Genomic DNA, 121,896 nt, shown 5'->3' on the forward strand with positions numbered 1-121,896 from the left:
GTGCCAGGAAATCATTCCCCACACCAGTACAGGTGTGGGTGGGCCTGGGTGGACACAGGCCCACCCACTGAGGAGCCAGGCTCTGCCAGGCCCACCCAATCAGATAGAGCAAAAACAAAACAATTATGTTTTTGTTTTTTACTCCTCAGCGCTTAGGTCACTTGTTTTGCCCATTTTAACGTTCAATCAAACAGTAACTGAATGCCTGTCTGCCTGCTTTTATACAGCAAGCCACGGCCACGTGACACACTGTCTGGAGAAGCGAACCGGGTGGTGTACCTAATTAACTGGCCAAGGAGTATGTATAATACACGACATTTGGATGGGAGCTATAATCCAGTTATAATTACAAAAATTACTATGTGTGTTGTTATTGCTTGAAATCAGGCTTGGCAGCTTTAAATGGGGAAAGATTGCTTCCATATCCCGCTTTTCCCCACTTGCGTGAATTTCATTGAAAAACGTCACTTTGCCATGTGTACCCATGTGCAACTGGTAACTGGTATTTGAGCCTAAGTTCAATCAATCAAGTTTATTTTATATAGCCCTTCGTACATCAGCTAATATCTCGAAGTGCTGTACAAAAACCCAGCCTAAAACCCCAAACAGCAAGCAATGCAGGTGTAGAAGCACAGTGGCTAGGAAAAACTCCCTAGAAAGGCCAAAACCTAGGAAGAAACCTAGAGAGGAACCAGGCTATGAGGGGTGGCCAGTCCTCTTCTGGCTGGGCCGGGTGGAGATTATAACAGAACATGGCCAAGATGTTCAAAATGTTCATAAGTGACAAGCATGGTCAAATAATAATCATGAATAATTTTCAGTTGGCTTTTCATAGCCGATCATTAAGAGTTGAAAACAGCAGGTCTGGGACAGGTGGCGGTTCCATAACCGCAGGCAGAACAGTTGAAACTGGAATAGCAGCAAGGCCAGGTGGACTGGGGACAGCAAGGAGTCATCATGCCCGGTAGTCCTGACGTATGGTCCTAGGGCTCAGGTCCTCCGAGAGAGAGAAAGAAAGAGAGAAGGAGAAAATTAGAGAGAGCCAAGATTTTCAAAATGTTCATAAATGACAAGCATGGTCAAATAATAATCAGGAATAAATGTCAGTTGGCTTTTCATAGCCGATTATTAAGAGTTGAAAACAGCAGGTCTGGGACAGGTAGGGGTTCCGTAACCGCAGGCAGAACAGTTGAAACTGTTGTTGTTTTCACATGACTAAGTTAGCCCTCTGAACTTATGGCTTAGCTTGGGAGAGCTAACACATGTTTTAAGGTCTCTGGAAAGGTCATCACACTATAGTGACCATCTCTGAATGTCCAATGCAGCTGTTTTTATCTCAATATCAAATCATTTCTGGGTAACAATTAAGTACCTTACTGTGATTATTTTCCATTAAAAGGGCCAAAAATAGCTTCTTAGCAAAGAGCAATTTCTGGGAGTGGTCTGAGTGGGGAATGGAAAACTAGCTGTTATTGGCAGAGAGGTTTGGAACTATCTTTCTTAATGGTCTAGTCATTAATTTACCGCCTAGATGTCACCAGCCAGGCCAAAACGCCATCCCACCAATTTCAGTCCGTATTTTCAAACACTAAAAGGGCATTATCATAATTTTCACAATTTCACAGTATTATCCCAACCTCATAGTATGGAAATACATATAAAACACAGGTGAATCATGTTTTTCACTGCACTGGACATTTAAACTGACACTTTGCCTAGTATGCTGCATAATACAGTGGATCTGGGTTGACATCCTTTCTTGGCGTAAAGTGGATTCCCAATCTCACTCATGTCTTTATTTATTCACTTTTCAGTCGCCGTGTTCACAGCCCCTGTACTGGAGAAGCTAGTTTCCTACACATGTCAAGAGGGTACAAACACATTTGAAGCACCATTTGGAGTAGTGGATCCCCAATGTGATCAGAGCTGGACCATTGTCAAAAAGGTAATCTATTATACAGTACCAGTCAAAAGTTTGGACACCTACTCACTCATTCAAGGGTTTTATTTTTACTATTTTCTACGTTGTCGAATAATAGTAAAGACATCACAACTATGAAATAACACATATGCAATCATGTAGTAACCAAAAAAAGTGTTAAACAAATCAAAATATATTTTAGATTCTTCAATTAGCTACCCTTTTCCTTGACAGCTTTGCACACTTGGCATTCTCTCAACCAGCTTCACCTGGAATGCTTTTCCAACACTATTGAAGGACTTCCCACATATGCTGAGCACTTGTTGGCTGCTTTTCCTTCACTCTGGGGTCCAACTCATTCAAAGCATTCTCAATTAGGTTGAGGGCAGGTGATCGTGGAGGCCAGATCATCTGCTGCAGCACTCCACCACTGTCCTCCTTGGTCAAATAGCCCTTACACAGCCCGAAGGTGTGTTGGGTCATTGTCCTGTTGAAAAACAAATGATAGTCCCACTAAGTGCAAACCAGATGGGATGGTGTATCACTGCAGGATGCTGTGGTAGCCATGCTGGTTAAGTGTGCCATGAATTCTAAATAAATCACTGTCACCAGCAAAGCACCCCCACACCATCACACCACCTCCACCATGCTTCAGCGTGGGAACCACACCTGCAGAGAATCCGTTCACCTACTCTGCGTCTCACAAAGACACGGCGGTTGGAACCAAAAATCTCAATTTTGGACTCCTCAGACCAAAGGACAAATTTCCACCGGTCTAATGTCCATTGCTCGTGTTTCTTGGCCCAAGCAAGTCTCTTCTTATTATTGGTGTCCTTTAGTAGTGGTTTCTTTGCAGCAATTCGACCATGAAGGCCTGATTCACGCGGTCTCCTCTGAACAGTTGATGTTGAGGTAACTCTGGGTCTTCCTTTCCTGTGGCAGTCCTCATGAGAGCCAGTTTCATCATAGCTGTCATGACGTTGCCCTCTTTGGGTACAGCGAGCACTACCCCCCCCCCCCCCCCCCTCCCTCCCTCTGCACCAGCCCTTTTCTATGCACCATCCCCCTAACCCCCTGTCTCCTACACCCAGGCTGCTGTGGTCAGAGAGGTCGTAAATTCCTGGAGGAGATTATCTCCTCATGGCCACAGTATAGAGAGAGAGTGAAGTTTCATAGAGAGAACAAAGGAATCTCTTCCACCTCACAGAACTTGAGGTCCGAACAACATTTATGTTCTGGAGAACGTATAAAAGATCGGTGAAGAATCCAGCTACGAACTGGTCCGTTTGGTACAATTTTGTGAAACTCATGGGAGACAATACGGCAACATTACCATAACGCTGTTTATACAATAGCATCAGATATGAGGCTTACATCTAATTGTTGTACAGGATAAATGAGGAAAGATTAAACTATTTGTGAAATTATGGGATGCTATGTAATGTGAGAGAATTGTATTTCTGTGTAAAGTTTCACTTAAGTCACTGGCACGCCCCCATGAACACAGTTAGGACCTGGCGTCATGAGACAGCCTTTTTCTGCTCTTCCGAATAAAACCCACACCTTGAGAATTTCTCAACAGACCATGTTTCTCTCAATTACGAGAGGACAAAGGTTGCAGACCAGCTTACCTCGATAACGAGAGGGCCAAGGTTTGAGACCAGATTGCTGAATCTTTTAACAATCCCACGTGGTTAAACTCTTAGACTATCGATACCGACAGAATAAGAACAAGTCTTTGTTATTAATTACTAGTCTGCAGCTAGGAATTCGATATCATTGAACGCGAAGACCGACAACAGCCGAAACATCTATTCTATAACGATATGAATGAATGTCACTCTGAACTATCTTTTCTAACCACGACAGAGAGAGAGAGGGCGGACAGACTCTCCAACAGAAACAAACTTTTCAACAGAGATCCCGACGACACACAGAGCGTAAATATATATATTGATTGCAATTGTTCCCGAATGAGTGAGCGTTCATGTGCAAAGGATTATCATTTCAATTGTTATAATTATCAACTTTGTAGTGTCTCATCTCAGTTGACCCCCACTTCCCTTTTTGTCCACCAAGCCGCGATACAGGTTTTTCCCACTAGGGAAACTCCGTTATCATTTCCTTGTAACTATTTCCTTGTTATGCATTTCTGTGAATTACTTAGTTAGTAAATAAATGATTTAAGACAATTGATGTATGGATGATTCATCTTAGTAAATAAATGATTTAAGACAATTGATGTATGGATGATTCATAGTGAAGACTGGGTTCGTGCAGATAACCAACAATTTACGATGTTTGGAATGAGACTAACGTGAGGTTAAATAATTCATTAATTAAGAAGACTAATTGATCAGATTAAAATATCTGAAAAGTTGTATTAGGAAAATTATAACTTTGTAATCTGAATATTTTCCTTGGTGCCCCGACTTCCTAGTTAATTACAGTTACATGATTAATCAGTTTAATCGCGTAATAATAATTACAGAGTTATTTGATAAATAAGTCTTCAGTTTAATGATGCCAAAGACACGACATAGCGCTTGATGGTTTTTGCGACTGCACTTGAAGAAACTTTAAAAGTTCTTGAAATTTTCCGTATTGACTGACCATCATGTTTTAAAGTAATGATGAACTGTCGTATCTCTTTGCTTATTTGAGCTGTTCTTGCCATAATATGGACTTGGTCTTTTACCAAATAGGGCTATCTTCTGTATACCACCCCTACCTTGTCACAACACAGCTGATTGGCTCAAATGCATTAAGAAGGAAAGAAATTCCACAATTTAACTTTTAACAAGCCACACCTGGTAATTGATATGCATTCCAGGTGACTACTTGTTGAGAGTGCCACGACTGTGTAAAGCTGTCAAGGAAAAGGGTGGCACTTTGAAGAATATCAAATATAAAGTGTTTAACACTTTTTTTTTTGGTTACAACATGATTCCATATGTGTTATTTCATAGTTTTAATGTATTCACTATTATTCTACAATGTAGAAAATAGTAAAAATAAAAACCCTTGAATGAGTAGGTGTGTCCAAACTTTTGACTGGTACTGTAAATGTGATTATGACAAGTAGATACAATGTGAAGTCAGACATTTTTATTAGCACTATTTTTTTTACATATCACCATTGATAGTATCATCAAGAGTATGCAGAGGGGCAGGGGCCATTTCAATTGAGACATGACGTGAAATATTATTTTTTCGCTATAGCCCATTGCCTACTACAAAAATGGCCAAGGTGAATGCAGTTTTCCATGTAAGGACGTGTTCTCTGGCAAAGTCATCCTCAGTGACTGTGCCGATGTCACATTAACTATTGGTTGCACCACCAAGGTAGGTCAACTCATACAATTCACCTTCCTCTCCTCTGTTACTGCCTGCGAAGTGCCGACCTAGTAAACATTTTAAATATTTACCCCTTTCTTTCTCTTTCACAGGATGGGGTATATGAAGAGACCAGGCTGCACTTCTCAGGTATGGTTGCTCCTGATGTTATTGGTGTATAACAACCTACCACTGATGTTCATATAAAGCGTTGTTGTCATCATATTGCTCATGTCACTCTTTTTGCTCCATCAGCGATAAGCAGACCAGCTGTCTCTATGACAACCACTAACACTGCAAACAATCATATCGCACATTATGGTAAAGTATGGTTTTTTTTATATAATGGATTACATTTTGATTGCACAAATAAGTGGCACTGTTATCAAAAAATACATACTAGCGGCACCCTGCACTTAAGGGCGGTAAATCATTGCAATTAGTATATTGATTTAATGCAATTCCCCCCTCCTGCAAAACAAATAGCCTATGTATAGGCTATCAACCTTCTCAACTCCGGAGCAACTTGTTGGAGGCTACTGTTTTTGTAGGCACTTGCTTTCTGGACCGTTACAGAAGTCAGCGAGATGTGCGATATGCCCGCTGCTGCTTGTGTCGCTGGCACATGTTTCGTCAGGCTTAAACCATGTTATCCATATCTGTTTAAACAGTAGCCTACAATAGAAAATGAATTTTGTGATGCATAATGATGTACCTTGCTTTATTTGACCTCCATTATTTCAAAGGATTTGAGGCTTAGTTTAAGAGTTGGGAAAAACAGGACTACGGGTCATGAGATAAGACGTTGAAGATTTCCCACACAGGCCTTCCATAGACTAAGTGCTGCAGCGCAGTTGATAGGATACTGTACCTTGGATACTGCAGATTGCTGGCTGCATGTTGCATTAATATTAGTATTATGATGCATAATTGCCATGGTAATTTGGAATGTCCAGTCCGTAGGCGTGAGACTCTCTGTTTGGACACGGCCGTGGTGGCAGCCTGGCGCGCAGTACGCACCTTACGACTTACCACCTCATCACTGTCATCTTCTCTTGGGCGTCCCTTTAGTGGCCTCTTATTGTTATACCCACTGAGTAGCTGGACCTGCACTTTTATAGGCCTAGGCTTTGCCTTGGCAGTGAAATGACATAATTGCATTGACAAGATGCAATAGTAACTGTGCCATTCCAAACCAGTGTTGTGTTTGATACCACCTAAATTGAGACCAATTCAAAACCAAGACAAATCGAATCTGAGTCAAGACCAAGACCAGAGGTGAGGCGAGACCAAGTCAAGACCGGGACCAGGAGGGGGGTTAGGGGTCCGATACCAAGACCAGAAAAATGCGAGTCCAATTCAAGACCATTAATTGTGTCAAATCTCCAGCATAATAAAAGCTCAATGTCCATTATTTCTGTGTTGATATGTATTCTTTAGACATTCAGAATGGTAAAAAAATATAGGCTGACAGCAAATAGAGCCACTACAAATTATCACAAACAAAACAGGTCTATAATGGATGAAAAGACAAAATATGTTACGATTTCCCTCAGTTTCCCCTTACTAATAGTGAGCATGCAACTTTCAAACAATGTCCCATACTCTTCCCTACCAGCGAATAATTTCTGACAAGCGCGACAATATTTGAGGATACATTTCTATGAAAGTAAAGGACATTAGTGTTATGAGTAAAGTAGAAAGCCCAGGTTTCAATAGGAAATAAGATATGTGTCATGAAAGGAGTGTGGTTATTTGGCCTGGCGAATGGGAGCTGATAATTATTTAGAGTTTTTCACTCTGCTGGTCTCGGTTGGTCTCAGCAAGAAATGATGAGTCCTCACTGTCCGAGACAGAAACATTTTACTTCGTCTTGAATGTGACACCGAGACAAGACCGAGACTCTCAATACAGATGTAGGATCTTCATTTGATCACTCCTTTGTTGCTGAGAATGTACCTGCACAGCAGGACATGCAAACTTGTGTATTGAAGGTTTATAAAGTATTCTAAAGTTTGTTATTTCCAGATTTGATTTGCCCTAAAGAAGAATTTATCAACCCGTACAAAAAATGTCCATTAATTATAATCCACATAATAATTCACATTTCCTGTTGCTGCAGGATTATTTTACTGCTGTTGCAAACTGGCTCAAATTAAGATCCTACATCTGTATGTGGTCTCGAGATCAGACTCTGTTTGGAACTACTTAACAAAAATACAAAACACAGCGGAATATAAAGTGGACAATATCATGTGGGAGGACGATGCACTTCTTTTGAAGCTTAGAATCATTAGCTTATTATAATATAGATCAGAGCTCTATTACTATCAAAAACAAGTTTTGATGCTACAGGAAAATGCCTGATGTTCTAACTACAATGAGAGATTTTTAAATAAACAAAATAACTTATTACTTAACTGTCTTCTGTTTATATTTTAGGACTTTGGACATTCGTGATCCTTATGATCATACAATTTGTACTGTAGATGTGGTCTGAGGGGGCTCTCACATTGGGGACCAACAATCTAGAACCAACAAAGAACCCAGATGACATCCTTTATCCTGCCAATGAAGAACAGTTGGGCATTTGTAGTTGGTGGGACACTACACCAGCTAACATCAAAGTTGAACAAATAATATTATAAACATCTATCTACTCAGGACCTTTTATTGCTTTCTAAAGGAAGAATAAGGCTTCTGCTGCCATGTCCAGACTCTAATTGCATGTTTTAGTCTCATTGATGTCTTCTATGCACTTTTCTACCTTTTTGTCTCAATACTCTGCTACCTAAACCAAGTGTAACTGTAGGATGGGTGATGTTTACATCATGTAGTTTCACCTAAGAGAGGAAGAAAGAAAGCCATAGTGTTTTTTGACAGAACACAAAATTCAACAGAATGTTTCTTGCTGCTGACCACCTACACTATAAACTGCACTGCCTCATCATGCTGTGCCATGTAGACAGTGTTGTTTATGAAATATTTATTAAGCTATTTATTACCTATTAATTCTAAAAAGCACAAATGACAAAGTATGAATGTACAATTAGCTAGAAAAACAAGCTGTGAACTTGTCCGTTACAAGCCAATCATCTCTCCCATGGACCATTTGTTGTCACAAGATGGCAGTACTTCACTATGCCTTGGGACCAATGTCAAATTGTATGTGTTTATGTCCCATCAAATTAAGGAATATATTTTGCGAGATTAAGAATATGTATTTTAAAGTAGTCTCCTTTTAAAAAAACATAATACTTTGCCTTGGACCATTTTGTATTGGTACAAATATAGCTATACCTACTCACCCCTAGATCAGAGAATAAGCTTAGAGATATGTGACTCAATTGATTTCACCAGAGCTGTACTGTACAATAGTGTTTAACACTTGGTAATTATAATACTTCTTACCTCCCTCCAGTCCATAAAACCAAACACTTTTATATGAACTGACAACCATTTTACACACAAACATTTTAATAAGGTTTATTTTCTTGTGTTGATTTCATGCATGTGTACTTTCGTAGCATAGTTGTATACCATAATGCTTTTGATGAGAGATAATCACCCATTTTCATGCTCTGCTCATTTTCTAATCTGTCCTGTGATGTGGTGGTGATGCATTAAAAAGAATTGTCTCCAAACATTGTGACGCTTTTGTATCAGGGTTTTGATTGCCAACACATGTACACAAAAGTAAAAATGTTAAGAACACGTGTGTGATATGCTTGAGTTTACAGGGATATATTTCCACCTTGTAATGTGTTGGGATGATTCTCAATGAGGATTGACAATGACAAAAATATCAATTAAGAGGTGATAGAGTTTAACATCCTGTTCATGTGAAAGTTATTTATGCAAAATAAATCATGTACATAAATCTATTTAAAAATCAAAACCGCCATCCAATGAATATAGTAAATTCATTTAATCAACAGACATTTTGTGCTGTCTTACAAATCATTGCCAGATTATTTATTATGCAGTATTTGGAATTTATATAACACATTTCAATGTGTTATTTTTAATATGAAAACGTTTATATTGATCAATGTTATGTCTGTGAACATTTTATCTAAAACAGTATTTCAGAACACACAGTACATGTGCTTGTCATACTTTACAAAATTATTTACATCACTTTTTATTTTCAATGTATACACAGCATTGTTGATCATATCAAAAACAAAACCTGACTGGTAGCCAGAGACTCCTGCAAGTTTAATTTTCTCCCAATTTCTTTGAAACAGTTTCTCAAGCCCCTTATAGTTTTGCTTGGAGAAAGACTATTTTCTTTTTTGTTTCTGCATAAAAAATTCATAATGTATTGTTTTGGCCTAGCAAAAAAAGTTGAATTATGCCTAAACATTAGAGTTCATTGAGAGCCTTGCTTGGCTCAGATGGAATGCAGTCAAGGTTGGTTTCATCTCTCTGTACAGAGTCCAGCGTGTTTCACCAAACCGTTCCAACACCGGTGAGCGCCATGGAACAGTGCTCAGATCAATTCCATTTCAATACAGGAATTGAATTGGACATGATTTCAAAAAGATCAATGCTGTACACATTGAGTTTTGATCTGGGAATGGAGCAATGTCAAGGGAATCTGGATGTGAATTACAGATACTTTCCAACAATTCTAAGACCAGCAATGTTGAGGTAGACCTGAGAGTTTCACACCAGTGGAAACAGTGTCCTACCTCTGAGGCCTTGCTGCCCATTGTGTCCTGGCAGACCTTTACCAGGATCACCTCCCTTTCCTTTCAGACATTTTGTTCCTGTGGAGTAGAACAGAGATCATGCCTAATTCAACTCTGAAGCTATGCCACTACAAAGGTGCTCCACTCATTTTCACTTGAATTAGCCTTAGTGATCAGGTTTTAGTTTACCTGGAATGAAGTTTGGAAGAACTAAGTCTATTGTTTGGATTACATACCTCTTTCACCCTCTGCCCCCTTCTGACCATCCACTCCTGTGTCCCCTTGGATGCCCCTGCCTCCTTTGACTCCAGCTTTGCCCGCTTTACCCTGAGAGAGAGCGAGAGGTCAACAGAACTTATCATCATTTGGAATAAAGGCCTTCCTTAGTAGATAGGGGTTGGTTTGGGGGCTGTGTGACTCACGGGTTTGCCTGATTCTCCAGTTGGTCTCCTGGTTCCAGGCGGCCCAATAAGTGTGTGGTTGTTGATGGGGCAGCCTTGGGAACACTTGGCCTGGATGGAAGCTGCATACTGGGAGATCTGGACTGTCACCACTCTTTTACACAGCTGCAATACCTACTCATCTGTCAGCCCAGGGCCCTGAGGTCAAAAAGCTGGCAATCAACCAAGCAAGTAATCAATCGATCGATCAATCAGTCAATAAAAGTTCATATGTGTCAATGTAAAATAAAGGGGAGACCCTTCCTCCAGACAGACTGGAGATGGCTCCTGATACGCACAGGGGAAACTGGCACTCCTTTAGGTCAAGAGACACCTTTGAAGCCCAGGTCACCACCTGGACCTGGCTCTCCTCTGGAGCCTCAGTCCATTTCGTCCAACAATGCCATCAGGGCCGATGGTACCTCTCTCCCCTTGCTGCCATTCAGAGATGAGGGAAAGGAGAGAGACAGACAGAGGGGGGACACTGTTCAGTCACTGAACACAAAAAGTCACAATTTAAACTCAATCTTGATACTTCTACCTAATCAAATCATTTAATTCTCAATACTTCTACCTAATTAAATCATTTAATTCTCAATACTTCTACCTAATTAAATCATTTAATTCTCAATACTTCTACCTAATTAAATCATTTAATTCTCAATACTTCTACCTAATTAAATCATTTAATTCTCAATACTTCTACCTAATTAAATCATTTAATTATCAATACTTCTACCTAATTAAAACATTTCTATTAGGATATTATGATATAACAGGAACTCAACACTACAGTATGTGCTGTTGTGTCTGTTGTCATCTAGGAACAGCATAAAGTGTCAGTATTGCGGTTTTTACATGACATAAAATGAGTTGGGGTGAAAAAACTCATACTTTCACAAAATGGAGTGTACAAACCTGTCCTTTGTCACCACGCGCTCCAAAACTTCCCAGTTTGGAAAGAGGAACAGAAACATTTTTGGTAAGAAGAAAAACAGACCCACTACATCAATGGAAACAGGAAGTAGACAGATGTGAGAGTGACGTGGCCTCGGCATTGTCAAATGATTACCGTGTCTCCTTTCCCTCCCTTCACACCAGTTCTTCCAACCCCGCCCTGAGGAGGGAACAATCAGCACATGAGACGAGTCAGTAAGATGCCATGGCAATGGCAAATACACACAGACACACTTTATAATGAGAACCTTTGTTCAAAAATAGGAATTTAGTTCAAATTCAAAGAATGCCATAACATCTCTGACAGTTATGCTCTTTAAAAAAAATACTAAAACCAGCATGACCATCTGTGGTTTTACATGACACTGAAACCTTTTCAGGGACTTTACTAACATATCTGTTACCTTCCTTGTTTAAATGTCAACAATAACACATGGGTGTCTGTCCACCCACACGAAACCCTCAAGCAACATTACCACCAACCCTGGACTGTCTTGTCTCATTACGCACACCTGGTTCCCATCCCCCCTGATTAGTATGTGTATATATGTGCCCTCCGTATTGTCCTTGTTGATTATTGTTCCATGTCCGTTGGTCTTGTGAGGACCTGTGCGCTGTTGTATCGGCTTATGTGTTACCGTGTTAGTGTGCACTTGTTATTACGGGTCTCATCCTGTGTATTTATTAGAGGTTTACACTTCTCTCTTTGGTTTGGGTTACAGCCCTGTGTTATATATATTACGTGTTTGTTTTGGGCTTCGTCCCCGTAATGTTCATGACGTACACTATTTTGGGTAGTGAAATAAAAAAAAACTATTTCATATTCCTGCGCTTGTCTCCTATCATTGTACAACGTGACAAGCTCCTACTCTCCCACATCACGATTCCCTCTCGCGCCCTAAGACGGAAGACTGGCCATTCATCACAAAGTATTAATTACAGTTGAAGTCGGAAGTTTACATACACTTAGGTTGGAGTCATTAAAACTCGTTTTTCAACCACTCCACAAATTTCTTGTTAACAAACTATAGTTTTGGCAAGTCGGTTAGGACATCTACTTTGTGCATGACACAAGTCATTTTTCCAACAATTGTTTACAGACAGATTATTTCACTAAAATTCACTGTATCACAATTCCAGTAGGTCAGAAGTTTACAAACACTAAGTTGACTGTGCCTTCAAACAGCTTGGAAAATTCCAGAAAATAATGTCTTGGCTTTAAAAGTTCTGATAGGCTAATTTACATCATTTGAGTCAATTGGAGGTGTACCTGTGGATGTATCTCAAGGCCTACCTTCAAACTCAGTGCCTCTTTGCTTGACATCATGGGGAAATCAAAAGAAATCAGCCAAGACCTCAGAAAAAAAATTGTAGACCTCCACAAGTCTGGTTCATCCTTGGGAGCAATTTCCAAACGCCTGAAGGTACCACGTTCATCTGTACAAACAATAGTACGCATGTATAAACAGCATGGGACCACGCAGCTGTCATACCGCTCAGGAAGGAGACGCGTTCTGTCTCCTAGAGATGAACGTACTTTGGTACGAAAAGTGCAAATCAATCCCAGAACAACAGCAAAGGACCTTGTGAAGATGCTGGAAGAAACAGGTACAAAGTATCTATATCCACAGAAAAACGAGTTCTATATCGACATAACCTGAAAGGCCGCTCAGCAAGGAAGAAGTCACTGCCCCAAAACCGCCATAAAAAAAGCCAGACTATGGGTTGCAACTGCATATGGGGACAAAGATTGTACTTTTTAGAGAAATGTCCTCTGGTCTGATGAAACAAAAGTATAACTGTTTGGCCATAATGACCATCGTTATTGTTGGAGAAAAAAGGGGGAGGCTTGCAAGCCGAAGAACACCATCCCAACCGTGATGCACGGGGATGGCAACATCATGTTGTGGGGGTGGACAACAAAGTCCAGGTATTGGAGTGGCCATCACAAAGCCCTGACCTCAACCCTATAGAACATTTGTGGGCAGAAAAGAAAAAGTGTGTGCAAGCAAGGAGGCCTACAAACCTGACTCAGTTACACCAGCTCTGTCAGGAGGCATGGGCCAACATTCACCCAACTCATTGTGGGAAGCTTGTGGAAGGCTTCCCGAAACATTTGACCCAAGTTAAACAATTTAAAGGCAATGCTACCAAATACTTATTGAGTGTATGTAAACTTCTGACCCACTGGGAATGTGATAAAAGAAACAAAAGCTGAAATAAATCATTCTCTACTATTATTCTGACATTTCATATTCTTAAAATAAAGTGGTGATCCTAACTGACCTAAAACAGGGATTTTTTATTTGGATTAAATGTCAGGAATTGTGAAAAACGGAGTTTAAATGTATTTGGCTCAGGTGTATGTAAACTTCCGACTTCAACTGTATTTGGCTAAGGTGTATGTAAACTTCCGACTTCAACTGTACATGCTAAAATTGCCACTTAACTTAATACAATATCTGCCTATTTTTTTCCAGCAATTTAGCCCCTGTCAATGTGGTGCGAGAGTTTGTCTATCACGTTATAACTATAAAAGTTGTTTACTAACCATTATTTTACCAGGTATATTGACCGTAAAATATAGTGCACTACTTTCTCTTGTACACTAAGGAGCCCGGGGAAGAGTTGCATGGTAGAGGTGAAGAATGTGCCTATTTGAAAGCTTGAAAAAAAATGAGTAGGTCATGACATGTTTTCTTTTTTTTAAGTTGCTCTCATGCTAAAAAAGGTTGGAGACCCCTGTTTTACACCATTGGGGATAGACTCATAGCACACACATGTGGAACTGTTATGTAAATATATGTGGAATGCAACAATGATGTGACTATATCAGTTTTAAAACCGTCTACTCTCATTGACTGTATTGTGTGTCATGAATCTGCCCCACTCCAATATCTCAGAAATTCTTGATGTTCTTCACATGGATGTATTAAAAGGAGACATGTAAAATGCCATACAAGAAGCCTTTTTGTAATAATGTTTGTGCTTTCATTATAATAATAATAATAACTTGCATTTAAGTGCTTTTCATACACTATACTCAAAGCTCAATGTTACCTTATTTGGAGGTGATCTTCCTCTCTTGAAGCCTCTCCAGTTCCATTTCCCATTCATTTATTGACAAATGTTATGCTCCGTTTATATTTCAGGATTAATGATATTGTTGGTCCTGTCACCTCTGGTTATCGAGATCATTGTGATCATCGGCCGTTACTGCAGATCTCGTCCAAATGAAGATGAGGGGGCTTCATCCATTGTGTAGTCCCCCCAAAGGACCTAGATGACGTCCTGTTGGGACATCTATCCTGCCAATGAAGAACACTGAATGAGGCATTATCTTAAAATTGAGCCAGTAGGATTATTGACAGGTAATCCTTTCGGGACTGCTGCTCTACCTCTCAAAAGGGAAAGAAAATCAGCTAAAAGACCATGTAGGTTTTTAGTTTCATTGCAGACCGATGAAAATTATGTAGTTCTGTGAAGGACTCAATGTTATGCACTTTCCTGCATTCTCTTTTCTTCCGATACTCAAATAACCCCCTAAAGTTGCTCACCAGTGATGCCGGTGATGTTTCACCTAAGAGAGGAAGGAGAAAAGCCATAGAGATGTTTTTGTGAAAATGTGTTCTTGCTGCTAACATTTGAAACTGCACTGCATCACAATGCTGGGACATATAGCTAGTGTTGTAGTATTAATGTAGTAACAAGTATTTCCAATCTACTTATTGCTCAGTTCATGTGAATATGACAGATGTATGAGTGTAAAATGAGAAAGGTATGGTATTTCTAGGTATTTTTTCCAACATTTCAGTTTAGTAATTGTTACACTGTACATTGCCATTTCTCTCTTACATATTTGTGTAAAAAACGATGTTAATATAACAGTTAGAGTAGATGTTAGAGATGCCGAGCAATAATAGAAAGCGCTCAAGGTTCATCAGTTCATCTTGGGCTTGGAAGTGATGAAATGAACTGGCAATTGGAGAATTACTGGTCTGAAATCCTAATGATATTGTGCCCATGAGGAAGGTACTCACTTAACCTGTGGGACCAGTGTCAAAATGAACAAGGCAAAAAAAACAAAAAAACGTATTTTTATAGTGTCCACTATCTACTCTGCAATTTGTTATTGGTACAGAAATACATTTCTTGTTGAAGTTACAAGTTACACTTACCCCTAGATCAGACAATAAGCTTAGACAAGTGATTACATGAATATGTTGATATCAAGCTTATTATCAAGCTTATTATTATTATTATTATTGTGCAATAATGTGTTGAGTGCTATGATCAGACAGTTGTCATGAAAAAGGTCACTGTTATTGTATATGTGTCACACCCTGACCTTAGAGAGACTTTTTATGTCTCTATTTGGTTTGGTCAGGGTGTGATTTGGGGTGGGCATTCTATGTTTTGGCCGGGTATGGTTCTCAATCAGGGACAGCTGTCTATCGTTGTCTCTGATTGGGAACCATACTTAGGTAGCCCTTTCCCCTCCTTTCAGTGTGGGAAGTTGTCTTTGTTTGTGGCACTATAGCGGTAAGCTTCACGCTCGTTTTTGTATTGTTTTTGTCGGCGTCATCCTAATAAAAGGGAATATGGACGCTCACCACGCTGTGGTTTGGTCCAGTTCTTTCGACGGCCGTGACAATATGACCCATATCCATGCACTCCTCATGTCAAATCTGTCCTGTGATATGGTGACGCAATACATTTTTTTTTAGTTATTCTATAGTATTAAATGATTTTTAACTACATGGAATTTCATGTTTGTAAAGGATTAAAATGTTCAATGTTGTTTAGATCACATGGCTTAACCTGGCTTCCATTTTATGCTGTGTGATGTTACTTTGTAATGTGTTTGACAATGACAGAGACCTCACACAATTGTTTGTCACTCTAAAGATTATTAGCAAAGAGGTATTTATGTATTTAACAATTAAAACAGCTATCCAAAAATATAATTGTGATCATCCCAATAATTGTGATCATCCGACTCAAAATTCACCTGTAAATGTTGTAAAGTCAAGGTACAGTATATAACTAAAATAAAAAATTACAGAATGTGTCTTGTGAAATAGGTAGAGATTTGTTAAAAGCCATTTAGCACCTCAAACATCAAACATCGGATACAGTTAGTTACAAAATGATTTACAAGGCTTCTTCATTTTCAATGTATCCACAGAATTGCTGATCATATTTAAAAAAAACTGAGATTTATACAAGTTAATTTTCTGCCAATTACTTTTCACCAAAGGCCACTTTCATTGTGCTTGGAGGAAAATGAATCAATTCGATTTCAATACCAGTCAATACAGGAATTGAATTAGGCATGCAATTCTAAAAGATCAATGCTGTTCACATTGGTCATTTCCCAACTCAATGTCAACTTCAATTCCTGGGTTGACTCAAATGTAACTGGGATTAATCCCCACGTTGCCATGAAGCAACCCTCCAGAATGATCCCTCATCATGGACCATTCCTGCACCCCTTCCTGAAGCTCCTTATTGAGGTTAGATCTTAGGGCTTAGATCGTGGGTCCCTTCACCAGGTCCTGCTGCTTGCGCATCACAGGTGTGTGAATGCTGCAGACGATCAATCATTGCTGGAGAACTGCTGTTCTAGCCTGACTTTGTACTGCTGTTTGGCTGCCTGAGTGAAAGGGTATAGGCTACTGTTTCTGTTTCATTTCTTTGAAAAGCCTAAACATCTTAGTTCTACAGTCCCAGCCAGAGGGTTGTCTGCCTCCATCTGCTCTAGAGGTGAACTCTTCTCCTGGAAAGTAAAAGTATTGGGTTGTTATTTTACCTGAAATGCACAAGGTCCTCTACTCTGACAATTAATCCACAGATAAAAGGGTAAACGTAGTTCGTTTCTAGTAATCTCTCCTCCGTCAGTCTTCTTCTGACTTTATATGGCGTTTGACAACCAACTTTAAGGTGCATTACCATCACCAACTGGGCTGGCGTGTGGATCGCAGTTCATCTTTCAATCACCCATGTGGGTATATGCTCTGAAAAACCATTGAGGAGATGGGAGAAGCTGGACTTGCAGCGCATAAAGCGTCTATTTTAGCGCCTGGCTACGCAGGCGCTCGTTGATGCGCGCGAGCAGTTTGGATGAAATTGTTGAATAACAGGTATGTGTACATTTATTTTGTCACGCTCACACACATAACGCAAGCGGTGTGGTCAGCATGATAGACTCGTTGCTCAGCTTCAAATGTGCCCTAGTCTTTCTCTGCATTTCCTCTTCACATTCAAGTATACAATGAGCCCAAACTAGCAGGACAGGCTCTCACACACAGACATGTTTTATGGAACCCTGTCTCGACCAGTTTGGCCCCGGAGTGTAGATCAACATTAAATCTTTCTTCTCAAGGGGTGCATCTAGAAGTGGTTCTTGTGGATACTTCTTACTCCTTTGCAATAACATATTCCTTAGGATGACCTATGGTAAAGATGAGGATTATTGAGTCAATAATATGAAGACATTTAAAAGAAAATTAAATACATGAAAACCATCACCATAAAATGCAGTGTTTTGGAACTCACATAGCTGATGGTGAATATCAGCAATGCCGCCACAAGCCCCACAATGGAAAGAACTAGAATGGTATCCCTTTCTTCTGATTGGTCTGTGGACTCAAGGCAACCTACAAAAAAATTATCCACAAATCTTTGAGCATCACTGGAAACATTTTTTAAATATTTAGCAGCATAGATGAACTCTCTCTGGGTCCACATACCAAAACAAGCACACAATGAGAGTAGAACACACTCACCTGTCACTCTGAGGTGAACCTGCCCCTCCTGGTTCTGCTCTCCTACAGGTGCTGCCAGGAGACACTTGTACCTCCCGCTATCAACAGCCGTTACATTGGGCAGCAAGATATCGAAAGAATCATCAGCCAAAAGTTCCACTTTACTCTCCAGGCCTGCGTACCATAGGGTGGTGCTGTTAGGTGATAGCCTCTTCATCAATAGACCAGACTCCTTATTAGAGGGCTCCTCACCCAGCTGGGAGAAGAGGGTTTGAAGTTACTCTATGCCCTTAACAGCTGGTCTGGGACCAGTGCTGTATGTTCTTTGCATAAATTGCACTTATACAGAATTTGGTCAGATCGTACAAAACACAGTGTGCTATCACAATAATTGAAAGCTTACCTTATACCACCTCACCGCCCGGTATTGGACCCCAGGCTTACATATTGCTTTACATTTCAGAATTGAGTCCTCTCCACAAACTGACTTCACCTCTTGTGTAGGCCTATCCTGTGTGAGGCCACCTTGCACAGAGGCAGCTTTAGACAAACACAAGGTAAATCATTATTTCAGGTGAGCCTGCCTCATTGGAATATCAAATTCATTGTTAAAAAGAAATGACAACATACCTAATATGCAGACGAGTTGAAAAAGCATAATTGTAGTACACAGCAACGAAGATGACGATTTAGAACAGGAGGGTAGCAGTTTAAATACTTCCGAAAGAGAAGTTAAACTGGGATTTCCCCGTCTGCGTCACATTCTGAAGTGCGCGTGCACTCCCTCCACCCACATGACCGATTGCGAATCTGCAGACATGAGACTGCTCACCAACGCTCGTTGCAAAATAAATGTACACACAATATACCCACATGGGTGATTGAAAGATGAACTGAGGTGCGCCATATAAAGTCCAAAAATAAGAAGAGATTCTTAGAAATGTACTAGGTTAACTCTTTCATCTGTAGATTAATTGTCAGGGTAGAGAACCTTGTGAATTTCAGATAAAATAACACCCCAATGTTTATATCCCAGGGCAAATTAGGTAGCTAAATTGGCATGAATGTTTCAGGCGTTTTGACCTGTCTCCAAATTAATATAGTTGGTTCAGAGTTCGTTTTGATATTTCCACGTGCGTGCCCTGATGAGTCTGGTGTGGATGGACAAAATTAACATGCGCACGTGGATGTACGAGCGCGCCGGCTCCGTCAGCATGAGTCAGTGGAGATATGATGGCGATGCGTTGGCTCACTCTCCAGATGTGTTTGGGTATGTTTTTCCCCCCCAATGAATCTAGCGTTAAATTTAAGATAAACCGGAATTATAGATACTGGGAGTGGTTGTTATTTCTGAACGTTAACTCAATACTTTACTCCGCAGTTTATTAGTTGTAGCCTATATCATTGCATCATATCCTGATTTGTAGAAGCCAATTTTACGCACGTGCTTGTAATGTATGGCCGTAACGTTAGTGTCGTGCCTATGATTTTCTTTCTGTTGAAGGTGTTAAAAATAAATAGAACTACAACATTACAATATAGGCTAAATATAGGTCTACACTATATTAACCGTTGGACTTGTTTTTGCTACCTGAAAGTGAATGTTTGGGGTGGGGGAATTCCCAGTGAATTCCGCGATCAGACTTCCTTAATTAGATTTGGTTTACTCAACGTGTTGAGTGGGTCGTTGGAGTAATTGTAGCTGTCTGTGTCAGATTAAATAACGTATCTTATAGTGTATTGGGTATTTCAGTTAAAAGACAATCATGGAAATACACACTTCATTGACAAGTATGTGGGCACCTGCTCATCGAACACCTCATTCCAAAATCATGGCCATTAATATGGAGTTGGTCCCCCTGTTTCTGCTATAACAGCCTTCACTCTTCTGGGAAGGCTTTCCACAAGATGTTGGAACATTGCTGAGGGGACTTGCTTACATTGTCACAAGAGCATTAGTGAGGTCAGGCACTGATATTGGGGATTAGGCCTGGCTCTCAGTCTTGCGTTCCAATTCATTCCAAAGGTGTTAGATGGAGTTGAGCTGCTCTGTGCAGGCCAGCCGTTCTTCCACAACGATATCAACAAACCATTTATTTATGGGCCTCGCTTTGTGCACAAGGGCCTTGTCATGCTGAAACAGGAAAGGGCCATCCCCAAACTGTTGCCACAAAGTTGGAAGCCCAGAATTGTCTAGAATGTTATTGTATTGTGTAGCGGTAAGATTTCCCTTCACTGGAACAAAGGAGCCAAGCCCGAACCATGAAAAACAGCCCCAGACCATTATTCCTCCTCCACCAAACTTTACAGTTGGCACTATGCATTGGGGAAGGTAGCGTTCTTTTGGCATCCATCAAACCCAGATTCTTCCGTCAGACTGCCAGATGGTGAAGCGTGATTCATCACTCGCGAGAACATGTTTCCACTGCTCCAGAGTCCAATGGCGGCGAGCTTTACACCACTCCAGCCGACGCTTGGCATTGCGATCTTAGGCTTGTGTGTGGCTGCTCTGCCATTGAAACCCATTTCATGAAGCGCCTGACGAATAGTTATTGTGCTGACTTTGCTTCCAAAGGCAGTTTGGAACTCGGTAGTGAGTGTTGCAACCAAGGACAGACGATTTTTATGCACTACGTGATTCAGGGCTCGGCTGTCCCATTCAGTGAGGTTTTGTGCCTACCACTTTGCGGCTGAGCCGTTGTTGCTCCTAGATGTTTCCAGCACTTACAGTTGAACGTGGCAGCTCTAGCAGGGCAGAAATCTGACAAACTGACTTGGAAAGGTGGCCTCCTATGACGGTGCCACGTTGAAAGTCGCTGAGCTCTTCAGTCAGGCTATTCTACTGCCAGTGTTAGTCTATGGAGATTGCATGGCTGTGTGCTCGATTATATACACCTTTTCGCAACATGTGTGACTGAAATAGCCGAATCCACTAATTTGAAGGGGTGTCCACATATTTTCGGCCGTGTAGTACAGTTCACACCTGGTACATGGTGATATCATGTATCATGTTTTTGACCAATAGTAAAAATAAAAAATAAATGGCTTGTTTTTCTGTTTGGTCCTTTAACCAATGTATGTTAAAATAAATAGCTTAGATACAATAGTGAAAACAGAAACAGTTCTACAACTGAACATCAAAAATCAACAAAGTGCCTACCCTGACACGAAAGGCTGAGGTATATGAATGGCGCTGGAGAGAATGGCTGCCGTTTTACAGTCTCCTAACCAGTTGTGCTATTGTGGGTTTCTTTGCGTTATTTGTAACTTATTTTGTACATAAAGTTTCTGGCACCGTCTCTTATGACCGAAAAGAGCTTCTCGAAATCAGGACAGCTATTACTCGCCTTGTATTGAAAGACATTTTTTTCTTTAACGAGTCGGACGAGAGGGATTTACTCCAGACACCCGACAAGGCCCTCATCCCCGTCATTCACAGGAGAAAGAGACAGAGATATTGAGAACGAAGATCGGGGTGCCTTGTAAGGATCCGGTGGCGAGTGGGTAATTTGCCTTTACCATCGGTCCTATTAGCCGACGTATAATCATTGGATAATAAAATAGACGAACTACAAGCACGTATATCCTACCAATAGGACATTAGAAACGGTTATATTTTATGTTTCACCGAGTCGTGGCTGAACGACGACATGAATAACATACAGCTGGCAGGTTATACACTGTATCGGCAGGATAGAACAGTAGCCTCTGGTAAGACCATGAGTGGCGGTCTATGTATTTTTGTAAACAACAGCTGGTGCATGATATCTAAGGAAGTCTCGAGGTTTCGCTCGCCTGAGAGTATCTCATGATATGCTGTAGACCTCACTATTTACCAAGAGTTTATCTATATTCTTCGTATCTGTCTATTTACCACCACAAACCGATGCTGGCACTAAGACCGCACTCAATGAGCTGTATACGGCCATAAGCCGTATAGGAAATCGCTCATCCAAAGGCGGTGCTCTTATTGGCCGGGGACTTTAATGCAGGGAAACTTAAATCCGTTTTAGCTCATTTCTACCAGCATGTTAAATGTGCAACCAGAGATAAAACAAAACTCTTGACCACCTTTCCTCCTCACACGGAGATGCATACAAAGCTCTCCCTAGCCCTCCATTTGGCAAATCTGACCATAATTCTATCCTCCTGATTCCTGCTTACAAGCAAAAACTAAAGCAGGAAGCACCAGTGAATCGGTCCATAAAAGAGTGGTCAAATTAAGCAGATGCCAAGCTACAGGACTGTTTTGCTCACACAGACTGGAATATGTTCCGGGATTCTTCCGATGGCAGTGAGGAGTACACCACATCAGTCACTGGCTTCATCAATAAGTGCACCGACGACTTCGTCCCCACAGTGACTGTATGTACATACCCCAACTAGAAGCCATGGATTACAGGCAACATCCGCACTGAGCTAAAGGGTATAGCTGCTGCTTTCAAGGAGCAAGACTCTAACCCAGAAGCTTATAAGAAATCGCTCTATGCCCTCTGACAAACTGTCAAACAGGCAAAGCGTCCATACAGGACTAAGATCAAATCGTACTACACCGGCTCCGATGCTCGTCGGATGTGGCAGGGCTTGAAAATGATTAGACTACAAAGGGAAGCACAGCCGCCGCGAGCTGCTCAGTGACAATAGCCTACCAGTCAAGCTTAATAACTTCTATGCTCGCTTCGAGGCAAGTAACACTGAAAAATGCACGAGAGCATCAGCTATTCCGGATGACTGTGATCACGCTCTCCGTAGCCGATGCGAGTAATACCTTTTTAAACAGGTCAACATTCACAAGGCCGCAGTTCCAGACGGATTACCAGGACGTGTACTCCAGCACTCCCCAATGCTTCGTTTGCTGGCTGCTGCATTCTGTAAGAACCAACGCCGGAGATGAGAAGCAGGTACAGGAAGTTGAACATTTAATGTAGGCCAGACATGGGAACAGGACAAGAACAGTGTCAGAACCAGGTAACAAATGACATACGGAAGTTAATGCAGCAGCGGGGAACTTACAAATATATGCGAGGTAATTTACAGGTGATTCCAATAGATCACTGATGCGCGTGACGAGGGAAGGCAGGTGTGCGTAATGATGGTGGTGGGAGTGTGTAATGCAGGGCAGCCTGGCAGGAGAAGGCGTGACAATATGCGTAGTCACTTTAACTCTACCTACATGTACATATTACCTTGACTAACCGGTGCCCCCGCACATTGACTCTGTACCAGTGACCCCTGTATATAGCTTCGCTATTGTTATTTTACTGCTGCTCTTTAATTATTTGTTACTTTTATTTCTTATTTTTTTACTTAACGGCATTGTTGGTGTGCGGCAGGTAGCCTAGTGGTTAGAGCATTGGGCAAGTAACAGAAAGGTTGCTAGATCGAATCCCCGAGCTGACAAGGTCAAAATCTGTTGTTCTGCCCCTGAACCCACTGTTCCTAGACCCTCATTGTAAATGAGAATTTGTTCTTAACTGACTTGCCTAGTTAAATAAAGGTGGCGGCTCCCATGCACTTACCACAAATTCCTCGTTTGCTAAATTCACAGTATTGTACATTCCTCTCTTTTACTCTTAAATTTGTTGTATTTTTTTTGTATTGTCATTTGCACATGATCTCAATTTTAGCTAACACACCGGCATATTTGAAAAATGAAAAGTGTCATTGTGCTGCTGTATTAGTGCATTGAACCATATAGCGCGCTGTGGTTTCAAAACTCTGTGGATATTGCTAAAACAGTGACGTCATATCTGAAATCTTTACACACCTTCGTCATTAAATGTCCATTTGTCTCACGTGAAAAGTAATTTGTAATATCGTTTTTTAGGGCACCGAGTCTTGACTGTTTACATGTTGAGATTCAATTGGCACATCATAAGTTGCCATCTTAGAGCAACAGCAATGAGGAATCAGTCGTATTTATAATATGACAAAATACAGTTCCTATAGAAAGTCTACACCCCCCTTAGATTTCTTCACATTTTGTGTTACAAAGTGTGATTTAAAATGTATTTAATTGTCTTTTTTGTCAATGAACTACTCAAAATACTCTAATGTTAAAGTGGAAGAAAATGTGTAACATTTTTTAAAGATGAATGAAAAATAAAACACTCAAATACCTTGATTAGATAGGTATTCACCCCCTGAATTAATACATGCTAATGCCAAAAGTGTGCAAAGCTGTCTTCAAGGCAAAGGGTGTCTATTTGAAGAATCTCAAATATAAAATATATTTAGATTTGTTTAATACTTTCTTTGGTTACTACATGATTCCATATGTGTTATTTCATAGTTTTGATGTCTTCACTATTATTATACAATGTAGAAAATAGTACAAAATAACGAAAAACCCTTGAATAAGTATGTGTTCTAAAACTTTTGACATTTAGTGTATATAACCAATACATGACTTTCGAGGAGTAGGACAGTTGATACAAACCTATAACTAACTATAACTTTTCCATTATATGAAATTATATTATCACATTCACTTGCTCGTTTGCCATACTAGTCTGATGAGACCATATAGCAACTACGGGAACTAACCTGAAACAACCAAACTGATGGACAATGTTGATTGGCATGTGGAATTATGTCCAATGAGGTTGCAAAGTGAGAGGCGGGATTAGGTATTGTCCAATGAGGTTGCGGGTGAGCCCAACATGAAAACCAGTTTTTATTTTATTTTATTCTCTTTGAGCAAACCCGAGAACAATGCTGTGATGACGTTGTACATGTAATAGTATAACTTTAGACCGTCCCCTCGCCCCGACACGGGCGCGAACCAGGGACCCTCTGCACACATCAACAACAGTCACGCGCACACCACCGCTACCTAGCTAGCCATTTCACATCGGTTACATGCACATTTTTCAGGAACCCATTTTCGCTCGTGAGCTAATTTCAAAACTATTGTTTTTATAATTTCAGCCATTCTGGAAAATGTCTTTAAAGCTTAACTTTGGGGCTCTAACGCAAGTTTTTAGGTCTCAGGAAAGGTCATCACACTATTGTGATCACATCCATTAAACTGACACTGCCTAGTATAATACAGTGGATTTAGGTTGAAATCATCCTTTCTTGGTCTTAAGTGGATTCCCAATCACACTCATCCTTTTCTTTGTTCACTTTTCAGTCTCAGTGTCCGCAGCCCCTGTAGAGGATAATCAAATTGCCTACATATGTCAGGAGGGTCATGTCATACTTGAAGCACCGTTTAAAGAATTGGATGCCCAATGTGACGAGAGCTGGACCATTGGCAAAGAGGTAAACTATTGCATATATGCTTATGACAAGTAGATACAATGTGAGGTCAGGCATTTTCTATTAGCATTATTTTTTCGCATCTCACCATTTATAGTATCATCAACAGTATGCAGAGGGGCAGGGGCCATTTTAATTTAGACATGCCATGTGATAAGATATTTTTCTTTCTGCAGCCCATTGCCATTTATAAAAACGACAGGGGTAAAGTAAAGAAGGAATACATTTCTCCATGCAAGGACGTGTTCTTTGGAAAAGTCATCCTTAGTAAATGTGCCAATGTCACATTAACTATTGGTTGCACCAAGGTAGGTCAACTTTATGAATACAATTCACCTTCCTTTCCTCTGTTAGTGTCTGCCAAGTACCAACATAGTACAAAAAAAATGTATATTCACCCCTTCATTTTTTTAAAAACAGGATGGGTTACATGAAGAGACCAGGATCCACTTCTTAGGTATGGTTTCCCCTGAAGTTATTGGTGTATTACACAACATATCTACCATTGATATAAATATTAAGCATTGTTGTCATCATCATTGCTCATATCACTCTTTTTGCTACTTAGGGACAAACGTTATCACTGCCACCGCAATCGCTCAAATTGCTCATTATGGTAAATTATGCTTTTTTTAGACCATGCATTACATTTTGATTGTACTATTATCAAAATAAAATATACTTTACAAGTGCAGATGATCAATTTCTATAACTATCAGAACAAGTTTTGTTGCCACAGGGAAATTCTTGTTCTTTTAATTTTATTACAATGAGAGATTTTGAAATGAGTGTTAGACAATCAACATTTTTCAAATAATGCAAATAATTAATTTAACAACTATTTTCTTTTTTAAATTTTAGGACTTTGGGCATTGATGATGCTTTTGGTCTTTTTGATTGTACTTTAAATGTCATCTGAAGGAAGCTGAAGCAAGGGGACTCCAACGATGTTGGTCTCACCCAGATGACACCCCTCGACGTCGATCCAGCTGATAAAGAACAGTTAGGCCCATCTTTTCAAAGTTAATCTACTATAAACATGATGTAATTAATCTAAGGGAAACGTATGACTTCTACAGCTTTTAGTTGTATGGTTTTTGTCTCATTACTGTCTTCTACGCAATGTTACTTTCTTACCTTTTTTATGACCACCCATTTTTTAATTTTTTTTACCTGTACAGAACATAGTAAATCTCAACCAAGTAAACCAGTATGATGGGTGAAGTTCACATCTTTTTACCTAAGAGAGGAAGAAAGACATTGTGTTTTGTTTTAAATGAAAATTCAACAGAACATTTCTCGCTGCTGTCCACCTACAATTAACTGCACTGCAGAACCATGTAGCCAGAGGTATTTATAAAATATTTATTAAGCTATGTATTACCTAGTGAATATAAAATGCACGTATGAATGTACAATTAGCTAGAAAAACAAGCTGTAAACTTGTCCGTTACAATAAATTCATTATTACATTGCCATCTCTGCCTTGGGCAATTTAAGGCACGCAATGGTTTGTACTTCATCAAGATGCTTTGGAACCAGTGGCACATTTTAAGAATATATATTTTAAAGTAGTCTTATATAAGTACTCCTACTCACCCCTAGATCAGAGAATAAGCTTAGAGACAAGTGACTCGATTGATTGATTGATTTCACCAGAGAGATGTACTGTACAATAGTGTTTAACACTTGGTAATAATAATACTTCTTTACCTCCCTCCAGTCCATAAAACCAAACACTTTTATATGAACTGACAACCATCATTTTACACACATTAAGAGGAGCCCTTTTGAACACGAGCAGTGTTAAACAAACATTTTAATAAGGTTTATTTTCTTGTGTTGATTTCATGCATTTGTACTTTCGTAGCATAGTTGTATACCATAATGCTTTTGATGAGAGATAATCACCCATTTTCATGCTCTGCTCATTTTCTAATCTGTCCTGTGATGTGGTGGTGATGCATTAAAAATAATTGTCTCCAAACATTGTGACGCTTTTGTATCAGGGTTTTGATTGCCAACACATGTACACAAAAGTAAAAATGTTAAGAACACGTGTGTGATATGCTTGAGTTTACAGGGATATATTTCCACCTTGTAATGTGTTGGGATGATTCTCAATGAGGATTGACAATGACAAAAATATCAATTAAGAGGTGATAGAGTTTAACATCCTGTTCATGTGAAAGTTATTTATGCAAAATAAATCATGTACATGAAAATCTATTTAAAAATCAAAACCGCCATCCAATGAATATAGTAAATTCATTTAATCTACAGACATTTTGTGCTGTCCAACAAATCATTGCCAGATTATTTAACTATAGAAATTCCAAATACAATATACTGTATAACACATTTCAATGTATTATTTTTAATATGAAATAATATCAAATATTACGTTATTTTATATTGATCAGTGTTATCTTGACTGTGAACATCTGTTAATGGGGAAAAAATGAAGTTATTTAGATTAACCCGAATAACATGAGATGACTGAAAGAGACCACATTCTCAGAAACACGCTCAAAGTGTGGCGACTAAAAAAGTGAGGACTCATCTTAAGAAAAAGCAAGACAGAATTTATCTAAAACAGTGATATTTCAGAACACACAGTACATGTGCTTGTGATACTTTACAAAATTATTTACATCACTTTTTATTTTCAATGTATACACAGCATTGTTGATCATATCAAAAACAAAACCTGACTGGTAGCCAGAGACTCCTGCAAGTTTAATTTTTTGCCAATTTCGTCTAGCCAGTTTCTCAAGCCCCTTTACTTATGGTTTGCCTTTACTTATGGTTTGCATGGAGGAAGACAATTACATTTTTTGTTTCTGCATAAAAAATACATTTTGGCCTAACATAAAAGGTATCAATTATGCCTAAACAGAGTTAATTTGGAGCCTTGCTTGGCTCAGATGAAATGCGTCAAGGCTGGTTTCATCTCTTTGCAGAGTCCAGCGTGTCCCACCAAACCCTTCCATCACTGGTGAGCCCCATTGAACAGTGCTCGGATTAATTCCATTTCAATACCAGTCAATACAGGAATTGAATTAGGCTTGAAATTCAAAAAGACCAATGCTGTACACATTGGTCATTTCCCAGTTCAAAACTCTGTCAATTCCTGGTTTGGCTGAGATGTGAATGGAATTAACTTCAATGTTGCCATGGAGCGACCGTCCAGAGTGACCTCTCGTCGTGGACCATTCCTTCACCTTTTCCTGAAACTCCTTGTTGGGGTTAAATCTTGGGGCTTAGATCACGGGGTCCCTTCACTAGGCCCTGCTCCTTGCGCATCACAGGCGCGTGAATGCTGCAGTCCCGTGCCTCACAGAAGCCAGGCACTCCTGCGTTGCCTGCCATGCCAGGCTGGCCCAAAGCGCCTGTGAAACCACGGGGCCCTCTGGGACCTGCCATACCGTTCTTTGGCTCTGCTGGGTGTCCTGGCAGCCCTGTGTGGAATTAATTTAAACAATTGGAGTTGGTGTCTTAAAAGTTCACTTGAAAAGACTTCCTGCTAACATCAATGTTGAATAAAACCACACAATGCCTATTCCAGTAAATCTGGATGTGAGTTACAGATACTTTCCAACAAGTTACAGATACTTTCCAACTAAGACAAGCAATTTTGAGATAGACCTGAGAGTTTCACACCAGTGGAAACAGTGTCCTACCTCTGAGGCCTTGATGCCCATCGTGTCCTGGCAGACCTTTACCAGGCTCACCCCCCTTTCCTTTCAGACCTTTTGTTCCTGTGGAGTAGAACAGAGAGCTTGGGGGTGAACTCTGAAGCTATGCCACTACAAAGGAGCTCCACTCATTTTCACTTGAAATGAGCCTTACTGATCAGGGTTTAGTTTACCTGGAATCACGTTTGGTTGAAATAAGACATTTGGATTACATACCTCTTTCACCCTCTGCCCCCTTCTGACCATCCACTCCCGTGTCCCCTTGGATGCCCCTGCCTCCTATGACTCCAGCTTTGCCCGCTTTACCCTGAGAGAGAGCGAGAGGTCAACAGAACTTATCATCATTTGGACTAAAGGCCTTCCTTAGTAGATAGGGGTTGGTTTGGGGGATGTGTGACTCACGGGTTTGCCTGATTCTCCAGTTGGTCCCCTGGTTCCGGGCGGCCCAATAAGTGTGCGGTTGTTGATAGGGCAGCCTTGGGAACACTTGGCCCGGATGGAAGCTGCATACTGGGAGATCTGAGCTGTCACCACTCCTTTACACAGCTGCAATACCTGCTCATCTGTCAGCCCAGGGCCCTGAGGTAAAAAATCTGGCAATCAATCAATCAATCAATCAACCAAGCAAGTAAATAATCGATCAATCAATCAGTCAGCAAACGTTCTTGCTAGATATGGGTCAATGTAAAATAAAGGGGAGACCCTTCCTCCAGGCAGACTGGAGTTGGCTCCTGATACGCACAGGGGCACCTGGCACTCCTTTAGGTCCAGAGCCACCTTTGACGCCCAGGTCACCGCCTGGACCTGGCTCTCCTCTGGAGCCTGGGATGCCGGGGGGTCCATTTCGTCCAACAATGCCATCAGGGCCGATGGTACCTCTCTCCCCTTGCTGCCATTCAGAGATGAGGGGAAGGAAGGAGAGAGACAGACAGAGGGGGAACACTGTTCAGTCACTGAACACAAAAAGTCACGATTTAAACTCAATCTCAATACTTCTACCTAATTAAATCATTTAATTCTCAATACTTCTACCTAATTAAATCATTTAATTCTCAATACTTCTACCTAATTAAATCATTTAATTATCAATACTTCTACCTAATTAAAACATTTCTATTAGGATATTATGATATAACAGGAACTCAACACTACAGTATGTGCTGTTGTGTCTGTTGTCATCTAGGAACAGCATAAAGTGTCAGTATTGCGGTTTTTACATGACATAAAATGAGTTGGGGTGAAAAAACTCATACTTTCACAAAATGGAGTGTACAAACCTGTCCTTTGTCACCACGCGCTCCAAAACTTCCCAGTTTGGAAAGAGGAACAGAAACATTTTTGGTAAGAAGAAAAACAGACCCACTACATCAATGGAAACAGGAAGTAGACAGATGTGAGAGTGACGTGGCCTCGGCATTGTCAAATGATTACCGTGTCTCCTTTCCCTCCCTTCACACCAGTTCTTCCAACCCCGCCCTGAGGAGGGAACAATCAGCACATGAGACGAGTCAGTAAGATGCCATGGCAATGGCAAATACACACAGACACACTTTATAATGAGAACCTTTGTTCAAAAATAGGAATTTAGTTCAAATTCAAAGAATGCCATAACATCTCTGACAGTTATGCTCTTTAAAAAAAATACTAAAACCAGCATGACCATCTGTGGTTTTACATGACACTGAAACCTTTTCAGGGACTTTACTAACATATCTGTTACCTTCCTTGTTTAAATGTCAACAATAACACATGGGTGTCTGTCCACCCACACGAAACCCTCAAGCAACATTACCACCAACCCTGGACTGTCTTGTCTCATTACGCACACCTGGTTCCCATCCCCCCTGATTAGTATGTGTATATATGTGCCCTCCGTATTGTCCTTGTTGATTATTGTTCCATGTCCGTTGGTCTTGTGAGGACCTGTGCGCTGTTGTATCGGCTTATGTGTTACCGTGTTAGTGTGCACTTGTTATTACGGGTCTCATCCTGTGTATTTATTAGAGGTTTACACTTCTCTCTTTGGTTTGGGTTACAGCCCTGTGTTATATATATTACGTGTTTGTTTTGGGCTTCGTCCCCGTAATGTTCATGACGTACACTATTTTGGGTAGTGAAATAAAAAAAAACTATTTCATATTCCTGCGCTTGTCTCCTATCATTGTACAACGTGACAAGCTCCTACTCTCCCACATCACGATTCCCTCTCGCGCCCTAAGACGGAAGACTGGCCATTCATCACAAAGTATTAATTACAGTTGAAGTCGGAAGTTTACATACACTTAGGTTGGAGTCATTAAAACTCGTTTTTCAACCACTCCACAAATTTCTTGTTAACAAACTATAGTTTTGGCAAGTCGGTTAGGACATCTACTTTGTGCATGACACAAGTCATTTTTCCAACAATTGTTTACAGACAGATTATTTCACTAAAATTCACTGTATCACAATTCCAGTAGGTCAGAAGTTTACAAACACTAAGTTGACTGTGCCTTCAAACAGCTTGGAAAATTCCAGAAAATAATGTCTTGGCTTTAAAAGTTCTGATAGGCTAATTTACATCATTTGAGTCAATTGGAGGTGTACCTGTGGATGTATCTCAAGGCCTACCTTCAAACTCAGTGCCTCTTTGCTTGACATCATGGGGAAATCAAAAGAAATCAGCCAAGACCTCAGAAAAAAAATTGTAGACCTCCACAAGTCTGGTTCATCCTTGGGAGCAATTTCCAAACGCCTGAAGGTACCACGTTCATCTGTACAAACAATAGTACGCATGTATAAACAGCATGGGACCACGCAGCTGTCATACCGCTCAGGAAGGAGACGCGTTCTGTCTCCTAGAGATGAACGTACTTTGGTACGAAAAGTGCAAATCAATCCCAGAACAACAGCAAAGGACCTTGTGAAGATGCTGGAAGAAACAGGTACAAAGTATCTATATCCACAGAAAAACGAGTTCTATATCGACATAACCTGAAAGGCCGCTCAGCAAGGAAGAAGTCACTGCCCCAAAACCGCCATAAAAAAAGCCAGACTATGGGTTGCAACTGCATATGGGGACAAAGATTGTACTTTTTAGAGAAATGTCCTCTGGTCTGATGAAACAAAAGTATAACTGTTTGGCCATAATGACCATCGTTATTGTTGGAGAAAAAAGGGGGAGGCTTGCAAGCCGAAGAACACCATCCCAACCGTGATGCACGGGGATGGCAACATCATGTTGTGGGGGTGGACAACAAAGTCCAGGTATTGGAGTGGCCATCACAAAGCCCTGACCTCAACCCTATAGAACATTTGTGGGCAGAAAAGAAAAAGTGTGTGCAAGCAAGGAGGCCTACAAACCTGACTCAGTTACACCAGCTCTGTCAGGAGGCATGGGCCAACATTCACCCAACTCATTGTGGGAAGCTTGTGGAAGGCTTCCCGAAACATTTGACCCAAGTTAAACAATTTAAAGGCAATGCTACCAAATACTTATTGAGTGTATGTAAACTTCTGACCCACTGGGAATGTGATAAAAGAAACAAAAGCTGAAATAAATCATTCTCTACTATTATTCTGACATTTCATATTCTTAAAATAAAGTGGTGATCCTAACTGACCTAAAACAGGGATTTTTTATTTGGATTAAATGTCAGGAATTGTGAAAAACGGAGTTTAAATGTATTTGGCTCAGGTGTATGTAAACTTCCGACTTCAACTGTATTTGGCTAAGGTGTATGTAAACTTCCGACTTCAACTGTACATGCTAAAATTGCCACTTAACTTAATACAATATCTGCCTATTTTTTTCCAGCAATTTAGCCCCTGTCAATGTGGTGCGAGAGTTTGTCTATCACGTTATAACTATAAAAGTTGTTTACTAACCATTATTTTACCAGGTATATTGACCGTAAAATATAGTGCACTACTTTCTCTTGTACACTAAGGAGCCCGGGGAAGAGTTGCATGGTAGAGGTGAAGAATGTGCCTATTTGAAAGCTTGAAAAAAAATGAGTAGGTCATGACATGTTTTCTTTTTTTTAAGTTGCTCTCATGCTAAAAAAGGTTGGAGACCCCTGTTTTACACCATTGGGGATAGACTCATAGCACACACATGTGGAACTGTTATGTAAATATATGTGGAATGCAACAATGATGTGACTATATCAGTTTTAAAACCGTCTACTCTCATTGACTGTATTGTGTGTCATGAATCTGCCCCACTCCAATATCTCAGAAATTCTTGATGTTCTTCACATGGATGTATTAAAAGGAGACATGTAAAATGCCATACAAGAAGCCTTTTTGTAATAATGTTTGTGCTTTCATTATAATAATAATAATAACTTGCATTTAAGTGCTTTTCATACACTATACTCAAAGCTCAATGTTACCTTATTTGGAGGTGATCTTCCTCTCTTGAAGCCTCTCCAGTTCCATTTCCCATTCATTTATTGACAAATGTTATGCTCCGTTTATATTTCAGGATTAATGATATTGTTGGTCCTGTCACCTCTGGTTATCGAGATCATTGTGATCATCGGCCGTTACTGCAGATCTCGTCCAAATGAAGATGAGGGGGCTTCATCCATTGTGTAGTCCCCCCAAAGGACCTAGATGACGTCCTGTTGGGACATCTATCCTGCCAATGAAGAACACTGAATGAGGCATTATCTTAAAATTGAGCCAGTAGGATTATTGACAGGTAATCCTTTCGGGACTGCTGCTCTACCTCTCAAAAGGGAAAGAAAATCAGCTAAAAGACCATGTAGGTTTTTAGTTTCATTGCAGACCGATGAAAATTATGTAGTTCTGTGAAGGACTCAATGTTATGCACTTTCCTGCATTCTCTTTTCTTCCGATACTCAAATAACCCCCTAAAGTTGCTCACCAGTGATGCCGGTGATGTTTCACCTAAGAGAGGAAGGAGAAAAGCCATAGAGATGTTTTTGTGAAAATGTGTTCTTGCTGCTAACATTTGAAACTGCACTGCATCACAATGCTGGGACATATAGCTAGTGTTGTAGTATTAATGTAGTAACAAGTATTTCCAATCTACTTATTGCTCAGTTCATGTGAATATGACAGATGTATGAGTGTAAAATGAGAAAGGTATGGTATTTCTAGGTATTTTTTCCAACATTTCAGTTTAGTAATTGTTACACTGTACATTGCCATTTCTCTCTTACATATTTGTGTAAAAAACGATGTTAATATAACAGTTAGAGTAGATGTTAGAGATGCCGAGCAATAATAGAAAGCGCTCAAGGTTCATCAGTTCATCTTGGGCTTGGAAGTGATGAAATGAACTGGCAATTGGAGAATTACTGGTCTGAAATCCTAATGATATTGTGCCCATGAGGAAGGTACTCACTTAACCTGTGGGACCAGTGTCAAAATGAACAAGGCAAAAAAAACAAAAAAACGTATTTTTATAGTGTCCACTATCTACTCTGCAATTTGTTATTGGTACAGAAATACATTTCTTGTTGAAGTTACAAGTTACACTTACCCCTAGATCAGACAATAAGCTTAGACAAGTGATTACATGAATATGTTGATATCAAGCTTATTATCAAGCTTATTATTATTATTATTATTGTGCAATAATGTGTTGAGTGCTATGATCAGACAGTTGTCATGAAAAAGGTCACTGTTATTGTATATGTGTCACACCCTGACCTTAGAGAGACTTTTTATGTCTCTATTTGGTTTGGTCAGGGTGTGATTTGGGGTGGGCATTCTATGTTTTGGCCGGGTATGGTTCTCAATCAGGGACAGCTGTCTATCGTTGTCTCTGATTGGGAACCATACTTAGGTAGCCCTTTCCCCTCCTTTCAGTGTGGGAAGTTGTCTTTGTTTGTGGCACTATAGCGGTAAGCTTCACGCTCGTTTTTGTATTGTTTTTGTCGGCGTCATCCTAATAAAAGGGAATATGGACGCTCACCACGCTGTGGTTTGGTCCAGTTCTTTCGACGGCCGTGACAATATGACCCATATCCATGCACTCCTCATGTCAAATCTGTCCTGTGATATGGTGACGCAATACATTTTTTTTTAGTTATTCTATAGTATTAAATGATTTTTAACTACATGGAATTTCATGTTTGTAAAGGATTAAAATGTTCAATGTTGTTTAGATCACATGGCTTAACCTGGCTTCCATTTTATGCTGTGTGATGTTACTTTGTAATGTGTTTGACAATGACAGAGACCTCACACAATTGTTTGTCACTCTAAAGATTATTAGCAAAGAGGTATTTATGTATTTAACAATTAAAACAGCTATCCAAAAATATAATTGTGATCATCCCAATAATTGTGATCATCCGACTCAAAATTCACCTGTAAATGTTGTAAAGTCAAGGTACAGTATATAACTAAAATAAAAAATTACAGAATGTGTCTTGTGAAATAGGTAGAGATTTGTTAAAAGCCATTTAGCACCTCAAACATCAAACATCGGATACAGTTAGTTACAAAATGATTTACAAGGCTTCTTCATTTTCAATGTATCCACAGAATTGCTGATCATATTTAAAAAAAACTGAGATTTATACAAGTTAATTTTCTGCCAATTACTTTTCACCAAAGGCCACTTTCATTGTGCTTGGAGGAAAATGAATCAATTCGATTTCAATACCAGTCAATACAGGAATTGAATTAGGCATGCAATTCTAAAAGATCAATGCTGTTCACATTGGTCATTTCCCAACTCAATGTCAACTTCAATTCCTGGGTTGACTCAAATGTAACTGGGATTAATCCCCACGTTGCCATGAAGCAACCCTCCAGAATGATCCCTCATCATGGACCATTCCTGCACCCCTTCCTGAAGCTCCTTATTGAGGTTAGATCTTAGGGCTTAGATCGTGGGTCCCTTCACCAGGTCCTGCTGCTTGCGCATCACAGGTGTGTGAATGCTGCAGACGATCAATCATTGCTGGAGAACTGCTGTTCTAGCCTGACTTTGTACTGCTGTTTGGCTGCCTGAGTGAAAGGGTATAGGCTACTGTTTCTGTTTCATTTCTTTGAAAAGCCTAAACATCTTAGTTCTACAGTCCCAGCCAGAGGGTTGTCTGCCTCCATCTGCTCTAGAGGTGAACTCTTCTCCTGGAAAGTAAAAGTATTGGGTTGTTATTTTACCTGAAATGCACAAGGTCCTCTACTCTGACAATTAATCCACAGATAAAAGGGTAAACGTAGTTCGTTTCTAGTAATCTCTCCTCCGTCAGTCTTCTTCTGACTTTATATGGCGTTTGACAACCAACTTTAAGGTGCATTACCATCACCAACTGGGCTGGCGTGTGGATCGCAGTTCATCTTTCAATCACCCATGTGGGTATATGCTCTGAAAAACCATTGAGGAGATGGGAGAAGCTGGACTTGCAGCGCATAAAGCGTCTATTTTAGCGCCTGGCTACGCAGGCGCTCGTTGATGCGCGCGAGCAGTTTGGATGAAATTGTTGAATAACAGGTATGTGTACATTTATTTTGTCACGCTCACACACATAACGCAAGCGGTGTGGTCAGCATGATAGACTCGTTGCTCAGCTTCAAATGTGCCCTAGTCTTTCTCTGCATTTCCTCTTCACATTCAAGTATACAATGAGCCCAAACTAGCAGGACAGGCTCTCACACACAGACATGTTTTATGGAACCCTGTCTCGACCAGTTTGGCCCCGGAGTGTAGATCAACATTAAATCTTTCTTCTCAAGGGGTGCATCTAGAAGTGGTTCTTGTGGATACTTCTTACTCCTTTGCAATAACATATTCCTTAGGATGACCTATGGTAAAGATGAGGATTATTGAGTCAATAATATGAAGACATTTAAAAGAAAATTAAATACATGAAAACCATCACCATAAAATGCAGTGTTTTGGAACTCACATAGCTGATGGTGAATATCAGCAATGCCGCCACAAGCCCCACAATGGAAAGAACTAGAATGGTATCCCTTTCTTCTGATTGGTCTGTGGACTCAAGGCAACCTACAAAAAAATTATCCACAAATCTTTGAGCATCACTGGAAACATTTTTTAAATATTTAGCAGCATAGATGAACTCTCTCTGGGTCCACATACCAAAACAAGCACACAATGAGAGTAGAACACACTCACCTGTCACTCTGAGGTGAACCTGCCCCTCCTGGTTCTGCTCTCCTACAGGTGCTGCCAGGAGACACTTGTACCTCCCGCTATCAACAGCCGTTACATTGGGCAGCAAGATATCGAAAGAATCATCAGCCAAAAGTTCCACTTTACTCTCCAGGCCTGCGTACCATAGGGTGGTGCTGTTAGGTGATAGCCTCTTCATCAATAGACCAGACTCCTTATTAGAGGGCTCCTCACCCAGCTGGGAGAAGAGGGTTTGAAGTTACTCTATGCCCTTAACAGCTGGTCTGGGACCAGTGCTGTATGTTCTTTGCATAAATTGCACTTATACAGAATTTGGTCAGATCGTACAAAACACAGTGTGCTATCACAATAATTGAAAGCTTACCTTATACCACCTCACCGCCCGGTATTGGACCCCAGGCTTACATATTGCTTTACATTTCAGAATTGAGTCCTCTCCACAAACTGACTTCACCTCTTGTGTAGGCCTATCCTGTGTGAGGCCACCTTGCACAGAGGCAGCTTTAGACAAACACAAGGTAAATCATTATTTCAGGTGAGCCTGCCTCATTGGAATATCAAATTCATTGTTAAAAAGAAATGACAACATACCTAATATGCAGACGAGTTGAAAAAGCATAATTGTAGTACACAGCAACGAAGATGACGATTTAGAACAGGAGGGTAGCAGTTTAAATACTTCCGAAAGAGAAGTTAAACTGGGATTTCCCCGTCTGCGTCACATTCTGAAGTGCGCGTGCACTCCCTCCACCCACATGACCGATTGCGAATCTGCAGACATGAGACTGCTCACCAACGCTCGTTGCAAAATAAATGTACACACAATATACCCACATGGGTGATTGAAAGATGAACTGAGGTGCGCCATATAAAGTCCAAAAATAAGAAGAGATTCTTAGAAATGTACTAGGTTAACTCTTTCATCTGTAGATTAATTGTCAGGGTAGAGAACCTTGTGAATTTCAGATAAAATAACACCCCAATGTTTATATCCCAGGGCAAATTAGGTAGCTAAATTGGCATGAATGTTTCAGGCGTTTTGACCTGTCTCCAAATTAATATAGTTGGTTCAGAGTTCGTTTTGATATTTCCACGTGCGTGCCCTGATGAGTCTGGTGTGGATGGACAAAATTAACATGCGCACGTGGATGTACGAGCGCGCCGGCTCCGTCAGCATGAGTCAGTGGAGATATGATGGCGATGCGTTGGCTCACTCTCCAGATGTGTTTGGGTATGTTTTTCCCCCCCAATGAATCTAGCGTTAAATTTAAGATAAACCGGAATTATAGATACTGGGAGTGGTTGTTATTTCTGAACGTTAACTCAATACTTTACTCCGCAGTTTATTAGTTGTAGCCTATATCATTGCATCATATCCTGATTTGTAGAAGCCAATTTTACGCACGTGCTTGTAATGTATGGCCGTAACGTTAGTGTCGTGCCTATGATTTTCTTTCTGTTGAAGGTGTTAAAAATAAATAGAACTACAACATTACAATATAGGCTAAATATAGGTCTACACTATATTAACCGTTGGACTTGTTTTTGCTACCTGAAAGTGAATGTTTGGGGTGGGGGAATTCCCAGTGAATTCCGCGATCAGACTTCCTTAATTAGATTTGGTTTACTCAACGTGTTGAGTGGGTCGTTGGAGTAATTGTAGCTGTCTGTGTCAGATTAAATAACGTATCTTATAGTGTATTGGGTATTTCAGTTAAAAGACAATCATGGAAATACACACTTCATTGACAAGTATGTGGGCACCTGCTCATCGAACACCTCATTCCAAAATCATGGCCATTAATATGGAGTTGGTCCCCCTGTTTCTGCTATAACAGCCTTCACTCTTCTGGGAAGGCTTTCCACAAGATGTTGGAACATTGCTGAGGGGACTTGCTTACATTGTCACAAGAGCATTAGTGAGGTCAGGCACTGATATTGGGGATTAGGCCTGGCTCTCAGTCTTGCGTTCCAATTCATTCCAAAGGTGTTAGATGGAGTTGAGCTGCTCTGTGCAGGCCAGCCGTTCTTCCACAACGATATCAACAAACCATTTATTTATGGGCCTCGCTTTGTGCACAAGGGCCTTGTCATGCTGAAACAGGAAAGGGCCATCCCCAAACTGTTGCCACAAAGTTGGAAGCCCAGAATTGTCTAGAATGTTATTGTATTGTGTAGCGGTAAGATTTCCCTTCACTGGAACAAAGGAGCCAAGCCCGAACCATGAAAAACAGCCCCAGACCATTATTCCTCTTCCACCAAACTTTACAGTTGGCACTATGCATTGGGGAAGGTAGCGTTCTTTTGGCATCCATCAAACCCAGATTCTTCCGTCAGACTGCCAGATGGTGAAGCGTGATTCATCACTCGCGAGAACATGTTTCCACTGCTCCAGAGTCCAATGGCGGCGAGCTTTACACCACTCCAGCCGACGCTTGGCATTGCGATCTTAGGCTTGTGTGTGGCTGCTCTGCCATTGAAACCCATTTCATGAAGCGCCTGACGAATAGTTATTGTGCTGACTTTGCTTCCAAAGGCAGTTTGGAACTCGGTAGTGAGTGTTGCAACCAAGGACAGACGATTTTTATGCACTACGTGATTCAGGGCTCGGCTGTCCCATTCAGTGAGGTTTTGTGCCTACCACTTTGCGGCTGAGCCGTTGTTGCTCCTAGATGTTTCCAGCACTTACAGTTGAACGTGGCAGCTCTAGCAGGGCAGAAATCTGACAAACTGACTTGGAAAGGTGGCCTCCTATGACGGTGCCACGTTGAAAGTCGCTGAGCTCTTCAGTCAGGCTATTCTACTGCCAGTGTTAGTCTATGGAGATTGCATGGCTGTGTGCTCGATTATATACACCTTTTCGCAACATGTGTGACTGAAATAGCCGAATCCACTAATTTGAAGGGGTGTCCACATATTTTCGGCCGTGTAGTACAGTTCACACCTGGTACATGGTGATATCATGTATCATGTTTTTGACCAATAGTAAAAATAAAAAATAAATGGCTTGTTTTTCTGTTTGGTCCTTTAACCAATGTATGTTAAAATAAATAGCTTAGATACAATAGTGAAAACAGAAACAGTTCTACAACTGAACATCAAAAATCAACAAAGTGCCTACCCTGACACGAAAGGCTGAGGTATATGAATGGCGCTGGAGAGAATGGCTGCCGTTTTACAGTCTCCTAACCAGTTGTGCTATTGTGGGTTTCTTTGCGTTATTTGTAACTTATTTTGTACATAAAGTTTCTGGCACCGTCTCTTATGACCGAAAAGAGCTTCTCGAAATCAGGACAGCTATTACTCGCCTTGTATTGAAAGACATTTTTTTCTTTAACGAGTCGGACGAGAGGGATTTACTCCAGACACCCGACAAGGCCCTCATCCCCGTCATTCACAGGAGAAAGAGACAGAGATATTGAGAACGAAGATCGGGGTGCCTTGTAAGGATCCGGTGGCGAGTGGGTAATTTGCCTTTACCATCGGTCCTATTAGCCGACGTATAATCATTGGATAATAAAATAGACGAACTACAAGCACGTATATCCTACCAATAGGACATTAGAAACGGTTATATTTTATGTTTCACCGAGTCGTGGCTGAACGACGACATGAATAACATACAGCTGGCAGGTTATACACTGTATCGGCAGGATAGAACAGTAGCCTCTGGTAAGACCATGAGTGGCGGTCTATGTATTTTTGTAAACAACAGCTGGTGCATGATATCTAAGGAAGTCTCGAGGTTTCGCTCGCCTGAGAGTATCTCATGATATGCTGTAGACCTCACTATTTACCAAGAGTTTATCTATATTCTTCGTATCTGTCTATTTACCACCACAAACCGATGCTGGCACTAAGACCGCACTCAATGAGCTGTATACGGCCATAAGCCGTATAGGAAATCGCTCATCCAAAGGCGGTGCTCTTATTGGCCGGGGACTTTAATGCAGGGAAACTTAAATCCGTTTTAGCTCATTTCTACCAGCATGTTAAATGTGCAACCAGAGATAAAACAAAACTCTTGACCACCTTTCCTCCTCACACGGAGATGCATACAAAGCTCTCCCTAGCCCTCCATTTGGCAAATCTGACCATAATTCTATCCTCCTGATTCCTGCTTACAAGCAAAAACTAAAGCAGGAAGCACCAGTGAATCGGTCCATAAAAGAGTGGTCAAATTAAGCAGATGCCAAGCTACAGGACTGTTTTGCTCACACAGACTGGAATATGTTCCGGGATTCTTCCGATGGCAGTGAGGAGTACACCACATCAGTCACTGGCTTCATCAATAAGTGCACCGACGACTTCGTCCCCACAGTGACTGTATGTACATACCCCAACTAGAAGCCATGGATTACAGGCAACATCCGCACTGAGCTAAAGGGTATAGCTGCTGCTTTCAAGGAGCAAGACTCTAACCCAGAAGCTTATAAGAAATCGCTCTATGCCCTCTGACAAACTGTCAAACAGGCAAAGCGTCCATACAGGACTAAGATCAAATCGTACTACACCGGCTCCGATGCTCGTCGGATGTGGCAGGGCTTGAAAATGATTAGACTACAAAGGGAAGCACAGCCGCCGCGAGCTGCTCAGTGACAATAGCCTACCAGTCAAGCTTAATAACTTCTATGCTCGCTTCGAGGCAAGTAACACTGAAAAATGCACGAGAGCATCAGCTATTCCGGATGACTGTGATCACGCTCTCCGTAGCCGATGCGAGTAATACCTTTTTAAACAGGTCAACATTCACAAGGCCGCAGTTCCAGACGGATTACCAGGACGTGTACTCCAGCACTCCCCAATGCTTCGTTTGCTGGCTGCTGCATTCTGTAAGAACCAACGCCGGAGATGAGAAGCAGGTACAGGAAGTTGAACATTTAATGTAGGCCAGACATGGGAACAGGACAAGAACAGTGTCAGAACCAGGTAACAAATGACATACGGAAGTTAATGCAGCAGCGGGGAACTTACAAATATATGCGAGGTAATTTACAGGTGATTCCAATAGATCACTGATGCGCGTGACGAGGGAAGGCAGGTGTGCGTAATGATGGTGGTGGGAGTGTGTAATGCAGGGCAGCCTGGCAGGAGAAGGCGTGACAATATGCGTAGTCACTTTAACTCTACCTACATGTACATATTACCTTGACTAACCGGTGCCCCCGCACATTGACTCTGTACCAGTGACCCCTGTATATAGCTTCGCTATTGTTATTTTACTGCTGCTCTTTAATTATTTGTTACTTTTATTTCTTATTTTTTTACTTAACGGCATTGTTGGTGTGCGGCAGGTAGCCTAGTGGTTAGAGCATTGGGCAAGTAACAGAAAGGTTGCTAGATCGAATCCCCGAGCTGACAAGGTCAAAATCTGTTGTTCTGCCCCTGAACCCACTGTTCCTAGACCCTCATTGTAAATGAGAATTTGTTCTTAACTGACTTGCCTAGTTAAATAAAGGTGGCGGCTCCCATGCACTTACCACAAATTCCTCGTTTGCTAAATTCACAGTATTGTACATTCCTCTCTTTTACTCTTAAATTTGTTGTATTTTTTTTGTATTGTCATTTGCACATGATCTCAATTTTAGCTAACACACCGGCATATTTGAAAAATGAAAAGTGTCATTGTGCTGCTGTATTAGTGCATTGAACCATATAGCGCGCTGTGGTTTCAAAACTCTGTGGATATTGCTAAAACAGTGACGTCATATCTGAAATCTTTACACACCTTCGTCATTAAATGTCCATTTGTCTCACGTGAAAAGTAATTTGTAATATCGTTTTTTAGGGCACCGAGTCTTGACTGTTTACATGTTGAGATTCAATTGGCACATCATAAGTTGCCATCTTAGAGCAACAGCAATGAGGAATCAGTCGTATTTATAATATGACAAAATACAGTTCCTATAGAAAGTCTACACCCCCCTTAGATTTCTTCACATTTTGTGTTACAAAGTGTGATTTAAAATGTATTTAATTGTCTTTTTTGTCAATGAACTACTCAAAATACTCTAATGTTAAAGTGGAAGAAAATGTGTAACATTTTTTAAAGATGAATGAAAAATAAAACACTCAAATACCTTGATTAGATAGGTATTCACCCCCTGAATTAATACATGCTAATGCCAAAAGTGTGCAAAGCTGTCTTCAAGGCAAAGGGTGTCTATTTGAAGAATCTCAAATATAAAATATATTTAGATTTGTTTAATACTTTCTTTGGTTACTACATGATTCCATATGTGTTATTTCATAGTTTTGATGTCTTCACTATTATTATACAATGTAGAAAATAGTACAAAATAACGAAAAACCCTTGAATAAGTATGTGTTCTAAAACTTTTGACATTTAGTGTATATAACCAATACATGACTTTCGAGGAGTAGGACAGTTGATACAAACCTATAACTAACTATAACTTTTCCATTATATGAAATTATATTATCACATTCACTTGCTCGTTTGCCATACTAGTCTGATGAGACCATATAGCAACTACGGGAACTAACCTGAAACAACCAAACTGATGGACAATGTTGATTGGCATGTGGAATTATGTCCAATGAGGTTGCAAAGTGAGAGGCGGGATTAGGTATTGTCCAATGAGGTTGCGGGTGAGCCCAACATGAAAACCAGTTTTTATTTTATTTTATTCTCTTTGAGCAAACCCGAGAACAATGCTGTGATGACGTTGTACATGTAATAGTATAACTTTAGACCGTCCCCTCGCCCCGACACGGGCGCGAACCAGGGACCCTCTGCACACATCAACAACAGTCACGCGCACACCACCGCTACCTAGCTAGCCATTTCACATCGGTTACATGCACATTTTTCAGGAACCCATTTTCGCTCGTGAGCTAATTTCAAAACTATTGTTTTTATAATTTCAGCCATTCTGGAAAATGTCTTTAAAGCTTAACTTTGGGGCTCTAACGCAAGTTTTTAGGTCTCAGGAAAGGTCATCACACTATTGTGATCACATCCATTAAACTGACACTGCCTAGTATAATACAGTGGATTTAGGTTGAAATCATCCTTTCTTGGTCTTAAGTGGATTCCCAATCACACTCATCCTTTTCTTTGTTCACTTTTCAGTCTCAGTGTCCGCAGCCCCTGTAGAGGATAATCAAATTGCCTACATATGTCAGGAGGGTCATGTCATACTTGAAGCACCGTTTAAAGAATTGGATGCCCAATGTGACGAGAGCTGGACCATTGGCAAAGAGGTAAACTATTGCATATATGCTTATGACAAGTAGATACAATGTGAGGTCAGGCATTTTCTATTAGCATTATTTTTTCGCATCTCACCATTTATAGTATCATCAACAGTATGCAGAGGGGCAGGGGCCATTTTAATTTAGACATGCCATGTGATAAGATATTTTTCTTTCTGCAGCCCATTGCCATTTATAAAAACGACAGGGGTAAAGTAAAGAAGGAATACATTTCTCCATGCAAGGACGTGTTCTTTGGAAAAGTCATCCTTAGTAAATGTGCCAATGTCACATTAACTATTGGTTGCACCAAGGTAGGTCAACTTTATGAATACAATTCACCTTCCTTTCCTCTGTTAGTGTCTGCCAAGTACCAACATAGTACAAAAAAAATGTATATTCACCCCTTCATTTTTTTAAAAACAGGATGGGTTACATGAAGAGACCAGGATCCACTTCTTAGGTATGGTTTCCCCTGAAGTTATTGGTGTATTACACAACATATCTACCATTGATATAAATATTAAGCATTGTTGTCATCATCATTGCTCATATCACTCTTTTTGCTACTTAGGGACAAACGTTATCACTGCCACCGCAATCGCTCAAATTGCTCATTATGGTAAATTATGCTTTTTTTAGACCATGCATTACATTTTGATTGTACTATTATCAAAATAAAATATACTTTACAAGTGCAGATGATCAATTTCTATAACTATCAGAACAAGTTTTGTTGCCACAGGGAAATTCTTGTTCTTTTAATTTTATTACAATGAGAGATTTTGAAATGAGTGTTAGACAATCAACATTTTTCAAATAATGCAAATAATTAATTTAACAACTATTTTCTTTTTTAAATTTTAGGACTTTGGGCATTGATGATGCTTTTGGTCTTTTTGATTGTACTTTAAATGTCATCTGAAGGAAGCTGAAGCAAGGGGACTCCAACGATGTTGGTCTCACCCAGATGACACCCCTCGACGTCGATCCAGCTGATAAAGAACAGTTAGGCCCATCTTTTCAAAGTTAATCTACTATAAACATGATGTAATTAATCTAAGGGAAACGTATGACTTCTACAGCTTTTAGTTGTATGGTTTTTGTCTCATTACTGTCTTCTACGCAATGTTACTTTCTTACCTTTTTTATGACCACCCATTTTTTAATTTTTTTTACCTGTACAGAACATAGTAAATCTCAACCAAGTAAACCAGTATGATGGGTGAAGTTCACATCTTTTTACCTAAGAGAGGAAGAAAGACATTGTGTTTTGTTTTAAATGAAAATTCAACAGAACATTTCTCGCTGCTGTCCACCTACAATTAACTGCACTGCAGAACCATGTAGCCAGAGGTATTTATAAAATATTTATTAAGCTATGTATTACCTAGTGAATATAAAATGCACGTATGAATGTACAATTAGCTAGAAAAACAAGCTGTAAACTTGTCCTGTTACAATAAATTCATTATTACATTGCCATCTCTGCCTTGGGCAATTTAAGGCACGCAATGGTTTGTACTTCATCAAGATGCTTTGGAACCAGTGGCACATTTTAAGAATATATATTTTAAAGTAGTCTTATATAAGTACTCCTACTCACCCCTAGATCAGAGAATAAGCTTAGAGACAAGTGACTCGATTGATTGATTGATTTCACCAGAGAGATGTACTGTACAATAGTGTTTAACACTTGGTAATAATAATACTTCTTTACCTCCCTCCAGTCCATAAAACCAAACACTTTTATATGAACTGACAACCATCATTTTACACACATTAAGAGGAGCCCTTTTGAACACGAGCAGTGTTAAACAAACATTTTAATAAGGTTTATTTTCTTGTGTTGATTTCATGCATTTGTACTTTCGTAGCATAGTTGTATACCATAATGCTTTTGATGAGAGATAATCACCCATTTTCATGCTCTGCTCATTTTCTAATCTGTCCTGTGATGTGGTGGTGATGCATTAAAAATAATTGTCTCCAAACATTGTGACGCTTTTGTATCAGGGTTTTGATTGCCAACACATGTACACAAAAGTAAAAATGTTAAGAACACGTGTGTGATATGCTTGAGTTTACAGGGATATATTTCCACCTTGTAATGTGTTGGGATGATTCTCAATGAGGATTGACAATGACAAAAATATCAATTAAGAGGTGATAGAGTTTAACATCCTGTTCATGTGAAAGTTATTTATGCAAAATAAATCATGTACATGAAAATCTATTTAAAAATCAAAACCGCCATCCAATGAATATAGTAAATTCATTTAATCTACAGACATTTTGTGCTGTCCAACAAATCATTGCCAGATTATTTAACTATAGAAATTCCAAATACAATATACTGTATAACACATTTCAATGTATTATTTTTAATATGAAATAATATCAAATATTACGTTATTTTATATTGATCAGTGTTATCTTGACTGTGAACATCTGTTAATGGGGAAAAAATGAAGTTATTTAGATTAACCCGAATAACATGAGATGACTGAAAGAGACCACATTCTCAGAAACACGCTCAAAGTGTGGCGACTAAAAAAGTGAGGACTCATCTTAAGAAAAAGCAAGACAGAATTTATCTAAAACAGTGATATTTCAGAACACACAGTACATGTGCTTGTGATACTTTACAAAATTATTTACATCACTTTTTATTTTCAATGTATACACAGCATTGTTGATCATATCAAAAACAAAACCTGACTGGTAGCCAGAGACTCCTGCAAGTTTAATTTTTTGCCAATTTCGTCTAGCCAGTTTCTCAAGCCCCTTTACTTATGGTTTGCCTTTACTTATGGTTTGCATGGAGGAAGACAATTACATTTTTTGTTTCTGCATAAAAAATACATTTTGGCCTAACATAAAAGGTATCAATTATGCCTAAACAGAGTTAATTTGGAGCCTTGCTTGGCTCAGATGAAATGCGTCAAGGCTGGTTTCATCTCTTTGCAGAGTCCAGCGTGTCCCACCAAACCCTTCCATCACTGGTGAGCCCCATTGAACAGTGCTCGGATTAATTCCATTTCAATACCAGTCAATACAGGAATTGAATTAGGCTTGAAATTCAAAAAGACCAATGCTGTACACATTGGTCATTTCCCAGTTCAAAACTCTGTCAATTCCTGGTTTGGCTGAGATGTGAATGGAATTAACTTCAATGTTGCCATGGAGCGACCGTCCAGAGTGACCTCTCGTCGTGGACCATTCCTTCACCTTTTCCTGAAACTCCTTGTTGGGGTTAAATCTTGGGGCTTAGATCACGGGGTCCCTTCACTAGGCCCTGCTCCTTGCGCATCACAGGCGCGTGAATGCTGCAGTCCCGTGCCTCACAGAAGCCAGGCACTCCTGCGTTGCCTGCCATGCCAGGCTGGCCCAAAGCGCCTGTGAAACCACGGGGCCCTCTGGGACCTGCCATACCGTTCTTTGGCTCTGCTGGGTGTCCTGGCAGCCCTGTGTGGAATTAATTTAAACAATTGGAGTTGGTGTCTTAAAAGTTCACTTGAAAAGACTTCCTGCTAACATCAATGTTGAATAAAACCACACAATGCCTATTCCAGTAAATCTGGATGTGAGTTACAGATACTTTCCAACAAGTTACAGATACTTTCCAACTAAGACAAGCAATTTTGAGATAGACCTGAGAGTTTCACACCAGTGGAAACAGTGTCCTACCTCTGAGGCCTTGATGCCCATCGTGTCCTGGCAGACCTTTACCAGGCTCACCCCCCTTTCCTTTCAGACCTTTTGTTCCTGTGGAGTAGAACAGAGAGCTTGGGGGTGAACTCTGAAGCTATGCCACTACAAAGGAGCTCCACTCATTTTCACTTGAAATGAGCCTTACTGATCAGGGTTTAGTTTACCTGGAATCACGTTTGGTTGAAATAAGACATTTGGATTACATACCTCTTTCACCCTCTGCCCCCTTCTGACCATCCACTCCCGTGTCCCCTTGGATGCCCCTGCCTCCTATGACTCCAGCTTTGCCCGCTTTACCCTGAGAGAGAGCGAGAGGTCAACAGAACTTATCATCATTTGGACTAAAGGCCTTCCTTAGTAGATAGGGGTTGGTTTGGGGGATGTGTGACTCACGGGTTTGCCTGATTCTCCAGTTGGTCCCCTGGTTCCGGGCGGCCCAATAAGTGTGCGGTTGTTGATAGGGCAGCCTTGGGAACACTTGGCCCGGATGGAAGCTGCATACTGGGAGATCTGAGCTGTCACCACTCCTTTACACAGCTGCAATACCTGCTCATCTGTCAGCCCAGGGCCCTGAGGTAAAAAATCTGGCAATCAATCAATCAATCAATCAACCAAGCAAGTAAATAATCGATCAATCAATCAGTCAGCAAACGTTCTTGCTAGATATGGGTCAATGTAAAATAAAGGGGAGACCCTTCCTCCAGGCAGACTGGAGTTGGCTCCTGATACGCACAGGGGCACCTGGCACTCCTTTAGGTCCAGAGCCACCTTTGACGCCCAGGTCACCGCCTGGACCTGGCTCTCCTCTGGAGCCTGGGATGCCGGGGGGTCCATTTCGTCCAACAATGCCATCAGGGCCGATGGTACCTCTCTCCCCTTGCTGCCATTCAGAGATGAGGGGAAGGAAGGAGAGAGACAGACAGAGGGGGAACACTGTTCAGTCACTGAACACAAAAAGTCACGATTTAAACTCAATCTCAATACTTCTACCTAATTAAATCATTTAATTCTCAATACTTCTACCTAATTAAATCATTTAATTCTCAATACTTCTACCTAATTAAATCATTTAATTATCAATACTTCTACCTAATTAAAACATTTCTATTAGGATATTATGATATAACAGGAACTCAACACTACAGTATGTGCTGTTGTGTCTGTTGTCATCTAGGAACAGCATAAAGTGTCAGTATTGCGGTTTTTACATGACATAAAATGAGTTGGGGTGAAAAAACTCATACTTTCACAAAATGGAGTGTACAAACCTGTCCTTTGTCACCACGCGCTCCAAAACTTCCCAGTTTGGAAAGAGGAACAGAAACATTTTTGGTAAGAAGAAAAACAGACCCACTACATCAATGGAAACAGGAAGTAGACAGATGTGAGAGTGACGTGGCCTCGGCATTGTCAAATGATTACCGTGTCTCCTTTCCCTCCCTTCACACCAGTTCTTCCAACCCCGCCCTGAGGAGGGAACAATCAGCACATGAGACGAGTCAGTAAGATGCCATGGCAATGGCAAATACACACAGACACACTTTATAATGAGAACCTTTGTTCAAAAATAGGAATTTAGTTCAAATTCAAAGAATGCCATAACATCTCTGACAGTTATGCTCTTTAAAAAAAAATACTAAAACCAGCATGACCATCTGTGGTTTTACATGACACTGAAACCTTTTCAGGGACTTTACTAACATATCTGTTACCTTCCTTGTTTAAATGTCAACAATAACACATGGGTGTCTGTCCACCCACACGAAACCCTCAAGCAACATTACCACCAACCCTGGACTGTCTTGTCTCATTACGCACACCTGGTTCCCATCCCCCCTGATTAGTATGTGTATATATGTGCCCTCCGTATTGTCCTTGTTGATTATTGTTCCATGTCCGTTGGTCTTGTGAGGACCTGTGCGCTGTTGTATCGGCTTATGTGTTACCGTGTTAGTGTGCACTTGTTATTACGGGTCTCATCCTGTGTATTTATTAGAGGTTTACACTTCTCTCTTTGGTTTGGGTTACAGCCCTGTGTTATATATATTACGTGTTTGTTTTGGGCTTCGTCCCCGTAATGTTCATGACGTACACTATTTTGGGTAGTGAAATAAAAAAAAACTATTTCATATTCCTGCGCTTGTCTCCTATCATTGTACAACGTGACAAGCTCCTACTCTCCCACATCACGATTCCCTCTCGCGCCCTAAGACGGAAGACTGGCCATTCATCACAAAGTATTAATTACAGTTGAAGTCGGAAGTTTACATACACTTAGGTTGGAGTCATTAAAACTCGTTTTTCAACCACTCCACAAATTTCTTGTTAACAAACTATAGTTTTGGCAAGTCGGTTAGGACATCTACTTTGTGCATGACACAAGTCATTTTTCCAACAATTGTTTACAGACAGATTATTTCACTAAAATTCACTGTATCACAATTCCAGTAGGTCAGAAGTTTACAAACACTAAGTTGACTGTGCCTTCAAACAGCTTGGAAAATTCCAGAAAATAATGTCTTGGCTTTAAAAGTTCTGATAGGCTAATTTACATCATTTGAGTCAATTGGAGGTGTACCTGTGGATGTATCTCAAGGCCTACCTTCAAACTCAGTGCCTCTTTGCTTGACATCATGGGGAAATCAAAAGAAATCAGCCAAGACCTCAGAAAAAAAATTGTAGACCTCCACAAGTCTGGTTCATCCTTGGGAGCAATTTCCAAACGCCTGAAGGTACCACGTTCATCTGTACAAACAATAGTACGCATGTATAAACAGCATGGGACCACGCAGCTGTCATACCGCTCAGGAAGGAGACGCGTTCTGTCTCCTAGAGATGAACGTACTTTGGTACGAAAAGTGCAAATCAATCCCAGAACAACAGCAAAGGACCTTGTGAAGATGCTGGAAGAAACAGGTACAAAGTATCTATATCCACAGAAAAACGAGTTCTATATCGACATAACCTGAAAGGCCGCTCAGCAAGGAAGAAGTCACTGCCCCAAAACCGCCATAAAAAAAGCCAGACTATGGGTTGCAACTGCATATGGGGACAAAGATTGTACTTTTTAGAGAAATGTCCTCTGGTCTGATGAAACAAAAGTATAACTGTTTGGCCATAATGACCATCGTTATTGTTGGAGAAAAAAGGGGGAGGCTTGCAAGCCGAAGAACACCATCCCAACCGTGATGCACGGGGATGGCAACATCATGTTGTGGGGGTGGACAACAAAGTCCAGGTATTGGAGTGGCCATCACAAAGCCCTGACCTCAACCCTATAGAACATTTGTGGGCAGAAAAGAAAAAGTGTGTGCAAGCAAGGAGGCCTACAAACCTGACTCAGTTACACCAGCTCTGTCAGGAGGCATGGGCCAACATTCACCCAACTCATTGTGGGAAGCTTGTGGAAGGCTTCCCGAAACATTTGACCCAAGTTAAACAATTTAAAGGCAATGCTACCAAATACTTATTGAGTGTATGTAAACTTCTGACCCACTGGGAATGTGATAAAAGAAACAAAAGCTGAAATAAATCATTCTCTACTATTATTCTGACATTTCATATTCTTAAAATAAAGTGGTGATCCTAACTGACCTAAAACAGGGATTTTTTATTTGGATTAAATGTCAGGAATTGTGAAAAACGGAGTTTAAATGTATTTGGCTCAGGTGTATGTAAACTTCCGACTTCAACTGTATTTGGCTAAGGTGTATGTAAACTTCCGACTTCAACTGTACATGCTAAAATTGCCACTTAACTTAATACAATATCTGCCTATTTTTTTCCAGCAATTTAGCCCCTGTCAATGTGGTGCGAGAGTTTGTCTATCACGTTATAACTATAAAAGTTGTTTACTAACCATTATTTTACCAGGTATATTGACCGTAAAATATAGTGCACTACTTTCTCTTGTACACTAAGGAGCCCGGGGAAGAGTTGCATGGTAGAGGTGAAGAATGTGCCTATTTGAAAGCTTGAAAAAAAATGAGTAGGTCATGACATGTTTTCTTTTTTTTAAGTTGCTCTCATGCTAAAAAAGGTTGGAGACCCCTGTTTTACACCATTGGGGATAGACTCATAGCACACACATGTGGAACTGTTATGTAAATATATGTGGAATGCAACAATGATGTGACTATATCAGTTTTAAAACCGTCTACTCTCATTGACTGTATTGTGTGTCATGAATCTGCCCCACTCCAATATCTCAGAAATTCTTGATGTTCTTCACATGGATGTATTAAAAGGAGACATGTAAAATGCCATACAAGAAGCCTTTTTGTAATAATGTTTGTGCTTTCATTATAATAATAATAATAACTTGCATTTAAGTGCTTTTCATACACTATACTCAAAGCTCAATGTTACCTTATTTGGAGGTGATCTTCCTCTCTTGAAGCCTCTCCAGTTCCATTTCCCATTCATTTATTGACAAATGTTATGCTCCGTTTATATTTCAGGATTAATGATATTGTTGGTCCTGTCACCTCTGGTTATCGAGATCATTGTGATCATCGGCCGTTACTGCAGATCTCGTCCAAATGAAGATGAGGGGGCTTCATCCATTGTGTAGTCCCCCCAAAGGACCTAGATGACGTCCTGTTGGGACATCTATCCTGCCAATGAAGAACACTGAATGAGGCATTATCTTAAAATTGAGCCAGTAGGATTATTGACAGGTAATCCTTTCGGGACTGCTGCTCTACCTCTCAAAAGGGAAAGAAAATCAGCTAAAAGACCATGTAGGTTTTTAGTTTCATTGCAGACCGATGAAAATTATGTAGTTCTGTGAAGGACTCAATGTTATGCACTTTCCTGCATTCTCTTTTCTTCCGATACTCAAATAACCCCCTAAAGTTGCTCACCAGTGATGCCGGTGATGTTTCACCTAAGAGAGGAAGGAGAAAAGCCATAGAGATGTTTTTGTGAAAATGTGTTCTTGCTGCTAACATTTGAAACTGCACTGCATCACAATGCTGGGACATATAGCTAGTGTTGTAGTATTAATGTAGTAACAAGTATTTCCAATCTACTTATTGCTCAGTTCATGTGAATATGACAGATGTATGAGTGTAAAATGAGAAAGGTATGGTATTTCTAGGTATTTTTTCCAACATTTCAGTTTAGTAATTGTTACACTGTACATTGCCATTTCTCTCTTACATATTTGTGTAAAAAACGATGTTAATATAACAGTTAGAGTAGATGTTAGAGATGCCGAGCAATAATAGAAAGCGCTCAAGGTTCATCAGTTCATCTTGGGCTTGGAAGTGATGAAATGAACTGGCAATTGGAGAATTACTGGTCTGAAATCCTAATGATATTGTGCCCATGAGGAAGGTACTCACTTAACCTGTGGGACCAGTGTCAAAATGAACAAGGCAAAAAAAACAAAAAAACGTATTTTTATAGTGTCCACTATCTACTCTGCAATTTGTTATTGGTACAGAAATACATTTCTTGTTGAAGTTACAAGTTACACTTACCCCTAGATCAGACAATAAGCTTAGACAAGTGATTACATGAATATGTTGATATCAAGCTTATTATCAAGCTTATTATTATTATTATTATTGTGCAATAATGTGTTGAGTGCTATGATCAGACAGTTGTCATGAAAAAGGTCACTGTTATTGTATATGTGTCACACCCTGACCTTAGAGAGACTTTTTATGTCTCTATTTGGTTTGGTCAGGGTGTGATTTGGGGTGGGCATTCTATGTTTTGGCCGGGTATGGTTCTCAATCAGGGACAGCTGTCTATCGTTGTCTCTGATTGGGAACCATACTTAGGTAGCCCTTTCCCCTCCTTTCAGTGTGGGAAGTTGTCTTTGTTTGTGGCACTATAGCGGTAAGCTTCACGCTCGTTTTTGTATTGTTTTTGTCGGCGTCATCCTAATAAAAGGGAATATGGACGCTCACCACGCTGTGGTTTGGTCCAGTTCTTTCGACGGCCGTGACAATATGACCCATATCCATGCACTCCTCATGTCAAATCTGTCCTGTGATATGGTGACGCAATACATTTTTTTTTAGTTATTCTATAGTATTAAATGATTTTTAACTACATGGAATTTCATGTTTGTAAAGGATTAAAATGTTCAATGTTGTTTAGATCACATGGCTTAACCTGGCTTCCATTTTATGCTGTGTGATGTTACTTTGTAATGTGTTTGACAATGACAGAGACCTCACACAATTGTTTGTCACTCTAAAGATTATTAGCAAAGAGGTATTTATGTATTTAACAATTAAAACAGCTATCCAAAAATATAATTGTGATCATCCCAATAATTGTGATCATCCGACTCAAAATTCACCTGTAAATGTTGTAAAGTCAAGGTACAGTATATAACTAAAATAAAAAATTACAGAATGTGTCTTGTGAAATAGGTAGAGATTTGTTAAAAGCCATTTAGCACCTCAAACATCAAACATCGGATACAGTTAGTTACAAAATGATTTACAAGGCTTCTTCATTTTCAATGTATCCACAGAATTGCTGATCATATTTAAAAAAAACTGAGATTTATACAAGTTAATTTTCTGCCAATTACTTTTCACCAAAGGCCACTTTCATTGTGCTTGGAGGAAAATGAATCAATTCGATTTCAATACCAGTCAATACAGGAATTGAATTAGGCATGCAATTCTAAAAGATCAATGCTGTTCACATTGGTCATTTCCCAACTCAATGTCAACTTCAATTCCTGGGTTGACTCAAATGTAACTGGGATTAATCCCCACGTTGCCATGAAGCAACCCTCCAGAATGATCCCTCATCATGGACCATTCCTGCACCCCTTCCTGAAGCTCCTTATTGAGGTTAGATCTTAGGGCTTAGATCGTGGGTCCCTTCACCAGGTCCTGCTGCTTGCGCATCACAGGTGTGTGAATGCTGCAGACGATCAATCATTGCTGGAGAACTGCTGTTCTAGCCTGACTTTGTACTGCTGTTTGGCTGCCTGAGTGAAAGGGTATAGGCTACTGTTTCTGTTTCATTTCTTTGAAAAGCCTAAACATCTTAGTTCTACAGTCCCAGCCAGAGGGTTGTCTGCCTCCATCTGCTCTAGAGGTGAACTCTTCTCCTGGAAAGTAAAAGTATTGGGTTGTTATTTTACCTGAAATGCACAAGGTCCTCTACTCTGACAATTAATCCACAGATAAAAGGGTAAACGTAGTTCGTTTCTAGTAATCTCTCCTCCGTCAGTCTTCTTCTGACTTTATATGGCGTTTGACAACCAACTTTAAGGTGCATTACCATCACCAACTGGGCTGGCGTGTGGATCGCAGTTCATCTTTCAATCACCCATGTGGGTATATGCTCTGAAAAACCATTGAGGAGATGGGAGAAGCTGGACTTGCAGCGCATAAAGCGTCTATTTTAGCGCCTGGCTACGCAGGCGCTCGTTGATGCGCGCGAGCAGTTTGGATGAAATTGTTGAATAACAGGTATGTGTACATTTATTTTGTCACGCTCACACACATAACGCAAGCGGTGTGGTCAGCATGATAGACTCGTTGCTCAGCTTCAAATGTGCCCTAGTCTTTCTCTGCATTTCCTCTTCACATTCAAGTATACAATGAGCCCAAACTAGCAGGACAGGCTCTCACACACAGACATGTTTTATGGAACCCTGTCTCGACCAGTTTGGCCCCGGAGTGTAGATCAACATTAAATCTTTCTTCTCAAGGGGTGCATCTAGAAGTGGTTCTTGTGGATACTTCTTACTCCTTTGCAATAACATATTCCTTAGGATGACCTATGGTAAAGATGAGGATTATTGAGTCAATAATATGAAGACATTTAAAAGAAAATTAAATACATGAAAACCATCACCATAAAATGCAGTGTTTTGGAACTCACATAGCTGATGGTGAATATCAGCAATGCCGCCACAAGCCCCACAATGGAAAGAACTAGAATGGTATCCCTTTCTTCTGATTGGTCTGTGGACTCAAGGCAACCTACAAAAAAATTATCCACAAATCTTTGAGCATCACTGGAAACATTTTTTAAATATTTAGCAGCATAGATGAACTCTCTCTGGGTCCACATACCAAAACAAGCACACAATGAGAGTAGAACACACTCACCTGTCACTCTGAGGTGAACCTGCCCCTCCTGGTTCTGCTCTCCTACAGGTGCTGCCAGGAGACACTTGTACCTCCCGCTATCAACAGCCGTTACATTGGGCAGCAAGATATCGAAAGAATCATCAGCCAAAAGTTCCACTTTACTCTCCAGGCCTGCGTACCATAGGGTGGTGCTGTTAGGTGATAGCCTCTTCATCAATAGACCAGACTCCTTATTAGAGGGCTCCTCACCCAGCTGGGAGAAGAGGGTTTGAAGTTACTCTATGCCCTTAACAGCTGGTCTGGGACCAGTGCTGTATGTTCTTTGCATAAATTGCACTTATACAGAATTTGGTCAGATCGTACAAAACACAGTGTGCTATCACAATAATTGAAAGCTTACCTTATACCACCTCACCGCCCGGTATTGGACCCCAGGCTTACATATTGCTTTACATTTCAGAATTGAGTCCTCTCCACAAACTGACTTCACCTCTTGTGTAGGCCTATCCTGTGTGAGGCCACCTTGCACAGAGGCAGCTTTAGACAAACACAAGGTAAATCATTATTTCAGGTGAGCCTGCCTCATTGGAATATCAAATTCATTGTTAAAAAGAAATGACAACATACCTAATATGCAGACGAGTTGAAAAAGCATAATTGTAGTACACAGCAACGAAGATGACGATTTAGAACAGGAGGGTAGCAGTTTAAATACTTCCGAAAGAGAAGTTAAACTGGGATTTCCCCGTCTGCGTCACATTCTGAAGTGCGCGTGCACTCCCTCCACCCACATGACCGATTGCGAATCTGCAGACATGAGACTGCTCACCAACGCTCGTTGCAAAATAAATGTACACACAATATACCCACATGGGTGATTGAAAGATGAACTGAGGTGCGCCATATAAAGTCCAAAAATAAGAAGAGATTCTTAGAAATGTACTAGGTTAACTCTTTCATCTGTAGATTAATTGTCAGGGTAGAGAACCTTGTGAATTTCAGATAAAATAACACCCCAATGTTTATATCCCAGGGCAAATTAGGTAGCTAAATTGGCATGAATGTTTCAGGCGTTTTGACCTGTCTCCAAATTAATATAGTTGGTTCAGAGTTCGTTTTGATATTTCCACGTGCGTGCCCTGATGAGTCTGGTGTGGATGGACAAAATTAACATGCGCACGTGGATGTACGAGCGCGCCGGCTCCGTCAGCATGAGTCAGTGGAGATATGATGGCGATGCGTTGGCTCACTCTCCAGATGTGTTTGGGTATGTTTTTCCCCCCCAATGAATCTAGCGTTAAATTTAAGATAAACCGGAATTATAGATACTGGGAGTGGTTGTTATTTCTGAACGTTAACTCAATACTTTACTCCGCAGTTTATTAGTTGTAGCCTATATCATTGCATCATATCCTGATTTGTAGAAGCCAATTTTACGCACGTGCTTGTAATGTATGGCCGTAACGTTAGTGTCGTGCCTATGATTTTCTTTCTGTTGAAGGTGTTAAAAATAAATAGAACTACAACATTACAATATAGGCTAAATATAGGTCTACACTATATTAACCGTTGGACTTGTTTTTGCTACCTGAAAGTGAATGTTTGGGGTGGGGGAATTCCCAGTGAATTCCGCGATCAGACTTCCTTAATTAGATTTGGTTTACTCAACGTGTTGAGTGGGTCGTTGGAGTAATTGTAGCTGTCTGTGTCAGATTAAATAACGTATCTTATAGTGTATTGGGTATTTCAGTTAAAAGACAATCATGGAAATACACACTTCATTGACAAGTATGTGGGCACCTGCTCATCGAACACCTCATTCCAAAATCATGGCCATTAATATGGAGTTGGTCCCCCTGTTTCTGCTATAACAGCCTTCACTCTTCTGGGAAGGCTTTCCACAAGATGTTGGAACATTGCTGAGGGGACTTGCTTACATTGTCACAAGAGCATTAGTGAGGTCAGGCACTGATATTGGGGATTAGGCCTGGCTCTCAGTCTTGCGTTCCAATTCATTCCAAAGGTGTTAGATGGAGTTGAGCTGCTCTGTGCAGGCCAGCCGTTCTTCCACAACGATATCAACAAACCATTTATTTATGGGCCTCGCTTTGTGCACAAGGGCCTTGTCATGCTGAAACAGGAAAGGGCCATCCCCAAACTGTTGCCACAAAGTTGGAAGCCCAGAATTGTCTAGAATGTTATTGTATTGTGTAGCGGTAAGATTTCCCTTCACTGGAACAAAGGAGCCAAGCCCGAACCATGAAAAACAGCCCCAGACCATTATTCCTCCTCCACCAAACTTTACAGTTGGCACTATGCATTGGGGAAGGTAGCGTTCTTTTGGCATCCATCAAACCCAGATTCTTCCGTCAGACTGCCAGATGGTGAAGCGTGATTCATCACTCGCGAGAACATGTTTCCACTGCTCCAGAGTCCAATGGCGGCGAGCTTTACACCACTCCAGCCGACGCTTGGCATTGCGATCTTAGGCTTGTGTGTGGCTGCTCTGCCATTGAAACCCATTTCATGAAGCGCCTGACGAATAGTTATTGTGCTGACTTTGCTTCCAAAGGCAGTTTGGAACTCGGTAGTGAGTGTTGCAACCAAGGACAGACGATTTTTATGCACTACGTGATTCAGGGCTCGGCTGTCCCATTCAGTGAGGTTTTGTGCCTACCACTTTGCGGCTGAGCCGTTGTTGCTCCTAGATGTTTCCAGCACTTACAGTTGAACGTGGCAGCTCTAGCAGGGCAGAAATCTGACAAACTGACTTGGAAAGGTGGCCTCCTATGACGGTGCCACGTTGAAAGTCGCTGAGCTCTTCAGTCAGGCTATTCTACTGCCAGTGTTAGTCTATGGAGATTGCATGGCTGTGTGCTCGATTATATACACCTTTTCGCAACATGTGTGACTGAAATAGCCGAATCCACTAATTTGAAGGGGTGTCCACATATTTTCGGCCGTGTAGTACAGTTCACACCTGGTACATGGTGATATCATGTATCATGTTTTTGACCAATAGTAAAAATAAAAAATAAATGGCTTGTTTTTCTGTTTGGTCCTTTAACCAATGTATGTTAAAATAAATAGCTTAGATACAATAGTGAAAACAGAAACAGTTCTACAACTGAACATCAAAAATCAACAAAGTGCCTACCCTGACACGAAAGGCTGAGGTATATGAATGGCGCTGGAGAGAATGGCTGCCGTTTTACAGTCTCCTAACCAGTTGTGCTATTGTGGGTTTCTTTGCGTTATTTGTAACTTATTTTGTACATAAAGTTTCTGGCACCGTCTCTTATGACCGAAAAGAGCTTCTCGAAATCAGGACAGCTATTACTCGCCTTGTATTGAAAGACATTTTTTTCTTTAACGAGTCGGACGAGAGGGATTTACTCCAGACACCCGACAAGGCCCTCATCCCCGTCATTCACAGGAGAAAGAGACAGAGATATTGAGAACGAAGATCGGGGTGCCTTGTAAGGATCCGGTGGCGAGTGGGTAATTTGCCTTTACCATCGGTCCTATTAGCCGACGTATAATCATTGGATAATAAAATAGACGAACTACAAGCACGTATATCCTACCAATAGGACATTAGAAACGGTTATATTTTATGTTTCACCGAGTCGTGGCTGAACGACGACATGAATAACATACAGCTGGCAGGTTATACACTGTATCGGCAGGATAGAACAGTAGCCTCTGGTAAGACCATGAGTGGCGGTCTATGTATTTTTGTAAACAACAGCTGGTGCATGATATCTAAGGAAGTCTCGAGGTTTCGCTCGCCTGAGAGTATCTCATGATATGCTGTAGACCTCACTATTTACCAAGAGTTTATCTATATTCTTCGTATCTGTCTATTTACCACCACAAACCGATGCTGGCACTAAGACCGCACTCAATGAGCTGTATACGGCCATAAGCCGTATAGGAAATCGCTCATCCAAAGGCGGTGCTCTTATTGGCCGGGGACTTTAATGCAGGGAAACTTAAATCCGTTTTAGCTCATTTCTACCAGCATGTTAAATGTGCAACCAGAGATAAAACAAAACTCTTGACCACCTTTCCTCCTCACACGGAGATGCATACAAAGCTCTCCCTAGCCCTCCATTTGGCAAATCTGACCATAATTCTATCCTCCTGATTCCTGCTTACAAGCAAAAACTAAAGCAGGAAGCACCAGTGAATCGGTCCATAAAAGAGTGGTCAAATTAAGCAGATGCCAAGCTACAGGACTGTTTTGCTCACACAGACTGGAATATGTTCCGGGATTCTTCCGATGGCAGTGAGGAGTACACCACATCAGTCACTGGCTTCATCAATAAGTGCACCGACGACTTCGTCCCCACAGTGACTGTATGTACATACCCCAACTAGAAGCCATGGATTACAGGCAACATCCGCACTGAGCTAAAGGGTATAGCTGCTGCTTTCAAGGAGCAAGACTCTAACCCAGAAGCTTATAAGAAATCGCTCTATGCCCTCTGACAAACTGTCAAACAGGCAAAGCGTCCATACAGGACTAAGATCAAATCGTACTACACCGGCTCCGATGCTCGTCGGATGTGGCAGGGCTTGAAAATGATTAGACTACAAAGGGAAGCACAGCCGCCGCGAGCTGCTCAGTGACAATAGCCTACCAGTCAAGCTTAATAACTTCTATGCTCGCTTCGAGGCAAGTAACACTGAAAAATGCACGAGAGCATCAGCTATTCCGGATGACTGTGATCACGCTCTCCGTAGCCGATGCGAGTAATACCTTTTTAAACAGGTCAACATTCACAAGGCCGCAGTTCCAGACGGATTACCAGGACGTGTACTCCAGCACTCCCCAATGCTTCGTTTGCTGGCTGCTGCATTCTGTAAGAACCAACGCCGGAGATGAGAAGCAGGTACAGGAAGTTGAACATTTAATGTAGGCCAGACATGGGAACAGGACAAGAACAGTGTCAGAACCAGGTAACAAATGACATACGGAAGTTAATGCAGCAGCGGGGAACTTACAAATATATGCGAGGTAATTTACAGGTGATTCCAATAGATCACTGATGCGCGTGACGAGGGAAGGCAGGTGTGCGTAATGATGGTGGTGGGAGTGTGTAATGCAGGGCAGCCTGGCAGGAGAAGGCGTGACAATATGCGTAGTCACTTTAACTCTACCTACATGTACATATTACCTTGACTAACCGGTGCCCCCGCACATTGACTCTGTACCAGTGACCCCTGTATATAGCTTCGCTATTGTTATTTTACTGCTGCTCTTTAATTATTTGTTACTTTTATTTCTTATTTTTTTACTTAACGGCATTGTTGGTGTGCGGCAGGTAGCCTAGTGGTTAGAGCATTGGGCAAGTAACAGAAAGGTTGCTAGATCGAATCCCCGAGCTGACAAGGTCAAAATCTGTTGTTCTGCCCCTGAACCCACTGTTCCTAGACCCTCATTGTAAATGAGAATTTGTTCTTAACTGACTTGCCTAGTTAAATAAAGGTGGCGGCTCCCATGCACTTACCACAAATTCCTCGTTTGCTAAATTCACAGTATTGTACATTCCTCTCTTTTACTCTTAAATTTGTTGTATTTTTTTTGTATTGTCATTTGCACATGATCTCAATTTTAGCTAACACACCGGCATATTTGAAAAATGAAAAGTGTCATTGTGCTGCTGTATTAGTGCATTGAACCATATAGCGCGCTGTGGTTTCAAAACTCTGTGGATATTGCTAAAACAGTGACGTCATATCTGAAATCTTTACACACCTTCGTCATTAAATGTCCATTTGTCTCACGTGAAAAGTAATTTGTAATATCGTTTTTTAGGGCACCGAGTCTTGACTGTTTACATGTTGAGATTCAATTGGCACATCATAAGTTGCCATCTTAGAGCAACAGCAATGAGGAATCAGTCGTATTTATAATATGACAAAATACAGTTCCTATAGAAAGTCTACACCCCCCTTAGATTTCTTCACATTTTGTGTTACAAAGTGTGATTTAAAATGTATTTAATTGTCTTTTTTGTCAATGAACTACTCAAAATACTCTAATGTTAAAGTGGAAGAAAATGTGTAACATTTTTTAAAGATGAATGAAAAATAAAACACTCAAATACCTTGATTAGATAGGTATTCACCCCCTGAATTAATACATGCTAATGCCAAAAGTGTGCAAAGCTGTCTTCAAGGCAAAGGGTGTCTATTTGAAGAATCTCAAATATAAAATATATTTAGATTTGTTTAATACTTTCTTTGGTTACTACATGATTCCATATGTGTTATTTCATAGTTTTGATGTCTTCACTATTATTATACAATGTAGAAAATAGTACAAAATAACGAAAAACCCTTGAATAAGTATGTGTTCTAAAACTTTTGACATTTAGTGTATATAACCAATACATGACTTTCGAGGAGTAGGACAGTTGATACAAACCTATAACTAACTATAACTTTTCCATTATATGAAATTATATTATCACATTCACTTGCTCGTTTGCCATACTAGTCTGATGAGACCATATAGCAACTACGGGAACTAACCTGAAACAACCAAACTGATGGACAATGTTGATTGGCATGTGGAATTATGTCCAATGAGGTTGCAAAGTGAGAGGCGGGATTAGGTATTGTCCAATGAGGTTGCGGGTGAGCCCAACATGAAAACCAGTTTTTATTTTATTTTATTCTCTTTGAGCAAACCCGAGAACAATGCTGTGATGACGTTGTACATGTAATAGTATAACTTTAGACCGTCCCCTCGCCCCGACACGGGCGCGAACCAGGGACCCTCTGCACACATCAACAACAGTCACGCGCACACCACCGCTACCTAGCTAGCCATTTCACATCGGTTACATGCACATTTTTCAGGAACCCATTTTCGCTCGTGAGCTAATTTCAAAACTATTGTTTTTATAATTTCAGCCATTCTGGAAAATGTCTTTAAAGCTTAACTTTGGGGCTCTAACGCAAGTTTTTAGGTCTCAGGAAAGGTCATCACACTATTGTGATCACATCCATTAAACTGACACTGCCTAGTATAATACAGTGGATTTAGGTTGAAATCATCCTTTCTTGGTCTTAAGTGGATTCCCAATCACACTCATCCTTTTCTTTGTTCACTTTTCAGTCTCAGTGTCCGCAGCCCCTGTAGAGGATAATCAAATTGCCTACATATGTCAGGAGGGTCATGTCATACTTGAAGCACCGTTTAAAGAATTGGATGCCCAATGTGACGAGAGCTGGACCATTGGCAAAGAGGTAAACTATTGCATATATGCTTATGACAAGTAGATACAATGTGAGGTCAGGCATTTTCTATTAGCATTATTTTTTCGCATCTCACCATTTATAGTATCATCAACAGTATGCAGAGGGGCAGGGGCCATTTTAATTTAGACATGCCATGTGATAAGATATTTTTCTTTCTGCAGCCCATTGCCATTTATAAAAACGACAGGGGTAAAGTAAAGAAGGAATACATTTCTCCATGCAAGGACGTGTTCTTTGGAAAAGTCATCCTTAGTAAATGTGCCAATGTCACATTAACTATTGGTTGCACCAAGGTAGGTCAACTTTATGAATACAATTCACCTTCCTTTCCTCTGTTAGTGTCTGCCAAGTACCAACATAGTACAAAAAAAATGTATATTCACCCCTTCATTTTTTTAAAAACAGGATGGGTTACATGAAGAGACCAGGATCCACTTCTTAGGTATGGTTTCCCCTGAAGTTATTGGTGTATTACACAACATATCTACCATTGATATAAATATTAAGCATTGTTGTCATCATCATTGCTCATATCACTCTTTTTGCTACTTAGGGACAAACGTTATCACTGCCACCGCAATCGCTCAAATTGCTCATTATGGTAAATTATGCTTTTTTTAGACCATGCATTACATTTTGATTGTACTATTATCAAAATAAAATATACTTTACAAGTGCAGATGATCAATTTCTATAACTATCAGAACAAGTTTTGTTGCCACAGGGAAATTCTTGTTCTTTTAATTTTATTACAATGAGAGATTTTGAAATGAGTGTTAGACAATCAACATTTTTCAAATAATGCAAATAATTAATTTAACAACTATTTTCTTTTTTAAATTTTAGGACTTTGGGCATTGATGATGCTTTTGGTCTTTTTGATTGTACTTTAAATGTCATCTGAAGGAAGCTGAAGCAAGGGGACTCCAACGATGTTGGTCTCACCCAGATGACACCCCTCGACGTCGATCCAGCTGATAAAGAACAGTTAGGCCCATCTTTTCAAAGTTAATCTACTATAAACATGATGTAATTAATCTAAGGGAAACGTATGACTTCTACAGCTTTTAGTTGTATGGTTTTTGTCTCATTACTGTCTTCTACGCAATGTTACTTTCTTACCTTTTTTATGACCACCCATTTTTTAATTTTTTTTACCTGTACAGAACATAGTAAATCTCAACCAAGTAAACCAGTATGATGGGTGAAGTTCACATCTTTTTACCTAAGAGAGGAAGAAAGACATTGTGTTTTGTTTTAAATGAAAATTCAACAGAACATTTCTCGCTGCTGTCCACCTACAATTAACTGCACTGCAGAACCATGTAGCCAGAGGTATTTATAAAATATTTATTAAGCTATGTATTACCTAGTGAATATAAAATGCACGTATGAATGTACAATTAGCTAGAAAAACAAGCTGTAAACTTGTCCGTTACAATAAATTCATTATTACATTGCCATCTCTGCCTTGGGCAATTTAAGGCACGCAATGGTTTGTACTTCATCAAGATGCTTTGGAACCAGTGGCACATTTTAAGAATATATATTTTAAAGTAGTCTTATATAAGTACTCCTACTCACCCCTAGATCAGAGAATAAGCTTAGAGACAAGTGACTCGATTGATTGATTGATTTCACCAGAGAGATGTACTGTACAATAGTGTTTAACACTTGGTAATAATAATACTTCTTTACCTCCCTCCAGTCCATAAAACCAAACACTTTTATATGAACTGACAACCATCATTTTACACACATTAAGAGGAGCCCTTTTGAACACGAGCAGTGTTAAACAAACATTTTAATAAGGTTTATTTTCTTGTGTTGATTTCATGCATTTGTACTTTCGTAGCATAGTTGTATACCATAATGCTTTTGATGAGAGATAATCACCCATTTTCATGCTCTGCTCATTTTCTAATCTGTCCTGTGATGTGGTGGTGATGCATTAAAAATAATTGTCTCCAAACATTGTGACGCTTTTGTATCAGGGTTTTGATTGCCAACACATGTACACAAAAGTAAAAATGTTAAGAACACGTGTGTGATATGCTTGAGTTTACAGGGATATATTTCCACCTTGTAATGTGTTGGGATGATTCTCAATGAGGATTGACAATGACAAAAATATCAATTAAGAGGTGATAGAGTTTAACATCCTGTTCATGTGAAAGTTATTTATGCAAAATAAATCATGTACATGAAAATCTATTTAAAAATCAAAACCGCCATCCAATGAATATAGTAAATTCATTTAATCTACAGACATTTTGTGCTGTCCAACAAATCATTGCCAGATTATTTAACTATAGAAATTCCAAATACAATATACTGTATAACACATTTCAATGTATTATTTTTAATATGAAATAATATCAAATATTACGTTATTTTATATTGATCAGTGTTATCTTGACTGTGAACATCTGTTAATGGGGAAAAAATGAAGTTATTTAGATTAACCCGAATAACATGAGATGACTGAAAGAGACCACATTCTCAGAAACACGCTCAAAGTGTGGCGACTAAAAAAGTGAGGACTCATCTTAAGAAAAAGCAAGACAGAATTTATCTAAAACAGTGATATTTCAGAACACACAGTACATGTGCTTGTGATACTTTACAAAATTATTTACATCACTTTTTATTTTCAATGTATACACAGCATTGTTGATCATATCAAAAACAAAACCTGACTGGTAGCCAGAGACTCCTGCAAGTTTAATTTTTTGCCAATTTCGTCTAGCCAGTTTCTCAAGCCCCTTTACTTATGGTTTGCCTTTACTTATGGTTTGCATGGAGGAAGACAATTACATTTTTTGTTTCTGCATAAAAAATACATTTTGGCCTAACATAAAAGGTATCAATTATGCCTAAACAGAGTTAATTTGGAGCCTTGCTTGGCTCAGATGAAATGCGTCAAGGCTGGTTTCATCTCTTTGCAGAGTCCAGCGTGTCCCACCAAACCCTTCCATCACTGGTGAGCCCCATTGAACAGTGCTCGGATTAATTCCATTTCAATACCAGTCAATACAGGAATTGAATTAGGCTTGAAATTCAAAAAGACCAATGCTGTACACATTGGTCATTTCCCAGTTCAAAACTCTGTCAATTCCTGGTTTGGCTGAGATGTGAATGGAATTAACTTCAATGTTGCCATGGAGCGACCGTCCAGAGTGACCTCTCGTCGTGGACCATTCCTTCACCTTTTCCTGAAACTCCTTGTTGGGGTTAAATCTTGGGGCTTAGATCACGGGGTCCCTTCACTAGGCCCTGCTCCTTGCGCATCACAGGCGCGTGAATGCTGCAGTCCCGTGCCTCACAGAAGCCAGGCACTCCTGCGTTGCCTGCCATGCCAGGCTGGCCCAAAGCGCCTGTGAAACCACGGGGCCCTCTGGGACCTGCCATACCGTTCTTTGGCTCTGCTGGGTGTCCTGGCAGCCCTGTGTGGAATTAATTTAAACAATTGGAGTTGGTGTCTTAAAAGTTCACTTGAAAAGACTTCCTGCTAACATCAATGTTGAATAAAACCACACAATGCCTATTCCAGTAAATCTGGATGTGAGTTACAGATACTTTCCAACAAGTTACAGATACTTTCCAACTAAGACAAGCAATTTTGAGATAGACCTGAGAGTTTCACACCAGTGGAAACAGTGTCCTACCTCTGAGGCCTTGATGCCCATCGTGTCCTGGCAGACCTTTACCAGGCTCACCCCCCTTTCCTTTCAGACCTTTTGTTCCTGTGGAGTAGAACAGAGAGCTTGGGGGTGAACTCTGAAGCTATGCCACTACAAAGGAGCTCCACTCATTTTCACTTGAAATGAGCCTTACTGATCAGGGTTTAGTTTACCTGGAATCACGTTTGGTTGAAATAAGACATTTGGATTACATACCTCTTTCACCCTCTGCCCCCTTCTGACCATCCACTCCCGTGTCCCCTTGGATGCCCCTGCCTCCTATGACTCCAGCTTTGCCCGCTTTACCCTGAGAGAGAGCGAGAGGTCAACAGAACTTATCATCATTTGGACTAAAGGCCTTCCTTAGTAGATAGGGGTTGGTTTGGGGGATGTGTGACTCACGGGTTTGCCTGATTCTCCAGTTGGTCCCCTGGTTCCGGGCGGCCCAATAAGTGTGCGGTTGTTGATAGGGCAGCCTTGGGAACACTTGGCCCGGATGGAAGCTGCATACTGGGAGATCTGAGCTGTCACCACTCCTTTACACAGCTGCAATACCTGCTCATCTGTCAGCCCAGGGCCCTGAGGTAAAAAATCTGGCAATCAATCAATCAATCAATCAACCAAGCAAGTAAATAATCGATCAATCAATCAGTCAGCAAACGTTCTTGCTAGATATGGGTCAATGTAAAATAAAGGGGAGACCCTTCCTCCAGGCAGACTGGAGTTGGCTCCTGATACGCACAGGGGCACCTGGCACTCCTTTAGGTCCAGAGCCACCTTTGACGCCCAGGTCACCGCCTGGACCTGGCTCTCCTCTGGAGCCTGGGATGCCGGGGGGTCCATTTCGTCCAACAATGCCATCAGGGCCGATGGTACCTCTCTCCCCTTGCTGCCATTCAGAGATGAGGGGAAGGAAGGAGAGAGACAGACAGAGGGGGAACACTGTTCAGTCACTGAACACAAAAAGTCACGATTTAAACTCAATCTCAATACTTCTACCTAATCAAATCATTTAATTCTCAATACTTCTACCTAATTAAATCATTTAATTATCAATACTTCTACCTAATTAAAACAGTTATATTAGGATCTTATGACATAACAGGAACTCAACTCTTTACAGTATGTGCTGTTGTGTCTGCTGTCATCTAGGAACAACCTATGGTTTTTATGTGACATAGAATGGGTTACGGTGAAAAAAACACATACTTTCACAGAATGGAGTATACAAACCTGTCCTTTGTCACCACGTGCTCCAAAACTTCCCTGTTTGGAAAGAGGAACAGACATTATTTTGGTAAGAAGAAAAACAGACCCACTATATCAATGGCAACAGGAAGTAGATAGATGTGAGAGTGACGTGGCCTCTGCATTGTCATATGATTTACCTTGTCCTCTTTCTCTCCCTTCACACCAGTTCTTCCAACCCCGCCCTGAGGAAGGAACAATCAGCACATGAGATGAGTCAGTAAGATGCCATGGCAATGATAGGACTGCTTATTACAGCTTATCAGTCGCAAAGGAAAGACCTTTGTGTGTGTGTGTGTGTGTGTGTGTGTGTGTGTGTGTGTGTGTGTGTGTGTGTGTGTGTGTGTGTGTGTGTGTGTGTGTGTGTGTGTGTGTGTGTGTGTGTGTGTGTGTGTGTGTGTGTGTGTGTGCTTGATTAACTGTGAGAAATTGACTGGTAATTTAGCAGTGTGATGGGGAACGTAAATAAAAGGTTACCTTCTCACCATCAGGTCCTGTCTCCCCTTTGGCTCCCTAGAAACAAAGCATTAAATCAACAATTGCATAATCATCAAAAGACAATGATGATAACTGTAGTGATAATGACAATGTCTGTGTAATGACATATACACACAGGCTGGGCTTGCAGGCCTTTAGGTCCTGGTTTCCCTGGAACTCCTGCATCTCCTCTCGCTCCTTGAGGCCCCTGTAATATGAAACACACACATAGGTAAACTGCTGCAAATACACACACACACACACTTTAGAATGAGAACCCTTGTTCAAAAAGAGGGATTTAGTTCAATTCCAATGACAAATCCTTTTTAATTGTCTAAACTTATAGCAAGATACACGGTACTCTTGCCACAACCTCTCTGACAGTTAAGCTGTGTTTTTTAAACTAAAACCAGAATGACCATCTGTGTTTTTAACTGGCACTGAAACCTTTTCAGGGACTTTACCAACAGATCTGATGTTTTCAGGGACTTTACTAACATATCTGTTACCTTCCTTGTTTTGACTGTCAACAATATCACATGGGTGTCTGTCCACCCACACGAAACCCTTAAGCAACATGGCATTTACATCTGATTAACAACACTGAGGGGACTTTACTGAGGAATGTGGAAGTGACAGTGTCTGTATTGTGATCTGTAGTCTACTGTGCACATGTGATTGAGATTAGAGCACCTCATATAGTGGTTATAAAGCCTGTCTTACCCCAGCTCCTACTCTCCCAGGAGGTCCCCTCACACCACGATCCCCTCTCGCGCCCTAGGAGGGAAGAATGGCCATTATTTACAAAGTATTCATTTAAGTATTAAAAGTACATGTCCGCTTTTAGTTTATTTAGTAAATAGTTTCTTAAAACTGCATTGCTCGTTAAGTGCTTGTAAGTAAGCATTTCACGGCCATTTTGATGATGTCATCTTGATACCCAGCATGCAATTCTCCTTCACTTTACCTTTTGTCCAAACTCTCCAGGAAAGCCGATCACCCCAGGAACTCCAAGAGGACCCTGGAAAATAAACAGTAAATGTAGTTTGTTAGGAGAAATCCCATCGACAGATTCCTTGCCTATTTATTACTAATTTAGTGGTTATCATACTGATACTCACATCCTCTCCAGGCTCCCCATCACTGCCTGGCATGCCCCCTGGGCCTTGGTCACCCTGAGAGAGAGGAAAGAGAGAGATACAGAGAAAACAGAAAGTGGAAGAGAAGAGAGCAAGGGAGACATTGATACTACAGTATCAATCTAATCTCCCACGTGGAGAAGGTGCTATCGTTATGGCCAAAAGTGTTTAACAGCCACATGACTCACAAAATCAACAATAGCAAAACCTTCAGTGAAAATAACAGTATGCAGTTTAGGGAAAACACCCATGAACACACATACATCTTGGGGGAACCAGAGTAGTTTCTGTGAAGAGTAAGGGCCAATGACTTTTGAGAGCAACTAGAGTACTTTCTGTGAAAACATAACTCCTGTCCCCCTAAACATACCTTGTGACCAGTCTCTCCTCTGCCTCCTGGCTCTCCAGGATACCCCTATAAAACACAGAAAGAAAAAGCAAGTTAGGATTAATGGTCTCTCTCCATGTAGGGAATAGCATAGTCTTGGTAGAAAAGGACAAACAAGAGGTTCAAATGGAGAGATGAATGGTGTGACGGATAGACAGACATCCATCTTACATTATAGCCCATCTCCCCATGGTCTCCTGAGAATCCAGGTGCTCCAATCTGACCCTGTGGAAGAGAATGGATGAGATGGAAGACATTTTAGACAGGAAATGGAAGTTATACGATTTGTTTTAAATAATGAGTTATTCAACCTTGGTTTAATTAACCTTGGTCACAAAGCAAGGTTGAAAGGCGCTACCTTTTCCCCTTCTGTTCCCTCAGGACCCTGTTTCCCTTCTGCTCCAGTTGATCCCTGAGAAGGTCGGAAAAAAATATGTCTCAACATGGCCAGAACAAACTACAATAGTTTGTATGTTGTTTGTATGTTAAATGGAAATGATCACATCACATAGCCTGTTTGAGGCTTTCACATCATAAAGTCTTAGTATTGCTTCTAGTGAGAGCTGTGTAAGGAGCTGAGTGAAGAATTGATTTGAGCATGTTGAGAATTTGCTGAGTTGTGGTAGCCACCATGTTTACCTTGATACCTCCAGTTCCATCAGGCCCACCAGGCCCTGCCTCACCAATTGGACCCTAGAAAATTACAAAGAACTAAACACATGAGTAGGGCCAGACTGAAACATGCTGGGGATTTAGTATCACATTTCCTTACACTCATTTGAGGAAGAACTTTATTTTACGCTACAGAAATGACCAGGTAGTGGATTTCTTTAGAAAATCCAACGGTAATTGGTAATTACACAATAATAACCTATGGATTGTTTCTTTGTTTCTTTGTGATTAATTGAAATTAAATCCCTCCTATCAAACCAAATATGGTTATCTACAAAACATAACAGCTACATTGTGTCAATACTCACAGTTTCACCCGTTACCCCCACTCCTCCGCGTGGCCCCTCCATACCGATGTCACCCTGTTGAGGATAAGGAAGACAACTTCAAATTGTCAATTAAGATTTTTTGGGGGTGTAATTTGCGGATACTTGTGATGGCATAGTGGTATTCTATGATGCCATGCTGGTACTCTGTGATGTCTCTGTTGAACAGTGGGGGTTTGTAATGTCATACCTTTTTGCAGGTTTTGGGGTCTACCTGATGGATGCGGTAAAGGAGTCAATGAAACGCAGACCGTTCCATTGACCATATCTGTGGTGTCTTTCAATACAACTCGGAAACTCAGAACCTATGAGTTAAAATGTACCTACGTTTTTGCGTAGAGCTTCCTGTTGGTCAATTCTGATATTTTCCAAGTGGATAACTTGGACCCCATCTTTCTACAATACCTTTTTAAGAGTTTCTGAGTTCCGAGTTGTCTTGACCGTGGCAATACTGGATCTCTGTAATGTCACACTGGTTCCCTGTGATGTCATACTGGTCCTATGTGATGTCATATTGGTTCTCGGTGGTACAGCAGGGGTTTTATGTGATGTCATGCTGTTTCTTGTTGGTTTAAACTTTAGATGAACATTATGGTGGCTTGGGCTGTTATTAGTGAACATTCAAATAAGATTTTGTGAAGGGTCACACTGTTTTTGATATGGGGTTATAATGGCTTTTTAGGTAAAGGGTGATTTTGTTTGATGTGATACATATTTTGTAGAATGCCGGACTGGTTTTGAGGAAGGGTCTTTACCTTCAGTCCTAGCACCCCTGTCTCACCTGGATCTCCAGGAAGACCAGGCAAGCCCTGTAGGAGAGAGAAAGAATGAGAGACAAGGTGCAAAAGAATGGAATAAAATATAGACCAAGAGAGAGAATGAGAAAGAGAAAGGGCGATCCTAGTTGTTGAAGCTCAGCCTTTCATCTCAACTACACAACATAGCCACTCTCCAGTTCTGAATAATAAAGAGATCGCCATCTACTGTCCATAATCAATATAGAAAAACGTTACATTGCCTGTGCCATGTCGCAGAATTTAGACCAGAGCATAGAAACAGATCAGAGCAAAACAATGAAAGAGAGATACATTACATCTGTGATATCCTTTGGAGGCCTATTATTACCTGGGCTCCAGAGAAACCAGAGGCACCGTCCTCCCCATCAGGCCCGGAGTCACCCTGTAGAGATGGCAAAGGTCAATACTTGTTGAGTCAAGTTCAAGGGTAATGTTGACGCCATACTTTTTAAGTTACAAATATTCCTCCCAGGGAGATACTGTTTCTCTTTTGAGGTTGTGGCAAGCCTGTTTGCAGTGGGGTTGGGCCACCTGGGTTCAAGCCTCGCTTAGGGAGTTGGATAGTGTCTAAGGCTGATTTGGGTGAGGTCTTTGATTGTACTTTTTTCACTTCCTCACCTCAGGCCCTGTGTCTCCTCCTCTTCCTAGAACTCCTTTGAATCCTTTGTACCCCTGAACACAACACACAGGAACAATATCAACAGCATTACTCCAATAAGGATATGAGCACTATGAATTTGATATAGTGATAATACAGTGATTAACACTCACCTCCCGTCCCTGAGCCCCAGGGAAGCCATCTTTACCTTGCAGTCCTCTGGCTCCCTAGATGGACAGACAGATAGACAGACAGATATTTTGTTTAGTCCAGAAAACAGAAGGATACCACAGGATGGTGGTGGATGGGGTGAGTTACCCCCATACAACGCAAATCACTTAAGGACCCAGTGAAGGCTATATAAATGCCATTTAATCAGTATTAATCAGCAAAGTACATGGATGCTTGCTGTTTATAAGGTTCTAAATTACATTTGCACCTTCGTCCTACCTTGGGCCCTGCAAACCCAGCGAACCCTGGCTCTCCAGGCTCACAGTTACAGTCTGTTGGCCCCTCCTCCCCCAGAGAAGCCTCCCCACCACCAGGGGCCTGGAGCGACTCTTCGTAGGGATCCTGCTCGTATGGTACCTGCAGTTATAACATGAAATCAACTTACATGACAGAACACAATGTTACATGACATGCCATTACTAAACATTACACATAACATACTTTCCCCCTTGACTTCCCCTCACCTGTGTGGTGGTGGTGTAGGGGTAGGAGTCCTCTGTGATCATGCTCACACTGGTGGGGGCTGGTGCATAGGGGTCATATCCAGATGAGGTTTGCTGCTCCTCATAACTGTGAGTGGGCTCCGGTGGGTATTCCTCTGCCAGCGAGGAATGGGGAGCGGTGGAGGGGTTTAAGTGAGGGAAATGTTTGCATTCTGGCTTTTGACTAGAGGGAGGGACTTTGCTATGTTGTAGTTATTACCTGGTTGTGGGTATCCTGAATGCTCATAGTTGTCGACCAAGGAGCCCTCATAGGTGTGTTCATCACCTAACATGACACAAAACAATAATTGAACAAGCTTGAAACAATAATTGAACAAGCCTAAAACCTCCCCAGTAAAATGATAGTCTGTTTACAGAACAAAATAGCCTGTTATTAGATAGATAAACCAATGTAATATTTGTATGCAAATATCAAAAAATTTTCATTGTGGTGACATGAGAATATAGGTCTATACATTTTAACTGCAATCTAGGTCAACTGAAATAAAATCAAGATATAGCCTACTGTTTTAGCTTACCTCTAGAAATGTGGATAATTAGCTAACATCAAACAGTAGTTATTGGCGCGAAGGCTAATGGCACTAACAATGCACGTCAGGCAGCTCACCTGAGTGGTAACCAGAGTACTCGTCCTGCGCGTGGGAGGGGAGGATGCACAATAGGAGCACGAGCAGCGGCGAGATAACGGACACCTGTAGAAAAGGCGGGAAAACAAAGCAAGGTTAAACGAACATGTGGCTGTAGCCTATTTCTTCGCCACTATAACGATAAACAAAAGACAATGGTTGGAAGACCTACCTTTGTCGGAAGATGGAAGACCTCTCAGCTCAAAATGAATAGCCTGCGGGCGCTCTTATTTCGTTATACTTTTAACTCCTTCTTAATTTCATAACTGTTTTGAGGACGAAAAATTAGGTGGCTGTAGACGTCTAGGCTAATGAAGGCTAATGGATCACTAAGAACATTTTATACCAAATTATCATGGCCATTTTAAAATGTCAGATATATCTCCCTCTGGTGGTGGTTACGCACATTATAACAACTCATTCAACTCAAGCCCCTGTTTTCTTGTATAGGCATTCCAGACATGTATTAATTGCCCACTTGTAGGTTATGTAACATATATGAATAATATTCAACATTCATATGGTCTATATTTGACTAAGTCCTTGACAAACATCAGATTTCATATCAATCATAATATGACATCTGTAAGATCATAGGTCTATAGTCATATATCATATAGGCCTGCAGTAAGCCTAGGCTACAGTTGGAGTAGGCTAAATGTCTACATTTAGGCCTACCTACTAGGCCTATGATGAATCTGCTAAATAAGAAAAATGCAAACTTTATTTTCAAAAAACTGTATATACTGTATGACAAGCAGCAAGAGTGTGTATCCTACTTCAAAATTAATTCACAAAAAGCAACAGTTTGTGGAGTTGAAATAAAAATTGCGCTGCAAGGTGGCCTATCAGACCATCACTAGAAAAGGCTATATGTTATTAGGGGAGATGACCAAAGATGGTCTGTGGTTGGGTAGTTGGCCGGAATATTTGGTAAATATTTGTTAAATGACACGCTGGACATGTCACGAAGCCTACATTTCTGGTATTGAGCCATATGGCTAAATCATGTCCAAAAATAGAGTAGCTTCTTTTTATTTTCCAGAGAGAAAATGGGACAATAAACTGACATCCTATTGGATGTCATATGACATGAGAGATGTGGAAGGAGATTCTGCAGGGATCAGCCATCCAGGTGATAGGGTTGTATTATGCTCTGTAGATTTAGGCAAGAGCTCATCTGCACCTTGAACAAGATAGAGATGAGAAATACAGGCTCAAATAGCGCTTTGTTAGGGTGAAACCACAAGGTGAGCCACAGCAGTTCTCAGGCCCTTCTCACATTCCAGGGCACTTTCTCTGTACTCTAAAGGCTCTCTTCATCCCACTCCTCTGAGACGGTAAAAGGCCTTTTCTCTGTTTGCTGTGATGTCAAGCAGCTGTCTGTCCAGCATGAGTCCACCACTTTTCATCCATGCCATTTCCAGCTTTTTATTCAAAACTTCAGAGGACATCAATAAAACACTTGTGCAGTAGTCTATAATGGACCTAAATCAATTATTAAAAGACAACGAATAAGAGCACCTGAGCAATAAATAAATGTCAGTGTATACATGAAAAATGGTGCTCAATGATAATGCAGATAACTGAGTCTATCTGTTGAAATAAACCAATTGATTTGGAGTATTCCATACATTACCTGGGCAAGTACCCAGAATGCTTTGCAATGTAGAGTTGATGCCATACGTCTGCCTGGTGGTGTAAATCGGTGCTCACCACCGACCTCCAGGCCCCCTGGGACACTGAGGTGCAGTGTGGGATATAGACTGCTCACCTCCACTAACCCTAATCCTTCCATTTGAACAGTTAGTAGTCATGAAAAAGCTTCCTTTGACTAATTCTCCAATATAATCACTGTTCATTGGATAGTAATACACTATCCACAAAGAATTGCTGCAAAAAATAAGAAATGTAACTGCTTCCATCTGTACCCAGAGTGTAAACTGAGATCCTGGACTTCTTGATTGATGCAAATTTGATATTGTTCATTTATATTTAGCTACCGTTAACAAAAAAACATACATTTATCCAAACTGTCAAACAACAAAATCACCTCTCAAAGTTGCAAAGTGCAATGTTTCAAACCTTGTCGGTTGACTTGCTGTTGTGTGTAGTGGAGTGCTCTGTAAGATAAATAAAGTCAAATCGGCACATTCCTGAGAAACGTACAAACTAAAGTAATTACCTCCTAACTACCCTTAATTCAGAGGGAACTCACACACTGTTAGGGGCTGCATGTGAACCACTAGGCTAATCATACTGAAAATAGGTCACATAGTATTTCATTTAAACGCCAATGTATATTTAGGTTTCTTTATGCTCACAACACACCAGCTAAATCAGTCCATGTCAAATACACTCTCACACAGTACCAAAAATAAACCCTCATTACCGCATCATTACACAATCAGTAGTTAGATTAGGTTCCTCAATCCAGCATCACTGAGTACACCACCTGCGGACCAGAGAACCTAGGCCCAAGAACCACACTACACTATTGGACCAAACACAGCATTCACATCCAGAATCTGGCGTAGCAACATCCCAGAAACCTTCTTAGACCATGATGCCTGCTCAGCTTGCTTACCTTCACCCTGGGGGCTCCCATGGTGCTGGTTCTGTCTGTTTGGTTCTGTCTAATCCACTGAGACCAGACCCTCACTCAACGTATCGGATAGTCCACAGGTTTTTAAAAAAGAAAGACAGAAAAGTCCAGTTTATTTCCTCCCTGAACTGTGCTCCTTACAGCATTCTCACTCCCCACTCACAGCACTGGTCCCCCTTCCTCTCTCTCTCTCCCTTGCTCTCCCTCTCTCAGGGATCCATAAGGTTCTCAGGCAGCCACGGGCTCAGCTCCCTCTTCTCCTCGACAGGGTGAGAAATACCTGAGTCTAACCTTAACCCCAAATACACACAGGGGCAGAGACACAGACAGAAGAGAAAAGAGAGGGATGAGCGAGTAAGGAGAATATGATAAATACAGAATTAGAGAGGGAGGGTTTAAAACAGATGAGACTAGTGCAGGGTCCATTTTGTTGTGAGCATTTCAGTATACTGACACAGTTGTGCAGGTCGTGAATACCCCAATAACTAAAAACATTCAAACATTGACATTTGGAGCTGTTCAAGTAGTACAGTTAAGGTTAGGGTCAATCTATAGTCATTCACAAAAAAAATCAATTGACATTCTGATTATGAATTGAATACCCATTTAAAGTAACGGCTTAACAGGTGATCAACCTCAGTACCAATTGAATAGTGTTGTGACAGATATTGAAAAGTATTTTTATCCCATCATTAAAAGAATGCAGATGCACATTGACCCCAGGCCTGACCTTTTGACCTGCTGGTAAAAGTGTGCCAATTATGGACACTCCTGTCCAACATTCAATACAGTACATTGAGAAATGCACAAACTGCCCTGAGGGGTCTCAACCAATAGGGTTGGCCTGGGAGGGGCCATTTACACCTAAATGATTACATTAATATACATATCTGATAGAAATGTGTAGATATTTCTGACCCTTTCTAGTCGCAACATGGAAAGACACTGACAATTGTTAATGCAGTTCTATTGTTTAAAAGGAAGTAATCCATGAATTCTAAAGCAATTGTGGCTTTACAACTGATAATGGAATTTATATGTTTAAAGTAATGACTAAAGAATTCCACCCTGAAACCATATAATTGTATGAAATTTATTAGAATCATAAAACTATAATCTGATGATGTGTGTAGTTTTAGTCAGAATTAGAACAAGGACCTTTTGTTCCTTTTTAGTATGTAAGCAGGGTGCAAGTGTGAAACAAATGATAAGAGGATGATTACAGGACATTCATTACAAATGATTACAGGACATTCTGTCCCCACCTGTGGAGTGAAGAAACTGTTAGGCTTGCAGAAGATTATGAAACATGTTGCAGATTAAAGAAACAATTTATCTGTGTAGTGGAAAAACACTGACTGTCTGAGCAAGGCGTAGCTTAAGATTTGAACTTGTTTGTGTGTGTTAAAGACTGTGTTTGCATTTTTGATTTCAGAACGTTCTCGTGAATAAAGAACCAACCTTTTGCATAAACTGAGTCTTTGCCTAATTATTATTAAACCCAGGGTCTTACAAACCTTGGGGTTTGGGCAAAGCTTAAATAATTGTTTAGTTATCATTGGGATTGAAAATTCTCGTGACAACAACATAAGTCATTTTTGTGAGAATGAAAAGGTAACCTTACTGAAGTAAGACTTTTCTCTGAATACTTCTAAATAAGGGCCATCATACACACGAAAGCTTTTACACAGATTATGACCATGATCATTAAAGTACACATATGAAGCTTTTATTCCCTATTCAAAGTTCAAACACAATGCTGTTTTAACTTTAAACATCAAACCGTTTTTTTGGAAGTGAATCAAATACAGGGGTAATTATGAATGTACAACAGAATTCTGAGAATCGTGTTCTAACAGTTTATTTACATTCTGTAATCTAATACAACAGGCATTTAATAACCTCTCAGTTTAAGACAAATGTTTAAAGCTGCACTGTTGCTTTAAAATATCATCATTAGATTACATTAAAGAAAGATTTGTCTGTGAGTCAAACTACAATTTCTATACATGCATACCACTTAGTATGAAGCCATGAATTGGGCACTTAGTATAAAGGCGTGCATTCTAAGTGGTACGCTATTATGAACATTGGAACGTAGCTGTGGTTGGCTCCTTGACCCAATCTCTGGTTTTCCAAGCCAAAGTACTAAACTTGAAAATCACTTCTCTTCCTTTTTCTTCTTCTTTTTCTTCTTTCGATCATGAGGTCTCTCATCCGGCGAGCAGGAATCCCTGTAAATGTCCACACACATTCAATTCACCAAACATGTATACAGCCAAGGCATTCATCAACCACTAAATGTCTGCAACCAGCCTTGATGGTGACTTCATACAATTAAACACTGTCAGATTTGAATGCATGAGACAATAATATTCAGTCAATCCACTACTCTCTGACTCACCTCTTTCTCTTCTTCTTGCGCTCCTTCTCTCGGCTGCGCCCCTGGCTCTGCTCTGGGCTGGGGTCTTTTCTGCGCTCTTCACTGATGTGGCGTTTGTGGTGGGAGACGTGTCCATCCCTGGAGCTGACGTGAGATTGGCGGGACTCTATGGAGGCAGACCACCTGTCCTCAGACCTTCTCCTGAGAGACAAACGGTTCAGGGGAGTCAATTTTTATTTTTTAAATGCTCCTTAAATAAGTATTACAGTACTAATTGGATTTTGTATGAGCCATCATGTAGGTAAGAAGACAATGGTTGGATTACCTGTGAGGGCCGTGTTTGGACTCTCTAACCTCTTCCTTCCTCTCCTCCTCTTTCCACTGACTGGACAGTTCAACAGAGTGGACATTAATCACCTCCCGAATCACCTGCAGGATTCATGAAAAACATATCCAGATATAACACACACACACATCAAAGTAAAGTACATCCATTAACATTCTATTGAAACAGTCACACACCCACACACCTCAGTGTAGGACTTCTTGGTGTTGTGGACGTTCTTGGCTCTGTAAGACTGCCGCCGTCTCTTGTAGTCCCTCATCTCAGCCATTAGCTCCAGGTGAGACTTGTGCTCGTTCTGATCGTTACCTAAAGAACAAAAATAAACACAACAGACTCACTGGAATGGATTTAGAGGAGCAATTCATAAGAAAAGTGGCGTAAACCACACTACTGATCTCAATAGTTAATGTTTATAGGCCTACCCTTTTTGAGCTTGGCCACCAAATCAACATAAAGGTCCTCATTGTTGGTTGCAACAGCTTGATCCTTCTGTTTGATGCCCTCTCTTGTCACGTGATCAAAAAGAGCCAATCGGTCTGCCACAGTAAGGTCACAGATAGCTCGCTTCTGGTTCTGAGGAACTTCTGAAGGGTCTGTGGAGTATTCACCTGCAGCACAATGAAAAGGGCTTTACACACACTCACATGCTACAACAGTTTCACACAGAGTAGAGAGTCATGAGAAGTCCTTAATTCAAAAGCTTTTAAGAACACATTGAGATGATCACTCACACCTTCAGTATGAAAGGTTTAAAAAAAGAGTAAAGGCCTTTCCCCAACACGTACAGGGAAAACGTGTGTGTGTAATGCCCCCAACAGAGGCAGCATGTTTGAAAGGATATGGCATTAAAAGGATACTGCACGTAATCAGTAAGCCTGAACGAGGGAAGAACCTCCTGTAATTACTCACCCCTGTCACTGAAAACAAAACACAGAACAAGTACAGATGACAAACTCAAAGAAACTATATCATAAAATAAAAAACCATAGCCACCATATTTAGCAGTGTTTATAATGAATTAATGCATGTTAATTGAGACCTTTTTAGACATGGGCAAGGCACTGAAGACGTACGAGCTTGGTAAAAAATTATCTAAGCATTGGTTGCTCTTTGGTGAAATGACCATTAATTGCTTCTCCAGAATAAAAGCATAAATATTTTGTGGGGCATGTCTACCACAGAGTCGAACTAATGCTGATGGCCATGAATACAAGCATAGGGTTTGATCAGTGACCTAACACTAATGTAAGGGTGTAAAGATCTTACTTTGGCTGTACAGTCCCTCTGTCCTAATTGGCGGTGCACTTGCTCTTGCTTGAATAATCACTTGTTGCTGTGTGTGTTTGTCTACAGGTGAGGCAAAACACAAAGAAAGATGTGAGACAAGCAGTGGGCTTCCCCAACCCAGGGTCAGTCCAGGGAATTTTGACTACTACATTAAGTTGAGATTCACTTTGCAGTGGAATAGTGTGACACTCACCCATTGTGAAGCTGGTAATGCTGGTATTCTCATAACACAGAGAGTGGTCATACATCTCAGCCTTGGGAAAGGAATTTTACTTTTTTATAAAAGCTTTTAAGAACATAATAACAGATAAGGTTGTTGTATAATTAGGATGGAGAGTTTTTCCTGATCATTTGACCTCACCACTTTGGTCCGCTCTAGTTATAGGGTCCAGTTTTTCTAGGTCTGGCCCTATGGTCAGGAAAAACTCCTTACCCTAATGACAAGCTACACCAGAAAGTGTTGATGGCTCAGTTGATATTTCAGTCGAGTATGTGTGTGAGTATGTGATACTGTATAGCTCTTTAACCTGTTCCTCATGGGAGTATCCAATCTGGCTGAGTTGGCAAGTGGCTTTGTGTCTCTCCATGCTCCTGCTTGGCACTCTGTGGTTCGGGTCATAGGGGCACACCTCCATCGGCTCCTGTGGAAGGTCATTTACAAGTTATAATCTCATCTCTACTTGTTGTAGCATGCATGTCATGTATACAGAGACGTAATGAATCGCCCATCATCTAGGCTTTTCCCATTTATTTGGAGGCCTCATATCTAGCTAGCTACACATACACAACAGATGGTGCACATTTTAAATATGGATATATGGATATTAGCTCAGGTAACGTAATGAAAACATTGATTATGGGGTGAACTAGTCCTATAAAGAACGCCGCGCTTTCAGGGCTAGGAGAACCACCCATCGTATCTGAGCAGTTGAATAAATATAGCTAACTAGCTTCCTGACCTACCTGAACTGAGCAGTTGTCCTGGTCCTGTCTCCATCCCAGCGTCTCGAACAGCTCATTCAGTTGTCTCTGGCAGTTCTCGGTGAACTCCGTCAACTCTTCCAAACTTCGCAGACGAGCCTGGTGATTTTCTGGTGAGTCGCACATGTCATAGTCAGGTAAAATCTAAATAGTGTTTACATTAAAAGGGGATTCCTTATATTTTACTCCAACCCATATATGCAGATTTTCGAACGCTGTTCAGCACCACTGTCGCATTTTAAAAGCGTAGGCAGTGTGGCGCATGTAGATGACGTAAGCCCAACTGAGGTGCATTCGTGGTAATTGAAGAATAAAAATAAATGTAAGGTTTAGTTTTTAATTGTATACATTTGCCGCTAAAAGCTGAATTGCAGCATACGTAGGCCTACGTAAGTAAGTAAATCAAATACAACATATGAGATGTAGTATACAATATTACAGTTAAACAGCTTCACAAAGTAAGGCATTGGGCTGTTGTAGTATCTGTCAGTCCGAATAGGGGGAAGGACTCGATGGGTAGATCTGACACTGACATGTCCTATCGTCTGAGGCAGCTAACGTTATTTGTTGCTGGGATTTTGCGAGCTTCTGGACAAAGGATCTGCAGTGGTGGGTGCGGTGGGACTCCAAGGACTGCAAGCGCAGGTCATTGCATGCAGAAGGTGTAGGTGGTGCCCATGATGATTTTGGTTGCATGTCGTTGGATCTTCTCAAGTTGGTTGTGTTGGTGGGCTGTGAGACCTGGGTGCCATACTGGAGCACTGGACGACAAAGCAGGTGTAGACTGTCAGAAGGTCTTGGAAGTTACATACACTACATCTTCATTAGAAGTTCAAATCAAGACAACAAGCAAAGGTTTTCTTATTTTATTGGGTAAATGTTTTTTTAATTAATGTAACGTCACTTACATAACACTGACATATAAAAGGCCTTTAAATGGTATTTAAAATACATTTTAATATTTAAACTACATTTAAATACATTTAAAATACATTCAAACGACAAGGCTGACATTTAAAAACACAGAAAGTTCCCTTGCAAACAACTTTTGAAGGAATGCAGGTTTAGGTGGGGAAAAGCTGGTCATCGTGCAGCAATATGGTTTCCATCAAATAATTTGGATAGACTCCTGATCTAAAAAGAAAGACATACAAACATTATCTACTGCATACTTTGTTTATGTGCTTCAGCAATGTGTAAATAAACCATGACCTTGAATCATTTAACTACTTACATTACTTCAAGTGTCTCTGTGTCCTCATAGGCTACTTCCTCCACTATTTCCACCTCGACTCCTACCATTATTGTCTTCCTCACTGGGAAACAGAAGTATTTGATTAGAGAAAAATACTACATAGCAGCCATACTGGATCACCATAGAGAATTACCCTCTTTCACATAAACAGACACATACTCTTACTTCCGAAATTGAAGAGAGGGGAACCAGCCCAACTGTGGCAACATCTTCCTGGTTCACTTGGTCCATGCACACAAACACAGCCATGGCCCTCTGTCCTGTGGCTCCCCCATTGACTGTCTAAACAATGCTGGGATGATTCTTCTCCATCAGCCCCACCCAAGGAAGGCTGGTGTGGGGGGACATCCATCCACATTTCAGAGGCATCTAGCCCTGTGTCACTCTGGCGTTGGATGCTAACTAGGTCTGTGTGGACAGGGCCAAAGGGACTCTCGGTACCAGCCCAGCCCCAGTGGTTCTGAACACACTCTTGGGTGAGGCCATGGCCATCTGAAGACACAGGGGACAGAGGAGAGAAGGAGAGAACCTAAGAACATTTGACAAAAATATATTCTGTTCATACCACTAATGATGTCTAAAGGGATTCATGTGAATGGAGAAACCAAGCAAATGGCATTATGTCTATATGTTCGATTGCACTTTAATGAGCATACAAAGAAATGGGAATAGGGGAGATGAAGACTGAAACGTGGAGAAAGATGCAAGGAGAGGAGATAGAAGGCTGAGAGAGGAGGGGAAGGGATGAGATGGAGGAGTGATAACAGTGAGGTGTGGTGAGAAGGGATGAAGTAAGGTAGGATGGAAGGTTGGGTGCTGTTCTGTTGCGGTCTGTCGTTGTATCACGTGTTTGGTCCTGCTGTCTCTTTGGCCTGCCAATGGGCCTGCTGAGTTTGGGCAAGGCTCTTAGTCACAAGTCATCTGGCCACACTGGCAAGCACTGAGGGAGTGGTAGGTAAGCAAAACCAGAATAGCAGCATTGGGAAAACATAATGTTAATTGATACAAACCAGCATAAACCCTGTTTACCCCAAGACAACAAGGCATGCCACTTGAAAACAAACCTAAAACAGGAAAAACAGGGTTGAAACAGACAAGCAATGAAAGATTCCCCTGTACTATTTTGCAATGAGCCTGCAATATTCTCTCACAGTTACCTCATACACCTCACTCTTACTTGTAGTATAGCAACAGATTGCTGGATGCTCCCTGGTCCAAATAGCATGTTCTTCCTCTTTTCCTTCTTCCTCATCCTCCCATTGCCTCAGGGTTGCTGAGCCAAGTCTGCCCAGGTGCCCTTGGTGGCGTAGAGGCGCCCCGTTCGGCCACAACCAGTTAGGGTTCTGTCCATACATCTCAGTCAGGGCTTCTACTGTATACCAAGGCAAAGAAGAATCACTTTGCGTGTTTGATTCCCTAGTCGATAATGGCAGGTCTATAGGCTAGAGATGAGCCAGATTTGTCCATGGACTGGAGCTGCATCGGCTCCGCAGCAGTGCCCTATGATCCTGTCAGCCGCAGAACAGCTTTTCAGTGGAGGCACGATTCAGCGTTTCCTGTCCAGAAAGGAAGTGCACCCTAATGGTTCTGAGACGAGAGTGTTTCTGATCTTGTGTAATGATGTAATGATGACTCTTGGTGGTCTTACTGTATTACAATACAACACAAATACAATACAACATTATTAGCCTGTGGGACAGTTAATGCTGTGCAGTATCATTAGGAACATGCACACTCACACATAATATATACACAAAAGACAATACACAATGCAATGGCTGGCCTGGTGAAAGTAATGTTTAGCACAATAGTAAGACACAGTAACAATTGAGACAACTCACAATTTGGCATAAAATTCACTTGTTTAAAAATGTGAGAAAAATCTATATGCAAATCTATTACTATAAGTACTACTACTATCCATAGTATTACTTTATTAGTCAGCGTTGCATTTATCTTCGTTGACAAGTATTATTGTCACATGATTGGCAGGCAGATGGTCACATGTTAATGCAAGGCCAATCAGGGACTAGTGCGTTGAGGTGATGAGCGTGAAGGAAACATAAAAGCAGGACATCCGACACTCCCCTTGTGTGTCAAGAAGGGCAAGTCAGGGAAGTTTTACTTTATTGCCAGTTGGTATCACAGTGTTATTCTTTTCATTCATAGAAATGAGTTATCCTGGATATGGTGCTCCCGCAGGCGGATACCCAGGAGGGGTAAGATCTTACAGACAAGTGTCTTCTACACAAATATAAAAATAAATGGGTATCGGCAGGACCGTTTAGTTGTCCGGAAGTAGAACTGCAAATCGACGTAATATAACAAGCGTATATTGCACAGTGTTTTCCGAATACAGTAGAGTATTTGTTGTATCTAATACAATTTGTAGGCCTCCCTGCCAACGAATCTCTACCATTGACAAGCCGTAGCAGAGCTTTTATGATTTATGCGTTTTAGCCTCCAGGGAGGCCTGTTGTTCCCGAAGTGAAGAGGATTGTTGGATACAACCGAGACATTCTTACAATGTAACAATCTGAGCTGATCAAAAGATAACATGAAGTGCAAATGTTAGCTCTACTATGATGGATTATAGGGCCTATACTTTGTATAAAAAGTTCAGTAGTGTATAGGTCTATAGAAATACTGGTTTAGAATTAACTCAGTTCACCCAACCCTGGGAGTGGTCAGGTTCACATAGCTGGGACTCACTGTCCTGGTGTTGCTGGCCAAAGTACAGTTTGACACTCTTACTGATTGGAATAAATAATCTATATGAAATAATTCTCAGCATCTTGCACTGATTTGAGACATCATTGTGTTCTATAGACTATTGGTTAGGTGGCTCAGAGTGAGTCATTGGGATGTTCAACTTTGGACACTTTCATGGCACTTGACCTATGTTGTCACTAACTGTTTCATAGTAACCTTATGGTGTTTACTGTTTCTCTCTCTCTCTATAAATCATTCTGTCTGCCTTGCAGTATGGAGGTGCCCCTGCTGGTGGCCACCCTCCTGGTGGCCCTGGCTTTGGAGGATACCCTGGTCAGCAGCAAGACCCTCTCTATGGATATTTTGCTGCTGTTGCAGGCCAGGTAATAAGATGTACAGCTTGACATATTGAGCTATCTGCTAGCCTCAACACAGTCAAAACAGCTTACTGTCGTCTAAAAATGTATAGCATTGTTTCGGTCTCAATAAGTATTTGTTCCCCTCTATCTTTTGACGTTGGAAGGATGGGCACATATCAGCAGAAGAGCTCCAGCAATGCCTCACACAGGCTAACTTCTCTGGTGGCTACAAACGTAAGCGTGACACCATGTACAAGACCGACGGGAACCGCAAACTCCCAGCCACTTCAATGCAGTATTTTGTTTTATTCTATTCTTTACACTGTATGAAGAGATGACTGTGGTTTGATTAACTTATCTTATCTCTGACAGCTTTTAACCTGGAGACCTGCAGACTGATGATCAACATGCTGGATGTATCCTTGACTAACCAGTCAGTACACACACAGGTTTTTAAAATACTATGGTCCCACTAGCTACCAGTACAATAATATGAGATGAAATATGTGTAAGTGACTGTTGTGCATTAAGAGTTTGCAGAAAGTCCTCTCACATTGTATGACTGTTCCATGGATTTTTCTTGATTGGGAAAAAACAACTAGATATATCAGGACAACAATCTAAATATTGAAATTATTCAGGAAACTTTTAGCCGTCTATATTCATGTTTGAGGTAAGGTTGAGGTCACTGCTGTTCCTTGACTGAAGCGACCCCTCAGAGAGACATGTCATGTACTATGGGCTTCAATGAGTTCAAGGAGCTGTGGACCGTGCTCAATGGCTGGAAGCAGCACTTCATGTCCATTGACCGTGACCAGAGTGGGACCGTGGACCCCCAGGAGATGCACCAGGCAGTTACTTCCATGGGTACGTACAAGCACAAAGGGTGTATTCGTTTATGTGTATACACAATAAGTGATGACCGAAAGTCAATATGAGAGCGAAATGTTCATTTGACATGTATGTTTGTGTGTTACAGGCTACAGACTGAGCCCACAAGCCATGAACGGCATCATCAAGAGATTCAGTTCTCAGGGGAAGATCACCTTTGATGACTACGTAGCTTGTTGTGTGAAACTCAGAACCCTGACTGGTGAGTGAACTGTTTTGATCACTTGTCCATTATCAGTATGACTATTGTATGTGTGGTTGTTTAGTAATAGTTTATCTCTGTATGTTTGCTACAGATCTGTTCCGAAAGCGGGACCAAGCTGGACAGGGAATGGCCACATTTCCATACGATGATGTAAGTCTTTCAAATCTCTTACAACATTTTTTCAGATCCTCTTCCTTGTTGTACGCACTTACTGTAAATGGCCCCTTAAATGTAAAGTATTATAATCACTCTTTCTCTCTCTCAGTTCATCCAGTGCACAATGAGCACATGAAGAGACAGAGCAGAAAAAAATGAGGGACTACCTCTTAACTCCCATAATATTTACAATTTAGCATGTGTAAATTTATTCTGACATGTATTTTTGATACTCACAAATCACTTGCTTTTTTGATTGCTTTTATACAAACATGACTAAAACCTAATTGTCACATTCCACATGAATGGTTTTGAAATAGGAAGTTAGTATAAAATCGTAACATTACCTTGGGAAACTGGAATATTAGCCAACTTTAACCACTAGGTGTGCCTATAAACCCGTGTCACCACTGCATGTTCTGTATGTTATGTCACTGAATGTCTAATATTCATCAAGATATCCCTAAATATAGCTGGGAGTAATCTTGTCTGTGTGTAATAAACACGACCATATATGTGGAATACACCTCTGATCTGTTTTCTTCGTAGGTCTTGGTGACAGTTCAATAAAATCTAGTGAGCATTATCAGAATTTCACACTAGGTCCACATGCACTCTCCATGGGATAACAAGAGTACTAGAACAAGGTATGAATCAAGAAAATAATTGATTTAACTTGAGTGATTTTATGGTTTCTAAAATGTCAACATCACTCACTTCTGACCGTCACTCTTGTCCACTTGGAGAGAGACTGAGGCAATGACTTGAGCAGGCAGAACCTCCAATCTGTCGTTTCCTGGAGGTCCAGTCTGCCCACTCCTCACATCCAAAGTGGAAAGACTGGGTCCTCCATTGAGCTAGATGTAAAGACCATTTTTGTTCTTTACAGGAGAAATTGCAGACCAAGATGTAGAGCTTTTCCTAAACCTGTACTGTGAAATTATACAACCTGTCTTCAAGCCACTAGACAAGTTTGGGATCTGGTATGGGGTCAGAAGGTACATTTGTGGAAAATCAGCAGATTTCTAGTACAGATCCTTAACTCAAATGCAATGGGTCCCTACATTGGGAAAGTCAGTTATCAAGGTCAGACCCATCTCTGCTACATCTGTCAGTCTGGACCATCAGGTCAGAGATTGTCATAATGTTGGCAATGCGCTGGACTGGGCCGCAAAGCAAAATACTTTACTGAAGAAGCCATGTACAGCCTATGTGGAGGTGAAGGTCACACCTTCCAATGTCCAGTGTCCTACGCGGGCATGGTAAGAAGAGGTCCAGCCTCTAATCCAAGGCTTGAGAAAGTGAGCCCGCAGCATTAGACCCAGCACCATAGACTGTCAGTAAGACTACAACTCGCGCTGTGGCACTGTGTGCCGTCACCGCTGCTTCTCCAGGAGCTGTGACAGAGTGAGCCCGGGAGAGAGAGAGTCGAGATGGCATAAGAAAGAAATGGAACTAGTAAGGTCGTCCAGAGCGCTGAAGTAGACGTCACCCACCAGTCTTCCAACTTCATCCCAAGCGACGGTGAAGAGTGACAGCAGTGAGAGCGAGGCTGAAAGAGAACATGAGAGAGACGATACCGATGAAAGTGCAGTGAATACCCTGCCCCTCTTCCCCTCCATCCCTACCTCCCAATGATGGCCCTTAATGTGAAATGTCTAGAAAACAAAGATATGATAAATGAATTGAAGTTTGAAATATGTGAACTCAAAATTATATTGAACTGACATTGACTTGTTGGAAATTATGAAGTCAAGAATAACAGGATAAAAAAAAAAAAAATGTAAGTATTTAGATAGGCCTACACGGAAATATTTAAATTACACTGAACAAAACTATAAATGCAACATGCAACAATTTCAAAGATTTTACCCAGTTTCAGTTCATGTAAGGAAATCATTAGGCCCTAATCTATGGATTTCACATGACTGGGAATACAGATATGCATCTGTTGGTCACAGATACCTTCAAAAGAAGGTAGGGGCATGGACCAGAACCTGTCAGTTTCTGGTGTGCAGCGCAGCACATCTCCTTCGCATACAGTTGATCAGTCTGTTGATTGTGGAATATTGTCCCGCTCTTCTTGGATGGCTGTGCGAAGTTCCTGGATATCGGCGGAAACCGGAACACGCTGTTGTACACGTCGATCCAGAACATCCCAAACACGTTCAATGGGTAACATGTCTGGTGTGTATGCAGACCATTGGAAAAAAATTGACATTTTCAGCTTCCAAGGATGATCAAATTTTGTTGGTCACATACACATCTTTAGCAGACGTTATTGCGGGTGTAGCGAAATGCTTGTGTTACTAGCTACAACAGTGCATTAGTATCTAACAATTCACAATAATACACACAAATGTAAAAGAATGGAATTAAGAAATATATAAATACTAAGATGAGCAATGTCTGAGTGGCATTGACTAAAATACAGTAGAATACAGTATATGAAATGAGTTCAACAGTATTTAAACATTAAAGTGACTAGTGTTCAATTTAAAGTGACCAGTGATTCCATGTCTATGTAGTACTGTAGGGCAGCAGCCTCTTAAGGTGCAGGGTTGAGTAACCGGGTGGTAGCCGGCTAGTCATGGCTATTTAACAGTGTGATGGCCTTGAGATACTGTAGAAGCTGTTTTTCAGTCTCTTGGTCCCAGCTTTGATGCACCTGTACTGACCTCGCCTTCTGGATGATAACGGGGTGAACAGGTAGTGGCTCGAGTGGTTGATGTCCTTGATGATCTTCTTGGTCTTCCTGTTACATCGGGTGCTGTAGGTGTCCTGCAGGGCAGGCAGTGTCCGCGGTGATGCGTTGGACATACCCAGTGGCGACCAGTCATTTAGATTTTTTGGGGCTTGCCTGTTTTAAATGTTATTTTGGCATTAGTATGTGTCACATATCAGTTTGCAAACAATTAAAAATATATATAAATCATTGAGTTAATAAAGCTGCATACAAACACGGCCTCTTTTTTGTTTTCTTGAGTAAGGCAGCTCCAAAATACAGGTGTTTCAGCCCAGCTCAGTGCTCTCTGTGGTGGTGGGGCAAGCCAGCAGAAAATTCGGAGCTTTGCGCCGTGATTGGATCAGTGTTCTGTCACTCATGAGGAAACTACGCCACCGCATAGTCTAAGGGGAGACCACGAAAATTCTAGCCCTTTGGGTATTGATATAGAGATACATTAGAATTGCCCATCCAAGAAGGCTCAAGGTCATTGGCCACAGATAACATGACGTCAAATCTCGTTATATGTATAGTAGCTTTGATTGGACTGATCATGTCAACATCATACTTTCAAAATCTTAGCTAGAAGTCATCATGAATCAAGTCGACAATCTACTGGCAAATCCTTTTCAACCCTTGCCATATGAAGAGAAATAATGAGGAGAAATTATAGATAAAACGAATCGGTGCTTATCGGCCATTGGATATAAACATTACACAACAAGTTGTAAATTGCAAATTCAACATTGAGTGGTTTGGAAGGAAGTGAGCACAACAAGATGAGTCCAAAAATGTATTGTATGCTGCTGCATAAATTATGTAATATGCCAGGGAGATATGCATACTGTAGCTAAGAAAGTAATACTAATGTTGTGTATGTTGTCTATGTTGTGTAGTAAGCTGTTAGTAGCCCATGTGCCTCGCGCTAATAATTTGATCCCTTTTCCCCTCTTTTGCCTACTGTTCTGACTTGGTGGTGCACGTGCACATGTAGCCTATAGCCTGTTTTAGAGAAATGTAATCATCGAATATTGTAAGAGCTTTCATTGTCTGCTTATATGGCCCCGTTATTTATCCTACGGTTCTGACTTGGTGTACAGGGAGAATACAGTAAGAACAGCCCATGTTCTGAATTCTATCGCTGTACATTTCAAAAGTGCTGAACAAATAGTTATATTGACAACATCCGTTCTAGTTCGCTCATTAATGTCTCAATTGAAATTACGGATTGTCCTTCCCTTATGTCATAGTTTGTACTTCTCAATTGTCAGTAGAAACCACCATTTTTTAACAAGTCTGCCATATCAGCTATGTTTTTTAAAAAGGCAGTAAATGAGGCTGAATGAACTGTTTTGCTGCCAGACAAGGCTCCGCTGAAAGCCAGGTGTAGCAGTGGTAAGGTGTTAGGACTGCTTTTGGGACAGCTTTATGTAGGTCCTAACACCTTGTGGGCACCGTTTGTCACCGTTATAGTACAATTAATGTATTGTTTAGTGTTGTGTAGTGCCTTTGCTGGCATGCATACATTTATTTATAATTTTTTTTGCCCCACCAAAATTGATATGCTAAAATCGCCACTGGGTAGACCGTACCATCCTCTGGAGAGCCCTGTGGTTGCGGCAGTGCAGTTGTCGTACAAGGCGGTGATACAGTCCGACAGGATGCTCTCAATTGTACATCTATAAAAGTTTGTGAGGGCCTTAGAGGCCAAGCCGAATTTCTTCAGCCTCCTGAGGTTGAAGAGGCGCTGTTGCGCCTTCTTCACCACACTGTCTTCTCCACTGCCGTCCCATCGTTGTGAATAGGGGCGTGCTCTCTCTGTTGTCTCCTGAAGTTCACGATCAGCTCCTTCGTTTTGTGGAGGGAGAGGTTATTTTCCTGGCACCACTCCGCTAGGACCCTCACCTCCTCCCTGTAGGCTGTCTCGTCATTGTTGTAATCAGGCCTAATACTATTGTGTCGTCTGCAAACTTGATGATTGAGTTAGAGGCGTGCGTTGCCATGGAGTCATGGTTGAACAGGGAGTACAGGAGGGGGCTGAGCACCCCTGTGTTGAGGATAAGCGTAGTGGAGGTGTTGTTTCCTACCTTCACCACCTGGGGGCGGCCTATCAGGAATTCCAGGACCCAGTTGCGCAGGGCGGGGTTCAGACCCTGGGCCCCGAGTTTAATGATGAGCTTGGAGGGTACTATGGTGTTGAAGGTTGAGCTGTAGTCAATGAACAGCAATCGTGCATAGGTATTCCTCTTGTCCAGATGGGATAGGGCAGTGTGTAGGGCAATGGCAATTGCATCATCTGTGGATCTATTGGGGCAGTATGCAAATTACAGTGGGTCTAGGGTGTCAGATAAGATGGAAGTGATATGATCCTTAAATAGCCTCTCAAAGCACTTCATGATGACAGAAGTGAGTGCTACGGGGCGATAGTCATTTAGTTCAGTTACCTTTGCTTTCTTGAGTACAGGAACTATGGTGAACATCTTGACGCAAGTGGAGACAGCAAACTGGGATAGGGAGAGATTGAATATGTCCGTAACAACTCCAGCCAGCTGGTCTGCGCATGCTCTGAGAAGTGGCTAAGAATACCGTCTGAGCCAGTAGCCTTGCGAGGGTCAACACGCTTAAATGTCTTACTCAAGTCGGCCACGGAGAACGAGAGCCCACAGTCCTTGGGAGCGGGCCGCGTCGGTGGCACTGTGTTATACTCAAAGCTGGCGAAGAAGGTGTTTAGCTTGTGTACAAATCCTTGCGACATGGGGTAGTGCATTATGCTGAAACATGAGGTGATGGTGGTGGATGAATGGCACGACAATGGACCTCAGGATCTCATCATGGTATCTCTGTGCATTCAAATTGCCATTGATAAAATAACCCCATAACCCCACCTCGCTCTGTTCACAACGTTGACATCAGCAAAACGCTTACCCACACAACGCCATACATGTGGTCTGCGGTTGTGAGCTACGTTGGATGTACTGCCAAATTCTCTAAGAAGACGTTGGAGGCGGCTTATGGTAGAGAAATTAGCATTCAATTCTCTGACAACCGCTCTGGTGGACATTCCTGCAGTCGGCATGTCAATTGCACGCTCCCTCAACTTGGGACATCTGTGGTATTGTTTTATGTGACAAAACTGCACAGTTGCCTTTTATTGTCCCAAGCACAAGGTGCACCTGTGTAATGATCATGTCGTTTAATCAGCTTCTTGATATGCCACACTTGTCAGGTGGATGGATTATCTTGGCAAAGGAGAAATGCTCACTAACAGGGATTTAAACACATTTGTGCACAACATTTGAGAGAAAAGCTTTTTGTGTGTATGGAACATTTCAGGGATATTTTATTTCAGCTCATGAAACATGGGACGAACACTTTACATGTTGCATTTATATTTTTGTTCATTATATATCTTAATCTGAATTTTAAAAGAAATACAGCTTCATTTGAAAAAATCTAATTTATATGAATGGGAAAATGAAATAAGCTGGATGGAGGATTCTTGACTTTTCAATTCCTTATAATCATTCTCTATCGTTTTGTACTGTAAATGTGATGTAATGTATTGTATGTTTGTTAATCACCTCTTTTTGATCCGAAACAACTAGCAAAATGTAATCAACAATATGAAATATGGAATAAAGATGTTATATTTTTTAAACAAAAATAAAAAAAATAAGCAACAAAACAAGAGATGATTCAAAACAAATGTCTGTAACTCATGAAAGAGAACAGGAACAGAGAGATGTAGTTTTTAAAGCAGATTGCTTAATAAGGAGGACTGGCAGTGGTCAGGCCCCTTAGCAACCCCCTAGCAACCTATCAGTGGCCTGGTCACTGAGGTCACTGAGATTTGAGTGGCAGGTTGGGGGATGGGTAGAGTGAGCTGCATGAAGTGATTCAACTGAATTTCACAGGAATCCATAACACAAACACAGTTCTAACAGTGTAATGCACATAATGATTGCTTGCCTTGTGTTAATAGTACATTGCAAGTAATCCTTTTGTTACTGTTTGTGTGTTTTTGTGGTTTTGATTCCTTGATTCAAGTTATTCTCCAGATATTACAAAACACACAAAAAGCTAGCACTCAATGTCCTAGGAGACACAATCATAATCAGTTCCTGATGTGGAGTTTCGCATAAATAAAGGTCTGGACTCAAAACAGTGAAAACACACCCACTTGAATATTCTACAGCAAAGCAGTGCACCCCAGAAATAATCATAGGTCGGCTCTCCAAACCATTTTGGATTAATTTGATCAGCATTTAGGAAACTTTGAGGTTAGTTACTACTGTCGTTGTTATTACAGCACAGGGTCATGGAGACTTGGGTCCTGTTGGTCTTCAGATTGTTGCTCTTTGTGCAGACTGGACACAGCAAGCAGTCCTGCCAGCCAGTGACCGTGGACTTTTGTCAAGATGTTGGTTACAACACGACCATCAATCCAACCCACCAAACCAGGGACTACAACCTGAGGCAGCTTCGTAAGATCGTGAAGACGGGCTGCTCTCCAGAGGTCACAGTTTTCCTATGTGGCGTTGTTTCACCTGAGTGTGTGTTGGATGACAAGATTCCACCCTGCAGTTGGCTCTGTGAGAGGGTGAAGAATGAATGTGAGCTTTTTCTGAGAGAGAAGGGTCTAAACTGGCCAGAGAAGATCAGATGTGAGGCTTACCCCAAACAATCCTGTGCCAACGTAAGTAGCCTTAGGAGGTGTTCATCTTATCATTATAGGGACAGATCTGATTCAGGACTGCTGTATGCCTGTAGGCTGTCCTGCTTAGATTAGCAGGAAGTTGATTTTTGAAGTATAATTCTGGTTCTATAACTGAAAACCTTCCCAGGTGTTGTGTCATTCCTCGCCATAATGCATATAGCATATGACAAAATGATGTTCATTGCTTTCAGGGCCAAGAGAGTATCCCTGCACCAAACCCTGCAGGAACCTGTGAGCCAATCATCATCCCTCTCTGCAAGGACCTGCCCTACAAGGACACTGTAATGCCCAACCTATTAAACCACTCCACACAGGAGGTCGCTGGTTTAGAATTGAATCAGTTTTACCCTCTGGTAAAGGTGCAGTGTTCTCCTCACCTTCAGGCCTTCCTGTGCTCCGTCTACACTTCAGAGTGTGTTTCAGGGAAAGCCCGCCCACCCTGCAGAGCTCTGTGTGAGCTAGCCAGAAAGGACTGTGAGGGGCTAATGAACAAGTTTGGTTTTCAGTGGCCCAGTCAGTTGGAGTGTGACACCCTCACAACGGAATCTTGTGAACATGTAAGTCACTTTCCAGCATGTACACTACATGACCAAAAGTATGTGGACACCTGCTCGTTTAGTATCTCATTCCAAAATCGTGGGCATTAATATGGAGTTGGTCCCCCCTTTGCTGCTATAACAGCCTTCACTCTTCTGGGAAGGTTTTCCACTAGATGTTGGAACATTGTTACAGGGACTTGCTTCCATTCAGCCACAAGAGCATTAGTGAGGTCGGGCACTGACGTTGGGCGATTAGGCCTTGCTCGCAGTCGACGTTCCAATTCATCCCAAAGGTGTTCAATGGGGTTGAGGTCAGGGCTCTGTGCAGGCCAGTCAAGTGCTTCCACACCAATCTCGACAAACCATTTCTGTATGGACTTCGCTTTGTGCACAGGGGCATTGTCATGTTGTTGTCATAAAGTTGGAAGCACAGAATTGTCTAGAATTTTTTTAAATTTAAATTTCACCTAAATTTAACCAGGTAGGCTAGTTGAGAACAAGTTCTCATTTACAACTAATTATATTCTGTAGCGTTAAGATTTCCGTTCACTAAGGGGCCTAGCCCAAATCATGAAAAACAGCCCCAGACCATTATTCCTCCTCCACCAAACTTTACAGTTGGCACTATGTATTGGAGCAGGTAGCATTCTCCTGGTATCCGCCAAACCCAGATTCATCTGTTGGACTGACAGATTGTGAAGCGTGATTCATCACTCCACAGACGAGTTTCCACTGCTCCAGAGTCCAATGGCAGTAAGCTTTTCACCACTCCAGCCGACGCTTGGCATTGCGCATGCTGATCTTAGGCTTGTGTGCGGCCATGCAAACCCATTTCATGAAGCCCCGAATGAACAGTTCTTGTGCTGACGTTGCACTTCAGCACTCAGAGTCCCGTTCTTTGAGGACAGATGATTTTTACGTGTTTCAAGCTTCAGCACTTGGAGTCCCATTCTGTGAGCTTGTGTGGACTACCACTTTGTGGCTGAGCCTTTGTTGCTGCTTCTAGAAGTTTCCACTTCACAATAACAGCACTTGCAGTTGACTGAGGCAGCTCTAGCAGGGCAGAAATTTGACGAACTGACTTGTTGGAAAGGTAGCATCCTATGACGGTGACACGTTGAAGGTCACTGAGCTCTTCAGTAAGGCCATTCTACTGCCAATGTTTGTCTATGGAGATGGCATGGCTGTGTGCTCAATTTTATACACTTGTCAGCAATTGGTGTATCTGAAATAGCTAAATCCACTATTTTGAAGGGGTGTCCACATACTTTTGTATACATAGTGTATCAACTTACAGATTCAATACCAGGCTCCAACCAGCACACCACTACACTGCATCGTTATTTAAACAACTATGATCAGGGCAGGCAAAGGTTAGGAAAATGTGTTTCAGTTTCCTTTGCCTGCTCACAGTTGGTCAAAGTCACATGATGCACACCAGATGATAAATTAGATGTTTCAAAAGGGTAAAGTGCCCCTTTAAACATAAATTGTCAACATCAAAATGTTTGGCGAGGGAAGGAAAGAAAGGAAACCTCAATCAGTTTTGCCTGGTGAAATAAAGGTAAACATCCTTGAATAATAATTATTGGTGATTGGTGAATATGAGGTATTTTGTTGTTTCCTTTTCAGTTTGGCGTGACCAGTGCTCCGTCCCCTGAGGGCCCCTGCCAGACAATCACCATGCCACTGTGCCAGGGCATCTCCTACAACCTGACGGCCATGCCAAATCTGCTGGGGCACAAAAAACAGGCGGAGGCGGCCGTTAAAATGGCTCGAATGGAGTATGTATTGAAATTGACTTGTTCTGTGGATATCCGCTTCTTTCTGTGTTCTGTCTACGCTCCCCAGTGTGTGGAAGGGGAGGTGCAGCGCCCTTGCAGATCCCTTTGTGAGAGAGCCAAACTGGGGTGTGACAGTGTGTTGAATACGTTTGGGATGTCCTGGCCTGATGATCTGAGCTGTGAATCCTTTCCAGAGGAGTCATGCGTGAGAGTAGGTACCGATACTCTTGTCATTTTTTAACCCTTATTAAGTCACCACTTTTAATAAATCAGTAGTTTCTCCAAGTTGTTTAATTCAGTAATACATTGGAAAAAGTACATGGGCCAGTAATGACTGCAACAATGATTTGGCTTTCATTATTTTTCTACAGACCCAGCAGGGTGCATGTTAGCGGTATTGTCACCTTAACCAAAAAAAGGTTACAAAAGCTAATTTCAGTACTGTTTGAGATGTGTACAAAACAATTTACTCTTAAACATTGTCTACTTCTTTTCACAGGGGGACAGTAATCCCGAGGTGTGTTTAAAATATTTTTCTCAGATGACTGAAGAGTAAATATTTATATGTAGCAAGTGAATGATACCTATAATGTGTTTAATGAGGAATGTATTAAGTGAAGTGGGACTAGGTGGATAGGTGGCAAGTGGAATTTGGAGAATATTACCGTTATCCTATCAAATGCTTGTGTGTTTTGGTCTCCACAGCAACTCACGGCTGAGGAACTCCTGGTCAAGCTGAATGAACTTGGTCACTCTGTTCGGGACCAATGTTAGTTGTGGTTTCTTGAATTTAAAGCATTATATATGATGTATGTGTGTATTTCATTTATACATGTATATTCTTGTCTACTTCAATTGTAGCACTAAGTCTTCAAACTGCCCACATATTGTTGGCTCTAGAAGATGTATCCTTCACCTGTTTCTGTTTTGAGTTCACTTTTATATGAGTTTATTCATTAATATTTCTTCCCCCGAAACCCTTTTTTTGTGCTTCCTGACAATACTTTGTATTTATTTACTACTTCCTGAGCTATATTGTGGATCCACTGAGGCCCCAGTAGGCTCCTTGGTTGACAATGGTTTCAATACTGTATCAGCCATCAATCCTTTCTCCTTAACCAGCTCCTTTCAGAAAGACAAATCAGGCAAACTGGATGTGAAAGAATTCCACAGCCTAAAGAACTATGTGTCTGTTACCAAGAGAGAGTACTCAGAGTCCTATGAGTGGCAGAACCCAGGGTTCGTCACAGAATACCAGATGAAGAATGCGCTTGATGTCCGTGGTTAGTCATGTATCACGGTTATGATCAAAGGATGTATTTACAGTGGCAAGAAAAAGTATGTGAACCCTTTGGAAATACCTGGATTTCTGCATAAATTGGTCATCAAATTTGATCTGATCTTCGTCTAGGTCACAACAATAGACAAACACAGTCTGCTTAAACTAATAACACACAAAGAATTATACGTCTTTATGTCTTTATTGAACACACCATATAAGCATTCACAGTGCAGGGTGGGAAAAGTATGTGAACCCTTGGATTTAATAACTGGTTGACCCTCCTTTGGCAGCAATAACCTCAACCTAACGTTTTCTGTAGTTGCGGATCAGACCTGCACAACGGTCAGGAAGAATGTTGAACCATTCCTCTTTACAAAACTGTTTTAGTTCAGCAATATTCTTGGGATGTCTGGTGTGAACCGCTCTCTTGAGGTCATATCACAGCATTTCAATTGGGTTGAGGTCAGGACTCTGACTGTGCCACTCCAGAAGGTGTATTTTCTTCTGTTGAAGCCATTGTTGTTGATTTACTTCTGTGTTTTGGGTCGTTGACCTGTTGCATCACCCAACTTCTGTTGAGCTTCAATTGGCGGACAGATAGCCTAACATTCTCCTGCAAAATGTCTTGATAAACTTGGGAATTCATTTTTCCGTTGGTGATAGAAAATTGTCCAGGCCCTGAGGCAGCAAAGCAGCCCCAAACCATGATGCTCCCTCCACCATACTTTACAGTTGTGATGAGGTTTTGATGTTGGTGTGCTGTGCCTTTTTCTCTCCAGTGTTGTGTGTTCCTTCCAAACAACTCAATTATAGTTTCATCTGTCCACAGAATATTTTGCCAGTAGCACTGTGGGACATCCCGGTGCACTTTTGCAAACTTCAGACGTGCAGCAATGTTTTTTTTGGACAGCAGTGGCTTCTTCTGTGGTGTCCTCCCATGAACACCATTCTTGTTTAGTGTTTTACATATCGTAGACTTGTCAAAGAGATGTTAGCATGTTCCAGAGATTTCTGTACATCTTTAGCTGACACTCTAGGATTCTTCTTAACCTCATTGAGCATTCTGCGCTGTGCTCTTGCAGTCATCTTTGCAGGACGGCTACTCCTAGGGAGAGTAGCAACAGTGCTGAAATTTCTCAATTTATAGACAATTTGTCTTACGGTGGATGGATGAATATCAAGGCTTTTAGAAATACTTTTGTAACCCTTTCCAGCTTTATGCAAGTCAACAATTCTTAATCTTAAGTCTTCTGAGATCTCTTTTGTTCGAGGCATGGTTCACATCAGGCAATGCTTCTTGTGAATAGCAAACTCAAATTTTGTGAGTGTTTTTTTATAGTTTTTTATAGCTGCAAGGTAGCTCTAACCAACATCTCCAACCTTGTCTCATTGATTGGACTCCAGGTTAGCTGACTCCTGACTCCAATTAGCTTTTGGAGAAGTCATTAGCCTAGGGGTTCACATACTTTTTCCAACCTACACCGTGAATGTTTAAATTATGTATTCAATATAGACAAGAAAAATCCAATAATTTGTGTGTTATTAGTTTAAGATCACTATGTTTGTCTATTGTTGTGACTTAGATGAAGATCAGATCAAATTTGATGACCAATTTATGCAGAAATCCAGGTAATTCCAAAGGGTTCACATACTTTTTCTTGCCACTGTATGTTTTGTTGATTTTCTCTTAATTTACGACACAATGATTTGGTTTTGATTGTGAACATCCTGACCTGATAGTGAAACTGAACTCTTGGTAGAGTATATTTGCAGATAAAAAAAGTAAATGATAAAAATCCTCTGTCATATAGATCTCAGTTTGGACGATGAAACGTTCAAAACACTATGGGACCGGTACAGCTCTGGTGGAGGGATCAAATACGATGACTTTATGGCCATTCTCACAAGGCTCAAGATCCTGAAGGGTAACTCTTTACTCACTATATAACAAATTCCTGACTTTCCAATCAATCTACTACATCTAAATATATATACAGTGGGGAGAACAAGTATTTGATACACTGCCGATTTTGCAGGTTTTCCTATCATAGGTACACTTCGACTGTGAGAGACGGAATCTAAAACAAAAATCGAGAAAAATCACATTGTATGACATAAGTATTTGATAAATCAGAAAAGCAGAACTTAATATTTGGTAAAGAAACCTTTGTTTGCACTTACAGAGATCATACGTTTCCTGTAGTTCTTGACCAAGTTCGCACACACTGCAGCAGGGATTTTGGCCCATTCCTCCATACAGACCTTCTCCAGATCCTTCAGGTTTCGGGGCTGTCGCTGGGCAATACGGACTTTCAGTTCCCTCCAAAGATTTTCTATTGGGTTCAGGTCTGGAGACTGGCAGGCCACTCCAGGACCTTGAGATGCTTCTTACGGAGCCACTCCTTAGTTGCCCTGGCTGTGTGTTTCGGGTCGTTGTCATGCTGGAAGACCCAGCCACGACCCATCTTCAACGCTCTTACTGAGGGAAGGAGGTTGTTGGCCAAGATCTCGCGATACATGGCCCCATCCATCCTGATCCTGATCCTCAATACGGTGCAGTCGTCCTGTCCCCTTTGGAGAAAAGCATCCCCAAAGATTTCCATCGCCATGCTTCACGGTTGGGATGGTGTTCTTCTTCTTCCTCCAAACATGACGAGTGGAGTTTTGACCAAAAAGCTCTATTTTTGTCTCATCAGACCACATGACCTTCTCCCATTCCTCCTCTGGATCATCCAGATGGTCATTGGCAAACTTCAGACGGGCCTGGACATGCGCTGGCTTGAGCAGGGGGACCTTGCGTGCACTGCAGGATTTTAATCCATGACGACGTAGTGTGTTTCTAATGGTTTTCTTTGAGACTGTGGTCCCAGCTCTCTTCAGGTCATTGACCAGGTCCTGCTGTGTAGTTCTGGGCTGATCCCTCACCTTCCTCATGATCATTGATGCCCCACGAGGTGAGATCTTGCATGGAGCCCCAGACCGAGGGTGATTGACCGTCATCTTGAACTTCTTCCATTTTCTAATAATTGCGCCAACAGTTGTTGCCTTCTCACCAAGCTGCTTGCCTATTGTCCTGTAGCCCATCCCAGCCTTGTGCAGGTCTACAATTTTATCCCTGATGTCCTTACACAGCTCTCTGGTCTTGGCCATTGTGGAGAGGTTGGAGTCTGTTTGATTGAGTGTGTGGACAGGTGTCTTTTATACAGGTAACGAGTTCAAACAGGTGCAGTTAATACAGGTAATGAGTGGAGAACAGGAGAGCTTCTTAAAGAAAAACTAACAGGTCTGTGAGAGCCGGAATTCTTACTGGTTGGTAGGTTTTCAAATACTTATGTCATGCAATAAAATGCAAATTAATTACTTAAAAATCATACAATGTGATTTTCTGGATTTTTGTTTTAGATTCCGTCTCTGACAGTTGAAGCGTATCTATGATAAAAATTACAGACCTCTACATGCTTTGTAAGTAGGAAAACCTGCAAAATCGGCAGTGTATCAAATACTTGTTCTCCCCACTGTATATATATATATATATATATAGTCACATATTGTACACCAAATAGGTGCATTAAAATGTGTTGTTTTACAATGTTTACAATGTATATGTTACAATGTTTTACAATCTACAATGTTGCATAGTGCCTTGAGAACAAGTGCTTTATGAATACAATGTATTATTATTATGATCAGTGTTGCAATGATCTATAAACAAATAGAACACAGTGAGATTTGTATATCGTTTTTGTTCTCCTGCTCCAGGTCGCTTTAAATCCCGACTCATTTCACCTGTGATGCTGCAACAGACTGTGAGGTAGCCAGTTTCTCCTTCAGTCAGGTGAGTTTGCTCTGGCAGAGTTATCAAGCTTTGAAGCTTTGTCTTTAGCCACAGTGATTACGTCTATCTCTACCTAAAGAAGAACAGAATATGAATAAGTAATCACCACTGAGAAGCTTTTTTTGTGGAAGATGATACTCATGTCAAGTGTTTCTCCTCCTGCTACAGTTGATCCAAGTAACCATTATGTAAGCTGGCGGCAGCTGTCCAGTCACCAGCAAGAGTTCAATTGACCTGGAATGCAATGCAATGCAGTAACCTGTTATGGACCAAAAAAACAATATTCTGCTGCTTTTTAGTACATGCCTGTCAAAAATGATTGTCATAGTGCTGTACAATTTGTGACTGATGTCCACCTGAATATGATGGCTGTTTCCTCCTGGTTTGTTTGAATCTCTTTCTGTACATTTTCTTGCTACATTGTTTATAACACATTTACACACATATTTTTGGGGACTCAGTATTCTATCGTGTTTTTCAGTTATACGACAAGACTAGAGACTTTATTCTCCATATCGTCATTTTTTCTTAAACTTTTATGTCATGTTTCTTTTGTCTGTATACTGTCATTCTGCTTTTAGCTGCAAAGTTGTACAAGACAGACTAACTAATAGTAATAAAACCTTTATAAATATATGCCCTGGCGGATATTCGTGTGTGTGTGTGTGTGTGTGTGTGTGTGTGTGTGTGTGTGTGTGTGTGTGTGTGTGTGTGTGTGTGTGTGTGTGTGTGTGTGTGTGTGTGTGTGTGTGTGTGTGTGTGTAAAATTCTGAATCACCTATAGAGGCCCAATTATAATACGATTTTGCCAACCTATCCTCTCATCTTTTCAGTAAACAGTAGCTACTATCCTGTGTGCGCGTGTGTGTGTGCGCGTGTGTGTGTAAAATTCTGAATCACCTATAGAGGCCCAATTATAATACAATTTTGCCAACCTATCCTCTCATCTTTTCAGTAAACAGTAGCTACTATCATGTGTGTGTGTGTGTGTGTGCGCGTGTGGGTCTGTGTGTGTGTGTGTAAAATTCTGAATCACCTATAGAGGCCCAATTATAATACGATTTTGCCAACCTATCCTCTCATCTTTTCAGTAAACAGTAGCTACTATCCTGTGTGTGTGTGTGTGTGCGCGTGTGGGTCTGTGTGTGTGTGTGTAAAATTCTGAATCACCTATAGAGGCCCAATTATAATACGATTTTGCCAACCTATCCTCTCATCTGTTCAGTAAACAGTAGCTACTATCCTCCATCATACCACTTCACCAGTATAATGTATCCAGTTGTTTTCCTGTTGATAGAGAGTAGCATGTTATTTATCATTCAGACCACCTCCCTCAATACACTTCACAATATCCCCTTTTCTTAAGTAATTATGTTTATTATGTTCATGAATAGCCATTAATTTACTCAAAGACTCATATATTTAAATGCAAACGAGAAGCTAGATAGTGTTTAGTACTATTGGAATCTGTGTTGTGTTCTTGAGGATTCGAGTGGTGTCATCTGTTAATAGCAGACTGGCTGATAGCCAATGGACTTTCCATTTCAAGGGAGGAATTTGAAAGAAAGTCACAGGCACAGGACTCACTTCCCGAATAACAGTGAGAGTAGTGATAATGTGGCAATAATATTGAAAGTCGAGTTCAACTTTTGGACCAAATTCACTGCATTATCCTCCCTCTGGAAGTGCATACCTTTGTTTTAACTTTCTTTTAAGCTCCTCATCCACCAACATCTCTCATGGCCGCACACGATAATGACATAAGACTTCTGATAACAACGCAACACATTTGGGGTGATAATGGGCCACAACATTGTGAAGTGCTATAAAAAATGGTAGATAAGTACAGTGAGCTCCAAAAGTATTGGGACAGTGACACATGTTTTGTTGTGCAGACTGTCAGCTTTAATTTGAGGGTATTTCGATCCATATCGGGAAATAACAGCACTTTTTGTACATAGTCCCCCCATTTTATTGTAGCAAAAGTATTGGGACAAATTCCCTTTGGTCCCATATTCATAGCACACAACGTCTACATCAAGCTTGTGACTCTACAAATTTGTTGGATGCATTTGCTGTTTGTTTTGGTTGTGTTTCAGATTATTTTGTGTCCAATAGAAATGAATTGTAAATAACGTATCGTGTCATTTTTTGTCACTTTTATTGTAAATAAGCAGTGGTGGAAAAAGTAACCAATTGTCATACTTGAGTGAAAGTAAAGATACCTTAATAGAAAATGACTTGAGTAAAAGTGAAAATCACCCAGAAAAATACTACTTTAGTAAAAGTCTAAAAGTATTTGGTTTTAAATATACTTAAGTATCAAAAGTAAAAGTACAAGTATAAATAGTATTTCAAATTCCTTATATTAAGCAAAGCAGACAGACACATTTTCTAGTTATTTACAGATAGCCAGGGGCACACTCCAACACTTAGACATCATTTACAAACTAAGCATGTGTTTAGTGAGTCCGCCAGATCAGAGGCAGTAGTTATGACCAGGGATAGTCTCTTGATAAGTGTGGGAATTAGATCATATTCCTGTCCTGCTAATAAGCATTCAACATGTAACGAACACTTTTGGGTGTCAGGGAAAGCGTATGTAGTAAAAAGTACATAATTTTCTTTAGGAATGTAGTGTAAAAGTTGTCAAAAATATAAATAGTAAAGTGAAGTACAGATACCCAAAAAAACGACTTAAGTAGTACTTTTACTTAAGTACTTTACACCACTGTAAATAAGAGCATAATATGTTTCTAAACACTTCTACATTAATGTGGCTGGTACCATGATTACGGATAATTCTGAATGAATTGTGAATAATGATGAGTGAGAAAGTTACAGATGCACAAATATCATACCCCCCACCCTGATAACAACTTCCTCTTCCTCATCACTGCTGTCATCAATGATGATAATTTGTCTTAAGACCTGAGGAATACAAATTAGACAAAAAAATCACGACAGTCATGACAGTCCTATTCCCTGGTGGACAGACTACGTAAACATAAAGTCTGACCAAATTACACAAGATTTTGGTTCTGGGTTAACTGAGATTATGACAGTCCACAAAACACCTTTAATCAGTTCTGTATTGTTTACACCTAAGTAAATCCATGATATAATTGTCAACATAGAGTACATCAAAATAACAGTCACCAGGACGGTTCAACCTAGGCCAAGGTTTATAACGTGAAGGGATTATTTTATCGAATGACACGTTACGGAATTCAAAACCAAATGTAGGCTATTGGGCTCCTGAGTGGCTCAGCGGTCTAAGGCACTGCATCTCAATGCAAGAGGCGTCACTACAGTCCCTGGTTCAAATCCAGGGTGTATCACATCTGGCCGTGATTGGGAGTCCCATAGGATGGCGTACAATTGGCCCAGCGCCGTCTGGGTTTGGCCGGGGTAGGCTGTCATTGTAGATAAGAATTTGTTCTTAACTGACTTGCCTAGTTAAATAGAAGTTAAATAAAATACAAAATATCTCAACAGTCCTCTCTGAAGGTGGATATGTCAATGAAGGTAGTTCTGTCATTGGAGTGACTTCTATCATTGTTGCCAATGATTATGTAACTGATGGATTCCATGATGATGGTTTTGTGACATCATAACACATGCTGTTACAGGCATATGACTACATTCCATTTGAAAAGGATATGGTTACAGGGCTCTTTTTGGCTGATACATTTCCCACTGTTGCTATGGCACCTGTACTTGCACCATATGAAAAAGAGCACTGAAGTGTATGAATGCACTCAGTTACTACCAAAATATGCGTATGGGTTTGTCCACTGAGCAGTGCCACGCGACACGTTTCCCCTGCATCTGACATTGACCGCATGAAAAATAGAAAGAATCTGCCAGGATATGCGTGCCTTGTTGAACTTTTTAAAAGCACCGATCCAGCCTGTAGGTCTACTGAGAACCACTCCGTCTCAGAGGACACCGACAAAGCCCTAGCATTCACTGATCACCCACAGACAGCTAAACAGTATCGTTCTAAAATCACAAGCTTTTTTTATTTTATTTACAATGGCACCACCTGCAGGCCAATTAGAGAACCTCTCTCAAGTGTCATTCAATTGAACCAATCAAATCAAACCAAATCAAATTATATTAGTCACATGCGCCGAATACAACAGGTGTAGACCTTACAGTGAAATGCTTACTTACAAGCCCCTAACCGACAGTGCAGTTAAAAAAATATATGGATAAGAATAAGAGATAAAAGTAACAAGTAATTAAAGAGGAGCAGTAAAAAATATCAATATATACAGGGGGGTGCCGGTACAGAGTCAATGTGCAGGGGCACCGGTTAGTTGAGGTAGCATGTACATGTAGGTAGAGTTAATTAAAGTGACTATGCATAGATGACAACAGAGAGTGGTGTGGAGAGGTGGTGTGGAGAGGGGGCAATGTGAATAGTCTGGGTAGCCATTTGACTAGATGTTCAGGAGTCTTATGGCTTGGGGGTAGAAGCTGTTTAGAAACCTCTTGGACCTAGACTTGGCGCTCCGCTACCGCTTGCTGTGTGGTAGCAGAGATAACAGTCTCTGACTAGGGTGGCTGGAGTCTTTGACAATTTTCAGGTCCTTCCTCTGACACCGCCTGGTATATATGTCCTGGATGGCAGGAAGCTTGGCCCCAATGATGTACTGGGCCGTTCGCACTACCCCTGTAGTGCCTTGCGGTCGGAGGCCGAGCAGTTGCCATACCAGGCAGTGATGCAACCAGTCAGGATGCTCTCGATGGTGCAGCTGTAGAACCTTTTGAGGATCTGAGGACCCATGCCAAATCTTTTCAGTCTCCTGAGGGGGAATAGGCTTTGTCGTGTCCGCTTCATGACTGTCATGGTGTGCTTGGACCATGTTAGTTTGTTGGTGATGTGGACACCAAGGAACTTGAAGCTCTCAACCTGCTCCACTGCAGACCCGTCGATGAGAATGGTGGCGTTCTCTGTCCTCTTTTTCCTGTAGTCCACAATCATCTCCTTTGTCTTGATTACGTTGAGGGAGAGGTTGTTGTCCTTGCACCACACAGTCAGGTCTCTGACCTCCCTATAGGCTGTCTCGTTGTCGTCGGTGATCAGGCCTACAACTGTTGTGTCATCGGCAAATTGAATGATGGTGTTGGAGTCGTGCAGTCATGAGTGAACAGGGAGTACAGGAGTGGGCTGAGCACGCACCCCAGAGGGCCCTCTGTGTTGAGGATCAACGTGGCAGATGTGTTGTTACCTACCCTTATCACCTGGGGGCGGCCCGGCAGGAAGTCCAGGATCCAGTTGCAGAGGGAGGTGTTTAGTCCCAGGGTCCTTAGCTTATTGATGAGCTTTGACGGCACTATGGTGTTGAACGCTGAGTTGTAGTCAATGAATAGCATTCTCACGTTGGTATTCCTTTTGTCCAGGTGGGAAAGGGCAGTGTGGAGTGCAATAGTGACTGCATCATCTGTGGATCTGTTGGGGCAGTATGCAAATTGGATCTAATTGGGTCTAGGGTTTCACCCTCAGAATTTAGAATACGTCACAAGCATAGCCACAGGAAGTAGGGGTGCTGCTGCACCCCCTGAAAAAGCAGAATTTAATAATTTTTATTCACAAAAGTAGTGCACTGGGCCTTTGCTAGTCCTCTATTAGCAGACCGAGATAGCCATTTGTAATGTGGGCAAAAATGTTTTTCAAGCACCTAATCTCTGAACTGATCAATTAGCTCAGTTGGTCAGGTGTGGTGCCTAGTTGGAACAAAATCCTGCAGTACCTGCAGCACTCCAGGAACAGGGTTGCCTACCCCTGTCATGGAGGTTAAGGTGGCTAGAGGTTTCTTCAGTTTCCAGAGACCCAGGCGGTGGTCTCAAAAAAGGCCTCAGAATCCGTTAGGGATTCTAGGTTGAAGTAACCACCATCATGCCATAGGTTCTCACGTTCCTCCTGCTGCTGCTCCTCTACTTTAACATCATAGAGCCTGTTGGCACTGCACTGTTGGAGCAAGAAACACAAGCATTTCTCTGCACCTGCGATAACACCTGCAAACCTGTGTATGCAACCAATAAACTTAGATTTGAGTAGTCATCAAGCAGCCATCTTGGAGAATGAAGTAGAATTCCTGAGTTAATATAAGCTGTATCATGCATAGAATACTCAATATAGGATATCTATGGTTACAGGGCTTTGAATGGATGATTCAATCCCACTATGTCAACTGCACCAGATGAAAAAGAGCACCAACTTCCACTTAGTGACTCCCAAATACAGTAAATCAAATAGAAAACATCTCACTTGTCCTTCAATTGAACCAATCATAGAAGACAGTTCACACACACATGAAACCACAAGGCTTTTAATCAAAAACGCATTTTGTCAGGAATTAAGATGTATATATTTATATGTAAATAGATAATGCTCATATACACAGAGATAAACATATGTCCTAGAGTCATTGCAATATTCATACACATTTAGGTGTGTATGTCCTTTCATCTATTCTCCAAAACGATAAATGCAATGGCTGTATCACTGCTTAAAATGGACGACCTTTCGAGGCCTTTCAATGCCACCAAAATCTGAATGAGCAGACATGATCAAAGGAAATAAAGTGTGTGTGTACCGGTTTGTATGCTGAAATCAGAGAAGCCTCTGGAATATAAAGCATTGTTAGCTTGTTTAACATGGCATAACATGTTAGTTTGTTCGATGTTCATTGATTTATTCAAGACTTCCCCCACACTGCAGCACTTTTTACAGTCTGGTAGTTGGCAGTATGGGAGGTTGTTGCTGGGGGGGGCGGGGGGGGTCTCCCTCCCTGATTTAGTTTGCGGGTTGGGGGGGTCCCTCTGGGATGAGGGAGGTGAAGAAGGTGCTGATGAAGGACCAGGCGGCGGCCAGGAAGCCGTGGTGGCGGGGGGCAGCGGGAGCTGCCGGGTCCTCTGGGCCTTCCTCTCCACTGTCGCCCTCCTCATCCTCCAGCCCTTCATCCATGATCCGCTCCTGAGATGGAGAGAAACAGGACGAGAAAACGAGAGAATAAGAGAAGGACCATCGGTTTAAAAAGCAGAGATGGAGAAAGAATGTGGCAGAGAGAAAGGAGCAGCTTGGACACAGACAGAAAAACAACCACACAGACAAAGACAGATCAGACAGAAAAACATAACCACACAGACAGGAATGGAGTCCATCTTAAACAAGGAGCACCCACCATCTCCTGGATGTCCTGGTGTCTCTCTGCCTCGTCCTGATGAGCTAACCCCGCTCCTCCTCCTCCGGGGTTCTGCAGCTCTGGCCTAAAGGGGAACCAACCAGCCCTGTGCCTAGTTAACACCACAAAATTAGTATCTCACACACAGATACAGTGGGCTCCAAAATTACTGTCACCCCTGACTGGCAATGCACAAACAATACTTAAACAAATATAAACAATATAATTATAGAGATAAACTCAAAATACCAACATGTGAGAAATACTGTACTTTATTAATGTTTTAATGGAACTAACCAAAATCATACAATTATTTAATACAAATACATTTCATCAAAATCAAGGTTTCATAATTATTGGCACTCCTCATTTAGTACTTAGTGCATCCACCTCTGGCAAGGATAACAGCATGGTCTTTTCCTGTAATGTTGACACGGTTAAGGAACACATTTGGAGGGATTTTGAACCATTCCTCTACGCAGATCCTTTCAAGATCCTTCACATTCTTGGGTTTGCACTTATCAACTTCCCTCTTCAACTAATCCCACAGGTTTTCAATTGGATTGAGGTCCGGCGACTGAGATGGCCATGGCAGAACATTGATTTTGCTGTCACAGAAGCATTTCTGTGTGGATCTTGAGGTATGTTTTGGTCATTGTCTTGTTGGAAAGTCCACCTACGGCCAAGTCCAAGCCTTCTGGCAGAGGCAACCAGAATGTCAGCCAAAATTGCCTGATTCTTGGTGGAATTCATTATGCCATCAATCTTAACCTCTGGACCTCTGGAATTAAAACAGCCCCAAAACATCACTGACCCCCCTCCATATTTCAACGTGAGTATGAGGTGCCTCTCCTTGTATGCATCTCTGTTCCGACACCAAACATGCCGATGCTGTATCTGATCAAAACGTTCAATTTTGGTCTCATCTGACCAGAGCACCTTCTTCCAGTCATAATTTAAATGACGTTTGGCTCCAAGCACTTGCGTCTGTGTCTTGGGGTCAGAAAGGGCTTTCTTATGACAACCCTTCCAAAGAGGTTGTGGAGGTGGCGTCTGATGGTGCTTTTTGAAACCTGGTGACCCCAAGACACCACCAAGGCCTGCAATTCTTTCACAGTGATTCTTGGGGATTTTGTTGCTTCTCTCACCATCCTCCTCCCTATCCTGGGGGGCAAAATGCTTTTGCGTCCTCTACCCGTGAGGTTTTCAACTGTTCCATATCTTTTGAATTGTTTAATAATTGCCCTGACCGTGCTCAGTGGTATATTCAATTGTTTGTGGATCTTCTTGTAGCCATTAACAGACTCAAAGCTTATCACTAAGCTAAGGATCCTGGGACTAAACACCTTCCTCTGCAACTGGATCCTGGACTTCCTGACGGGCCGCCCCCAGGTGGTGAGGGTAGGTAGCAACACATCCGCCACTCTGATCCTCAACACTGGAGCCCCTCAGGGGTGCGTGCTCAGTCCCCTCCTGTACTCCCTGTTCACACACGACTGCGTGGCCAAGCATGACTCCAACACCATCAATAACTTTGCAGACGACACAACAGTGGTAGGCCTGATCACCGACAACGACGAGACAGCCTCACTGTAAGGTTGTATTCAGCGCACGTGACAAATAAACGTTGATTTGCTTTATGAAGGTCTACGACCATCTGTCTCTTTTGAACTGCCAGTTCTTTTGTTTTCTTCATAGTGTTGGATGACAAAGGGATATTGCATGCGTGTTACCTCATTTTTACACCCGAGTGAAACAGGATGTGATGTAATGGCTCAATATAGTTCCTTAAGACTTAGATAAGTGGAATTTAATTCCTGGTTTAATTTTGGTAGATGTTATTTACAATAATCTTTAAGGGAGCCATTAATTGTGAAACCTTGATTTGGAGGACATTGATTTTTTTATTAAATCAATAAATGATTTTGGTGGGTTCCATTGAAACATTAATAAAGTACAGTATTTCTCACATGTTGGTTTTTTGAGTTTCTCTATAATTATATTGTTTATATTTTTTCAAGTATTGTTTGTGCATTGCCAGTCAGGTTTGCCAGTCATTTTGGAGCCCACTGTACAAAGTAAACAGGGTCCTTCAAAAGTATCCATTCTAATGTCAAACTGATAGTGTACAGACGAGAACTCACAAAAAGACGAGCAGCATGGCGCCTATCACCATGACGAAGCGGCCAAAGGAGGAGTAGAAATACACAATGCTGAGCAAGATGGCGGCGCGGGAGACCGCGTACATCCAGTCCAGCCAATCACGGTTCAGTTCATCCTCATTTAGCACGGCCCCGCCTTGGGCATTCATCTGGATATTGGGATTGGCCGGCCTGTCCTCTTGGATGGGGTTAGGGGCGGGGTTAGGCCCCAGGGGAGGTGGAGCTTCATTGGGCTGTGCGGGTTGGGGGGAGTGGGTGGGACTGGTGGAGGGGGGCTGTGAGGCTGCCACTGCTGCTTGACTGGAAGATGGAGAGAAAGAAAGACATAAATAAGTATTAGCGGATAGAAGCAAGTGAATATAACTCATTCCAACGTAGAGAAGTCTGTGGTCCTTATGGGTTGTTAGGATTGGACTCTAAGTGCAGACGACTCTGACTTACTATTGCATGTAGTAGTGGCGTGCATACATCTGCTGCCACCAGAGGACCTGCATGGGCATGTACATGGGGTGGGGGGGCACACCTGCAGCCATACCCCCCTGTATCGGGACCTGCGTCCCATCTGGCCTATGGAGGAAAAACAGTCACACATGCAATCAAAAATTATGCGCACACAATATTTTCTTCATTTTTCCCACCATTTAAAAAAAATCTAAATTGAATTTCACTTATTTTCCTGACTAGGTAGAAACTGAAGTAGAATTGATCCCAATACACGAGAACAGTGCTTACCATTGCATTATACCAGTAGAGGTAGGATTTTGAGGGTTAAATTGGGGGAAGCCTCCACGATGCCTTAGTCCATCATAACTTCCTGCTACTGAGGAGGCGGCGGACTGACCGTCCTGATTTGGTGTTGTGGCTTGGGGGGTGGAGCCAGCATTGTCTGAACTCTGTGTGACAAGACATACACCAATCATAAACCGTATAGAGTATTTTACTATATACACACACCGGTATTGATGCACAGACATGCGTGGGTTTTTACTTTACCTTGTATAACGGTATTTCAATGTTTAGTTTGTTAAATGTGTTATGCCACTATGTGTAATGTCAGTTGGTTCCTACCCCGTCACAACCTCTCCCTCGCTTTTTCATTCACTGTGTCAATCACTGGATTCAAAGTGCCCACTATATTCCAACTTTTGGTTGAAGTTTCATTGAATGTCCAAAGCCCTATTAAAAACCCCTTAGAATGTATGTGTTGCCACCCCAGGGTCATGCACTATTAATAAAGCATATTTAGAACTTGTAATGTTAAAAAAACTCAAATACCGTAAGAAATTTGAAAAATATTGTGATATTTGTCATGTCGACCAGCCCTACCGTAAAGACAACAAACAGATACGTTCCAAGTCACCGAGTAGAAATGTAATGTATAGACCACACCCTACTCTCCATTCCAAATGACAGAACATTCTGTTATGTGTTCTAGACATTTCATTTCTATCAGATTGAATTGTTGAGCTCCACAGAATGACTCCACACCATTAGACGTACCCCAGAGCTGGAGCTGGGGTCAGAGGTCACAGAGCTGGGGGTGGAGCAGTGGGGCGTGGGCGAGGCTGGTGGGCTACGGGAGGCACACACCAGGTGCATCATGTGATAACCCTCCTGCTGTAGGCGGAAATAGAGGGTTGGATGTGGGAGAAAAGGAGAAGGGCGTAATTAATCATTTGATTCTGTTTTGGTGATTGGAGGGCGTGAGAGTGAGAGCGAGTGAGCGAGGGAGGAATTTCAGGGAACAGGCTAGAATTAAGGGACAAAGCCAACCTCAACAATGTTGCTTACTACATCAGATCAGCTATTGTTACACCGTCACAATCTCTGCCTCACGCTCACCCTCTCTCTCAGACACACAACGGGGTGGGCCCTATTCAATAAAGGCTCAGCAGTCAGTTGTCTGTTATGTTGAGTGAGGTTTCTGTGATATTGCATACCAATTCTAACATTTCAGATATAGTGTTAGTCCACCATACTCCAAACTTCTCGACCATATGCCACAGCAGAAAAACAGAGACAAGGTTGAGAGTGGTCTTTACCTTCCTGAGGACATCCCTCAGCTGCAGGTGGTCCTGGAGGAGATGGCCCGAGTATACCAGCCGCTGATCCTTGGATGACTAAAATAACACAACTGTCATTCTGAGAAAGCCTATGTTGCAGAATACGCTACTAGATCATTTAAAAATCACATAGTTTGGGTTGATAAACCCTAAATGCAAAAAGTATGGAAATGTTACATGCAAGAACAATGGTGCTGAAAGTATATCAACAAGGTGGTAGGGCAATATTACGTTTATTAATACAGAAGTACTATTGCAACCATAGACATAAATGTTTGATTGATCCGATACAGTGACAGTACATGACATTAGTAATATCTCTGGTTGGAAAACGTGCGCATTGTTTTTATGTAGATTTTAGAATATTTGCATGAAAATCTGGCACCAATTGGATGGAAACCTAGCTTGTGTTCCAGAAGAGACTAAGCATCTTCAGATTAGATTAGGGTAGATTACACACTTGAAAGCATACCTGCAGCGTCACAAGACAACGCCTTACAGAATTATTTCACATGATGTACAGTACCCGTCAAAAATTGGGACACCATCTCATTCAAGGTTTTATTTTTTGCTGACAGGACAACTGATTGGCTCAAATGCATTAAGGAAAGAAATTCCACATATTCACTTTAAAACAAGGCACACCTGTTAATTGAAATGCAATCCAGTGAAAGCTTTAACTTCCTGACTGATGTCTTGAGATGTTGCTTCAATATATCCACATAATTTTCCCACCTCATGATGCCATCTATTTTGTGCACCAGTCCCTCCTGCAGCAAAGCACCCAAACAACATGATGCTGCTACCCCCGTGTTTCACGGTTGGGATGGTGTTCTTTGGCTTACAAGCCTCCCTCTTTTCCCTCCAAACATAACGATGGTCATTATGGCCAAACAGTTACATTTTTGTTTCATCAGACCAGAGGACATTTCTCCAAAAAGTACAATCTTTGTCCCCATGTGCAGTTGCAAACCGTAGTCTGGCTTTTTTATGGCGGTTTTGGAGCAGTGACTTCTTCCTTGCCAAGTGGCCTTTCAGGTTATGTCGATATTAGAGGTCGACCGATTATGATTTTTCAACGCCGATACCGATTATTGGAGGACAAAAAAAAGCCGATAACGATTTATATAAAAATTTGAAAAAAATAATAATATATATACAGTGGGGCAAAAAAGTATTTAGTCAGCCACCAATTGTGCAAGTTCTCCCACTTAAAAAGATGAGAGAGGCCTGTAATTTTCATCATAGGTACACTTCAACTATGACAGACAAAATGAGAAAAAAAAAATCCAGAAAATCACATTGTAGGAATTTATTTTTATTTTTTATTATTTTTTAAATGTTATCCCCTTTTCTCCCCAATTTTCGTGGTATCCAATCGCTAGTAATTACTATCTTGTCTCATCGTTACAACTCCCGTACGGGCTCGGGAGAGACGAAGATCGAAAGCCATGCGTCCTCCGAAGCACAACCCAACCAAGCCGCACTGCTTCTTAACACAGCGCGCCTCCAACCCGGAACCAGCCGCACCAATGTGTCGGAGGAAACACCGTGCACCCGGTCCCCTCGGTTAGCGCGCACTGCGCCCGGCCCGCCACAGGAGTCGCTGGAGCGCGATGAGACAAGGATATCCCTACCGGCCAAACCCTCCCTAACCCGGACGACGCTAGGCCAATTGTGCGTCGCCCCACGGACCTCCCGGTCGCGGCCGGCTGCGACAGAGCCTGGGCGCTCATTGTAGGATTTTTAATGAATTTATTTGCAAATTATGGTGGAAAATAAGTATTTGGTCAATAACAAAAGTTTCTCAATACTTTGTTATATACCCTTTGTTGGCAATGACAGAGGTCAAACGTTTTCTGTAAGTCTTCACAAGGTTTTCACACACTGTTGCTGGTATTTTGGCCCATTCCTTCATGCAGATCTCCTCTAGAGCAGTGATGTTTTGGGGCTGTTGCTGGGCAACACGGACTTTCAACTACCTCCAAAGATTTTCTATGGGGTTGAGATCTGGAGACTGGCTAGGCCACTCCAGGACCTTGAAATGCTTCTTACGAAGCCACTCCTTCGTTGCCCGGGCGGTGTGTTTGGGATCATTGTCATGCTGAAAGACCCAGCCACGTTTCATCTTCAATGCCCTTGCTGATGGAAGGAGGTTTCACTCAAAATCTCACGATACATGGCCCCATTCATTCTTTCCTTTACACGGATCAGTCGTCCTGGTCCCTTTGCAGAAAAACAGCCCCAAAGCATGATGTTTCTACCCCCATGCTTCACAGTAGGTATGGTGTTCTTTGGATGCAACTCAGCATTCTTTGTCCTCCAAACACGACGAGTTGAGTTTTTACCAAAAAGTTCTATTTTGGTTTATCTGACCATATGACATTCTCCCAATCTTCTTCTGGATCATCCAAATGTACTGTCTTAAGCAGGGGGACACGTCTGGCACTGCAGGATTTGAGTCCCTGGCGGCGTAGTGTGTTACTGATGGTAGGCTTTGTTACTTTGGTCCCAGCTCTCTGCAGGTCATTCATTAGGTCCCCCCGTGTGGTTCTGGGATTTTTGCTCACCGTTCTTGTGATCATTTTGACCCCACGGGGTGAGATCTTGCGTGGAGCCCCAGATCGAGGGAGATTATCAGTTGTCTTGTATGTCTTCCATTTCATTATAATTGCTCCCACAGTTGATTTCTTCAAACCAAGCTGCTTACCTATTGCAGATTCAGTCTTCCCAGCCTGGTGCAGGTCTACAATTTTGTTTCTGGTGTCCTTTGACAGCTCTTTGGTCTTGGCCATAGTGGAGTTTGGAGTGTGACTGTTTGAGGTTGTGGACAGGTGTCTTTTATACTGATAACAAGTTCAAACAGGTGCCATTAATACAGGTAACGAGTGGAGGACAGAGGAGCCTCTTAATGACTTGTGTCAAACAAAGTAGATGTCCTAACCTACTTGCCAAAACTATAGTTTGTTAACAAGACATTTGTGGAGTGGTTGAAAAATGAGTTTTAATGACTCCAACCTAAGTGTAAGTAAACTTCCGACTTCAACTGTAGGTGGGGGCTTAGTGACTATGCATAGGTAACAAACAAACAGCGAGTAGCAGCAGTGTACAAGGGGGGGTGAATGTAAATTTTCCGGTGGCGATTTTTATGAATTGTTCAACAGTCTAATGGCTTGGGGGTAGAAGCTTTTGAGGAGCCTTTTGGTCCTAGACTTGGCGCTCCGGTACCGCTTGCCGTGCGGTAGCAGAGAAAACAGTCTATAGCTTGGGTGACTGGAGTCTCTGACAATTTTATGGGCTTTCCTCTGACACTGCCTATTTATAGGTCCTGGATGGCAGGAAGTTTGGCCCCAGTGATGTACTGGGCCATTCGCACTACCCTCTGTAGCGCCTCACGGTCAGATGCCAGGCAGTTGCCATACCAGGCGGGGATGCAACCGGTCAGGATGCTCTTGATGGTGTAGAACCTTTTGATGATCTGGGGGCCCATGCCAAATCTTTTCTGTCTCCTGAGGGGGAAAAGGTTTTGTCGTGCCCTCTTCATGACTGTCTTGGTATGTTTGGACCATGATAGTTCATTGGTGATGTGGACACCAAGGAACTTGAAACTCTCGACCGGCTCCACTAATGGGGGCCTGTTCGGCCCGCCTTTTCCTGTAGTCCACGATCAGCTCCTTTGTCTTGCTCACGTTGAGGGAGAGGTTGTTGTCCTGGCACCATACTGCCAGTTCTCTGACCTCCTCCCTATAGGCCATCTCATCATCTCATCGTCCTGTCAGCAAACTTTATGATGGTGTTGAAGTCGTGTTTGGCCACGCAGTCATGGGTGAACAGGGAATACAGGAGGGGACTAAGTACACACTCCTGAGGGGCCCCAGTGTTAAGGATCAGCGTGGCAGACGTGTTGTTGCCTACTCTTACCACCTGGGGGTGGCCCATCAGGAAGTCCAGGATCCAGTTGCAGAGGGAGGTGTTTAGTACCAGAGTCCTTAGCTTAGTGATGAGCTTCGTGGGCACTATGGTGATGAACGCAGAGCTGGAGTCGATGAACATCATTCTCACATAGGTGTTCCTTTTGTCCAGGTGAGAAAGGGCGGTGTGGAGTGCGATTGCGTCATCTGTGGATCTGTTGGGGCGGTATGCCAATTGGAGTGGGTCTAGGGTGTCCGGGAGGATGCTGTTGATGTGAGCCATGAAAAACCTTTCAAAGCACCTCATGGCTACCGACGTGAGTGCCAGGGGGCGGTAATCATTTAGGCAGGTTACCTTCGTTTCCTTGGGCACAGGGACTATGGTGGTCTGCTTGAAACATGTAAGCATTACAGACTCAGTCAGGGAGATGTTGAAAATGTGAGTGAAGGGGGCCTCCCGGGTGGCGCAGTAGTCTAGGGCACTGCATCGCAGTGCTAACTGCGCCACCAGAGTCTCTGGGTTCGCGCCCAGGCTCTGTCGCAGCCGGCCGCGACTGGGAGGTCCGTGGGGCGACGCACAATTGGCATAGCGTCGTCCGGGTTAGGGAGGGTTTGGCCGGTAGGGATATCCTTGTCTCATCGCGCTCCAGCGACTCCTGTGGCGGGCCGGGCGCAGTGCGCGCTAACCAAGGGGGCCAGGTACACGGTGTTTCCTCCGACACATTGGTGCGGCTGGCTTCCGGGTTGGAGGCGCGCTGTGTTAAGAAGCAGTGCGGCTTGGTTGGGTTGTGCTTCGGAGGACGCATGGCTTTCGACCTTCGTCTCTCCCGAGCCCGTACGGGAGTTGTAGCGATGAGACAAGATAGTAATTACTAGCGATTGGATACCACGAAAATTGGGGAGAAAATGGGATAAAAAAATTTAAAAAAAGAAAGAAAATGTGAGTGAAGACACTTGACAGTTGGTCCGCTCATGCTTTGAGTATACACATCCTGGTAATCTGTCTGGCCCAGAGGCTTTGTGAATGTTGACCTGTTTAAAGGTTTTGTTCACATTGGCTACCGAGAGTGTTATCACACAGTCATCCAAAACAGCTGGTGCTCTCGTGCATGCTTCAGTGTTGCTTGCCTCGAAGCGAGCATAAACGGCATTTAGCTTGTCTGGTAGGCTCGCGTCACTGGGCAGCTCGCGTCTGGGTTTCCCTTTGTAGTCCGTAATAGTGTTTGAGATGCTCTGGATCGACATGTATTATTGCATGTTCCAGTTCCCACCAATATCCAACAACTTTGCACAGCCATTGAAGAGGAGTTGGACAACATTCCACAGGCCCTAATCAACAGCCTGATCAACTCTATGCAAAGGAGATGTGTCGCCCTGCATGAGGAAAATGGTGGTAACACCAGATACTGACTAGTTTTCTGATCCACACCCCTACTTTTTTTTAAAGGTATCTGTATTCCCAGTCATGTAAAATCCATAGATTAGGGCCTAATTTATTTATTTCAATTGACTGATTATATGAACTGCAACTCAGTAAAATATTTGAAATTGTTGCATTTATAGTTTTGTTCAGTATACTTTGCAGATACTTTTACTGTGGTTATTCCTTTGAGAGTTAGACCTAGAGCTGAGCTGGAGCAAAAGCCTGCACACCCAGTAGCTCTCCAGGCGGACGGTTCCACCTGCCCTATCCACTCCCCTTAGTTAATGGAATGGTGGGGATGAGGAACAAAAAAATGGCAGTACCAACTCACCGGCTTGCTTGGGTACACATTCGAGATGTGACTCTTCAGTTTCTCTACCGTCCAGTTGAGAAAACAGTTTATTGTCTGGTCGTCATACTTCTGGTTTGGGGCCTTGATGACTAAGGTGACGGGACTGTCAACTGCTCCTGGGTCCATGGTTCATATTAATGGGTGTGTCAAGGGGATGGGAAAGGACAGGGCGTGCCTCCTACACCTGAGGAGGAAGACTCCCTCAGATCCTCTTCATCATTGTGATCTCAAGTCCAGCTCAGCCAATGACTGTGGTGGACAGGGTGTTTTCCCCTCTAAAGAGCTGTCATTGGCGTGGAGATGGTTCTGTGTCCAATCACGATGTAATCCTGGTGGAGAGTGAAGCAGCTATGTTTCTTGGGGTTCTGTCAAATAGAGAAAGTGATTAAAACAATGCTTCTCAAACAGTTATAAATCTGAACGTTTTGAATGTCCTTACTTGTGGTACTAACTAGGCTACTCAAATGTATTGACATGTCTCTGGAATTGTTTATGTTAATTTATCATTTAAAAAAACACTGGGATATTGGCTAGCTAGCTAATACTTTTAAATGCTTTTATAATGTAATTAATGAGTGAGACACAGCCAGTCCTGATGATCACTATTTAATCGTATGTATGGCCAGTTGAAGAAAATATTATTGCTCAAGAGCTTAGTCAGCATGACTATATTCAACAGACAAGTCACGGATAAACATAAACACAGACACTGGACCTCTGACACCCTGACCCAGCCAGCAACAATTCAGGGGGAGACATTCGAGTCTTCAGAACACCTGTCGCGTTGCGTCATACAGCTGTCAAAACGAGCCATCCAGCCAGAGACTAGTTAGCTACCTACTTGTTTATTGTTTACACTAACCACCAAAACTAGTCTATGTAGAAAGTAATTGTATGATGTTAACTACTTTGGCATATCTGACAAATAGACGTTCGTTTTACGAGTGCTGTGCTATCAAAGCTCCAGAGATTAGTGTTGCTAGTTAGCTAGCTACCTATTAGCCAAGCTAACACTACGTTAGCATATCATGAAATGTTGGTTTGCTACTTCTCTTGATAATACGGACAACGTGACAGTATCGGGGACAGGAGGTTTATTCATACACAACGTTAACTTACTGTAGATTATTTGAGTATTTTCGACCCCTTTTGACTGCTCCTTCCCAGTTCGACAGTTTTTTTTGGTGAGTCGGGGCGTGATACCGGAAACTACGTCATAATATTCTACTGACAGCTAGTGGGTGCCAGTCATAGAGATAGATAGAGGGCACTATAATAACTCACAGGTGTTAGTCGTCCAACGAAAGTATGTGTAAATATATTAGAAATATTGATGAGAAATGTACATTTTGTCAATCTGGGAAATAATTACTTGAGCATTTGTTTTTCCAATGTGTGTATAAGACATGTTCTGGGTGGATCTTCTGATTTGGTAGGGACATCCATCTGCAAGCTTGTGCTGTTCTTTTTGTTTTTGACAGTGCAAGATTCTCAACTAACGACAAGTATGTGATGAATTTGATTATTATTCTTACTAATTCTTCTTAAATTGATTAAATTGTTTTTTTCCCCCCTCATCAATCTACACACAATACCCCATAATGGCAAAGCAGAAACAGGTTTTTAGAAATTTTTGCAAATGTAGAAAAACGATTTTTTTAAATGAAATATACATTTACATTATTCAGAACCTTTACTCAGTACTTTGTTGAAGCACCTTTGGAAGTGATTGCAATCTTGAGTCTTGCGTATGACGCTACAATCTTGGCACACCTGTATTTGGGGAGTTTCTCCCATTCTTCTCTGCAGATCATCTCAAGCTCTGTCAGGTTGGATGGGGAGCGTTGCTGCACAGCTATTTTCAGGTCTCTCCAAAGATGTTCGATTGGGTTCAAGTCCGGGCTCGGTCTGGGCCACTCAAGGACATTCCGAGACTTGTCCTGAAGCCACTCCTGTGTTGTCTTAGCTGTGTGTTTAGGGTAGTTGTCCTGTTGGAAGGTGAACGTATGGTGGCAGACATTTTTTTTGGTACCCTTCCCCAGATCTGTGACTCGACACAATCCTGTCTCAGAGCTATTATCCTCAGCATGAATGAAATATCTTATAGAATTCTACAGTCTGGCCACACAGCAATGTTGTTTGTGATTTACAGATTTTTTTACCATGTCAATGTTTTGACTGAACAGCTGAATAGGGCCATAAATTCACTCCATTGTTTTTGTGTGACAGTGCTCTCTTTCCAGGGGCTGAAATTAAATTTAAATTCCATCAAGTCAGGAGATAAATTGAAACGTAAGAATGAAAAGTGTCATTCCTTTTCAATGAGAAAGTTCTCCATTTTGGAACTAGAATTTAAATTTGCTTTCATCGGGTGTCATGGAGGACAGGTATGTTTGTCAGGAGGGGTGGAGGAGGTATTACTGAAATAGACCCCTGTAGTTAGTGGGAAAGTTTGTTGGTCAACGTGACTCCTGCAGGAGCTCTCCTCCCGATGTAGTGATGACCCCACCCTAGGGAAAATAACACAGCAGTGAAGAATAGATATTGGATATT

General features: G+C 41.5%; 9 protein-coding genes and 1 long non-coding RNA gene across 13 annotated transcripts; 1 reads left to right on the forward strand and 9 right to left on the reverse strand.

Moving 5' to 3' along the window:
* Positions 1 to 9,373: 9,373 nt before the first annotated feature.
* Positions 9,374 to 15,755, reverse strand: LOC120048436. Its single transcript, XR_005477011.1, has 5 exons — positions 14,412 to 15,755; positions 11,313 to 11,511; positions 10,377 to 10,829; positions 10,191 to 10,281; positions 9,374 to 10,032 (listed from the first exon to the last, which is right to left on the reverse strand). It is a non-coding gene; the product is annotated as an uncharacterized LOC120048436 (long non-coding RNA).
* Positions 15,756 to 16,501: 746 nt separating this feature from the next.
* LOC120047635 (CD83 antigen-like) lies at positions 16,502 to 18,807 on the reverse strand. The gene is made up of 5 exons (XM_038993181.1): positions 18,749 to 18,807; positions 18,522 to 18,658; positions 18,140 to 18,374; positions 17,910 to 18,010; positions 16,502 to 17,805 (listed from the first exon to the last, which is right to left on the reverse strand). Exons 1-5 carry the CDS (start codon positions 18,774 to 18,776, stop codon positions 17,653 to 17,655), a joined length of 654 nt encoding a protein of 217 aa, XP_038849109.1. The 5' UTR covers positions 18,777 to 18,807; the 3' UTR covers positions 16,502 to 17,652.
* Positions 18,808 to 28,015: 9,208 nt separating this feature from the next.
* On the reverse strand, positions 28,016 to 31,274 carry LOC120047176 (collagen alpha-3(IX) chain-like). The gene is made up of 8 exons (XM_038992709.1): positions 31,265 to 31,274; positions 30,537 to 30,555; positions 30,357 to 30,441; positions 29,822 to 29,968; positions 29,482 to 29,658; positions 29,296 to 29,386; positions 29,065 to 29,142; positions 28,016 to 28,842 (listed from the first exon to the last, which is right to left on the reverse strand). The coding sequence occupies exons 1-8, from the start codon at positions 31,272 to 31,274 to the stop codon at positions 28,631 to 28,633; spliced, it is 819 nt and encodes a 272-aa protein (XP_038848637.1). The 3' UTR covers positions 28,016 to 28,630.
* A 4,271-nt stretch (positions 31,275 to 35,545) lies between these two features.
* LOC120047636 (CD83 antigen-like) lies at positions 35,546 to 37,851 on the reverse strand. The gene is made up of 5 exons (XM_038993182.1): positions 37,793 to 37,851; positions 37,566 to 37,702; positions 37,184 to 37,418; positions 36,954 to 37,054; positions 35,546 to 36,849 (listed from the first exon to the last, which is right to left on the reverse strand). The coding sequence occupies exons 1-5, from the start codon at positions 37,818 to 37,820 to the stop codon at positions 36,697 to 36,699; spliced, it is 654 nt and encodes a 217-aa protein (XP_038849110.1). The 5' UTR covers positions 37,821 to 37,851; the 3' UTR covers positions 35,546 to 36,696.
* A 9,209-nt stretch (positions 37,852 to 47,060) lies between these two features.
* On the reverse strand, positions 47,061 to 50,320 carry LOC120047177 (collagen alpha-3(IX) chain-like). The gene is made up of 8 exons (XM_038992710.1): positions 50,311 to 50,320; positions 49,582 to 49,600; positions 49,402 to 49,486; positions 48,867 to 49,013; positions 48,527 to 48,703; positions 48,341 to 48,431; positions 48,110 to 48,187; positions 47,061 to 47,887 (listed from the first exon to the last, which is right to left on the reverse strand). The coding sequence occupies exons 1-8, from the start codon at positions 50,318 to 50,320 to the stop codon at positions 47,676 to 47,678; spliced, it is 819 nt and encodes a 272-aa protein (XP_038848638.1). The 3' UTR covers positions 47,061 to 47,675.
* A 4,271-nt stretch (positions 50,321 to 54,591) lies between these two features.
* LOC120047637 (CD83 antigen-like) lies at positions 54,592 to 56,897 on the reverse strand. The gene is made up of 5 exons (XM_038993183.1): positions 56,839 to 56,897; positions 56,612 to 56,748; positions 56,230 to 56,464; positions 56,000 to 56,100; positions 54,592 to 55,895 (listed from the first exon to the last, which is right to left on the reverse strand). Exons 1-5 carry the CDS (start codon positions 56,864 to 56,866, stop codon positions 55,743 to 55,745), a joined length of 654 nt encoding a protein of 217 aa, XP_038849111.1. The 5' UTR covers positions 56,867 to 56,897; the 3' UTR covers positions 54,592 to 55,742.
* Positions 56,898 to 66,105: 9,208 nt separating this feature from the next.
* On the reverse strand, positions 66,106 to 76,782 carry zgc:113232 (uncharacterized protein LOC541546 homolog). The gene is made up of 26 exons (XM_038992711.1): positions 76,762 to 76,782; positions 74,156 to 74,240; positions 73,748 to 73,813; positions 73,483 to 73,643; positions 73,265 to 73,387; positions 72,988 to 73,041; positions 72,835 to 72,888; positions 72,545 to 72,598; positions 72,175 to 72,228; positions 71,402 to 71,455; positions 71,061 to 71,114; positions 70,780 to 70,833; positions 70,593 to 70,646; positions 70,404 to 70,448; positions 70,016 to 70,069; positions 69,862 to 69,915; positions 69,618 to 69,671; positions 69,031 to 69,102; positions 68,895 to 68,930; positions 68,558 to 68,602; positions 68,403 to 68,435; positions 67,912 to 68,058; positions 67,572 to 67,748; positions 67,386 to 67,476; positions 67,155 to 67,232; positions 66,106 to 66,932 (listed from the first exon to the last, which is right to left on the reverse strand). The coding sequence occupies exons 1-26, from the start codon at positions 76,780 to 76,782 to the stop codon at positions 66,721 to 66,723; spliced, it is 1,986 nt and encodes a 661-aa protein (XP_038848639.1). The 3' UTR covers positions 66,106 to 66,720.
* A 1,257-nt stretch (positions 76,783 to 78,039) lies between these two features.
* On the reverse strand, positions 78,040 to 82,005 carry LOC120047638 (U11/U12 small nuclear ribonucleoprotein 48 kDa protein-like). The gene is made up of 9 exons (XM_038993184.1): positions 81,759 to 82,005; positions 81,323 to 81,436; positions 80,989 to 81,049; positions 80,775 to 80,855; positions 79,931 to 80,116; positions 79,693 to 79,814; positions 79,488 to 79,591; positions 79,184 to 79,363; positions 78,040 to 79,013 (listed from the first exon to the last, which is right to left on the reverse strand). Exons 1-9 carry the CDS (start codon positions 81,900 to 81,902, stop codon positions 78,941 to 78,943), a joined length of 1,065 nt encoding a protein of 354 aa, XP_038849112.1. The 5' UTR covers positions 81,903 to 82,005; the 3' UTR covers positions 78,040 to 78,940.
* Positions 82,006 to 85,093: 3,088 nt separating this feature from the next.
* sri (sorcin) lies at positions 85,094 to 102,872 on the forward strand. Of its 4 annotated transcripts, XM_038994404.1 has the most exons (17): positions 85,094 to 85,250; positions 86,016 to 86,126; positions 86,267 to 86,336; positions 86,475 to 86,518; positions 86,822 to 86,969; positions 87,082 to 87,195; positions 87,290 to 87,348; positions 94,389 to 94,775; positions 94,988 to 95,353; positions 96,968 to 97,330; positions 97,619 to 97,636; positions 97,825 to 97,888; positions 97,981 to 98,024; positions 98,252 to 98,402; positions 100,213 to 100,326; positions 102,161 to 102,236; positions 102,405 to 102,872. In XM_038994404.1, exons 1-16 carry the CDS (start codon positions 85,203 to 85,205, stop codon positions 102,214 to 102,216), a joined length of 2,157 nt encoding a protein of 718 aa, XP_038850332.1. In that variant the 5' UTR covers positions 85,094 to 85,202; the 3' UTR covers positions 102,217 to 102,236; positions 102,405 to 102,872. The 4 variants fall into 4 exon arrangements, 3 of the variants coding, with proteins under 3 accessions (XP_038850332.1, XP_038850333.1, XP_038850335.1); XM_038994405.1 differs by lacking the exons at positions 97,981 to 98,024; positions 98,252 to 98,402; XR_005477012.1 differs by lacking the exons at positions 97,619 to 97,636; positions 97,825 to 97,888; positions 97,981 to 98,024; positions 98,252 to 98,402.
* Positions 102,873 to 108,561: 5,689 nt separating this feature from the next.
* Positions 108,562 to 120,551, reverse strand: herpud2 (HERPUD family member 2). The gene is made up of 9 exons (XM_038994408.1): positions 120,463 to 120,551; positions 119,323 to 119,708; positions 113,637 to 113,714; positions 113,095 to 113,211; positions 112,327 to 112,487; positions 112,036 to 112,161; positions 111,577 to 111,894; positions 109,433 to 109,544; positions 108,562 to 109,224 (listed from the first exon to the last, which is right to left on the reverse strand). The coding sequence occupies exons 2-9, from the start codon at positions 119,467 to 119,469 to the stop codon at positions 109,045 to 109,047; spliced, it is 1,239 nt and encodes a 412-aa protein (XP_038850336.1). The 5' UTR covers positions 119,470 to 119,708; positions 120,463 to 120,551; the 3' UTR covers positions 108,562 to 109,044.
* Between the last annotated feature and the right edge of the window lie 1,345 nt (positions 120,552 to 121,896).

Source organism: Salvelinus namaycush, chromosome 5 (assembly GCF_016432855.1).
Source record: "Salvelinus namaycush isolate Seneca chromosome 5, SaNama_1.0, whole genome shotgun sequence".
In the NCBI taxonomy this organism is placed as follows: domain Eukaryota; kingdom Metazoa; phylum Chordata; class Actinopteri; order Salmoniformes; family Salmonidae; genus Salvelinus; species Salvelinus namaycush.

Coding starts and splice junctions, on each gene's coding strand:
- herpud2 (XM_038994408.1), bottom strand. CDS start 119,469: ATGGACCCAGGAGCAGTTGACAGTCCCGTCACCTTAGTCATCAAGGCC. Junction 113,715..119,322: donor ATGTGTACCCAAGCAAGCCG/GTGAGTTGGTAC, acceptor GTGTTATTTTAG/TCATCCAAGGATCAGCGGCT. Junction 109,545..111,576: donor GCCATGCTGCTCGTCTTTTT/GTGAGTTCTCGT, acceptor GGTGTTAACTAG/GCACAGGGCTGGTTGGTTCC.
- zgc:113232 (XM_038992711.1), bottom strand. CDS start 76,782: ATGGGAGCCCCCAGGGTGAAG. Junction 69,103..69,617: donor CTGGGAGAGTAGGAGCTGGG/GTAAGACAGGCT, acceptor TTCATATTACAG/GGGCCTCAAGGAGCGAGAGG. Junction 68,436..68,557: donor AGGGAGAGAAAGAGGACAAG/GTAAATCATATG, acceptor CTTTCCAAACAG/GGAAGTTTTGGAGCACGTGG.
- LOC120047636 (XM_038993182.1), bottom strand. CDS start 37,820: ATGCTTTTTCAACTCGTCTGCATATTAG. Junction 37,703..37,792: donor TCAACTCGTCTGCATATTAG/GTATGTTGTCAT, acceptor GTTTGTCTAAAG/CTGCCTCTGTGCAAGGTGGC. Junction 37,055..37,183: donor GGTTCACCTCAGAGTGACAG/GTGAGTGTGTTC, acceptor ATTTTTTTGTAG/GTTGCCTTGAGTCCACAGAC.
- LOC120047176 (XM_038992709.1), bottom strand. Junction 29,387..29,481: donor CTGGAGAATCAGGCAAACCC/GTGAGTCACACA, acceptor GCTCTCTCTCAG/GGTAAAGCGGGCAAAGCTGG. Junction 28,843..29,064: donor TGGGCATCAAGGCCTCAGAG/GTAGGACACTGT, acceptor AATTCCACACAG/GGCTGCCAGGACACCCAGCA.
- LOC120047177 (XM_038992710.1), bottom strand. Junction 49,014..49,401: donor CGCGTGGTGACAAAGGACAG/GTTTGTACACTC, acceptor TCTGAATGGCAG/CAAGGGGAGAGAGGTACCAT. Junction 48,188..48,340: donor GGGGGCAGAGGGTGAAAGAG/GTATGTAATCCA, acceptor TCTACTCCACAG/GAACAAAAGGTCTGAAAGGA.
- sri (XM_038994404.1), top strand. CDS start 85,203: ATGAGTTATCCTGGATATGGTGCTCCCGCAGGCGGATACCCAGGAGGG. Junction 86,970..87,081: donor CCAGGCAGTTACTTCCATGG/GTACGTACAAGC, acceptor TGTGTGTTACAG/GCTACAGACTGAGCCCACAA. Junction 98,025..98,251: donor TATTGTTGGCTCTAGAAGAT/GTATCCTTCACC, acceptor AGCTCCTTTCAG/AAAGACAAATCAGGCAAACT.
- LOC120047638 (XM_038993184.1), bottom strand. CDS start 81,902: ATGTGCGACTCACCAGAAAATCACCAGGCTCGTCTGCGAAGTTTGGAA. Junction 81,437..81,758: donor AGGACAACTGCTCAGTTCAG/GTAGGTCAGGAA, acceptor GACCTTCCACAG/GAGCCGATGGAGGTGTGCCC. Junction 80,117..80,774: donor AGAGGGACTGTACAGCCAAA/GTAAGATCTTTA, acceptor ATTGTGCTGCAG/GTGAATACTCCACAGACCCT.
- LOC120047635 (XM_038993181.1), bottom strand. CDS start 18,776: ATGCTTTTTCAACTCGTCTGCATATTAG. Junction 18,659..18,748: donor TCAACTCGTCTGCATATTAG/GTATGTTGTCAT, acceptor GTTTGTCTAAAG/CTGCCTCTGTGCAAGGTGGC. Junction 18,011..18,139: donor GGTTCACCTCAGAGTGACAG/GTGAGTGTGTTC, acceptor ATTTTTTTGTAG/GTTGCCTTGAGTCCACAGAC.
- LOC120047637 (XM_038993183.1), bottom strand. CDS start 56,866: ATGCTTTTTCAACTCGTCTGCATATTAG. Junction 56,749..56,838: donor TCAACTCGTCTGCATATTAG/GTATGTTGTCAT, acceptor GTTTGTCTAAAG/CTGCCTCTGTGCAAGGTGGC. Junction 55,896..55,999: donor TGATATTCACCATCAGCTAT/GTGAGTTCCAAA, acceptor TCTTTACCATAG/GTCATCCTAAGGAATATGTT.